Source organism: Platichthys flesus, chromosome 19 (genome assembly GCF_949316205.1).
Source record: "Platichthys flesus chromosome 19, fPlaFle2.1, whole genome shotgun sequence".
NCBI classification, from domain to species: Eukaryota; Metazoa; Chordata; class Actinopteri; order Pleuronectiformes; family Pleuronectidae; genus Platichthys; species Platichthys flesus.
Genome location: NC_084963.1, coordinates 18,134,465 through 18,278,233, shown reverse-complemented (window position 1 = coordinate 18,278,233; position 143,769 = coordinate 18,134,465). Strand labels below are relative to the sequence as shown.

Here is a 143,769-nt window from a genome sequence, read left to right as displayed (position 1 = left end):
TGTGTGTGTGTGTGTGTGTGTGTGTGTGTGTGTGGAAGGAATGAGTTTATTTTAAATAAAGTCTAAGTATCTTTGAAAAAAGGTATTTTCAAGATTAAAAGGAACTTTTAAGCTATACACTCAATTTTGGAGTCATTCATTGATTGATAGATTGATTGAGAACAAACTGTGACCTTCGACCTCTCTTACCTCGTAGCTCTCCTCGTCACCAGCCACACACCCCACCGTCTTGATGAAAGGGTGCCCGGGGTTGTCCACTCCAGTTTGGATGGACTGGTCCAGGGTCCAATTGTTGGGGGTGACCTTGTCCCTCAGTCTGGCATAAATGGCCGGAGTCAGAGCGGCGGCCATGCAGTTGTTGTGTTTCCTCAGGTCAGGGTAGTCCGAGCTACAGGGGAGGAAGTATAGTCAAGATTTCGTGCTTTCACTGCAGTTCATTTTAAAGAAGTTTCTTCACCCAGTCCATCAAACATCACATTCTTAAATCGTTCTCTCCGATCCCATCCTAGCATGCAGTTTCAAAAGGAAATTTACAGTAAGGCGCTCTCAAAATGTCACTGTCATGAAAACTGAATTCTGACTTCAATGGGAAGGAGACCCCAGGACTTCTCATGTCAGACACCAGACAAACGGAAAACCAGCCAGTGTTCCCATTGTGAAAATAATAGTTTATTAATCGATTAGTCAACTGATATAACAATTGTTGAAAACAGTTTAGATCATCTTTAAAATGTTAAATTCATATTTTAAGCATTACAGTTTTTCTCAGTTTTTAACACACAAAATTCTGCACAACTTGCACAACCTTCACTTCATGTATCAATCGCTCGACCCAATTTGGCACTATTTCACACTCCCTTATCTGCATTAGACTTTCCTTCTTTACACTCTGATGTCAATAACACATCACCTTGTTGTCAAAACACAACACAAAGTGTGTATTTGTTGCACACACTTCTCAAGTAAAATCTTAAACATAAAATACAACACACAATTACTCTAAACATTCAGGTCTATTGAGCAATTTGCAATCAGGACTGCAGCATAAAAGTGCCTTGAGCCTCTGTTTTGTTTGATGAACAATGGAGAACTTGGAAGATATCGACAACCAGAGAAGGAGAGGGGTAAGAGAGAGTAGGAGGAGGAGGAGGAGGAGGTAGAGGAGGAAGAGGAGGAAAGGAAGGAGGAGGGAGAAGTAGAGGGGGCAGAGGATGGTGAGGAGGAGGTGGTAGAGGAGTAGGAGGACAGAGAAGTAAGAGGAGGAGGAAGAGGAGGACAAGAACGAGGAGGGAGAGGAAGAGGAGGACAAGGAGAAGGACAAGGACAAGAAGGAGGAGGGAGAGGTAGAGGGGGCAGAGGAGGACGAGGAGGAGGTGGTAGAGGAGTAGGAGGACAGTGATAAGTAAGAGGAGGAGGAAGTGAAGGACAAGGAGAAGAAGGAGGAGGAGAAAGAAGAAGGAGAATGGTCATCTCTAATGAGTTTCGGGCCACTCTGGTAGACCATGTGCTCAACCATGGTTTGAGCATGAGGGAGGTACTGTTCTCTGTGTCTACCGAAATAAACCTTTTTTGCTGCATATTTGTGTGCTGTTTTATGTTTGACTATGAAAAAAGTAAAATATTGCTGTGTGTACCAAATGAAAACACGAGTTCCATTTTATTTCACTGCAAATATTTGCTACTTCTCATAGTTGTCAGTGACAGCAAAATTAACATTTTGGGGGTTGGGTGGATGTAAGCAAATCAGACTGCATAAGCCATTTAAATACATTAACTTGGTCTTAAGGGACTAATGATGGACACTCTTATCTGACATTGTATTGACCAGACGCCCTATTGAAAATACAAACTAAAGATTGTAAGCAGCCTTACAGTACTTGTAACAGTAGTTGTTCTGGGTTTGTACCCTCAGGGTTGAATGCACTTATTGTAAGTCACTTTGGATCAAATGAAATGTTAGGTGTTTCTGCATCTTCACAAATTAAAATGCTCAAAAACCTCTGCTCTGACACAGTCTTAACACCTGGCCCACAACCTGGAGGACAGAAGACCAGTCAAAGCTGATGTTCTTCTATTTACTGTTGCAAATGTAAGTCAAGTGCGTAGACCTGGATTTAACAAGGTTAAGGGGCTGTGGGTGTGCGAGAGGCTGTGGGTGTGCGAGAGAGAGAGAGAGAGAGAGAGAGAGAGAGAGAGAGAGAGAGAGAGAGAGAGAGAGAGAGAGAGAGAGGCTGAGGGAGAGTGAGTCAAAGGTAACGCAGAGGAAACCTGAGAGCGTTGGTGATACCACAGGACGGTGCCAACGTGGCTGCGGTGACCTCTTCATACTCACTGAAAATGTGCTGACATGAACCGCACTGTCACAGCGGGCCTCAAAGCCACATCTGTTGATTCTGTACAGTATCACTTTTGAAAAACATAAAAATGAGCTCATGAAGTATTTCTACTGATGCTCAGTTGCTTCTCTGGCGGAAACATAAAGCAGTGAGTCACTCGTCTGAAATGTGCAAGAGATGTGAAGCACGTAGTCAGTGTCTGTGTTGTCAGGTCAGATAATAACAGAGCTGGGACCACTCACTGACTCATCAAGTCCGACCATCCACTGGAATTTGAAAAAAACCCAGAGACGTATCTTGGATTTTTGCTTAGAAAATTAAAACAATGTAAAGGCCCTATATGGAGATTTTAATTGGTTATGGAACAGTCTTATTTTAATATTGCTACCTATGACCTACAATAGAAACTTAGACTATCAGGGAGACAAATTGACTTTTTCTACAAACTATTCTTAATGTCTGTGGTTGGTGAGGAACAACGATTTACTGCAGTGAGACTCCAGGTCTCTTACAAACAAGATGGATGAGATCAGAATGAGAATTACATTACATGACCTCATCGCTATGCATCCTGCAAACAGCTGTATGTAATGTTTTGGTTTGATATTCCAGCCAACTTTAAGCTCCTATACATTGACCAACTCGGTATACTCTCAGGTGGGATGTTCCATTTGCCCACAAGAGGATGGGGAAGTATGGATTTCTCATACCTAAGTAAATGTATTTATTCTCTATGGGTATGTTAGATCAGTTCTAACACTGTTCGAATATTATGTTAACTGACAAAAAAGGGTTAATGTTTAATGTATCTTCATTTTTATATTAATATGTTGAGTATGTTGAGCTGTGGGACGTGCCCAGGATTCTCTCTCTCTCTGTCTGCATTTGAAGCAAAGGGTCAGTGGTCTGAGAAGAGGATGCAAACTGATGCAGTCCTCGTTTCCTGTTACATCATTCCAGTAAAAACAATCGGCCCCTGACTCTGCCTCCTTCGTACTGTATCTGTGGCCTTCATGTTGGCCTGTCTTACCTGGGAGGATACAGCATCTTCTTCGCCTCGGCAGCAAGAGAACTGTTTTCACTCAACAGGAAGCCAGTCGCCAACGTTCCCGCGCCCAAGCTGGCCAGCAGCACGGCTGTGTTGCGGCCAGAGATCATTCGTGTGAAGGAGTTCGCCATCTCTCTGCTTGTTCTGTTCAGACTAAGTCAGTAGAAAAAGAGCTGCGGAGAAAGAGAGTCAGTGTATTGTTAAACTCTTCAAATGTGATGTATATAAAGAGCAAGGAAAACAATGTGGAAGTTCTCGCAACAGAACTTAAGACCAGAAGGATTGACTGAAGCCTTTGCAAAATTTATCTTTGTAATTTTTACTGTCATTATACACTTACTTCCCAGGTCGTAACCCTTAGCTCACGACTTCCATCTCAAGACAATATCACCAACTAACTGCTGCTGAGACGCCCCCCCCCCCCCCCCCCCCAATACATTTACAAGATTAGAGGACAGGAACGTGGCAGATGCTCTTAGCCTCTTGGCATTATCACAGACTCACAGTACCAGAGAATGACCAGGTTTCATATGACCACTTACGCTTCAGTCATTACTAATACCCAAGAACTGTCGGTGAGTGAGGAAAGAGGAAGCAGCTCTCAAGCTCGGCTGGATGTAAGACCACAATCTGGAGTTTAAGTCCGTCAAAACTGATCCAAAATGTTACATTTGATTAGGTTTCATGAAACTTGTGTCTGGAAGGTCATTTTCCAGCCCGTCCTTCACAGGGACCATGCGGCTGTGTCTTAATATAGAGGGAAGCTGTGAAGACGTCATTACTCCTGTTAATCCAGGTCAGAGGTGAGTCTTGGCCAATCAGTCCCCTGCACTGCTAACTGGGGTGGAACACATTCACCCAGTAATTCGTCTGATTATTTTATTTACTGACTCTTTATCCCTGTCTCTTTTTCCTGCCTCAGTCTGTGGAGGTGAAGGACTCTGGCCTCTTTGGGTGAATGATAATATTATTTATAGATCACTGGACAGGCAGTTGTGCTGCAAGGATCCACTGCCAAAACCCAAACTGTCTCTGGCTCAGGACTCTGTGACATTCAGACCTGGTCACAAGACCGGACCCTAATGAGGCCAAGTCAGCTGGACAGAGGGATGGAAACAGGGAAGGAGGACGGAAAAGAACATGGAACAGCCGAGATGGTAATTAAAAAAAAAATAGGATAAATAGAATTATCTTAATTTATTTATCTGTCGCTATCGTTATGTAAGTAAGGAAAGGAAACATCATCCCTGGCTGCATGATACAAGTGTCCTCTGGTGGTAAAGCCTCGACTGCTAACTGACACTATGGATCACGTGGTCTTATGGTCAGGATTACACCAAATCCACCTCAGACTCAGACTCTCTTCCCCTTGATCAGTATGACCTTTTAACTCCCGGGGAGATGGGGAGGTGGGGGGGGGGGGGGGGGGGGGGGGTTATGTGCCAGACGGGGCGTAAGACAAGCCTCGTCCTCTCCAAAGGTCACGGATGAGTTAACACTGCCTCCAATATTTAAAATGAATAAGATTCAAAGACGAAAGGAAAAGATTTTCATAGTAAATGTGAAAGAAAAAAAAAAGTATATATATGTACATATATATATACATAAAAAAGGTATATACATATATATAAAAAAGGTATATACATATATATTTATACCTTCTGTTTCTTGCTTCTTATTACGCCTTGTAATTACAGCTACATATCAAGTCATCATCACATGCCTCTATCCAACTTTAGCATCTTAAACATATTGATTCTCGAAACATGCACACACCGGTGATCCCTATTAGAGTAACTAGTAACATCAAAAGCATACACAAATATATAAATGTATAAAATAATATTAAATATAACCCCTATCTTCTTTAATGCATAATCTACAAACGATTTCATAGACAATCTGAGATGTACTTGTAAGTACAGGAAGCTAATGAAGAGTATCAGCGAGAGAAAGAAGAAAAGAAGGTACGGTACCTGTGGAAAAGCGGCTCTGACTTCTTGCTGAAGGTCTCTTGTTAAAGAGCTTTTCACACTCCACTCACTGGGGGCTCCACCCCCTCAAGCGGGATTAAAAGCTGGAGGCCAATCATAAGTTCAGAAACACGCAGTTATTAACCAATAGAGGGCCACAGTGATGAGCTGCAGCAGCACAGGCTGCTCACGTTGAGCCATGACCACAGAGGGTCCGATATCACTCTCCAGTTCGACCTTGAAAATATCAGCTGAAGCCACTCACACATACACATGACCTCCCTCCTACTACTCTACTTCTTCCACCTCCTGATCTCCCTGGTGACCCTGACACCTCCACACACACAGCAACTTCAGAAAACACATACAAATAAGACAAGGTAAACTAGCTTGCTTATATATAACATGCCCACTCACATATTTGACTATTATTGGATGACGCTATCATTACACTGGTAATTACTGGTCCCTTCATCTCTATCAGACATTTTCTTTTATATAAACTCAGCCCATCAATGTTGTGTAAATTACACTCTTGTCCGTCCTGGTAGAGGGATTCCTCACATGTGAGTCTCTGTGAGGTTTAACCCTCTTAATACGTTAGTTCTCCCTTACTCTTGCTGAGGGTTAACAGCACAGGATGTCGCACCTTGCTAAGCCCTATGAGGCTAACTGCTATTTGTGAATAAGGGCTATACAAATACAGTTTGATGAAGGTCTATGCTGGTTAAAGTGTAAGTCTATTTCAACTGTGCCTATATAGGATCATCTTCCTGCCTGACAATAGCAGCTTCATTGCAGACTGTTGCTGAGCTCTTCTGTTGGAACACTGGCCCGCTCCTCCACCTGCTCTGGACTGGTTGGAAATCATCACCTGCTGGAGCCCTGGACTCTGAACACATCCATTCTGCTAATTCATTCAGTCCCCTTTACAGGTTTTATGTTGAACACTTGAAAACCTTGTGCCTCCAAGTCAGTGTTCTGAATGTGTGGATTCCAGCCTTTCATTGAAAAACCAGCAGGTTGTTTTTCAGCATTTGGCTGTGTTGCATTTCCTGTGTGTGGTTGGGTTTCTGCATTTGGTGTTTTACGTTTTTGGTTGTAGGCGTATTTAGTTTTTTTTGTATTTGTTTGAGTTTGCCCCGTTTAGTTGTGTTTCCCGATATTGCAATTTTGTTATTTGTTTGTTTTCAGTGTTTTGTTGCCATTTCTTGTTTGGTTGTGTTTTCTCTGTTACGTAGTTTTGTCTGTGTTTGGTTGTGAAGCACATATTCTTGTTTGATAACTTGGTCTCTCCACTAATTTCAACAACTTGCAACTGTATCAAAATTAAAATGTCGCTTTTATTTTTAAGCCTGGAGTGTGTAAATATCTGTACAGTACACAGAGAAATACATGGGAAAATAAAACAGCAGAAGTAGAATTTCAAAGAATACATTAGAATAAGAAATCAAGGGTCTTGTACATTACAGGGCTTTAAAGATTCCTGACATCAGGAACGGGACAAAAGAATGAATAAACCTAATAAAACTCCGTAACAGTCTCCTACCAGGATCACAGTAATCTGGAGGAAAGTGGGGAGAACATGCTATATTCATGCTAGAAACAAGTTTAGAGTCTATAGACTTTCATTCAAAATCAGTAGTTAGACATGACTATTTTACTTATAAGACAACAAAGTTTAAAATATGATTAAATGATCACTTGACAAGGAACTAATAATACTAGTGATACATTGAAAACAGCTTGAGCTGTTGGTTTTTGTTGAATGTCAGAAACCTTTCGGCCGATTCTTTAAAAAAGAGCAGACATGAAGATATAAAGTCAGAAACCTTTCTGTACAAAATGACTGATATAAGAAGAACAGACGTGATTGGAAGCAATTGATGTGTTTTTGATTGTCAAGATGAATAAAAATGTCTTCTATCCGTGAAAAGCACATTTTCAGTTTTGGAATGTTTTCAAGCTATTTTTGCTGTAACATGCAACAGAGTATAAACTGGAACAACACAAAAAATTGTGTTAACAAATGATTGCAGATATAAAAATGTTGAAATGAAGCTCAAGCCAAGATCTCCTGTTACCGTGAGATTCAACAATACCATCAGACATACGAGTCAGTGTGAATTCAGGTAAATATTTAAATTGTACTCTGTACAGCTGTTTAGGTAACCCAGTGTATTTTTACACATACAAATCCTTCACACAACAGGCTTGATTAACAAGAGACCATCTCAGCCAAGGACCCAGACTTTCAGATCCCCAAAAACCTGTGTTGAAGACATTTGGGTGTCAAGACCATTATTATTTCTCTATGTGGGTAAAATGTTTGCATGGTTTCAACAATAAAAAGAGCAGAATATGTGATGCCAATTAGATTTAAAAAAAATGTCCTTATTTCCTCAGTAAGAATTTGCCTGACAATTATGTATGATATTCTTTAGGACAATTCTAGAGGATACGACTGGAACACAGTCCACTACAGAGAAGAGGCTGCTGTCATGTGTTCTGTTGTGACATAGAAAACAATAAGATATGACCGCAACAAACGTTTACATCCTGTGTAGCTGCTGAGCCTCCATGGTGCGTCTTGGTAAATTAATTCGGAAGCAGCCACACCGCAAAGTGGGGCCTCGCAATAAACCAGCATACAGACATTGAACACGTCACACAGGGACGGTTCATACGGACCCAGCAGCTCACTTGGTCCCTCAAGCAGGTTAATCTGGCCATGATCATACGGACAATACAAAACTCATCGGACAGTGTTTATGTGCAAGACTACAGAGGCAGTTTGTTTGGTATGTACAGTGTGTTAGCAGCAACTGGTTACTTTCTTGTGCCAGTTTCAGTAGCTAACATGTTGTCTCTACAGTCATTACTGTACGATTGAATGGCAGAATTGTGTATGTTTCACAGTCCATTCTGTTAACTGTAATATACACATCAGATATTCATACAACAAGGCACATTTTCTCCTGAGTTCCCTAAGCACATAACTTCCCTAAGCAGTGTTTCCTGCCTTTTCTTAAATTGTTGGCCTGTGTTTATGCTGGAAAACAAGGTTGTTTGGGTGTATTTAAAGATGCAACTAGCCAGGTGGTACCCGGGGTTCAATCTTCAGTGACAGCTCATAGAGGGTATCTTCATCCATCACTAGCGTCTTATCCAGGAGGAACTGAGTCACCTGGGGGACAAGGAGACAGTTACAATACAATCATTCATTCCACAAAAACAAGATTGTAAAGTTAAAGGGAAGCTGTTTCAAATGTATGTTTTGGACACACCTTGGGTTGATGCTCTATCCTGTAAGGTGCTTGCTGGAACTGACGAATCTCCCGGATGATATGAGAAATCTGAGAGAGCAGAGGCAGTTTTCAGTCATAGGGTCAAGCCAAAGCTTTAGAATGAGAGGGTTCTAAGCTGATCCTAAACGTTTCACAGTCAAACTCTCTCTGAACACAGAAACACCAAGATAAGAAAGGGATAAAAGTTTTTCTTATTCAAACACCGTGTGCTATGCACATTACTTCAACATGTGTAGAAGACTATATTGTTACCATCCTCATCTTGGAGAAGTTGACCAGGCCCTCCTCAGTAAAGTTGGGTGTTCCTTCCTCAATGAAAGCCAGGTCAGTCAGGTACATGCCCAGGTACGGCACACATGGCGGGTTACAGCTACAAACACACACAGACACACACACACACGGAAACTTTAGACTTGATTTACCCAAGTAAAAATCTGCCTCTGAGAATTAGCTGGATTTACTTTTTTAGAGTCTCTCTGAGATTCTTGAACCTCCCCTCAGATGACACAGTCTTCTGCAGCCTGTCCATCAGCGCCTTCGTCTAGATAGCACAAATTTACAAATGACAAAATGACACAAAGAATCATCATGTGGCTGGATAACAGCTATTCAATGAGGGGATATCAACCTGCTTGCAGACTTTGGCCCAGGTTTTCTTCAGTCTGTAGATGGCACTGCGGTTGAGAGCTGAGGTGATCTCCAGCACGCCGTTGTAGTTATTGAGGCAGCGACAGATATCAGCCACCGCCAGCCATTTTTCTATGGAGTTGGCCCTGGAGCCCACGTCAGTGTGGGTCATGATCTGAGACGCCACCAGGTTGCTCATCTGTACAGAGAGGGACACTTCAAATGCTTAATGTGACGTCAAAGCTAAATGTCCCCCGTGGGAATATGTGAATATATATCTCAGTTTCATAAATGAACCTGCAAAAGCTTAAGACAGCTTTTGTGTCTGATGAATATAATATAATTACCAGGTTACACTCAGTGGGAGCAACACAAAGTCTTACATCATTAAAGTGCTGGCTGGTCTTCATGATGTACGGAGTCCTCTCAGTTTTGTCGATCTTCATCCAGCCCTGACCGAGGAACTCCCTGCAGGACAGGAAACCTTCAGCATCGAACACACACTCCGCTATCACTGCATGATGGTTACTTCACCCAAACTGCTGTGATCACATGTCATGATTCTGCCCCTGTTTGGATGGACTTGATTTGTCTTGTGAATCTTTTTGATGGACTTGTTGTATCTATAGACTCGGTGGACCTTTGTTATAAGTTTGGAGTTTAGGATTAGACTTGTTATTTTCCTTGTGTTACATTTTTAGACTTGGATTTAAATCTCAGTTATTTGTATTTTGTTAATAAGTTGCTGTTTTACTTTGTGACTTATTTTCTTGAACGAACAAATTTACAATCACCTACAAATAGTAGCTTTTAATGTGAACATGTCAAATGTTGCCTAACACAACTTTTTCGCAATACATGATTAAAGTGCACATTTTAAATTGTTCATAAGCATGTCACACCTGCTCCTTGCAAATTATTATATTAAAATTCGAAGATGGATTGTTTAAATGCTCTGAACACAAAAATATAACACGTTTTAGAATGTCCATGTTTTTCCACATTCAAACTTAACAGCACATGAACATACCGAAGTCAACAGTAGAACAACTTCACACATTAAGCAAAGCAATCATGTGACATACATCATGTGACAAAACTCACTCGCCACAATCATCTGTAATACACATCCACCTTATTAGGATTTCTATTTAAGCAGGGGAAAAAGTCCCATCAGTCCCTTTGCTTGTCTCCGCTGCTGCATCAGTAATGCTGCCAGTTGCTTCAGAACTTACTCATAGGGAATACTCCTGAACACAATGTGATCCAGCAGTGTGATCTGTTCAGCCATTTCCATCGCCGACAGAGACTCAAAACACTCAGCTTTAGGACTCTCCGCCTAAAGACACACACACAAAAACCCCAGCAGATAATCAAATATTTGTACAATATGTATTTGAATGTTTACAGAATTACATAATGATATTATCATATATTTCAAAGAACTACGGTACCACATAAACACAAAGCTAACTTTGTGTACTGGGAAACCAGCTATCAGTGTTGCGGGGTTGTGACACAGTTCACAGTGACTACAACTGGAGCTTTTCCCTGAGGGAGCAACATGATTCTTACCACGATGAAGTGTAGCAGGGGACAGCTTTTCTGTTCCATGATCAAGAGACAAATGATTCAAACAGTTGCTCAGAGCTTTATTTAGTAAAAGCTACTCTACATTACAATAGCCCTACTGTGATGTCATAACAGGTGGAAATACTGACCATTTGTAATATGTCCTCTATCTTCAGCTGAGCATCGTCTTGGTCTTCTTGAGAAAGGGCACTGAAGAGCAAAGCAGAGGAACTATGTCAACTTTATTTCTATAGTGCCTTTCAAAAGCAGAGTTACAAGGTGGAAATAAGCATAATGGCTATGAATATGAACATTTGCACACCACATACACTGCACTATGTACGTCTCCAGGTTTAATATGCAATTTCTATACACTAATTAATCCATATTTCATAATTTTTATTTAATCTTTGTTAAGAGACAAGTTATATTAAATTTAAATGCTGCCTGCTGTTGATGCACGCAAGCTATGGAACGGTCTCCTGTCCCACATTAGGGCTTATCCTACTATCGACAGTTTTAATATATAGAGAGAGAGTAGACATTCATACTAATAATTTATGTCTGAGAAAAAACAGGGGTGCACAAAATATTGGTTTAAGCTTAATTTGCATAAGATGTTTTGATTTTAACCAACTTGGAAAAACCATCTGTTTACTGAAATTTGTTTTCAGAAAATTCAATTGTGTCATGTTATTACAGTTTTTCTAAGTTGTTAACACACAAAAAGTGGAAATGTTGCACAATTTGCACAACCTTCACTTCATGTACCAATCACTCGACCCAATTTGGCACTACTTGGGTGAGCAGGCCGGTGTACAGTACTGTACTGTTCTCTGTGTGTACCAAATAAACGTTTTTTTTGCTGCATATTTGTGTGCTGTTTTATGTTTGACTATGAAAAAAGTAGGCCTACATTGAGACATTTTTCAAAAGGAGAAATGGCTCATTCTCCAGAGTCATTGTCATTCATATGGTGTGTTCCATTTCAATGATTGTGTTTTCAATTTTGCACTTCAGTGTGCTGTAAATGCTTGGTAGTGTGCGGCAAATGCTTAGTTGTGTGTACTCAATGAATGGTGTGTGTGTCATTTGAAAATATGGCTGTGTGCACCAAATGAAAACACGAGTTACATTTGTGAACAGTTAAGAGATTTGATGGCAAAGAGTCATCTTGTGTGTCAGGTTTAGCATTTTGTGTGTGAAGTTTTCAATTGTCTGTGTGCAGTTTTGAGAAAGCCGTTATCGTTTTGAAAAACGTTAGTTAACAATTGTGTAAAACTGTAAATGAAATCAAAAGAACCGAAATAACAGCAGAATAACATAATACATTAATTATTAAATACTTAGGTTGTGGAACGGGGGACAATTAACAACAAATATATGCAAATAATGTCCCCATAAACCTAATCAGTTTAAAATGCAGTTTCTAGTGTGGGGACTCTGCACCTTAATATGTTGGTTGTAGCTTTCCTCTCTTGCGGCAGCAGGTCTGGATCCCGCTGCACCTCCTCCAGGAGACTGATCACCCCCATCTTCAGTTCACTGTTCATGTCAAAGTCCTGATGGACAAACACATTTATACACATAATGTAACTGAGTTACAGTTATACCACATGTTTGCACATTTGCACTTGAGCTCATCAAACTGAATCAAAGCACATCAACCACAATCAGACTATTCCCATCTAGCAGCACATACCTGGAACACTGTACTCATAGGAATAACTAGAAAATCACAACTATTAACTAATTCTCCAGTTCTGTAAAACGATGGTTACTGGAAAAGTTTTGTCGTCATCATTTCAATTTCGTATTTGTTCTTATTTGAATTATTTTCCTCCTTTTCATTGTCTAATTTGTACTAACTGTGTTAACTTAGCATTTTATAATCCTTCGGATATTTGTGTCCATGTGCTTATGCGTTTTTGTCTATGTATATGCTACAATATAGACTGTCATTCTATGAACTGTCTGTGCTTTGTGTCTGGATATGTGGTTATTTTTTTTTATGCATTTCTAAATGTAAGCTGTAAGTTTGTTGTCTGCTTGTTTGTTCATTTGTTTACTGTTTACAGCTGATTTTATTTTAAACATCAAACTGCCATGGGACTGCAGTTAAAATAATGTTTTAAAGGCTGACTGGTACATTAATATGAACCATTGTGCTCATATTAATCAATTTAACTTAGTAAGTCTACAAGAAGGGCCTGAGCCGGCTTTATTTCCTGAGGAGGCTCAGGTCCTTCAACGTCTTCAACAAGATGCTGCAGATGTTTTATAAGTCTGTTGTGGCGAGCACCATCTTCTTTGCTGTGGTGTCCTGGGGTGCGGGCATCAAGGCTAAGGACGCCAACAAACTGAAAAAACTGATTAGGAAGGCAGAGTCTGTGGTTGGCTCTAAGCTTGTCACCCTGGAGGAGGTGGTGGAGGACAGGATGCTGGCAAAACTGCTGGCAATCATGGACAATCCGTCTCACCCCCTCCACAAAACACTGGACAAGCTAAGGAGCAGCTTCAGCCACAGACTCATTCAACCTGCTGCTCTAAGGAACGATACAGGAAGTCCCAACCTCCCAACCGCAATAAGACTGTACAACGCATCTACCTCTGTCAGAGCCACCATCACAGAACTGCACTAAATATACCTGTCTTATACAACAATATTGTCTTTTGCACACTCTGTTTACATATTCTCACACTCATAGTATATTATATTATCTATTGTATTGCAAAATACTTATATTTATACCCGTACTATATATCATATATTATATCATACTCTTTGTATATATAAGTCTATATACACATATTTATACATGTGTACATGTTATTATTATTATTATTATATTCTACTATTATTATTATTATGTATACTGTTGCTGCTATTTCTACTATATACTGCTATTATATTGGTATAATTACTATCATATATAAATATACATTACATACTATATATACTGTACTATTTTTGATATACTGTCTAACAATAAAATTTACCATCATATCATCAGTACTCTTACCATCATCTGCCACTGCACCTTATCTACCTATTCATCTTGTGTTTCTGTTCTTATTCTTTCTACTGCAATATTTTATATTTTATTGTATTTTATTGTATTCAAATGTACCGGCTGCTATGACGACTTAATTTCCCTTCGGGGATGAATAAAGTAATCTATCTATCTATCTATCTAAGTAAGTAAAGTACAAGTAAAGTCAAGTTTGACTACATTTTTGTACAATCTAAGATCTTCATGATTATATTAGTTTTCCCCACGACACTCACCCACTCAATGTAAGAACTATTTAACACTTCAGCACTCATCACTGCCAACAAACCCATGACGTCTCCCACATGGAGCCAGAGCCACGTTTTCAATCAATCAGAACAAATAACAAATGTTCACTTTTCACACAACATCCAGGTGCAGAAATAGAATCTCATATAATCTGGAATGAAAATGATCGTCCTGTAGCGTCCCTAGGAACGAGGCTGACCTTTCTGCATGCTTCCTGGGCGGGAGAAAATACACGCAGCGCAAAGAGCAGCCCCACCAAGGAATAGTGACAGGAGAGGGGGGGGGGCTGATGGCAATCTAAACAGGTCACAACAGACTCTTTCAGGTGAACTCTAAGTCATGTCATGGACAGAGAAGTAGACACAAGCTTCTTTACAGAGCTGTAAAACGGGGTTAATAGTAAAGTAGTGAATTTGTATGAGACCACACTAAACCACTGACAGACATCTGTCAACCAAAAAGTCGCATCAGCTAGGAGCAGTGGTATGGCTACAGGAGGGGATGCACAGCCAGTAGACAGTTGTTTGCTACTGCACAGGACCAGCCTGTAGGATCTACTGATATCTTGTGGTGCAGTGTTGGACATTTCAACAAGAACCAAGTGAATGTGTATGTAGGAAAACCTATGGCAACATCAGGCAACATAAAAATCTAAGAGGACTATAGTATTGTCTGTTCTCGGGCTAACAGCAGCTAACAGCCAGGTCTCTTCATGGTATAACAAACCTGTTTTAACTCATTACTTTTGCGTTTTTTTGCCATTTAAAGCTCATAAAAAAACCTTTTTGTGTTGAGTTCAAAAGCCCCCAAGTCATTCCAGGTTTATCTTGTACCCTTTTAAACTTAAAATGTATTTGTATTTACCCTGTCTCACTGATGACCTCTCTAAGAATCTGTACATGCTGTGTGGACTCACCTGGGAGTGTTTGGAAACCCAATGTCTCAGCACATTGAGAACTCTGTTGGTAGCAGCTCTGCGGATGATGAATTCTTTGTCACAGGTTTTTTCAGAATTATTGAAACCTGGGAGAAATAAAATGAAAAGATCAGGCTAACGATTCCACACAATTTAACAGCTGACTGACTGTAATTACTGGCAAACATTGGAGCTCAAGTTCCAACAAAACAGCATTTCTTTGCCCCAGCTGGAGGTCTCTTTGACCTTCTCTTGCCGTGCTCACCCTGGGAGCTGCTGTGCCCAGCAGCCGCGGTGGCGATGGCAAACGCAGAAGCTGGCGACATTGTACAGCGAGAGTTTTCTCCTGGTGAGACTGCAAGACATTAGAAACAGTATAAAACACCAGTCAGAGACACAGCGGCACATTGCCTGCTCTGCGTGTGTAGAATGAGATGTGTGGGTCCATGTTGCACCACCTGGCTGTCGGAAGCGGAGGTGCCTCGGCGTCGAAGGTGATCGACAGGGAGACATGTCGCCCGGCTCGCTGCTAGCAGGCATTTCAGGAAGAAACTTGTCCAGAGATACTGTCTCCAAGACAGCTGTTGGAAAAAAAAGGAATTGACACAACATCTGTAGTGACTATGTGATTATATGATCAGTTCTGTAATCTACAGACTATATTGTCTGTTAAGGACAAACCCACCAATTAAAATACTATATGGACAAAACGGATACAGATAATTACAACATGTTTGATATAATGCAAACGTCATTGTCCATGACAGAGTATCAGTATGTATGTTGTACATGTGGATCTTGGAAATTCTGAATCAGGACCTGCTGTATTTTGTTATTGGAGCCGCCTCAGTTCACCCATCCAAGACCTAATTTTCTTCTCAGAAGCCACTTTATTTATCTCTTTATTTTTCGTTCCTCTACAACCTGATCTGCCGCTGTTGTCATAGTGAACACATTGCAGCCAGATGGTGATCTAAGAGGTCTATTATTCCTCTGTAGGGTAATGGTGACCCGTTTATGTCTCTCGTTCATGAGTCGTTTTTTCTGCTGACAGACTGTATCTGTGATGTGTCCGATTCAAGTATAACATTGAAATATAGGTATCTATTCATACTTTCAGAACTTGATGTCACCTTTGCTGTGGGTGGCTCTTATCTAAAATTAGATGTAAGAAGAAATATGAGCCATCTAAACTTTATGCATTTACCTGTTTCTAAAACACAACGTCATAACAGAACCAGAGTATGTGTGAGTGGACACATAAGGTGTGTGCACACACAGGTGCTGATATTCACATGGTTAGTATGTGAAGTACTAGTAGTGTGAATCACAGGCTTCTCTGTTGTGGCTACACACCCCTGCGGATGCTTCGCCTCAGCTTCCCACAGAAGGCGTCGATGCGAGGCAGCTCTCCGCTGATGTCCTCCCCTGCAGCTGGGCTCAGCTCTGGGAAGCTGGGGCTGGGACCACGGCTGAGGTCCAGTGGGGCCTTGGTGGAGGTGGGGGGCGGCGACGACATCCCAGAGGTCAGGGGGAAGCTGGGAGAGCGTGTGGAGGTGGGAGGAGGGGAGGAAAAGCCGGAAGGGGGCCGGGTTGAGCTTGGAGGAGGAGAGGAGATGGAGGGGCTGTGACTGGAGGTGGGGGAGCTGGCTGCAGAGGACGAGGGGGTAGGAGACAAGTCCAAGGCTCCCACTTTCGCACTGATCTGGGAGTTGAGGGACAGCTTACGGCAGTGGACGGGGGAGGAGGTGCGAGAGGGGATGCAGAGGGGAGGGGGAGAGGAGAACTTGCGGCAGAGCCTCGGGGATTTGTTGTTCAAGTTGTCCGCTCCCCATGTGCCCTGGTTGGTCGCGAAGAAGAGCTCCAGAGACCTGAGGGACAGAGAAAGAGCTGATAGCTGTCACTACATCTTTCCCAAAAGTTGGTACAAGTCAGTCACCAGTCCTACTCAGGGTGTTTACTTGGTCTGGTCCAATGCAAGCTGCGTGATCTTCAGACTGTAGTCAGGACAGAGGGACATGATGGACAGACGATCACATGAATGTTGCTCGATCCTGAGACAGTGACAGGAAGAAGAGGAGGAGGAGGAGGAGGAGGTGTATGGCAGGGTGACAGATGAAGAAAGGAGGAGTAGAAAATATTGAAATGGAAAGATGGAGTGAACGATACGGTATTGTGGGCTGCCATGCATGAGTCTGTTCAATGAGAGGAGGGGGAATGACAATGGATAAATGTGACATTAACAGAATCCGTGGTCTGTCGTACCTGACAGGTATGGAGGTAAATGGCTTCCTGTAAATGACGGCCAGCTTGTCGATGACCACGGCAGCCGTGGTGAAGATCCTGTAAGTGTGGAGGAAGGTGTTGAGGAAATCTATGGAGAGGAAGCGCAGATCTGTCAGTCGTTCCAGAAGACGCTCCACGCTGGCATATCGGATCTGTGGAACCTTGCAGGAGTTGAGAGTCTTGCTGAAGCAGATGTCAATGTCGTCTTTATGCAGGCGAGCATCAGACCTTGGGGAGAAAAACACCACGGTCGTTACTAATCTCCATGTTGAGTTTAAAATGAACGATGTTCTACTCTTTTCTCCTTTTTAACAGAGCCCACGTTTGTCCCTCTCTCACAGGCATTCAGCTTCAAGCCTATTGAAAGCAAATCATGTTTAAAAACAAAAATCTAATCACAAATCTATAGTTACATGGGTCTTTGTCTTCTGGTGTGTTCGTCACCTATGCAATTGAGGTTCTGTTTTCTTCTGTTTGTTTGTTATTATCCTGCTATTTAACAGGATTACGCTAAACTACTGCGCAGTGATTTCCTGCTCTGCAGCTACTCACTGTAGTTTTGAGCAAACGCTACTCATGTGGAAACAGTGCCGTTTTTGAGGACTATTTTCAGCAGTGGATTAATCCACATTTTGTGCTGTGGTGAGTATTTGTGGAAACAAAGGAGCTCTATGGCCCAGAGGGCAAAGTTACATAGGCTTTAGAACAGGGAGAGTAGTGTGATACATTCATCATTGCTGTATGAAAAAGACTGACAGACAATTGAATTATTGATTATTTTAATTAATAAATAAATGTCTGATGTCTTACCTGTATTCATGTCTATTTTTAATCCAAAATATGAATTTTTAATTAAAAGAAATGGTTTTCTTTGTGTGTTGCATCATTTCACTCAGAATTCAGTTACAATAAGTCTAATCTGTATCACACAGTAAAGTGAAAAATACTTTCAGGAAAACAAAACCTGATTACAATATAGAAATATCGAGATTATCGGACGAAATAATCTCCGCTGTTACAGTTTGAAATCTTCCCCTACATTAAAATATCAGAAAATCCTCTTTTCTTACTTGATCATGTGCGGCACAGAAACTTTGGAGTTCTCCTCAAACACACTGGTCATCAAGCCGTTACATCGGATATTATCAATGCACTGAGACAGAGAGCAGAGAAACACGAGACTCAGTCAGTTCTCTTAAATCCCACATCTGGGATCAGAAGTCTGGGTTACTTGACTTCTTCTCATCATTAAAAATCCATTTGCCTTGTGTACTGCTGATCCACCAGCTTTGAGACACACAATCTCATCGTACCTGGCTGATGTCGCTGGTCCACGCAGCCTTTTCTTGGCGGGAAGGAGCCAGGAGGACAACAGAGAAGCACTGACCGTCAGGAGGTTCCACCACAACTTTAAACTCCAGATGGCTGAAGCCCTGACCGGCTGCGTTGTCTACAAAATGAAAACACAGGCCCGCACCTCAGTTAACCGACACTGAACTGGGAATAAACGTCAGGCTCAGGTAGGATTTGGAATACAGCTACTCACAGTCCTCATCACTGGCTTCCAGTTCTTCAATGAGAGTACACTCGATCAGAGACAATGTTCCTCCTTGCTGTTGGTGATGGAAAAACAAGAACAGATTTACTTTATAGTGATGAGATTCTGTGATTTAGACATATAAATAAAATGTTGAGAACTTTACTTTAAGGAATAATCGTACCATCATAACAGCTGCCAATTTATCTTTCTGTCAGTCGACTAATCATTGCAACTAACTCGATAAAAAACGTTTTTACTGGCATAAGAAAAATATGTTTTGTATGTCTATAAGATGGTAGCATAAGAATAAAAAAAATGTATGTTGCATCTTTCTCCGGCATTCAGTGCATGTCAATGATCACGTAGAAACCACATGGTTCTGAAATACTGACTAAACTCAAGTCATACTGGATTTTTGTAGGTCTATACCGATACTAATATAAATAATATATTTATAATATGATAATAATGTATGGACAAATTTGTACTTTGTAACAAAGACAACATTTTATGAGGGCTCTTCAAAATGTATTTTATGTATATCATTAAAAATAAATATAAACGCTGCCTATAAAATCTCAGCTATAATAAATATTAATTAATGAATGAAGTAGTGTTGAAGAAAGACAGTAATACATCAATTGCATCTACTAATGTTAGCGTGATGCTACAGGAAAACCTCCAAACGTATTATGTATTAATGTAAAAAAATTGAGCTCCGATCAAAAATTAATTTTTGTAAGTATTGCATGTAACATCATTTTGTGTATGGACTCCGATTTCATGTATATATATTGAATGTGTCTGTTGGAAGTTAAAATTGGCTGGAGAACGCATCTGACTCTTCTAGGTTAGATTGAAGTTTGCCCATATCAGATGTGTGTGTGTGCAGTGACACACGCATTCATTTGACTTTACATTCAATTCCTATTAGGCTATGAAAATTAGCAACAGGTGTTGAAGAAAGGCGAAACAGACATTTTGAATTTACATAAATGAAACAAAAATCTGCAGAACTCATTGAGACGCTTTTTTCCAGTGCAGCGGAATAAACATCTTCGGACAGGTGAGGCTGACCTTGAGCAAGTGAAGCTTTCCTCCAGATGTTCGGGTGCAGATGAGGAAGTGCTTGGTAAACAGAAAGCACTGCCTCTCTCCCTCCTTCCTCAGCGAGAGGGAGCCCAGGCGCACTTTGCTGAGCATGCCCCGCTCATTGCTGGACGGCAACTGGATGAGAGAGCCTGGCCCCAGAGAGAGTGAGTTAAAAGAGATGGAGAATGGTAATAACAGATTTGGTGCCGTCAGTGAGAGAGAGATTGTTTCGTAGGTGAGGCGGCTCACCTTGTCTGACGAAGGTCTGGCTTGTGTCTAACAGGATGTCACAGCCCTCGACAATCATCCTCTCTATCGCCAGATTCTTCCTGATGTTCTCTGTGTCGCTCACTTCATCGTGCATCATCCTGAGAGCACAGCCAATCATCATCATCATCATCATCATCATAGTCAATATATCCCTTCATATCTATGGAAAGTGCACACACTTACTTTGACAGCTCCTCCAGTTTGGATTTGGCAAACTCCAGGCTCTTGCGCTCCACGTGCTCATGAGGTGTGTGTGCCAGCAGCTCATGGAGGGTGATGATGTAGCGTGGAATCTAATATGTCGAATCAAAACACATTATCATACACAGACGTGCAAAAAACATGTCTTTTCAACACTAGACTTTTATTAACATGACTCTTAAGTATGACACTAGTATATTTTCCATCGACCACTGTTACAATTACTAGGGTTCATTGAGATAAACATCAGGCGACTCCACTCAGGTGCTATTACACCACTGTAGAAGAAGTTTTGTCATAATGTTGTTAAGTCTTATTGAGAATGTGTGTCCTTTGCTCACTGAAGAAGCTTTTGTTGTTATACTAGCTCATGGAGGTCTACATTGACAATGTCTGAGGTAAACAGAGAGCACTACCTGGAACATGGGGTAAGTGAGGAACGTCTCCAGCATGCGGCCCTCGCAGGCAGCGTTGGACTCGTACTGTTTGAGCAGCTTGTCAAAGTCTCTGTTCTGCTTACAGTTGGCCAACACCTGCAGACTGTACTGGTGGTTACGCACAAACTCCTGGTAAATATTCAGCATGGGCAGCAGGATGTCAAACAGGTCGGCTGCGTGTGAAACAGAAAAGACAACACTCAAAAGGTTTTTACACTGATTTCCCTCCTTCCACAAGGCGTTTGGTCTCAGTTCATGTGTGACGTTTCATTTAACCCTTAGCCCGTGATGCACTTCTCTGCTTCTATTGACATTTAAGCAACAGGTGGGTCTGCTCCTGATGCTCTCGCTCCTCTCTTCTCTCCACCACAAGCACAATGCATGATGGTATATATCGCTGACTGAGTAGATGGTGTGAATTTCAGGAGGAAATTCAGGCAGGAGATCAATCTAAAATCGTTTTAGACTGATGTAACGCACAGGCAAATTGTAATTAATGGTCTAAAACACACCACCTATATAAAGAGACCTAACTTTAAGTTTCATGAAACTACTCACCCAAAACTAGCGTTGGCCAGTTGGCAATCCGAGCATTTAGACCTTGGTGGAAGATTTCATGCAGAAACATGATGGTCTCACTAGAGAAGGAGAAACAGTCTTCAATCACTCTGAGTATGATTCTGTTTCGCCTCAACCTGAAAGTTAAAATACTTGACTGGTAAACAAAATAAAAAGAAAATGGCTGCACCTGTTGAGAAAGATGGTGCTGACGTTGTCATGATTGATGGGAGGTTTCTTGGAGCTGGCAGCCATGCGGAGTGGCCTGAGGAAGCAGTTCACCAGGATGGACAGCTGGTGGACGTACTCGGTCTCTGCCTCCACCATGTTGAAGACAATCTGGTTCCTCTTCCTCATGCTCTCGGCGTGAGGGGAGCAGATGTAGTCCTGGACAATGATCTTCCACTTTCTCCGGCACAACCAGCCACGCATGAAACTTTGCACCTGCACAGCCACAGAACAACAAGGTGTCTCTCACTGTTCTTGATTCTCTACTTTAGAGAATGTGCGACTATCAACCTTACCTTTTTGATCTTTTTAATATCGGGGTCTTCCTCCTCTTGGTTGTTCTGGTAAGGCCGAATTCTTTCCTTGGTTTTGTTCAACACTACAATCTGGCACAACAGTCTCCATGTGAATTTACCGGCACAAGGGATAAAATATTCATGACAGCACTTTAGAGGTTCAAAACAACAAATATCTCATTGCATGATAAGGAAGTAATGGTGCCCTGCTGTGCTTTCATTTAAGAGAAACATGTGCTCTAAACTCAAGTGTTCTCCCATCATGCCAGATGCATTTGCATGCACTCTGTCTGAGAGTGCATCTAAGTGCATGTGCACATGCACATGTGCACGGCAGTAGGTGGATTTATGTACGCATGCGCACGCAGATGCGGATGCGGTCATGCATACCTCAGCTTTAAGCCTCTCTATCTCAGTGTCCTGGTCCTCCAGCTGAGTGCGAAGCTGATTGGCTGAGATCTTCTCAGTCTCCATGATCTGGACCAGGTGGATGTACTTCTGCATGAGAATCTCACGCTCAATGATGATGTCAGAGTAACTGAAGGTGACATGGGGAAATGGGAAAAAGAAAGGCACAGCGATTCAAGACATGTGGGTGAAGCATTCAGTATAATGTAACATGCTCGACTCATCTGAGAATATAGGGTAGTGCGTCTGGAGAGGAGTACAAAAAAAGCGTATGTGCACACAGGAACATGTCATCTTGCAAAAACAAGCCGGCGGTTTGAGGTGCATGATGTTTTCTACTGAATTTTAAGATAAAAATAGGAAACAGCCCCAGAGAGGAGAGTGGAGAGAAATGGAGGTCGAGTGGCGAGATCAAGTCTGTGTGATGTAATCAGTGTAGCAATACAGCACCAGTGTGACCTAAATGTGAACCGCTGCGAGCAGAACACGTCCATGTGTACACAAACACACAAACATACACATACACCGCAGATGTGTCAAAAGCACAAAAAGCAGAACGACTAGTTTGAGTCTCCGGCAAGTTACTTAACAACCAAACAAGTATAAATATGTGTGTATGTTTAACATGTAGGACACGAGAATGAAAGAAACAGCCCCGAAAACATGAAGCCACAGTCGCAGCTGTTGCCGGCGCAGAGGCCTAAAAAAACATTTTGTGTATGATTATTGATCATTAAAATTCTTGAACCTTGAATGTGAATGAACCTTGGAGTGTCTCCAAGTAGTCTGAGTAGTTTGAGATTCACTGGAGTAATCTCAATCTGCTTTAGAATCTTATGGTATTTTTAATATAAAGTCTGCAAAGCAAATATGGCTGACAAATGTAGCTCTGTGGAATACTGAGAAGTATAGCAGTGCTTGAGTGAAAGTACTGCACTGCCAGGCAAACAGAATCTACCTTGCCTGCTGGATGCACTCCACCCACTCATTGCAGTCCGACTCTTCCTCTGTCCGCAGCTCCAAAGGCTTCTGTCCATCGTGGCCGAAGATGACCAGGAAGTAGTGCTGCAGGAGATAAAGTACATTCCATATTGTACCAAAGAAAAGTCCTCAACTGTTGTCAGCAAAAAGCAAAAGCACTCAAAATGTCCATAACAGTTCTATTATTACATAACCGATGCATTAATATGTATTTGGATTTTTACTGTCGGAGTTGATAGAGCTGGAGCAGGTCTATACGCAGTTAATCTACAGTGATGCACACTTTATGTTGAGTAATTGACCCTATAATCTGTCTTTTATTTCCCCACATTTGTGATATTTTCATTACTTGTACACTCCTGATCAAAATCTTAAGACCAGTTAAAAAATTGCATGAATTTGCATTTTGCACTGTTGAATCTTAGGAAGATTCTAAGTAGTTTCAAAATGCAAAAAGAAGAAATGGGAACAAGAGACCAAAAGTTGTGAGCAGGCAATTTATTGAAAACAACAATTTAACTGAAGTAGGCTGTTCATCAGCTGATCGAAAGTTTAAGACCACAGCTAAAAAAAAACAAAAAACCTCCTAAAACAGAAATTAAAGTGTCAAAAACTGACTCAGTAATGAGTAGCTACACCATTATTGTTGATCACTTCAAAAATTTGTTTTGGCATGCTTGATGCAAGTGTTTCCAAAAGGCTAGTGCGAATGTTGCGCCAAGTGGTGAAGATGGCTTCACGAAGGGCATCCACTGTCTGGAACTGAAGTCCATTTTTGTAAACTTCCCTTGCCAACCATCCCCAAATGTTCTCAAGTGGATTAAGATCAGGGGAACACGCAGGATGGTCCAAAAGAGTGATGTTATTCTCCTGGAAAAAAGTCTTGGTCAGACGGGCATTGTGAATTGGAGCGTCGTCCTGCTGAAAAACCCAGTCGTTACCACACAGACGAGGGCCCTCAGTCATAAGGGATGCCCGCTGCAACATCTCCACATAGCCAGCTGCTGTTTGACACCCCTGCACAACTTGGAGCTCCATTGTTCCATTGAAGGAAAAAGCACCCCAGATCATGATGGCGCCCCCTCCACTTTGCCGCATTGAAAACATCTCAGGTGGCATCTCCTTGTCATGCCAGTAACGTTGGAAGCCATCAGGACCATTAAGGTTACATTTTTTCTCGTCAGAGAATACAACTTTCTTCCACCTTTGAATGTCCCATGTTTGGTGCTCCCTTGCAAAGTCTAAACGGGCAATTTAGTGGCGTTGAAGGAGACGTGGGCTTTGAAGCGTTTCTTGTTTTTGAAGCCCTTCCTTCGCAGATGCTGTCTGATGGTTACTGGGCTGCAGTCAGCACCAGTAATGGCCTTAATTTGGGACGAGGATCGTCCCGTGTCTTGATGGACAGCCATTCGGATCCTCTGGCTCAGCGCCAGTGAGATTTTTTTGGTCTACCACTTGATTTTTTTGTTCCATAACCTTGAGGATCTTTTAAGAAATGCAAAATGACTGTCTTACTGCGTCCAACCTCAGCAGCGATGGCACGTTGTGAGAGGCCTTGTTTATGCAGTTCAACAATCCTACCACGTTCAAAGACGGTGAGCTTCTTTGCCTTTGCCATCAAGAGATCTTCACAGTGTGATTACTTGACATGAAATGACATGGAATCAACATTTTTGCACAGATTTGGCTTTAAAGGCTGTGGTCTTAAACTTTTGATCAGCTGATGAACAGCCTATTTGAGTTAAATTGTTGTTTTCGATAAATTGCCTGCTCACAACTTTTGGTCTCTTGTTCCCATTTCTTCTTTTTGCATTTTGAAGCTCTACTTAGACCTTCCTAAGATCCAACAGTGCAAAATGCAAATTCATGAAATTTTTTAACTGGTCTTAAGATTTTGATCAGGAGTGTATATTTATGATTTACATAAACTGAACACATGCTCTGAGGTCAACCCTGACTTTGAAAAAAGTATTATTCAGACAAATAACTGGTTCAGTTTGACATAACTAGTTGTTAAAGAAAAATTATTAGCTTAAGAGCACAGGTGATGACTGAGAGAGTATGCTGACAGATAATTTTGAAATGATATCAATGCAAAAGTTTGGGACAACCCAAAACACAGTTGGTGACTATTCATGAATCAATACAACATGAAGCAGCGGAAACACACACCACTTCATATAGAATGTTATTAATCAGTTGTACATTTTTAATGCACTTTACATCTCAGACACTCAGTAAAGCCACATCTGTCGCTTTCATCTCATCAACATCATCAACATTAACCCCAAACTCCTCTTGATGCGACAATGCACAATGCAGATTACCTGAAATAATGCAGCCACGGCCAGAGTGTCCCATGGGTGGGAATGTTTATTTAAAGGGGACATATTATGAAAAATCCACTTTTGTAGTGCTTCTACACATTAATTTGGTTATCTGGCATGTCTACCGTCCCAAAAAAACAACTCCCGCGATTTTTTGTGGTTCCTCTATGCCAGAAACTATACGCTAGAGTGCGTCGAATGGGAATACGACCAGAATTGACGTCACAGCGGGTTAAGTTACGAGCCACAGCATCCTCCTCAGCTCGAGGTGGCGGGTGTTAGCTGGGAAGCTAGCCCTAGTGGGGACGCTAACCAGCCGGTGAGCGGGGTGAGAGGCGGAGAGGCGGAGATCTGGCCGAGAAGCAGAGCCTACGGTCGGGGTAAGTCACGAGCCAAAGCCCCCTCCTCAGCTCGGGCTCGATGGATCATTATCGATCTGTGACTAGTTTGCTATTAGTTTGTGTTTTTACATTACATTACATGTCATTTAGCTGACGCTTTTGTCCAAAGCGACATACATTTTTAGAACACTCAGCATTCATGAGGGGCCATTTTTTAGGGATTCAGTATCTTGCCAAGGACACTTAGGCATGCAGATGGGAAAGAGTGGGATTCGAACTGGCGACCTTCTTGTTGCAGAACACCCGCTCTATCCCCTAGGCCACGCTCTCCCAAAGTTTAATAGAAAACAATGCACTCGCAGGCTAACCCGAGTCGTTGCTTCTGTGTGTGTCGCCCAGGTTGAAACAGCAGGTATAACTTAAAACAGCTGTTTGTGGAGCTTTGTTGGAAAATAGCACCGGAACGTGTTCCAGGACCCCCCCCCCAATGAAAAAACATTTCATCTTAATGAAATGTTTTTTACAGACATTTCATTAAGACCCCAAGGAGCCATATCCACTTTGGTAAAATTGGCATAATATGTTAGCCTGGATGCCAGACAAACTTAGCCCCGCCCACAACATTTGAGGTATGGAAGTTCGGTCTGGAGTCGCTCCGTTGGGGAGAAATTATGCCCGGTTCGAAATCATCCGGACCAATCAGTTTGTCAGGGCGGGCTTTATACGATGATGGACAGATGATCAACGGTAACGTAATCAACCACGTCATCAAAGTGCCCTTGGGTTGAATTCATTTTCAACAAACATGCCTGCCGCTGGAGAGCTGAGATGTGTAGATGCTGCCATTGAGTCTGTTTTAGAAGACATCGACAGCGCATTCATTTTAAAAGAGGAACACAGAACGTGGAGGCGACGCCAAAGCACCGCGCTAATCCCTATTGCGCCGGCGCTTGGCTGTTCACACCGGACACTGAAGCGACGCTGAACCGCCAGGCAGCGCTAATAATATCACCCGTTGATCCAGTAGATTAAAAGCATATACTTACTTGTTGCTCCAACATTAAGCAACAGCGTCCCAACATGTGTCCTCCTTGGTGTTGTCTTTATACAACATGTTCCAAGGATCATACAACTTACTGTACTTCTCCACTTCAATTATTAATTTAATGTCATCCATGTTGAAGAACTTCTCCGCTGTTTGCTCCGTTAAATGTCGGGTGTCGAGGGTAAATTACGTATTCTCCACTCAAGCCTATGTGGAGAATACGTAGCCCCCTCTCTCTCTCTTTTTATCTGTATCCCTGCTTGTGTGGCTGTAGTGGATGGGCAGAGGGGGACATTTAATAATGTCATTGGTCATATTAAAACTCCAGGACAACAGAAGGGGACTTCAAAGTATGGGATGCATATTTGATCATTTATATCACATAAAATATGTCATCAATATAGTTTAAAATCGTGTGTTCCTGGTGCGATACACTCGAGTCAAGCGCAAAAAATAGACTCGACGCCAGAACGATCCCTGCACGGCGCGAGGCAGCCTTGGTGCAGCGTTTCAGCCTCCGGTGTGACCCGCACAAAGTTTTAACATGGGAGTGGATGGGAGCCAGCTGTTATTTAAGGCTTGGCACTGCGCTGAAGGGTCGCTTCGGCATCGCTTCAGCGTCCGGTGTGAACCCGGCGTTAGTAAATAACTCACAATGCTTTGCTTAACATACGTCACATACTACGTTGCTCTGATTGGATGTAGGTCTATCCAATTGAGCGAAGAGGAATTTTATTTCCTGGTCAGTTGAAACACGCCCCATAATCACAGCCCAATGGAGCGGTCTCAGACTCACATTCTGACTAGAATTGTGATCTGACAACGTCAGGCTAATAATACGTCCCCTTTAAAAACTTTACTGACAATTCAAACAGTACAGGCCTTGTTTGTACTGAGCCTCTTCAACAGACTTAACACACCACTGAAATTAAAACAGTCTGCAGACATTGCAGCAGTGTAAATGATGATGCAATCATCTACTGTTGAATGTATTTACCTAAGGAAACTGTAACTACATAGTCAGAAGTGTTTAACTCAACAAAGAAATTTGTAACTTAGGCCTCTAAATGCGACCACTGATCAATGAACCTTTCCACAGAGCACCAGCAAGGATCTGTGTGAGGATGTGAGTATATTTCACATCATGTCATATGTATGTTGTACGTAGATGTGTGGTAATAGTTAAATATGCGTAAGATGTGATTTTTTACAAACTTTGTGGAGGTACTTAGGGGAAACATTTATAAGATTCCAAGACTTCCATTTTCTATAACTGCTTATCCCTGTTTGGGGTTACTTGGATATTTTAATCAGCGCATACATAATTTAGAAAGTACATGTGTGTTTATGTAAACCTGAACATGCAGACTTTGGATTTCCATGGGTTTATGCATGAACACATTCCAAAGGCGGTGGCAAAACACAATGTTTCATGTAATTGTGTTTTCAAGCGATTTCAGGAGAACCGTGTATTGTTTATTTCATAAAACATTAACTATGACTGCTCCATGACATACAATTTAACATTCCATATTATACATAGTGTTTGGAGGCTACTGGTATTTCAATATGATAAATATAAGTTATTTATGTTGTTTATGTGTGACACCATTACCCTTTAGGAAATGTTTTATGACACTGTACCATTAAGCCACATATTTGATATAATTTAGAGCTGATCTAATGCTAATGGAAATAAGGTGTAACAGATATTGAAAATATAACAAAAACGTAAAGCAAACATATTTTATCTGTTCATATATGTCTTCATATATATATCTGAGACAGGAAGAACAACGTTGTTGTCTTTAATTAATTTTGCCTGGACTAGAAAATAAAAAATAAATAAAATGAAGTTTCTGGTCAGGAGACAGAGTCTAATAATGAATCATCTAATATGTGCTCTGAGCTACAGTGACTCACTATCAGAAAGTGAAAAGATCATCCAATAGTTTAGACCTATTCCATTTTGATTTTGATGATTTTATGACTCCATTTTCGCAACCACTGTGAAGCACTTTGTAATGTGGATTTTATTATCATCATTGCTATAGACATTTAAGCCAGTAAAAAACAGTAAAAAAAAACATGAGCGTTGCTTTCCACGTGTGGAGACAAAACTTGGTGAATAAAGAAACATGGTTTGATGCTGGACGTCAGCCAGATCCTTACTGATAGATCATTATGTAAACAGCTGTTAATGTTAACATTAGCTGGGAAGCCAAAACCTACATGTAGCAGCTTTAAATAGAAATGAAACAGTGTATATAATGTACTAGAGCTGCAATGACTGGTCTATTAATTGATCAACAATAAAATAACTATTTTGAAATTTAAAAAGTGATACATTTTCCATTAAAGCTTCTAGATATGAAGATTTTATGACTTTCTGTGTCATATATGATAGTTAAGTGAATATATTTGTGTTTGAACAAAGAAAACTACATCTGTAGTCAACACCTTGGACATAGATGGAGAAAATCAATCAGTGCATATTAAAGATAATAATCAAATAATAATAACTAAAGTTGCAGCATTAATCTCACACATTTGACATCTTGTCTACTTATCTAAATAAATCTAATTATGAATTAAGAGAGTAAGTAATGATATAACAATGCTAGAAACATATTTGTAAAAAACAGAGCAGACCCAGTCCACTGCAGACTGACAAGTACGGAGGATAAACATTGATACTGAAAGGGGTGTGTGTGTGTGTGTGTGTGGGGGGGGGGGGGGGGGGGGGGGCAGATGACACATATACTTTGTAAATATGCCTCTTTTTAAAAGTTGCCAGAGATTTTGCACAGGAGTCACAGTGACATCAGGACCTTGCTGCATATGTTTTTTTCAATGATACTCTAACATCTGACGACTCACTTTCCTGTCACACTGCCACATGGAGACATCTAGGCCTGTATAGTAATGATGTAACGATAAGCGGGTAAGAGAGACTTCCTAGCGTGTGCCAGCTATGGACCAGAGAGAAGCTTAAGGGCTTGTTTGTGCATATGCATGTGTGTGTTTTTGTGTGTGTGTGTGTTTGTGCGGTGGGGGGAAGGGAGGGAGGGTTTACATAACCATCAAGGCTTGTACAGCTCCTTGCATTGCTAATGCGGCTTCCCCAGCCACAGGCCTGATTTAAGCTAGAGGATAACATAACAATGAGAGGGAGACAGACAGAGGGAGCTTTAAGCCTTGCCCTGGCCTGCACAAGTCATCGCTATGTCCAGTCTCACAAATCAGTTCATTTGTCTGGCGTGCACAGACCAGCTCTCACTGCGGAAGACTCAGCATTACACGAAATGTGATGCTGAGTATAATCAGGACGACGCTACTGTGTTTGAATTACACGCTTCACCTCCTCTTCACGTAAAGAGAGCACAGAGGACAAGATCTGATGTCCTGGGATGGAACTCTCTCAGACAACATGGACTGCTCAGTTGTACGACTGATAAAATATGCAACAAATATATGTTTAACCAAACTGAAGGTATATTTTTCTTGTTTTTTTTTTACCTCTTAAGCTGGCACTAATTTTTCTCCAAATTTAAATTGTCATTTAGTTTCCATCTCTCTGTTTTTTATGTGCCTTTTCAATGTGGGTTTTAAACTCAGAGGTAAGGCTAAATATCCAAAAACTTTTTGTGTTTGGCTGAAATCAGGAAATATATGAATTTTGTTTTAATTTGCTCCGTTATTTTGCAACAAATATAGTAGTATTGTAGTTAATATGTTAATTTGAGTCATGTTTTCGTCGTAATGTTTTCTGTAGTTCTGTAACTTCACCTGCTGCAAATTATTCTGTTGATAATCTAAGGGGAAGAAAATCTGAAGATTGTTGATTATTGTAGATTATTTGAATGGTTATATTTTATTTTTAACTATTATGTTTTGTCCTTTTTTACACTTATGGCTACATATGCTGTTTGTAATTGTTTTTGACTTATCGAAATCATCATTTGGTCCCAACACCTACAACAACTCCCTTCAGGACACAACTTAGACAAAAGTAAAACTGATGAGTTGTACACAAAGAGAAAGACGGATTCATTCCAGTATACAAGGTGGGCTAGAAATAGCACAGGTACCAGCAGTGTGTATTAGTTTGTGTGTGTGAAGTGCAGTTGTGTTGACTTGGTATTCACACAGTGACTGCAGGCAAAAGGACCAGCAAGGATGCTATTCTTAGTCCAGTGCAGAAGCTTCCCGGAGCACAGCCACATGTTAGATACAAACTCACAAACACAAACACAGTCACATGTTCACAGTCAATAAAAGATTCCTGCCTCGACCTGCACACATTCTTCCTCTGGTTTTACATGCGTTAAATGCAACACAACTCTTTATCATATCTCTAACGTGAGAGCAAAACAGACACGTGTTCATTGGACCACATATACAGTAACTGAAAAACTGTCCACATTTGTTTCTGCTTTGTATTATCAATCTTAAATCTGATAACAACCACCACCACAGACTTCCTCATCTTCATCACTGACTGTTTCTACTGTTTCTACATTAACTAACACTTTCAAATGTCTCCCTTTACTTCACATCTCTGTGTTTCTACCAAGTGCAACTTGCTGAATGTGTCACAGGACATAAACCACTTCAACTAATCAAGCATCATCACTATGGAAACACATCTGTCAGGTGGTGTATGGGTAAACCCTAACCCAGCTGAGATTCATTTATTTTGAATCAACACCAATCTGATGAGTGTGTGTAAATTGAAATTTGCATGAACAAATAATATAGTGAGGAATTGACATTTTAGCTGATTCCACAGATTCTCTCTTCTCTCACAGCAGTACCCAAGGTCTGGTTATAGACAATTGCTCACGTTACTCTGTTAGCGTTTGTATATTGTTCCACGTCTGCTTGATGCATCAAGTCTACATTAAAATATTCTGCATAAGACATCAGCTGCTGCCTGAGTTCTCCTTTCAACAGCTTCCAGGAAACGTCCATAACCCCCCATAGTTTATTTTATCATCTTTAGGTATTTTTTTTTAGTTTTGCTGAAAGAAAAACTGTCATGGTTTTGTTTTCTGACTGTTTATTTCGCCTCTTTATGAAGAGCGTTTTCAGTTTAATCATTACCTCCTTTGTGTTAGTTGTTTCTGTGTGTCATGTTTTCCCATTGCCTGTGTTCTGTTACCTGTTTTATTTTGTAATTTCTGCTCCTTGTGTGTTTCTTTCTTCACTCTCTGTCTTTGTGATTGTCTGCACCAGTCCTCATGTGTTCCATCTGTATTCAATTGCCCCTGCCTTCCTTGTGTATATATATCTCTGTGCTTCCACTAGTCGGTTCGTTGTCGTTAAATTCCCCGTCTCCTGTGCCTGTCATCCTCTGCTTCATGTCCGTCTCTAGTAAATTCCTGGTGTTTTCCCCTGTGTGCTCTTGGTTTTTCAGTTTGGACTTTTTGAGGTCTCTCAGTTTGTTGTTTTCACTGCTGGACATTTTCCCATTTAAAGGACACTTTTTCTTTAAAACTCTACCTCTGCATCTTGGGTCCCGCTGCTTAACAACCATACCCTGACAAAACCACTGCACATTACTGTGGCCCAAGGGTAGAGCGGTCCTCCAACCAGAAGGTTGCCAGCTCAATCCCTGTCTTCCCCATTCCATATGCCAAAGTGTCCTTGGGCAAGATACTGAATCCCCAAAAATTGCATCACATAGAGAAAACTAATGCACATAGATGAACTGTATGAATGAGTATATGAATGGTAAAAAAGGTTAGAGCTTCGAGTGGTCATCAAGACTAGGAAAGCTCTATATAAATACAGAGCATTTAGCATTTAGCGTTTAATTGACATCAAACAGCAGAAATACTAAACCAGTGTCTAACTGGGGAACGAGGTGGACCATTCAGAAGACAGTTCAGGAAGAATGTGACGTGTTTTCACAGCAGTGTGAAAGCAACAGTCAATATTAATTATTTTTATGCCTGAAACAGGACTTTGATGCTCATGTTGTTCTCTGTCAGCTGGATGTTTAAACATGTATCCGTTTTCTAACAAATATTAAAACATGTTTCATAGCTGTTCTGTGGCTCAGTGGTGTCTTAAGTCAATAACTGCTTGTTAAGGTGTGACATTTACACAACTTACAGACATATGAGTCATCTTAATGGGAATTCATATTCAAATGGGTCAATAAATTAGTACTGAAAATATTATATAACTGTGTTTCTGTGAAGTTTAACCTTGCAGAATAGTGTCTGAGAAGATTCTTAGAAAAGAAAACTGCTGAATCAAGAGAACCTGGGCTTAGAGTGGATACTTGAAGACGTGTGGACACCCCAACCCTAACCAAAATACAAAACTAATGAGCTATTGTTTTAATTTTGAAGTTAATACCTTTTGGAAAATAAGCTCACTGAGCATGCTCCCAGCGTTCTTCTCTTGATGTATCGATGTAGATTTTATCGGAGATATTAAATAAAGAATGTCATGTGGACGGAGATCTTTGAAAGAGGGGGGTTTACGTGTAGATATTTGTACAGTAATATGTATATATGTGTAAGGCTTAAGTGTGCTTGTGGGTTGGAAAAAAACACCTGACTGTGGTGATTGTTGAAGATTTTCTGAGTTTCTCACATAATCCAGAGTATTTCTTATCCTGACTACCTGCAGTGTCGCTGTTCAGCGTGTAACCTTTTTTCACAAAAGTCCAGTTATCGTATCCCCAAGCTTTTAAAGCATCATTCAGTTGTTTGCACTGGCTTGGACCTGGACATTTGTAGGCACATATCTGTCTGTTGGGGAAGGGGCTGATGACTCATAGCTCATGTTCCAGCGAGTAATGACGATTATAGAGTCTGTGTTTGCAGACATACTATCATTGAGACTTGATATCTATCCACAGAGCTGACGTGTTTTACAGCTTGCACTTCCTGGATTTTAGTTTCAATATAGTTATTCTGAAAATATAATACATTAAGTTAAATTTTATTTAAAACAGCACATTTCTCCGATAAAAGACACAAAGCGCTTCATATAAATTAAATAACAGCAAAAAGTAGTATACACAATAAATTTATGCAATAATAACACATAGATTCCAATTGTGGATTAAAGTGTTTGTAGCTTCAATGACTTGTAATCCCTGGTCAGACGGCCTCAGTGACCTACTTGGGCTGTATGGATGGAGCAGGTCAGCATTGTAAGCAGCCGTCTGATCATGCAGTGCTCTATATGTGAAAACAAATATCATAAGAATAATTCTGAATGGGACAGGAAGCCAGTGTAAGGATGCTCAGATGGGTGTGACGTGAGAAGACCTGTGGAACCTGGACAATCCAGCAGCAGGGATCCAGACCACTTGAAGACAATGTATTTAGGCAGGTGAAAAGTGAATTTTAAGTAGTCTGAATAGAAGTTGTTCTTCCAGAAATATTCCATCTTGTGCAGATCTGAACAACAATGTGGTGGCAGTGTCTTTAACCTCAACATCACTGCCATATCATCACACTGGAATAGTGAGATTTAACAATGTTAAACAATGAGTTTTTGTTTTCTGAAATATACAGAGAGTTACAGACTGGTGCAGCAAAACAATAATCTCAGGCCTGATCTTCAATGAGATCAGCTTTTAGTCTGGCTCACCATGTTTCCAGGTCATTAGACAGTAATCACACCCGGGAAGTCTGCTGTAACTTCACATTTCAGCCAGTTCACTCCATCTTAGACTAATCCAATTCAGGGTACCAACATTGTGCTCACCAGGTGACAACACCACATAAATGTCTGTGTAAGTAATGACCTGTGCATTACTATGACAAATGTGTGTATGTGATTCAGAGCCCATATTAACAAATAAGACATTAAAATAACCAGTGCAGTGGTGAAATGTACTTCTTAAATGAAATATTATAAGCAAAAGAAAAGTTGTGTCTTTTCCCAAGCTCTACAAATCCTTCCAAAAATTCAACTCCATGTTTTTCACAATTCTACAACCAGAAGTATCTCACACATTCCATTTCTACCATTAAGTTCATTATACCTGAGCAAGTTGATGACTAGTATCTTCAATCTCCCTAATCACATTGATAACTCCAAAAATAGTGATAACAAAATTAAATGTTTCAAAAAACTGCTACAGCCGAAACCAGCTTACATTTTTTTCAAAACTTGTGTAGTCTAGCTTAGCATGTAGCACGTGTATCGTTGCCTCACATCTTCACACCCTTGGTGAGATGAACCCTGAGTTTGAAAACCTCTGGCATAGCAGTCTAAGCCATATTGTATTAAAATAGCAGCCATGTTTTTACCAATTTGAAAACTACAAACAAAGACCAATGATAGCCCACCAACTTATATTTTCATTTAATCAGGTTTCATTTTAAACGCCCTGCGTTAAACGTCTGACCCAAACAAAAGTACATTTAGCAACACGGAGCATCATGCCAATAAAACTAAATTCTAAAATGGAAGCAAACAACAAACATGACAAATTAAATAAAGGCACTGAAATGTCCCCCGGATTTATTTAAACACTTAAATATTCAACTGATATATAACTGATCCAAAAAATATGCCATACTTCAAAAAGAAATTACTTGATATTTAGATTAAATGTGAGTTACTGAATTGTAGATTTGAGAGAGAATGTAATACTCAAGATCTAGAGATTCACCGAATTTGTTGACCTTGAAGAGGATCATTCTTTATTTTTAAATTATTTGGTTATTATTTGCTGCCATGACCAGTTTTTGAAGTATTGAAGAAGTGTTGGTGCACATAAAATAGTAAAATCTAATTTAAGAACATGAGCTGTTTTTGCATCATTACACGCTCTGACAGGAACACAGAACATAAGGGCAGGTTTTGCATATTGAGATCAACCAACTGATCAGAGTCATGTTAATTAACCAGATTATCATGACCAGACTCAGTCATGGAGACAAGAGACTGCTGCTACATCAGTACGACTTTAATTTTGATCCATTGAAGCTCAGCCTTAGATCTAACCTGTAGACAACAACCACAGAGTAGCCTCATTAGGTTGAGATCAAACACCAACTTTTTGTGTTGTGCACCTTGTTACCTTTAGCCTGGCTGTTTCATGCGCTTCCTCTCAGCTGCACAGTGACAGACCACTGCTTCTTGATACATCAACAACCACGTCACTGATGTTCAAACCACTTATTGTGATTATAACCTCTGCCAACGACATTATATTAAGAAGATTAAGAATAAGAAGTCCTTTTATTAGTCCTGCAATGGGGACTTTTCATGTCGCATGTTTGTCTGTGAACAGGATTATTCAGAAACTGCTTTACCCTTCAACCTTTCAAGTTAGTGTGTTAGCTTTGGTAGACACATGCACTTAACAAAACGCCCATCTAGTTTGAACTTTGGAGATAGTTACTACTTTGTTTACTTCATCTATACTTTAAAAGTGTCACAAAGGCAAAATACTAATTCAAGCATTTGAGTAACAAATGCCAATTTCAGCTTATAAAAAATCAGCTTCTGGAATAATGTGTTGCTTTTCTTGGTCTTAGCGGTAACTGAGTATCTTTGGGGTCTGAATTGTCGATTTGAAGAAGAAGTGTTGATATCAACTCCAGCTCTCGAAAAAAGAGTGATGGTATTTTTCATCGCTCTCTGACCTAATTGACAGATAAATAAGGGAAGTAATGCAAACAACAGTGAAGCATAGCCTACTTTTTGTCTATTTCAAAGTCTATATTTTAAGTAAACGTTCATTCTATTTAATTTACCTTTTATTTATTGTGTAAAAGTAGCCTAAGTGGTATACATTTCTTAATCTGTCAGTTGGTGTGCAGTTGACAGGGACTATACAATAATAGGGCACATTTTTATTTATATTCTCTATTGGCTGTCCGGCAGTCATTAAGTTACTGTTATTTTTGAAATAAAACTTGTAAAGCTCTAAGGGAATTTGACTGTCTCATTAAGACCCCAAGGAACCATATCAACTGTGGTAAAATGGGCATAATATGTCCCCTTTAATGTAAAAAAGCTAGTTGTTAGCTGCTTAGTATTAAAATACTTTAGAAATACTACGGTACAGTTAGGTTTGAGGAGTTAAGGCTGCACTATAAGGGTATCCCTGCTGGAAAAAGGACCCAGGTGTTGGTCGTGGGGAAAATACAGGTAACACATTCATGCCGTCTCTGTCTATGATACATTGATTTTTATTAATGCTGTGGGGCAAAAAGAAAGAAGTCTACCCAGACTTCCATTACTATACAGAATATCTGATATAACCACCAGGCTTAGAGACAGTTTCTTCCCCCAGGCCATATGAGTTTGAAACTCCTCTGAACTGCAATAACTCCACCAAACCAAATTTTATACTATTTCTATTTTAATTTTTTGGTTGTAATTACTTGAGCATTGCTAGAGGAGAGACTGTGACTCAAGCATTTCATTGCCAGCGACTGCTTAATGTTATTGTTGTGCTTTATACAGAGGTGAAAAGTAACTAATTACATTTACTCAAGTTACTGTTATTGAGTTGTTTTTTTGTGTACTTTGTAATTTTTTGAGTAGTTTTGAAATGGGTAATTTCACTTTTACTTAAGTAAAATTTAAGATTAAGATTAATTTGGGTATCTGGCATGTCTACCTTCCCAAAAACTCTGGAAAAAAACAACTCCTGCGATTTGTTGTGGTTCCTCTATGTCAGAAACGATACGCTAGATGGCGTCGAATGGGATTACGCCCAAAAAATAACATGCCGATCGTCGAGGCGGAGACCCCACGGGACACCTCTGAACGTTGACTCTACAGTGTGGAAGGATGCTGCTGAGAGGGGGGCGGGGCACTCAAAACAGGTCAATCTGATGAGAGCTGTTTTAGACAGGGTAAAAAGGTGCTGTTTTAAATGATCCTTGTGGTTTTTTACCAAAATATGTTACAAACATTTCATTAAGACCCCAAGGAACCATATCAACTGTGGTAAAATGGGCATACGATGGGTCCTTTAAGGCAAGGGGTAGTGATGGATAAAGTTTTCTTTAAAAAAACAAGTTAAGTCTTTCATTCTCACTTTCCACGTTAAAACTATGAAATGAACTGAACTATGAACTAGTCTCATCTCATCTCATTTTCATCCGCTTATCCGGGGTCGGGTCGCGGGGGGAGCAGCTCAAGCAGGGGGCCCCAGACTTCCCTTTCCCGGGCCACATTGACCAATTCTGACGGGGGGATCCCGAGGCGTTCCCAGGCCAGTGTTGAGATATAATCTCTCCACCTAGTCCTGGGTCTTCCCCGAGGTCTCCTCCCCACTGGACGTGCCTGAAACACCTCCCAAGGAAGGCGCCCAGTGGGCATCCTTACCAGATGCCCGAACCACCTCAGCTGACTCCTTTCTAAGTGAAGGAGCAGCGGCTCTAATCCGAGTTCCTCACGGATGGCTGAGCTTCTCACCCTATCCCTAAGGGAGACGCCAGCCACCCTTCTGAGAAAACTCATCTCGGCCGCTTGTACCCGTGATCTCATCCTTTCGGTCATCACCCAGCCCTCATGACCATAGGTGAGGATAGGAACGAAGATCGACCGGTAGATCGAGAGCTTTGCCTTGCAGCTCAGCTCTCTTTTCGTTACAACGGTGCGGTAAAGCGAACGCAATACCGCCCCCGCTGCTCCGATTCTCCGGCCAATCTCACGCTCCATAGTACCCTCACTCGCGAACAAGACCCCAAGGTACTTGAACTCCTTCACTTGGGCTAAGGACTCATTTCCTACCCGGAGTAAGCAATCCATCGGTTTCCTGCTAAGAGACATGGCCTCAGATTTAGAGGTGCTGATCCTCATCCCAGCCGCTTCACACTCGGCCACCAGCCGATCCAGTGAGTGCTGAAGGTCACAGGCCGATGATCCAATGAGGACCACGTCATCTGCAAAAAGCAGTGACGAGATCCTCAGACCACCGAACTGCAACCCCTCCCCACCCCGACTACGCCTCGATATCCTGTCCATGTATATCACAAACAGGATTGGTGACAAGGCGCAGCCCTGGCGGAGACCAGCATCCACTGAGAACGAAACTGACTGGCTGCCGAGGACGCGAACACAGCTCTCGCTTTGGGGGTACAGGGATTGGATGGCCCTGAGGATAGACCCCCTTACCCCATACTCCCGCAGCACCTCCCACAGTTTCTCCCGGGGGACCCGGTCATACGCCTTCTCCAGATCCACAAAACACATGTAGACCGGATGGGCATACTCCCAGGCCCCCTCCAGGATCCTTGCGAGAGTGAAGAGCTGGTCTGTAGTTCCACGTCCGGGGCGAAAACCGCATTGTTCCTCTTCAATCTGAGGTTCGACGATCGGCCGAACCCTCCTTTCCAGCACCTTGGAGTAGACTTTACCAGGGAGGCTGAGAAGTGTGATGCCCCGGTAATTGGCACACACTCTCTGGTCCCCCTTTTTGAACAGGGGAACCACCACCCCAGTTTGCCACTCCTTTGGCACTGTACCCGACTCCCACGCGATGTTGAATAGGCGTGTCAACCATGACAGCCCCTCAACACCCAGAGCCTTTAGCATTTCTGGCCGGATCTCATCAATCCCTGGGGCCTTGCCACTGCGGAGATGTTTGACCACCTCAGTGACCTCCACCAGGGAAATTGACGATGAAACACCATCAACCTCGAGCTCTGCCTCCAACATAGAGGGCGTGTTATTCGGATTCAGGAGTTCCTCAAAGTGTTCCTTCCAACGTCCGACAACCTCCTCAGTTGAGGTCAACAGAGTCCCATCCTTACTGTACACAGCTTGGATGGTTCCCCGTTTCCCCCTCCTGAGGTGCCGGATAGTCTTCCAGAAACACTTTGGTGCCGACCGAAAGTCCTTCTCCATGACCTCTCCGAACTTCTCCCACACCCGCTGCTTAGCCTCCGACACGGCAGCAGCTGCAGCCCTTCGGGCCTGTCGGTACCCTGCAACCGAGTCAGGAGTCCTCCAGGATATCATATCCCGGAAGGCCTCCTTCTTCAATCGGACGGCTTCCCTGACCACCGGTGTCCACCACGGTGTCCGAGGGTTACCGCCCCTTGAGGAGCCTAAGACCCTGAGGCCACAGCTAGCCGCCGCAGCTTCAGCAATGGAGGCTTTGAACACCGCCCACTCCGGCTCAATGCCCCCAACCTCCACAGGAATGCCAGAAAAACTCCGCCGGAGGTGTGAGTTGAAGATACCTAGGACGGGGGCCTCCTCCAGACGTTCCCAGTTCACCCGCACTACTCGTTTGGGCTTACCAGGTCTATCCGGAAATTTCCCCCACTCCCTGATCCAACTCACAACCAGATGGTGGTCGGTTGACAGTTCCGCCCCTCTCTTTACCCGAGTGTCCAAAACATGCGGCCTCAGATCAGATGACACGATCACAAAATCGATCATTGATCTTCGGCCTAGGGTACTCTGGTACCAGGTACACTTATGAGCACCCTTATGTTCGAACATGGTGTTTGTTATGGACAATCCATGGCTAGCACAGAAGTCCAATAACAAACGACCGCTCGGGTTCAAATCAGGGAGGCCGTTCCTCCCCACCACGCCTCTCCAGGTGTCTCCATCGTTGCCCACGTGGGCGTTGAAGTCACCCAGCAGAACTACGGAGTCCCCTACTGGAGCCCCATACAGGACTCCATTCAGGGTCTCCAAGAAGGCCGAGTACTCTGAACTGCTGTTTGGTGCATACGCACAAACAACAGTCAGAGTTTTCCCCCCTACAACCCTTAGGCGCAGGGAGGCGACCCTCTCGTCTACCGGGGTAAACTCCAACACCACGGCGCTCAGCCGGGGATTTATGAGTATCCCCACACCCGCCCGACGCCTCACGCCCTTGGCAACTCCGGAGAAGAATAAAGTCCAACCCTTATCCAGGAGTACGGTACCAGAGCTGAGACTGTGCGTGGAGGTAAGCCCCACCAGATCTAACTGATAGCGCTCCACCTCCCTCACAAGCTCCGGTTCCTTTCCCCACAGCGAGGTGACGTTCCACGTCCCCAGAGCCAGCTTCTGCCGCCCGGGTCTGGTCCGTCGAGACCCCCTACCTTCGCTGCCACCCATGTGGCTGCGCACCCGACCCCAACGGGTCTTCCCACAGGTGGTGGGCCCATGAGATGAAGAGAGGGGGGGTGCCACGTAGTTTGTTCGGGCTATGCCCGACCGGGCTCCGTGGCAAACCCGGCCACCAGACGCTCGCCATCGAGCCCTCCGTCTGGGCCTAGCTCTAGACGGGGGCCCCGGGCTTCCTCCGGGCTGGGTCCCATCTCCTCTTTTGTCGATATTCATTGAGGGTTTTGAACCATTCTTAGTCTGGCCCCTCACCTGAGACCACTCTGCCATGGGAGACCCTACCAGGAGCACAAGGCTCCAGACAACACAGCCCTCAGGTTCACGGGGACACGCAAACCTCTCCACCACGATAAGGTGACGGTTCAAGGAGAGGCTATGAACTAGTTCAGAATTTAAATGGTGAACTATGAACGTGAACTATGAACTAGTTCAGAATTTAAATGGTGAACTATGAACGTGAACTATTCATGTTTACTTTATGAACTGAACTCTGAACTAGTTCATGGGGTGTGAACTTGCACAACACTGGTGGTAGATGCTGCATAGAGTGGATGATGGAGTCGATGCAAGCCACCGGTGCCGAGTCAGGAGAGCTAGAGAAGGATGATATTGCGGACTACCAACAAGCTGCGGACGACCAACAAGCTGCGGACTACCAAGAAGCAGAAGCATCAAACTTTCCGACAGTTGAGATTAAAGCAGATGAAGAAAACCCGTGGCCACATCTCAGCAAGCAGTTTGCCTTCAAACGCAAAAGAGGCAGCAGCTATATAATGCTTAAACTCAACAAGAAGTCTGTAGACTAGTGCTCTAAAGGTGGACCAAAGTTGAACCAAAAGTTTAAATATAAATTGGGACAGCAGCATTTTAACATTTTATTTTAGCTGTCATCTGGTTCATGTCTTGACATGTCCTCCCAAAAGTTCTTAAATGCTGTGTTGACATGTTAAACGTTTAATGTTTGACATGTTTGATGTCATTGCACTTATATTTGTAAAGATTCTCCTTTAATTAAAAATAAATGTTTTTGGATTGGATCTATGACCCTTTGTCCTTTTTTGCACTGTATAGGAGCGGCCCACATCAAGTTGTTGGAAGTAACTAAGTGACTTACTTAAGTAAAATTTCATCAAAGTAAAGGTACTTTTACTCCGAGTACAATATTTCAGTACTTTTTACACCTCAGGCTTTAAACTGCAGCAAGATCTGGAAATAGATCAACTGGTTTTCCTGTTTCTTCTCCACTGACAACACCTGCATCTATTAAATCTTAAGCTGCTTTTATTCTTATTATTATTGATCCTCTGAACATTTGATTTACTCATTTGTTGCAGGGGCTTGATAAAAGTTTTTTTTGTATAGCTCAGTAGATTTCCACCCCACTAAAGCATGTCTGCTCATTTTGCCCCATCAACGCAGCATGTGAAGTCACGACTGGGTCAGAATGTCACAGGCAGCATGTATCTAACAAGGCGTGACAGATTACCTTTGTAATGATCAGATTAGATTTGACTCATGTAATCCAGCTCTTATCTAAAAAAATTAATAATTGAAACAAACTGTATCTGAACAGAACCATGGAGTCACATGAGTGGAAGGAAATTAGGGTTTTACCCTCAGAGAACACAAGCTTATTTAATAAGAATCTGCATTCTGCCAGCTGCTGATGGGAAGAGACACATCTTTATATCCAGCAGCAGCAATAAAACAAATATGGGTCATTTAAAATTAGCATTATGATTCTATAGCTCCTGCAACACAACTATTTCCATTAGCACGAAATCTGTTTACAGTGAAGTTACCACTAGTTCCAGGCTCTTTATGCCGAACTCATCACGTTCTCTGGGAGCTTGTGTTTATTTCCACACCAACAGACGGCAGAGAAGCAACTCATCTTCTACTGTAAAACATGGACGTTTATAGAAGGTGAAGTTTCTCAGCAAAGTGAAACAAAGTCAGTGCTAATTCACTTGTAGATGCAAATAAATAAATTTCTCCTCGTAAAAACTTCAAACGTTTCCAAAGCACAACATTAACAAAATTAACAAAATTAAATACTCAAAATCCTCTTGTGTTAAAAAAGTCACTGTTAGGATCAGGTTGAAACTATTAAGATGGTATTAAGATAGCTGAACATTTTGGATGAATAATCACTGGACTGAAAGTTACTTGGTATTTATAAATATTTGTAGATCTTCATTGAAAGATGTAAACTAGGGGTCATTTTTCTCAAGTTTTTGTAATTTTAGTGACCTGATTTATTCATTCATTCATTAAGAAAATAAACTGAAGACTAATGACAATAAAATAAATCATGAGTTGCAGCCCTAGATGAGATCGTTCTGTCACACATACAGAAAACGGAACATAAATACTCAAATATTAAATCGTAGCTTGATACATAGTAAAGTTATTTCACTTCATTTCAGTGGGAAATAATAGTCCTTTTACTGCACGTTTGGTGTTTTTTTCGGTTTATTATACTAGTTTTTTTTGCAGATAAAAATGTTATATTCAAACTTATAAACTCTTTGGGTTCAGTTCATAAATCTGGTTCATTTCAGACCTTGGCTAAGATTTTCATATATTTACTGAAAACATCCAAACTTATTTTTGAAGCCAATGAATTGTTGCCAACCTGTGTATTCATTGTGTGTTGTCTGTTAACTGTTTATGTGAAGGGTTGGGTGGTAAGGGTAAGAGTTTGGTAAATAGTTGACGTGAGGGTAAAGAAATCTATGTATACCATATACTGTCCTCAGTTGGCCGTGTGTGTATATTTACAGATTTCTTTTTGAAGACCAGTTTGAGCCTACAACATGCAGAGTGAGGACCATTTGTGAAAGTGAGGAGGACATTTTGGCCTATCCCAACTTTCAGACCAACTTTGAATGGGCTGTTTGAGGGTTAAGACTTGGTTTAAGGGTTAGAATTAGGCTAATTTTCAGATGGATAGGGTAAGACATTTAATTTGATGGTGAAGGTTAGGTTAAGGTGCTAAAGAATGGATACCTGACATAATTATCAATGAATGCCTTTACTGAGATAGATGTACAAACGTGTGTGTCTACTATAAGTACATTTTGCACATAATAACCTCTTAAGTACTTATTTAACTTGAGTGGGGATGCAGGACGTGTACTTGTACTATATGCTGTGCACTGCCAGTACATGAACTTGGGTGAGGCGGGACGCACCTGCTGTTTCTCCATGGGCTCTTTGCTGATGGCGGAGACCTTGGGCGCCGGTGCGCGCTCGCACGTGCATCCCTCCAGCAGGTAAATCCCGGAGGGCCTCCCGCTCTGCTCGTTCTCGAAGTAGAAGAGCACGTTCTGATACAGGGCGAAGTACTTCTCGGTCCAGCGGCTGTTCTCCGTAGTCTTCTTGCTCAGGAAGCCGCGCCTGGAGCCCTCTTTACGCGCAACCACCGACAGATACAGAGCGTGGCCCTCATTGTACCGCACGCTCTTCTGCATTTTACGTTCCCCCGGGGTTGTGTTCTTATCTCGGTGCCAACTTCAGACAGTCACATCGCATCCCGTCCCCAGGTCCGCTCTCACTGGCCGTCTCTTCAGCGGAGGGATACCAACGAGAAAGCGCTGTGCGGGGAAAGGTAATCCAGGCTTACCATGGTAGGAAAAGTTTGAGTGTCACATCCCTTTCATCACATTTGGGAATTTGACTGTCCCAACGAGCGGAGCCTACGGGAAACCACCGCACTTCACTGCGGGCTGCAAACTTTGATGCGGAGTTGGCTCGGGCCAACGAGTGTCTCTGCAAAATTAGATCAAATAAACAAGGAAAAGGAGAAAGCGTGTCCAAGCGACGGCACCGCGACACCAAAATAGACGGAGGGAACAGACGGTGAAAACAGAATCGCGGCGGAGATCAACGCTAATCGGCTTTGACACCGACTTAAAGAGACAGGTCGCTGCAGACCCGCCGCCGAGCGCTGCTATGGCCCGCCGCGCTTCGTTGCGCCGCGTCTTAGCGTACGAGCCCAGAAACGCCCCCCCTTGGCGTGCACGTGCAAACAGGAGCACCCGAAGGAGCAAACACCCCCGTGAGGGAGGGGATCACTCACAGCAGGTTGGATATAGTCTGCGAAAAGTGTTGCAGCCAAATCCAATACAATTCGAGTAAATGGTGACCGACTCTTCAGATGTAAAAAAAGAGAGAAAAAATGAAAAACACAACATGCCTCCATACTGCTCCTGTGGTTTCATCCAAGTATCCAGAACCACGACATTCATATTCAGATTAAAAACAGTATCATTCACACCATGTGTTTAGCCTGAATATCTTCAGATGTTTTATGTATTTCATAAAACAGGACCCGTCGTTCTTCTTGTCTCTGAAGATTGTTCTTTATGTCTCATTGTCCTGCTGCAGAATAAATCTCTGATGACTTTGTTACAAGAAATCCAATACATTACTTAGAACTTTTGCAAAGTATTGTAAGTAATTCTGTGGCAGAATGTATTCCAGAGTGTGGGAGGCCTCAGCAGGTCTGGGTTAGACAAACCAAGTGAGTGTCTTTAAGTGCAACATATCCTGTTGAAGAGGCGTTGGACTAGTGGCAGAAAATCCAACGGTGGTCTCCGGAGCAACAAAAAAAAAACATACCTGGATGGACAACACCTGGACCTGTTCCCCACTGTCAAAGTGCCTACCCCACCCCACTGTCTAAGTGGCCCTGAGCAAGGCACCTTACTCCCCCAACACCTGCTCCCCGGGCGCCGTGCATGGCTGCCCACTGCTCTGTGTGTCCTCCTGTGTTCACCAGATGGGTCATAGCAGAGAACAAATTTCCCCCCTTGCATGTCATGTGTGTGGGACCAATAAATGTATCTTATTTCTTAACTGTTGGCGTTATGTCCCCATGGCCCAGTCAACAGACGTTCTCTGTCAAAAAACAAACAGGGAACCTTAACTAAAGCGTCTTTAACCCTGGAAAATGTTCACACTATTTTTCTGGAGTTTGACCCCAACTAAGTCTTGCTCATTACATTCTTTAACCTTAGCTAAATTTATAAACCGGCAGAATTTCATGTCAGATCACGCAGGGTTGAATGATCAGAAATCTGACTATAAGACAATCAATTTCAATGGTTTTCTGGCAGGTCAGGAACTTTGTACAGTGGTTTGTCTTATTTCCCACATGCCCACTGTTTAAAGATCGTTTTTATTTGACATGTTGTGGCTTGACTGAAACTTAAACAGAAGGTTGCAGCAGAAGTAAGGCAGGCTTTTGTGAATTTTTCAGATTTTTTTTTAGAAATAATTGAGACTGGCATTCCATGTTAATGTTCAGAACGTGCTCCATGTCATAGTCTTTCAGCTGATCCATATGTTTTTAGGATAAAAGGCCACAGTTTCTGCAGAAACAGAGGATCGGAGCATGTGAGTTAACACAACATACAAGCTTAATAAAAGCACAGTGTGTACCCAGGATTAAATTTGGATCTAAATCACTAAAGAAAAGAACAGATTATCCGGCCAAATGATCCTGTAATGTGAAGGGTTTACCGACATAATCTTAATGTTACCGACGGTAACCGATGGTGTATGAAAAGAACAGCGATTGGACACGTGAGTAGAAATCCCCATTAGCCAATGAGAGAAAGCTAACTGGGAAGCATCACCAACCAGATGTTGAGTACATATGTTTAGAACGTAAACATGCTGCCTAGAGTGTTAATAAGGCTTTTGACTCCTGCACCAAGTAAAGTAGTACAGAATGTTTTTGTGGAAACTGAATGAGTTGCATTCAGCTTACTATGAAGAAGTATTCTTTAGTGAGTCCTCCTCAAACAGTTTTACAATACACTCATACAGTCATTTTTTATTGTTTGTGTGCTGGTTTTCATAAATAGTCTGTTCACCTGGTTTATTTGTAGATACATTTATTATCTGCCGAAGATTTTTTAGCCAATATTTATATACAGACAAATTCCACACTGCTAATACACTATTCAAGTGTGAAGCCGGGTGAACAGTTAGTGAGATATGCGTTTCACATGCAGACAGACAGACCTTTGTGGAGTTTGTATAGGCAGAAGTTACATTTGATGATTGTCAATGATTGCGATCTCCCACCCTTCAGTTTATATGTAGAAATCCTCTAGTCTGCAGCAGGCAAAAGCAGAATTTATGTCCCATCAAATGTATTAACTTAATCTTCCACAATACAGTAGAATTTAAATTCTGTTTAAAATTAATAAAAAACAGATGTGATATTGAAATAGCATAAGCAAAAATGTTCTCACTGTGTTTTTAGACAAAGGATGGCGTTACTTGTAAAACATTTTTTTTACTTTTCACACACAGACACACACACAAACACACACACACACACACACACACACTTAAGAGGTGGACAAAAGCAGAAGTTTCTAGTTATGTAAATTGGGGATATGCTTCAGGAGATGGGTGTTTGTTATGAAACCCTCGTTTGGCCTGAAAGCACAAACAGATGTTGCAGAGCTTTAGTAGGTTGTGTGTGTGTGTGTGTGTGTGTGTGTGTGTGTGTGTGTGTGTTTGGTTAAGCTGCCACAGACTTTGCCTTTCACTTATGTACAAAATGCAGTGGTTGATTGACGTTGTGGAGTGGGGAGGGAGGAGTATTAAATCTTGAGAGACCTCCACCTCTCCCTCCACCCTACAGTCATAGGGTTAGTTCAAGGTCTGCTTGTGGTCATGGTCAGAAACATGCAACCCTTTAATAGCTTCACTCTCACATCCACACCGACGAACAGCATCAAAAGACACAATGTAACACGCAGACGGTGCCAGTCTAATCTGTTAGGCGGCTTAGTATCAGTTTACTGTGATGAAGTCTAACCCTGCTCTACTGTGCAGTGACCTGTTGAGATTTAATTTTATATAGTGTGATGATGTGACACACGATGTTCTATAAAAAACCACACACATATACACACACACAATAAAGCACATCGTTCAAGCCACAGTGCACCTTTCCCTCTGCGGCAGATTCGGCACCACCCACATCAGCACGGTGGATGGAGAATATTAAAACCCACGCCGGTGCAGATCTATGCCCACTGGGAAGATCCCACACGACCGCCTGGTAGGGAACTAGGGGTAAACTTGTGTCCAAACTTGATCCAAAGAATTCCTCTGCACAGAAACATGTACAAACACAACTTCAGATGCACACACAAGAGAAAGAGCTGGCACTACGAACAGTACACATATGTTTTAAAATGCAATTTAAAATGAGAATGTAATTTCGTTATTTTTTCTCCCGTATTCTATTACTTGTTTACGCAAGAAAATGTCCAAAGTAATGTGAAAACGGACAATCACAATTTGTCATTGCCCAAACTAACACTGTCAAATGGGTCAGTTCGTCCAACAAATTGTCCAAAACCCCAAAATATTCAATAAACAGTCATTGAAAATTGAGAAAAGGACCAAATTATGGTTTAGAAGCAGTTAATATTTTGTATTTGGTCTTGATAGACAAACTAATGCTTATTTGATTGGAAGAATACAGAAAGAAAACAGTTGACAGTGCATTTCTTGTATTGGTCATGGAACAGATTGAAGCACATACTCTGGCCTAGTTTGTGAAAACATATTTACACAAACAATGCTTACATGGTTGTTAATCAAGGATAACATCTATTCATCATCTTACTTTGCTTACATGTGCTATTTAGCATTAAACACTACGCACAGCAGCGGTCATCCTATTGACTTCACACTCCATGTGTGTTCTTAAAGAACCGAAGAAGCACAGTGTTGAATTTGGTTCCATCTGAACACGCGATACGTTTAATATTAACAGGCAACCTGCACCCTGTAGGAGTCATTGGGACGGGCGGTTTGCTTTCAGTCTTTGGACTGAGTTGAACATGTCTTCTTCTACATTTTCAGATAAACTACAGCACCAACTGCCAGCTCATTTTCATACTGTAATTATTTTTATTTCACAATATCATTTCACAACACAGACATTGAGCTTAATTAAAGAACTTTAATTTTGATTTCCACAAGTTCAGTAAATCATTCAAACTTAGCTATAACTCACACTTGTGAAAAGTAGTTAAAGCCAATTCAGGGTGATTTTATACAAAACATGGTCTAGGTACGATGAAGATAAAAAAAAAAATTCTAACTTCATTCTGCAACATTGACTGTTTATAAAATGTTCTGCACAAAACGTCCAGCACACAAACAATCAAAAGTGACAGTATATTGTAGAACTGTTTGAGGATGACTCACTAATGACAAGATATACATTTTAAAGTAGAACCAGAGGCCAGGCAAACAGCCCATTTCATACAAGCAGGTTTAGAACAGGCTCTGCAATAGTAATAAATTAAAAACAGTTGAAGGCAGATGTTTAAAGCACCACTTAACTAACGCTTATTAAATGGCACATTGCACCAATTTGCCTTGTTCTGGGAAGTGGAAAATGGAACAGCAGAATCCAGTGTCATTTTATATTCAGATCACAACATCCCTTGCTAGTTAAATACAAGTCAGCCCCATATTTGGTGAGGCCAAGATATTTGAGTTCATTCAGGAGGTAGCCTACAGTCTCAAACCTGCAATTCATGTTTTTACTTAAATTAACCACTAACCTCCTCTTAACTTAACCAGATAACCACATCTTAACCAAAGTGAACACTGGCAACCAATAGTTGGCATTAAATGTAAAAAAAAATGCAAAAACTTTGGTACTAGACATATATTTAGGGGTTTGTAGGTGAACAGTCTACTATAAGGTCTAGAATAATCTCAGCCTTTCGCATCTTATCAGCCCAGAAGCATTAAAGGCCACACCAGACCCCAGAGTCTATAGGCAAACGGTGGCATTGCTGACAAATGAAAAAGTCTCATCGCAGCTTAATATCGAGAGTTGAGCTACATGGGGCGAGGGAGCAAAGAGAGAAAACAATCCCTCTGAGGTTAAAGGAGAGGGCAAGGACACACACACGTTGCATCACAGCCGGGCATCAGTCTCATGCTGCTCAGTTTCAACAGCCTGGAGCTCAGTTTGAGAAGCTGTACACTAACAACAGTGCAATCAATCCACCAGCTGTCATAAAGCTGTACCATGCACTGCAGAGGTTCATTGCAGGGGGCACGATTATGTGGAAACAGCAGGTTTTACCTTAACGCCATACATTTACTTTTGAAACTGTATTTTGTACGTTACTCTCCTCCCTATGGCTGTGGTAATGAGTTATAGGTTATTATGCTGCTGTTTATGGCTTTATTAATGCATCATTTACTGGCATTTTGGTTAATAACTTTTGGGCTGCCAGTTTATGTTTGTTTCTGACCAGCAAAAGGGCCATGCTGTGTCGGGTAGAGCGGGTCGTCCTCTAACCAAAAGGTCTGCAGTTTAATCCCCTCTTCCCCATTCCACTTACTTTAGTGTCCATGGGAAAGATACTGGACCCCAAGTTGTCCCTGTGCTGTTCTCACATAGTGGGTATGGGAAGGGATGAATGGTGTGAGTGGTCATCAACACTAGAATTGCTATATAAATACAGATTTACCATTCATTTGTCGGCAAGTCCAATGTTGTTCTTTTTTAACACTTAAACTGATCTGTAAGGATGTAAATGACCTATTAACCATTAATAAACAAACAATTAAAACCATTAGGTACAGTCTATATAGCCCCTTAGCTACAGTGCCTGATTAGAAAGTAGCAATATTGCTTTTGTAAAGCAAATTTCAATTTAGGACGTTACTTTCTTCACATTCAGGTTTGAACAGTGTAATCATAAATAGAGAAGCGTGCGCAGTGGGTGGTCCTGGGTGGAGACATAAGGCTCTTTAATAACAGCACTCTCATCTGTAGATATAGCCAGCACAGGATTATAGAGGATTACTATTACCGTGCCACACATAAATCACCAAACTCTGATCATGATCTACCCTTCTCTACACTATATGACAACTTTACATAAGTCTGATTCTCTGGTATTGTGCACAGTTAAGATCCTTACATTTTCATTTGGCAATCTGATGAAACACAGTGCATCCATTCCCAATCTGTAAGAAATGCACAGCTGCTTCTGCATCTGTTCCATGTGATGTTGAACTGATGCTTAGTTGTGTTGTTTGGGAGAGCACCGACGTGGAACCAAGCTAATGTGAGAGGAGACCCCCAACTCCTCCACATCACTGCAGTGCTTCAGTGTAGTAGTCTGTAAATATGGTTGTGGTTAATTATAGACTGTTCCAGTGCCACATAACAGAAATATATTGCTGAGGCCACATCCACATTCAAAGATATTTACGTGTGTCACTACTGTTGTCATTAAAGGGGCTACAATCCGTATTTTAATATAACAACAAATCGCGTGACGACTTACAGTTGTTATGTGTCACTTATTGTGATAAAGCCACAAAGAATTATCATGTCAGCTTTGTAGACTATTTAAAATACTTTCATTGAATTACCTTGAATAATCAGACCTCAGGAGGTGGTGGAGGCCAAAGTAAGAGTTTAAAGAAAGGGAAAACTTCACTTGCCCTAACCGTATTCCTCGCATCAACACAAACGTGACTCTAAATACATTTTAATGTGGCTCTGTAAGTGTGGAGATGAAGTGGGAGTGCTGAATGCCGAGTGGTGTAACTATGTGAGGAGACACATCTGTAAATAATCTTCAGTCACTCCGGTTTTTCAGCAGTATCACAATAGGCAGTGGCGGTTTTGAGACCTGCGATTCACTGCTCTGTATGGTAGTTATGTATAAAAAGAAAATCTCTCCAACTAATAAACTCAAAAATGTGTGCTTTCCCTAAGAGGGCAGTTCAGCAGGTGCCTGGTTAGTCATTATGGCTAAACATACAGTCCTGTGGGTGTCTCTTGTTTCCAGCTGAGAGTACTTCACTGTGGTGATTTCAATCAGAACAGGACATCGCTTAATGCGTTGACAGAGCTTTAATATGAAAATTACACAACTGTCATATTAAAGCTCTGTCACACTGGTTGTTACAATGTTAAAATAATTGACATTTAGTTAGATTTAATGTTATTAATTACTTTATCCAGGACAATGACAATTTTGTGGGAACCCCCTAAAATTCCATGAAGTACTTAGTTTAGCATATTAGCATGCTAGCATTTACCAATGACCACTAAACACACAGTTTTGCTTGTCTGAACACAAATCATTTAAATATTGGAAAAAGTCTAATTGACATTGATGTATCACAATTTTTTTTGTAATTTGTCCATAGTAAGATATTAGTGTGGACCAAAGTGGTCACCTGTTTATGAGTGTGCTGTCTGAATACAACCATGTATATCTCAAATCAGAAGGATCTGCATTTGTGGACTGGACTACCTCAGATATGGGCTCTTCAACCAAAACTGTATATCTATTAAATATTCATTTTAATTTGATTTAACCTATTTTCCATGAGTCCAAAGCTGGAATAACCAGGATTAACTACACTAAAAGAACACATGGTTACATACATATCAAGTTAGATTTTTCCTACTGTATCAGGCCCCTCCTTGTTTTTTCTTTGGTTAGATCTTTAATGCAGTGCTCATCAGTAATCAATCATAATGCTATTGTATGGGCTTGTAAGAAAATACCTACCTTCAGACACCAAGATGATCCAGTGCGAAGAGCCATATTGTCAGATGCTGACCTCTTGTGGTGAAGTTATGACCTGCGTTGGGAAATCACAGGTGTTTCTATGGCTACAGCAGTGGTCGAAACACTGTGTTATAAACAGCTGGGTAAGTGATGGGCTGGGCAGTTTAATAAGGACTCTTTAAAATTCACATTTCATGTTCATACATTAACATAGGTTCATATTTGTTGGGCTCAGAGCAACAAGCTCGAATCAGTGTCTTTTTCTTCTCTTCTTATATTGTCTATGGTTACATCATTTAAAGTTTCCATACATTAAGTCGCAGTCTTGATAAATCAGTCAGTTAAAGAGGCTTTGTCTCGTTCTCATATACGTTACAATACAAGCTATATCTTGTGCATGCAAAGTATATGCACAGACTCTTATCCTTGCACAGGTGCGTGCACACTCCCACACAGACAACAAAGAACAGTTCCTCTAGCACAATTACAATGTGTGCCGTCATTCGGCCTCCTCGATAGTTGTCATGGAGATGTCATTGATAAGGTGGACAAAAAATTTTCCTTTCTGCACATTACTAAAGAAAGTGCCACAAGGCAAATTCACCATTAATGTGCTCCTGCTGAATCAAACCCCCTTTAATTAGTGACAAGATAAAGCAGACATGCTGTGGCACTGGGTTGCTCTTGTGCTTGGTTTCTGGTCGCCTTTTCACTAACTCTCCTGAGCTCTGCTGCTGCTGCTGCTGCTGTTGCTGCTGTTACAGCAGCGTTAACCATTTCTTTGACGTGCCTGACAACAAGCCTGCGTCCCTCTCTCTCATCATGTACCTTGTCCAACGAGCAAACACTATCTGAGAAACCTTGGCTGCTGCAGCTCCAGTTTCCTCTGGCTTGCTGTCACACATACACACTCACACACACAGTCCAACTCTGCACTGCCTGGACACAGAGGACGTCAGTTGCAGTTCTGCCACAGGATCACAAATGTCTGCACAAGAGGATTAATCCTGAGCGACTGGCTGGTGAGTAATATGGACATACGATTATCATCAGCTGTTCTTCACAAAGTTTGCAGTTTAAGAGAAAAAGAAAGTGGTTGATAACGCTGAAGGCAACTGAATGTATGGATGATGTTCAGTTATTTCCTATAATGTATCTCTTCTTGACGTGCTTATCGTGTGCATCAAACATGTACACCACGAACACAGATTGGCAATGATAGTACACAAAAAACACACACTACGATTGTTAGGAGGCTCTTGTGAAGGATGAGTGCTGAGAGGAGCCTGTTTTGTGAGGAGGAGAATATCTTGCTCTGCGGTCTGCAGGTATGTTGGAAACAAAAAGCTGCAATGCACTGCACAATAAACGCATATGAGGAACACAGAGTGCAGCTTCTAAGTATTAGGACAATGGTTTGACGGGAAACTGTGAATGTGCAGTTTGAGGTTGTATACCTGCACATCTGGATATGTGCCCTGTTAGTAGGATACTAACCCAAGTATGAGCAGCTCTAATGATTCTAGGAGAAGAGTAATTTTGTGTCATCATGACTTAAGGCACAAAATAGCTACAATAGAAAGGTCTAGAGCTGATTCCTGGTTTCAACACCAGTGGGAACAAATCAGAGTGAATTCTACAGAGCTCAAGGATTGGAGTGATGAAATCAGAAGTAGAAAGTAAGCGAATGCTGCACCTATATCTGAGATACACGTACTGTTATTGCATAATTTAATATCATTAAATGCTGTACCTTTATCTGCACTGGATTTATTTACTATTACACTTGTTATTGGACCACCTCAACTAAAAAACTACACTCCACCAGTAACTATTATCCAATAGTTATATAATAATATAACCCTGACTTTATTCAGGTAATTTTTCTAGAACTGTGACTACTTTAAGGAAATATTGCTGTAGTCACTGTACTTTCTTCAAGTGGAGTTTTGTTTGTAAGGGAGTATTTTCGTGGTAGTATTGCTACTGTAGTAGAAATGCCCTGGTGAGTTTAGAAATTGTGTTTGACCCTGTAGGTCACAGAATGATGAGTTCTTGCAAAGGGGACTCGAACCCCCTCTACACCAGGGTGTAGGTCCAGATGTGTGAACAATGGGTGTGCGGCCATGCTAGCAGCTCTGCGAGGCTGGACCTGACCGACACAGTTATTGAGGTTGCCATGGCCTTGTTTTGGTGTTTTATTTGTTTTACTTGTGCTGCGTTGGACAGATGAACATCTCACACAAATTTCATCACAATTCCTCCAACAGCTTCAACATATTACACAACCCCCCCCCCCCCCCCCCCCCAAAAATTAAACCTCCTAGTGATGCTACAGAAAAAATCAGGGGACACAAGGGGTCATCCTCTGGGGATCAATAGTTGTTGAGATATTTCAGTATGGACCTCAATTTCGAGCTGATTGCTAAAAACTACCACCAAGAGAAGAATAATGTTTTAATGACTCAATGACCAAGCGGTATAGGAGGATAAAAGAGTTGATTATAAAATGAAAAATGTATTAATGAAATCAAACCACCCCCACTTCACGTGTTCAACATGGTGCAGGTGGTGTTTTGTTCCTGACTTAAGTGGCTGCCAGCAGAAGGAGCTCAGTTGTTTTCAGTGATGACGTGACTGCAGACGGCAGCAGCAGGATGAGGCAGACAACATGAAACATGGCAAAATAAGAATTCCATAAGAACATGTCCAAGATGTCTGGGAGCTTTGGCAGCCACACAGTGGAATGATATGGATTCACCAAAAGTAAACGGATATTACACAGATTTTACACCTTTTGTGTCGGGCTTTGTAAAGTCCAATCAAATAACCCTTGTGTCATTCTGCTGTATTCACAAATATCTTTGCTGCTTTTTGGCGTCTTCTTCCTGTCTTTGTCTCATCATCTCTGCCAATGAGGTGATGTTGTAATTTATGTCTTCCTGTCAGCAGGATTACGACTGTTACCACTGCTAGGACATTTTGTGGAGTGCTGGGATATGGCCCAAGGAATAACCGATTTTAATTTAGGACTGGACCCAGTGTCTTATAAAGCACATTACTCTGTGTTAAAAGTTAAACGTCCATTTCTGTCAATCATTGATTAGAAAAGGCATCAATGAGCCACACGCCTCTATGGTGACTGTAAATTACAAAACACAGTAGCATGAAGTCGGCCCCTCGGATGTTACAAGTCCTGTCTCCTCAACCTCAGAAGCTCCTGCGCCCTCTGCAGATTTAAAATGGGGTTAAAAGCTTAAAGAACCGGGATTTGCCAGGCGGTCTCCCATCCAGTTACTGACCAGACTCCCCCCTGCTTGGATTCGAGGTTCAGATATGTTGATGTTATGGCTGTGAGCATTTACCTAGTCTGCACTGTTTTTGTTTAATGTTTCCACGGCTTATTTCTGCACATTTTGTCTTATCTTTGCACGACTGTCATGTTATTTTTATTTCTTTTGTTTAGTTGAAGCACCTCATGTTGTCACAATGTTGTAGAAAAAGATGATTGTTTTCATTCTTACTGAGTAGTTGTATGGGTTGACTATAAGTTCTCTTGATATTTACTCACCTTCATTACAAACTGAGAACGTGGAGTTTCAAAGGTTTAATTGTCTAATGAAATACAATGTTGAGCTGCATCATGGGATCCTGTCCCATAATGGAATATACATAAGGGAATGTTGCTTTTTGCTCCATCTCTCTCTTGATAGATAAAACAAAATCGTGTCGCTGACATTTCCCCAAACCCCTTCTATAATGAAGTCCTCTAAATAGGTTTAATGGGTTTTGGAAACAATGGAAATCTATAGCTCAGACAAATATAATATATCAGGTTTCAGACTCCACATGATGCTTATTTGATTGACTAATTTACTCTGGGTCTTGTACAAAAAAAGTATAAAATATCAGCGAAACACACAGACACACACACATACACACACACACACACACACACACACACACACACACACACATACACACCAAATGACTGTTGCCACTTTGCATACCACCTAAAATGCTATAATAATCACAATCTTTTCTGTTTTACGTAAATGTCTTTTTCATGATGCAAATTGTTGCTGTTTTTCAGTTTCACAGTTTGTGACTCATGCAGAAAAATGTTACGCTCCTGTCGCAGACATTGGTAACCCACCTCATCTGCTCTTGTAAAAGGATCCAAGGACAAACAGCAGAAAAAGACTGACAGAAAGTGGCCACCTCTGCTGGTGCTGCATATCCAATCTGCAATGAGAAAATGTTCTGCCTTTTCAAACCACTAACTGATTGTTTCACATGTTTATATTTTATAATGCTGATACTGTTGATTCACCTGACCTGACCTGAGCATGAGACAAGCTTTTTGTTGAAACTACTTGAAAAGAGGATCAGGCAAAGGGGAATTGTGTAGAAATTCAAGGATGGTGGTTTTGTACATGTAGGGTTCAGGACACCATTTAGTGTCTCTGCATATAGATGAGCGTGGCAGATGTATAACATGTTTACCTCAAGTTTCAGAAGTTGCTGTCTATGAAAATAATACTGTACGTGCACACTCACATAATTTCCTTCATACTTTTTGTTATTTTCCACAGTAACCTGTCCTACAACATTTACAAAGACACTCGCTGGGACCAGGAGGGATGGAAGGAGAAGGCTGTAGTTCTGGTGGAGCGATGGACTCAGGTAACCCTTTACTAAGAGCCGTTTTTCTCCGTCGTCTGCGACTCACACGGCTGCTCCTGGAGGGGGGGGCTTACATCAATGAGAGCGACAGCCAAGGCCAGACACCCCTGATGGTGGCCTGCAGGACCCAGCATGCAGATGCCCAGAGCGCTAGTCGGGTCAAACTGGTCCAGTTTCTGCTGGAGAAAGGAGCAGATCCCAACATCCAGGACAAGGAGGGTCACTCTGCCCTGATGCACGCCTGCCGCGAGCAGGCCGGCCCGGAGGTGGTGTCTCTGCTCCTGGCCAGTGAAGCCGACATTAGCTTGGAGGATCAATCCGGGATGTCAGCGTTGGTCTACGCAGTCATGGCTGGAGACTGGAAGGTTCTGAAGCTGTTGCTTGACACTTGCAAGGCCAAAGGGAAGGAGGTGATCATCATTGCCACTGACAAATTCCCCTGTGGTCAACTGCAGGCAAAGCAGTACCTCACCATGCCTCCTCTTGGTCCTCTCGATCAGACAGACAAAATGGCATCAGCAGCTCCTGCATCTCCGTCTGAAATACAGATCATCACCTCCCCTCAGTGCACCTCCACATCCTTATGTCCACCAAAGACTCTATTCACTTTTAAAGAAGCACATTCCTTGGGTGTGAGCTCCCATCCATGTTCCCCGTCACGGTCTCGAGGATTCGGCCAAGTGGCGGCAAACAGACTGCAGCAGCCCCTCCTGAGGTTGAACTCTGAGCCCTGGCTAAAGATCCCAGCTTCTGTGCTCACTCAACAATCTCTTGCAGCCTCGTCTTCAAAAAATGGCCAGGACTTCAACCAAACCGACAACTTCTCTGTTAGAGTTCCCATACTGGAAAGGGATAAAAGAGTAGAAGGTGAAAACAAGATCGACTATGCCAAACATGCCAGACAGAAGATCTCTTTACCAGGTCTCCTTTCACCCCACTCGGCCTCCCATCCTAACCTCCACTCGGAGAACCTTGGAACAGATTCAGCCTCCTCCTCTTGCCTGTCTGCAGGCAAAAACCATCGTACTGCACTTCACAACATGGCCTCCTCAAGCCTTCATAGCATCATCCAGAGGCGCAAGCTGGGTGCAGACATCTACAGCTCTGACCCTCAGCTTTCTGTAGACGTCCAAAATCTCCCAACAGACGCCAAGAAGCTGGCCCCCTTACGTTGCTCCAGGGAGTCATTGCTGGCCTTGGGTCCGAGCAGAAGAGTGCTGTCCGGGTATGAGCGCAGAGGGTCCGCTGCCCTCTTGTTGGACCACAGTTCTCAGGCCAGGCCAAGGTCTCTGCCCCCTCTGACCATCAACTCCACCAACGCTCCTCTTCTCGATGTTTGCAACTTTGGATCCGGAGCTGGAGGGGGTTTGGCTGAGAAAGAGTCTGACCTAAAAAAAATCCTTCCCTCTGCTCCTCCGGGCCACCCCAAAGAGCTGACCAGGAGGATGCTATTGAGAAGACATTCAATGCAGTCCGAACAGTTCAAAACCACAGCGTGAAATTCAACTGAAAGAAAAAAAAAAATGAATCCTTGTGTTTTAATGTGAAATGTGTTCAAATTATGTGATGTCGTCCCTGTAGTGAAATTCAAAGAGGAAGAACAAAACAATAAACTACTGCTCCAGTGTGTTGAGTGTAAGTGTAGCTTCACCATATATGTCACGCTTCCTTAAAGATGCATATATATATTTTGGCCACTAGTGGGCAGAAGAAAAGGATTCTTCTGTGTGTACGACAACAAAAGCAATTGGCAACAATTCATAACAGTGTGCCATAGTAATATATAAAAAAAAAACTTTAATATAAAATTATTTTCTAATGCAGCTTTGTGGAGAATTTAAAAATATGCAGCCTCGTCACAATGTGGGAGCGTTCAAAAAGAAAAAAATATATTTACAATGATATTTTTCATGTTTCAGCCATTAGAACAGTTGGAAAATGTACAAAGGCGTCTACGCATCATGGCTTAAAATCAAAAATATGTTTTAGATTATGAAGTAATTTGCTTAACCTCTCCCCCCCCCCCCGCCTCACACACACACACGCATCAACTGCATCACGAGCATGTGATGTCACAATAAGTTTGTGGTCAGTATTTGGGGAGAGCAGAAGTACAGATGTGTAACAACAGCGACAAAGTGGGTTTGTTAAATGAATTTATTCTAGTAAAAAACATCACAAATGATTGTCCAAGTACATCAGTATGCATCAAACCTGCAATATCATCATGTGTCTGAAACGCATTGAACACATGTGAACTTAATTCCATAAACGGCTAAAAACATTAAAAACACAGGTGTTTCCCAAATATTTACATCTTTATGTTGCCGATAAAAAATGAGGGAGTTAAAAATAAAGAGCTCATAAAAAAATCAGACAGGGATCTGCATATATCACTCCTCAACTAGACTCCTATGTTTAGATCACAATGAGTAAAATAAATACATAAAACAGTGCCTATGTCATGAGATGATCATAATACAAACAGCGACATAATACCAGAAAGGAATAAGGCTCTGTCCTTCCAAAGTTAAAACAACCTTTGCAGAGTTTCAACAGCATCAGCTCAAACACACTTAAGAAGTTTCCACGTTTGATACAGTAGCTCCATCCTCTGCAGTCTGCTACTGTCCCAAAACTCTCCAATCGGTCACGTCTCAGAGGGGAGGGTAGTCCCCACAGATTTTGTTCAGGCCCTGCGGTCATAATCACTGACCATCTTCTTGAGGTGGTTCAGTTTGGACTTCAGATATTTACACCTACGCTTCTTCACCTGATAATCTGCAGACTGGGGGGGGGGGGGGGGGTTAGAGGAGTGCGTTAGAAAAAACGAATAACTACAATAAGAGTATTAGTTATGTATTAGACTGTCTTGTGATGACACTGCCATGTTAGACCAAATGTACCTTTTTGATGCTCTTTATCCTGTTGTACTCATCCAAGGCATCCTGTTAGAGTGCAAATGACAAGACAATGAAAAATGACACAAATTACTCTTGTTCAGATACATATATACACAAGCTTTAAACTGGGACAGCTTGCTTCCTTAAAGCTCTCACCAGGTACTGTGGGCTCCCCTCCTCCAGCTCGTCCAGCTCTCTGTCCACCTCGGACAGATTCTTGTTGATGATGTCTAGCTCCGACTGCAGGTCCTTGTACTCCTGGTGTTCGCGGTCGAATTCACGCTTGCAGTCGTTGCGCTCCTTCTCGTTTGTTATCGGAGAAACTTCACTGAAGCAGAGAACAAGTGGAAAGAGAGGGGGGGGGGGGGGGGGTGAAGGGATGAAAAAGGAAAAGAAATTGCCAAAGGAAAAACAATATGTCAAAGCAATTAATGAAGACCATGCTTGGAGTTGGCAGTGGTGGAAAGAAACTAAATAAAATTGTGAATTACTTGTACTTGAATTTTTTATTTCACGTTTAGTGTTACTTGTTACTTCAGCTTGACGAGGTTTTAGATAATTCACTCAGTTAAGTACAACTCCTGGTGACTTCAGCGTTAAAATAGTACTTTTTACTTCACTACATGTACTCCGAGAACATTTTTGAATTGTGCAAAAATATCTTACAAGGGAATCTTTGTCATGTATTGAGTCCTAAAGTCATATTTTCTGATAGCAAATTCTCACACAAATTTCTAAAAACAAGTTTTGTTCTGTGAGTTAAATCGATCCAAATGCAATTTGCAGTAAAGGCTGAATAATGAATCTGTTATTTTGCAATGCAAAATGATCATCATATAAAATATTTGAAATCAGCTGTTCTTTGCAAAGGCATCATTAAAATGCAGATTACACAGGGACACAGGACTTGTATTAGTGTATTTTCACACATTGGTATTATATTTTTTTAAAGGGAAACCAGAGACTTATTTCCCCACATCTTTGAATGTAATTGACACGTGTCCAATTGGTCAATTGGCAGCCACAAAAAAACTTCAGCATTGTAATAAAACGTGTCTGTGCTTTTTACAACTAATTTATCATTTATAAATGTCTGATAACAATACAGCTTGGGGTCCTACAGAGCCAGCTATGTTAAAGAGTTACATCATTTTTGTTAAAACTGCTCAACACCAGACTGCAGGTCTACCGCTGCCTGATAAGTTGGTTTGTTTCCCAGAGTTAACCTCGAAATAAAAGATCTGAATACGGCTCCATATCAGGACCTGAGATTTTAACCTTTCATATCCTCTTACCTGTCAAAGTCATTGTCGTCCAGCTCGTCTCCTGAGGAGTTATAGTCGGTTTCATAGTCCTGTCCATCGGCGCGGCGAGGGCGAGCTGCACGCCTCTTCTTCTGCCGTCCGGCAGAGCTGGCCACCTCCGAGCTACTGCTGTAGGGAGCGCCGTTCTGCAACAGCGCATGGTTTTCCACAAGAGGCCTGCAGGACAAACACAATCACAGTATTTTCTATTCAACTTGCAGGTTCCTTAATTAAATCAGGTATGGTCCCGTTGAGTCACATTAACATGGAACCACTGAGTTAAATAACTATGCTGAAGTAAATAATAATTAGAAAGATGATAGACTCCTGTCATCTGCAAACTATCATCCTTTTAATTTCATAGCTTTTTCTCATTCGCGTTTTAAATCCTTCTGAAGTTCATTCCAGGCAGAAGGAGCAGTAAACCTGAACATGGAGCAAACAAACACGACTCACAAGGACCCAAACGTATGATGACACAGACAGCCTTGTAGCCAGTGACAAATCAAAAATTTCAGACGCCCAGTTGAGACTTGCATATACACAACATCAAAGGAATCTAACATAAGTGGTACAAAATTGAGCAGCTAATTGGATAATCTGTTTTTTTTAATTTAGAAGAAAAACAATGTTTTTTTTTTTTAACATTGTAAAACCCACAGGTTCTCAGCAGAAGAAAACTGTTGATTCTTCAGATTATTCAAGACGCAAGTGTTGTTATTTGGCTTTGGTCAGACCTGGTGTCTGTGTCCAGTGATCCGATCATAGGGGAGTACTAGAGCGTGAAGGTAAAACGTAGTGTCAAACTTCACTACCTTCCAGTCTCTTTCCCGTAGGATGAAGCAAAGGGCAGCTGACTGACCATGGGGCAGGAATTGTTGATCTAATAAACAGGTCAACAGTGACGTCCTGTTTCCTTCATGACTGCACCGCTCTCTTGTTTCCTCTTCAGCACAAACATGTTTCACATAGTTTCGGTGTTACAGCGAGATGTGAGGCATTTCAAACACCTTGTTTCGATGACAGCTGAAACCATTAGTTGATTGACTGATATTCTGAACCCATTGTAATTTTCTATATGTTCTAATGTTGCACGGACCAAATTGTGAGATTAATCCAAAATAATCATTAGATGCAGCTCTGCCTCAGATTAACGGGGAGGCTCTTTCTACTGAACCAGGTTTCTGCAGCATGTCACAGAGCAACATCACACATGAGTGTCAGCGTGTTCACTCCAGGAAAGAAAATCCTGAGTATCAGCAGATACTTTCACACTTTGCTTTCTCAATGCATGAAAGTAATCGGTTTAAATAACTTGTAGATATACATATATACATCCAAACACAAGTTGCAGTTTAATTTACACACCAACAATGGTAGTTTTATGGTTTAACGGCTTAAACTGATGTGTGTGCTTCCTATGGATTTGTGGCACAGCTCTAGGTTCAATTTAATATATTTTGAAAATTTCCCTGCACGAAAAGTGAAAAGAAAAAAAACGAGAATAAAGCCTGATCCACATTTTAACATATGGACAAGCTCCAGCAAGTTTCTTGTTCTGAACACAGTGCATCCTCAGACATGCCCCTGTTGAGGTGCACACTCTCTGTCTGTGTACTCACTGTGGCGAGTAGCTGTAGGGAGGTTTGTCGTAGTTGGTGCTCTCGTCATCCAGGTGGCTCCTGGAGCCTCTCAGCTTCTCAGGGTAATCTGCCATCGGGAGCTCTTCAGGGGGAACGGACACATTGTTCACCTGCAGAAGAATAAACCGGACATGCATAAACAACATAGACAGAATTTATATAATGAAGAAAACAAATATCTATATCATATTCCGATAGTGGTAAAAAGTAAGGATGCAAGGATTAGTCGATTTATTACTTGACATGTTTTAAAGTCACAAACGGACAATTTGGGACGATCAAAAAAATCAAAAATGCGAGTAATTCTTGTTGTTGACTGTATGAGTAACAATGAAAACAATCTTGATCCTCACACAGCTGCTTCAGTGACAGTGAACACGTGTGAACAGTAATGACCATTTGACAAGTGGCTGCCTGGAACAAACATGCTTCCCCTCAACCATGTCTGGTATGATCTGCCTGCATGGACTTGTCCTCTGAAAAATAATGGACACACACACAGAGCTACACCCTGCTGTACGCCTCCAAAACAACTGTGTGGGTGTAGCACCCGGCAGCTACATGCATGTCTACAAACGTGTAGCCTCAGCACTTTCAGACCTGTTCCCACAAGCCACACGGAAGTCAACGCAGCCCGTTCCCAGTGTCATGTTGCCGCTGTGGCGCTGGGTGACTGCTGGCTGGTGGGCTTTGAGGCGCAGAGGACCAGTCGGACCTGCTCTTCCTCTTCACTGCTCTGAGGACATGGCTGAGCTGAATTTCATCACGAAATCCACCTTTTTACAGAGTGACTCACCTGCTCATCACTACTTACTGGGTTAAATGTGAGAGTTGTTGCAAAGCACTTATGTGAATAGCTTCAGAAACCATGACTCATGAAACAAAATTGCATTCGGATTATAAAATGCTCGAATATTGCGACATTATTAGGTGCAGGGTGTTATTGCTCCAGCTCTTCCTGCTTTATGACAGGGTGACATAAGATTGAAACTGCTCGTCGTGCAGACGCCACACCCTGAAACCAAGCGGGCTATAAAGTAGGAGCTTGCTGCTAAATAGTTCCCCTTCCCCCGTTGACAAACAGGTTGTACAACTTGAAACCTAACCCAAACACAAACAGTCACTCACATGAAACAAGCAATTAGGACCAGCAAAGACAGCTTCTTTAGATATGACCTCCCTTGATAAATCTGATAGCAATACATCAAATGGCAGCTATTTTGAGAATAACTGAACTGTTAGTCGTCATTATTGTTTTTTCTTTTAAACCAATACATATTTTTTCTCTCTGAAATGACATCTTCAAATGTTTTTTTTTGTTTATCAGTCTTAAACCCAAAGACGCTGAGTTCCCCGTCATATTTTAGTAAACTCAATCCATCTTTGGCATTTTTGCCTATTATCAATTATAAGAATTGTTGTTGACAAGCTTCTAATTACTCAACTGAATAATTGTCGCAGCTCTGTAAAAGGTTTGATTCAATTATGAAGCAGAGATGTCAAATATGCCTGAGTATTAGCTTCATAATTGTTAGGATTTCATTTAATACTTCTTTTTTTCAGTCTAAATCTCAAACACAAGATTTTAAATTGAAAGTTGAAACACCTCAGACTTTCTATCAAAAATCATACGTCACGGACACGAGAAGTAGCGATCTTTTTAACATCATTATAACCTGAATATCTTTGGGCTTTGGACTCTGGTCAGGATACAAGCTAATGCATTGGACTTAAGGGGATGTCAGGATGACAGTTCTTAGTCAAATGGTCAATAAAAAAATCTGCAGATTAACCCATCACAAAATGTATCAATCTTATAAAATTGTCTTTAAAATTGCTTAAAATCGTAAGACACAATTCGAGGTGCAGTCATAAATAATCTTGTTTTGTTTCAACAGTCCAAAACCCTTAAACATTCTGTTTGAAATAATATAACTTAAAAGCTAAAATTAATAGATTTTCTTGAGGTTAAACATTAAGGTCACACACCCATGCCTCCACATCCTGAGGTGGCGCCATCTCATCAATGATCTTCACTTTCTTCCACAGAATGTTGCTCTTGCCAAAATTTGTGATTTTCTGGCGAGTCTTCAGAGCAAAGACGAGCATGATGATCAGAGCGACGGCGACCAGGAAGCCAAACACCACGGCGATGGCCTGAAACGAGAAGTCACACTCCGGGTTAGAAGCAAATGCTCAGGTGCAGCTACAGGCCTGAGAGGAGGAAGTCAAATGGGTTTTTGTCACCTCTTGTGGCTCCACCACACAGTAGTGGTAGAGGTACTGGTTGACGAACACTCCTGCAGTCTGTGGTTGTTGGTACTGAGCACACAGGCCAGCAATCTGCATAGACTGGATGGACCCAGAGGACTGCGCCGTGGGGTTCACTGCCACCAAGTAAACTATGGCCGCAATTAGCATTAGCAGTGCTAGGATGGCACATATGATCATCACTGCTAGGTAGAACTTCCTGCTCTCTGATAGGCTTTGATGGGACACAATGATGATGAAGATGGCCAGGCAGGCGATGAAGGTGATGGCTGCCATGGCAATGATAAACCCTTTGCCTGCTCGGGGGTCATTGTAGTTCCCTCCCAGGCTACCGTAGCCATAGTTGTTTCCAGCTCCATAGCCGCCACCTCCATAGGAGCCACCATAACCGCCACCACCAAATCCACCGCCGCCATAACCGCCGCCGCCATAACCGCCGCCGCCATAACCTCCCCCTATACCCCCGAAGCCACCCATGGCTCCCTGGCTGTCCCAAGCCAGAGTGGAGGCTACACAAGCAAATATGCCGACGCACATCACGATGACTATGATGCCCATGATTTTGAGGATGCCTGGTGGAGACGTCCAGCGGTAGAAATGCTGGAACTCATCATCTGGATAGTAAGAGTAGGCCGTCTGCGGAGCGGCGGTGCTGTCAATTCAGAAAAAAACAACATTAAAGTCAATATAGGAGTGTGGTGGTTAATGAATTACATCAGCTGGAGTGAAGCAAAGAAAAGCAAACAAATAAACAATGTTGGAATACTACACAACACACTACTTACTCTATATCAATTAAAAGGTCCAGTGTGTAGGACTTATTTATATACCGAAAAGGAGTATACATTTCATAATGATGTTTTCATTTGTGTATAATTACCTAAAACTAAGAATCGCTTTCATTACTGTACAATGAGTCTATATATCTACTTCAAGAGCGGGCCTCTTCCACCATGTCTCTACAGAGGCTCAGAGTGGACAAACTAAACTCTGCCTTTCTAGGAGATAATTTCAAAAGCATGATTTTTAAGTTGCTGAACATTTTTGAGGGCGCAAAAATTCAAGAAGGAAAAACGTTCTTCTTGAACAGCCAGGCCATCAATTATGTCTTAATGTAATAATCAGACTCTGGATGGATCAGATCACATTGTGTCAGCGAATTCGTCAAAAAGTTGTAACAATCGTGGCTTTTTCTTTGCTTCCATACCCAGGCTGTTCACACGCAGTCGGTCATTGGCTCATTGAAAAACATAGCAAATCCACTGATCAACAACAGAAGACTTACTATCCATCTTCCTCGTAGGGAGGGGGACTCCCATGGGGCCCCGAGGACATTGCTGCTGGATCTACTGGGTGCTGCCCTGTTAAAAGAATCTGCAAAAAGAGTTCTGTTATTAGAAATGTACTTTTATGTCAAATAACAATTCTCTAGATTGGTCTGTACACATTTAGGAAATAGTCGCAATCCCCTGAAGACATCAAACCAAGATACGGCAACACAGTCTCACCTTGAAGAAGCTCGAAACAAAGATGCGTTTGAAATCGAATCAAAACTTTTTGTCGAAATTAGAAAAAAAGAATAGCAGAATGAGCGAAATTAAAGGATAAAGCGCACTACCACACCTGGCAGCAAACATGGAAGTGAAACACCACTTTACTTCTTGCTTTTTTAGGAGTCAAGACAACGAAACTACATGTTCCCGTGAGTACGGCCACCTGCAGCGGGTTGGCGCTGAGACGCTGTTCACGCTGCAGATCACTGATCTATAATCAGTATCCAACAACACACCTGGGTTCGCTCGGGTTCAGCCACAGGAGACTGGTTCACGGAGATTTATTTTAAAGTGAAGTAAAAGACGCTCGAGCTCGTCACTTACCTGTTGCTCGGTGCGTCTCACCTGGGCTGTGTCGACTGAAACTGCAGCAGCGAACGAAAACAGTCACACCCAGATCACCCCCCCCCCCCCGCGCCGCACAGGTGTCACCCATATACAGTCTTTGGTGTCACCTTACCGGAGGATCCCCTGACAGGAAGTACCTGAGTCAGGCTTCGTCCAAAACACCTGCTACTACGGAAGGACATGGACATTTTATTTTTTGTTAATGTGAAGAATCAGTCATTCAGTCCTGGTTAACAGCTGATCCAATCCTGATATAGACTGAGACAAAGGTGTGAGACCAACCGCCTCCAGCTCTCAGTCATCCCAACAGGAAACATCTCGCTTCAGCCATGTATCTCAATGAGCGTTTTGGAATTTGTCCGGCACATTTTACACTCTGGTGTAAAAGCCAGTTCTTGTTTTTAATCATTAATGCGTTATCTCCTTCTAATGTTCCATCATTTAAAGGGTTTTTGGTCCAGGTGCAACATTCAACTCACTTTAATTCTGCATTATTATTCTGGGTTTTATACGATATGTTCGTGTGAACAGTTTTTCTTTTTGTTTGTTACAAAATGTACTGTTGTGCAGCTGCTGTATCACTTTGGCCCAAGCAAAACTTCCCCTTGTGGACAATAAAGAATATTTGTTTTGAATATTCTTAGTAGTATTATCAAGTAGGAGTTTACAGAATATATATATATATTTTTTAAGCTTTTAACACCGATCCCTAGATTAAATAAATAAAAAAATTAAGTAAAATTAGATAAATATTAAAGTGCTTATGACGATAATAAAAAAGAATAATCAACTTAGCTTAGCACCTTTCAAAACCAGAGGAACAAGGTGCTTCACAAAATAAAATGTGCAAATCATAGAGAAGCCAGATCATACTCAGCAGTTCAATTAAACAAAACAGATAAAATAGCAGCAATAAAATTAACATAAAACTATCAAAACTAAAAACTGTAAAAATGCCAGTATATATAAACAGGGGATTTTTAAATCACTTTTCAAAGGGAGGCACTAATTCTGATGATCTGATATTGAGGGGCAGTTTGTTTACCATTCAAACATGACCCCTTTTTGTTTGAACTATAAATAAAGAAAATCAACACAAACAAATTAAATAAATCCCAATAAAATTACAATAAACCCCCCTTTTTTATTTTTCGAAATATTCAGTTACTTTTGTGTTTAGTCAGATAACATTGACTACATTGATGTCTGTTTCCAGTCTACACAAATGAACAAAATAATGTAACTTACTCATGGAAGGAAGCAGCTCACCCACATATCTTATCAATCCCTTCTAAGGTCATTTGAGGTAATATGTTATTATTTGTATCTTGGCTAATTGTTCAGTTTAGAGCCACAACTCATGAATATTTTCTTCACCAATTAATCAGACTTATTTTCTTGATTAATACAAATATTAGCAGTGAAAAATGCCAACTTTGCTTGTTTGTCACAAACTCAAAGATAATCAGACTGAGACAAATAACAGCAGCAAACTAACATTTGGGAGGCTAACAAATCATTTTCCAGTATTTTTGCTTGGAAATATAAGATTATCCAAAGTTATTTCTAATAAAAAAAATGTTGTCAAACAATACAAATGAATCAACTCCTTTCATCTTTACTTTGCTTAACATAGCACCTATTATTTACAGTAAAAAAGACAAATGGTATGAAAAAGTCAAAGACCACAGACTCAAGTGTATTCTGAGGACAGGAAGCACCAAGCCTTTAAATTATGAAAGAATATGGACATTTACAGCAAAAATATTTACAGTTACACTTGCAAACATATAACAAATTGGTTTGTTTCAACAGCATTTCCATTCACTCAAGAGGTTCAGCGTGTACAGTGGCATCAGGGGGACAAATGGAGGGAGACACAGTATTAATGCACTCTGGATTTTTAAGTAAAAATAAACTACAAAATGTTTAATCTATGAAATGGAAGGACAAAGACACGCTTTTGGACATACACATTTCCCACGACATTCGTCAGTTGCATATAAAAAATTTAAAAGAGTGTGCAGTTCAAACAACCCTAACTATCATCACAGCAGTTTAAGAAAACAACAAGGGATTTGTCCAGACAAGCAGTGGTTTTTCATTTCAGGCTGGGAAGTTGTGAAATCAATATGGACAGACTGACACAGAGGATAACAGAAGTGCAGAGGAAGTAAACCTGGACAGCAATAATGCAGGAAATGTTATATATTTTTTCTTCTTCTGCCTCCTCTAGCATTTCCCACTAAGTACAAACATTCACATATTAAGTGGTTAGCATTTGATACAATTATAGTCACAGTATCTCACACACACACACACACACACACACACACACACACACACACACACACACACACACACACACACACACACACACACACACACACACACACACACACACACACACACACACACACACACACACACACACACACACACACACACACACACAAGCCCAGTTTAAAGGCATAATTTTACATGTTGGGAAATACTGTATGTCTATTTGCTTCAGGCGGAGCATTGGTAGATCAATCCCACTCTCGTATCAGTCTATTATTTATAAAGCTTCAGCCAGGGGACTGCTTCATTTAAATGCTAACTTAGCATAGAGACTGGAAACCAGGGTGTACAGCTAGCCTCTGTCCAGCTATAACAAGAAATGCATACAGGCACATCTAAAGCTCACCGTCACACTATAACTTGTTAGTTCAAATCACTTAAGTTGTAAATATGACAGGTCGGTGTTTTACAGAGGATCTTGTGCAAGACTGATTTACTTCCAAGAAAATAATCCTGCACTTAACTTTCTGTAAAACAGCAAATTGTCATTTTTGCACAATAACAAGATATAACTTGTTAGTTTTGAGCATGTGGTCTTTGTGTAAGGTCAAGTTGTCTCATTAAACCTCTTCCCAACATGCAGAACTATCCCTTTTAGCGTAAAATGACATGTGTTCTACACGTGGGCCTTAATAAACTCAGACACAAAAGCTATTGATAAACGTTTCTCAGGGACAGCTGCTATAAAGATTTGAAAACACAAAGGAGGGTGCAATCCCACTGGTGCTCCTGGGTTCATGACTGGGTTTCACCACCGGTATCTGCTTAACCGTCAAGGGAGGTTCTGTTTGTGCTCGGTGGTGTTCTCTTGTAGAGACGCCTCAGAGTTCTAGTCGTATCGGTCGTTCCACTCCATGACTTTATCGTATTCTTGGATCTTCTGCTTGATGTGAGACAGTTTGCTCTTCAGGTATTCGCAACGCTCCTTCTTCTCCAGGAACGTTGGGTCCTGGGATGATGGAGCAGAAACACACACAGGAATTAAAATCGAATTCAGCTTTCATTTCATTTCCACTGTTTAGGAGAAGTTACTTATGTGACTTCCACAATACAATAGGGATAACCCTGGCGATATTCAACCAATGAACTTTGTTGAGTTTGCTTCGATAACTTCAGGGTTAGAGCTCCAACGATTCAAATCCAAACATATATTTAAACCAAAATCTAAAGTGTTAATCATATAAATATGACCTAAAACTGGAAAAATTCAATCAATTTAGATACTTCTGTCAGACAAACCACTGACAGGCAACTAAATTAAATGCACTTTTATCTTGATTATAATGAAAGATTTATCCAGATTAGAAAAAGACAGAAAAGTATTCAGAACACCCACTATTAACTTACTACCTTTGGTGTGAATAGGATGTTTGTTTAATGTATCATTCTTGTGCCCCCGTGTTCAAAAGAATGGCAAGGGCACACAAATACTATAGATAAAAAGGATTATTTTACAGTATTACGGCTCTGAGGGGGTGATATGTATTCTGATACAGGATTAATCTGCTGCTGTCGAAGTTTGAAGGAATAATAATGAACGTGGGAAAACAGCACATCAGTCTATAATATAACCAAACATGGGCATCAGAAACACACACAGCTGAGGACAGTATGTGCAAAACATGGACATGAAAATGGTCTCACATTTTTCTTCCTCCGGTATTCCTGAAGGATCCTGGAAATACGATCCACCTCCTACAAAAAGAGAACAGACTTTATTACATCTAGGTCAAACAAATGTTTAACATTTATGAAAATTAAGAGCAATCACCCAGTAAAAAAGTAAAAATCTGCCACCTCTGGATGGAGCAGAGGAGGAAATTAAGGGTGGAGGGGAAGTACAGAGGAGACAGGAAGTGCAAACAGGAAAATATAGGATAGGGAAATGAGGTGCACTGGAACGACAAAAAGACTGGGTGCAGTTTTGTGCTCGACAAAAACCGAACAGTGGTTTATGATGACACACGCAATCAGACCAAAAGGGCAAGAGTACAGCACAGCTCAGTGTGTGGCAATCAAAGTATCTGTGCAGTTGGTGGAACAGGACTGTCTGGAGCACACGCATTAAAACCACGATCTGATCTACTTTGATTAAAGGAGGCGGGACGTGAACACACTTATAAAGTTTCTCATTCTACTTTTTGTCGAAGCTCACTGGTTGAGAGTAGCCGTATTTCAGATATATCCCAGTGAATACGCCGCGTTGATGTCAAGATTGTTTGTGGTGATAACAGCCGACAATGGTGGCGGGGTGCATTAAACATGATCATGTGAAGTCTGCAGTAGAGTTAATACATCACTTCCTGTCTCTGTCCCCTTCTTGCCTAAATAATGCGGAGGATTTGATGTTGTTGTGAATACGTCATGTCTAAAAACGGCTTTAGGGAGAGACCAGTTTCTATTCATTTCTGTTTCCTTGAGAATCAAAGACTTGAGAATGCTGTAAAAAAGAAGCGGGTGGGGTTTATGTGACAACGACAAACTCCTGAACTTCAGATCAAATCCATCTCATCCTCTTTGGAAAGAAATAAAGAGGAAATAATAGATCTAAACTTCCTAGAATAGAGTGAACTTCCTAGAATGTCAGTGAAGCCTTCAGCCAATCAGGGCAATGGTCTGTTCTATTCTGCAGATGCCTGGCTCATGCACATGTTTAAGGTCATGTGACTTGCTGACGTACTGCAGCTCTGAAAAAAGTCGGATAAAATGTCTAAGCAGCCTGTACTGTGCTAAGTCGAGCATGCAGCCTTGATGTGACACTCAACGCAACCACAACCTCTTGGTGGCACCAGAGGAAAGTCCCAAGATCACTTAAGTCATCAGGACACATCGTCTACAGAAAGTTTCATGGCAATCCTTTTCAAAGCTATGAAGCTATGAAGACATTATTATTATGGTTATTGAAATGGAGTTGAAACAAATTGTTTTTGTTCTAGGGAATTACAAGTGTAAAGCCCAGGACTACATCTACACCTAAACCGAGATCACATTCTGGCGGATCAATAAATCAGATGTAGACACGCGTAGAGAGAGTGAAAGGAGTCTTTGCAAAAGATGCTACTGAGATATTAAAAGAGGTGGTTCTTTTCAGATAAGAAATGTGAAACCAGTTACCATCTGGCTGGTTGGGTTCTGGGGCAGGCCTCGCATCATGGCGTCCATCTCATCAAACTTCTTTTGGGTGGCCTGCACATCTGCGTGGAGCTCTTTGTACTCGGCGTACTGGTCATTGAACACAGCTCGGTACTGGTCCCGCTCCTCGTCTGTCCGTACGGTTGGGTACTTACTGCAGGGGGGAGACACAGAAACACATGTCTTTCTTATACACATGATCATAAATTATACTTACTGGCTACTACATACTGTGAAAAGCATTGACGGACCAGCCTCGTTTAATATGAAAATATTCCTCAGTTGCTGACCTACTGTGTGCTTCTTTTTTTCAGCATCACTTACGCAATATAGTCAGGCACAATAACAGGTTTTGGAATGTGTCCTGATGGTATAGCGCCCTGTAGAATCTGCGCCGGCCCAACCTTTCGAGCAGCCTGGATGGGAACGACTGATGACTCCTGGGCCTGTTCGGGAGTTTTGAGTACATGAGCTGGACCTGGAGCGACCAATGAGCGAGCAGCTCGCATCTCAGAGGGCAGCATCTGTGCAGGACAAACACAAAAAAACATTTTCTGGTCCATACATAACTTACAATTATAATTTACTGTTTAAAGAATAGCTTCACCAATATTCTATTATTATACATAAAGTATTATAAACATTAACTGTCTTGGCTCAGTTGACTTCACGGAGATGAGGAGATCAATATTGATTGATATCAAATAAGTTGTCTATGATCAAAGAGTTAAGGGTAAACTTCACACTCAACCAACCAACCAACAAGTTGCATCATTTTAAGCAGCGGACATGATTGTCTGCATTAGGACTCCATCAGCGCTTTAGGCATCATGGGAAAACATCAGAATTAGCATGATGAAGTTTGGCCTAAGAATTTGGCCACAATGATTGAATAAGCTGCAAATATAGTTTTTTATGTTTATTAAGTCAACAGCCTGTTTTTTAAGTATGCAAAGTCACAGATAGCATTGGGCTAATCCGTAAAGCTAATCCGTAAAGCAGAAGCAGAAGATCTCAAGACCGAAACCTTGAAAACAAACCAAACACAAACAAAGCTGACTGAGACCTTACCTCCAGGCCGTTCAGCTCCCGGTACCTGCGTGCAGCCTCATGTCTCCACAGCTTGAGACACACGATGGCTCCAATCAGATAAATAACCATTGTGACAAACAGAAAGATGATGGCAGCAGTCTGGCCAGCCTCTGTTCTGCAGAACGCACCATTGATGCCATTGTTGAAGACTGGGTAGGAGCAGAGCCCTCCACGAGTTGTGTCACGTACATAGATAATGGCTGGGTGAAAAAAAGAGGGGAAAAAACAAAAGAAACAGTTTAAGTGTTAAAGAAAATCTCTTTCAAAGATCGTTCAACTAAGATACATTTGTTCTTACTTTTATGATGCCACCTTAATAAAATGGAGGTTATGTCATTTTGCATGTGGTGGTAACAGCAATGAAAAATTATATATATATGTTATTTTCCAGCAGTGGTGCTTGAAATATAGCTAATTATTTAAAGGTTCTGTTTGTAGAATTTAGTGACATCTAGTGGTGAAATTTTATGTTGCAGCTGAATCCCCCTCACCTCACCTCACCTCACTTCACCCTCCCCTACCAAACATGAAAGAGAACCTCTGGAAACAATCAGTTGTTCTAAAAACTCAAAAGGTGTTTAGTTTGTTCAGTCTGGACATGTGAAAAACATTGCTGCATCAGAGAGAGAGGACCCACTCATAATGTAAACATAAAGTATTTCAATATAAAGCTTCAATTTAGATGAAACACACTAGTGGAAACTTCACTAGGATTATTTTATATTAAATGTCTGCCATTAGATCCTTTTTACCTAGGTCTTACACACTGGACCTTTAAGTATTAATAAGACAGCACAGAGAAAATGTATGGACACATAATGCATTAACGTATGAAAAAAAACACATTTATTAAATTATGAATATTGTCTTTCTAGAAAAAATCTACTTCTTGATCACAAATTTCATTGTGGCAGCCTGCCATATTCAAATTTTTCATAAAATAACATAAGAGATCTCAAACCAGGTGTTTGCTCTGTTGCTGCATTGAATAGCTATGGACAGCACTATTTGTTATGTGCGCGCTCGTGCAATCGTCCATAAAGTTGTTATTGCCTATGCAGTAAGTCAGACTTTATAATTCAGCTGAAGTTGTGCACGTACCCGGAAATTGAACTTTAGTTCTCTTTCACACAAGAACTTTCCCTCGTCTGTGTACCTGTCACTAACAAGCTGTGGCGAGTGAGAGCGAAACTCATTCACTCAATTTTATTTAAATCATTTATTGAAAGTATCGTGTATCCAAATCGCACTAAATTCAACAGGCCATAAACAATACAAATAACAAGTGTGAAGCTGACAAGATGAAGGTTCTCAAGATATTTTAGAACCACACAGGCAAACATTTATAGTCGACTGAATATCTTTGGATTTTGGAATATTGGTCATTCATCACAAGACATTTCAGGATGTCTCTTATATAATCTCAATTTTACATAATATACTAAATAAATAATACATATAATCAGCACATTATTAAAAAGTAATGGCTAGCTGCGTCTCTAGGAAAATGTTTGTGTGATTTGGGTGTACAGCTCTGTTACCCACCTGCTGCCATGTAGAGCACTGCCAGAGCCAGGTTCAAGATAAACTCAGTCACGGGCCACCATGAGGAGTCCAGCAGAATGGTGCGGTAGTACATGGTCATCCCCAGCACTAATAGAATCACAGTCATCAACCAGGCCAGCCCTGCCACCACCAACACAAAAGGGGTTTTGGGGCCTGAGTAGTAGGACCCCCCTGTGATGGCTCCGTTGTAACCTCCTCCGTATCCTCCCCCAGGAGAGGAGTATCCATACATGTTGAACCATTCATTGTCTTTGTGGATGTAGGCACAGACACAGGCAAACACAGCAGCTCCCAGCAGGAGCTCAATACAGCCTAGAATCCTCAGCAGTCCTGCCCAGGACTTCATGTAGTCGTAGCGCTGATGGTACTCCTCCACTCGCTCGCTGTAGGTCAGACCCGTGCGGTAGGTGCGCCCTGACACAGACTCCTGAGGATCCGGTACTTCCAGAAGCTCCTTTCTGGAGTTGTAGCTACCTGAGCCCCCATAGGGATCCCTGTATGACCCAGGAACAGACGGGGACTGAGGGGGTGAGCAGCGCTGCCCCCCAGTGGTGCTATTGTTATTGTTAACCGAGGATTCAGGCATGGACCACTTGTCACTGCCCACGTTGCTTCCTCTGAAGAAGTTCTTCCAGGAGTCTGGGACGAAGCGGTGGACTGGCTTGATGTCGATGGCTGGGTCAAGGTCTGGGTGACTGTTGTCCTCGCTGCCGCTGGGATCGAACTCGAGCCCTACAGGAGGCTGCTCTGGCAGAGGTGGGGCCGGGAGGGGGTCGGCGCTCTTAGCGAGATGAGGGTCTCTCTGACCTCTCAGTGGCTGCAGATTGAAGGAGTCTTCTCGGGGTAAGGAGCCGTGTGGTACCTGGTCATAGAGGGGCGCCTGGCGGACTCGCTCAGGTCGTCCCTGAAAGCCTCCTCCATAGGACATGAGGATAATGATGGTCCCTGAGAACGCACAAGGGCAGACACATGCATTTATTCAGTATTGTTTAAGTGAGTTTCAATCTACTAGATTCAATAATTAAAGAACAGCTGCAACTCGCTGTTATAATAAAAAAATTATAAATTTAGTTGATCCGCTTAAAAAATGTTGGGAAATGTTTACATATGTTAACCGTTTAAGTCCTGATCCAGAAGATATGCGAAACAATTGCTGTTCCATCTTCTAAGATGTAAGAATTTGGGTTTTGAACTGTTGGCTTTTCAAAAGAAGCAATCTGAAGACGTGTTGGGCAGTGAAGTTATTTCCTTGAACAACCAGTTGCTCCATGAAAATTGAAAAACAAACTGATTTTCAGAGCCACGGTGTGCCTTCAAATCTCTTGTTTTGTTTGGCCCAACAGCAAAAGCTCAAGGATGTTCTGTCATCTGAAATATAAAACATTTTCAAACTTGAGAAGTTGAAAAGAATATTTAGGGGGTTTTGGTATAAAAAGTCAAAAACCAGAAACCAAGACTGGATCATCAGAGTAGCTGGCCGAGATTTTTTTGCAGATCAACTAACTTTTTGTTGCAGCCACATTTCTCGAAGTGTGGACTTCACAAACAGATATATACAATTTACAATCCCAAAGGAAAAAGAAAAGCAGGCAGGCCACCATCTGATTATTGGCCTTAGCTCATATTATCATCAATTCAAATCACTGAGAGAACAGAGTAGGCAAACAGGAAATACAAAAAGGAAGAAGCCAAAAGATTTGAAAAATATTATGTCCAGGAGAATTGAATTCGATAAATCATTTTAAGCCACACCTGCTGAATTCAAACTAAAGAAAACTAACCCCCGGAACTTGAGGTCACCAGAGAAAAAACCCTTCAGCCAGAGCTCTAGCGAGTAATGTTGTTATCCCACCATCCTCCATGCAAGCTGAGTTAAGAATGCATTTTTTTGCTGCAACTTAATTAAGCAACAGGTCGGACTGAATCTGATTCCCTCTGTTGTGTGATAACTGCTGCTCACGTATTGTATCCAGGACAACACAACTTTAACAGGGCTTGTTGCAGACAGCACAAAAATACATTCTCAACATCCAACCAACCCTTAGATCCCATTTGCGTAAAGTGGATTTTATCTTGAGAGGTAAAAAATGATATGAACTGTGCTTGAATACCTTTCACACGCAGTCACTCAACACGACTTACATTGGCCCGCAGGTCAGAATGCAAACCTGGTATGAACAGAGATTTTGCTGAGGAATCACCTGTAAAGACAAAAAAAGGTTTTAGATGTGAGGGCTGGATGTTCTAAACATGATGATGTTCAACTGCTTGTTCTGTCAGAGTTAAACATGTCAGACCTACATTGACATAACGTCTGTAGAATGAACAAAAAAAAAACTGATTCACCTCGACCGCAACTTACTAAATCAGCTGATGGGTTTATGTGTGTGTCACCACGTTTTCTCTGAGATATTTGATTCATTTTTTATGTTGCATGTTAGAAACGTTAATAACTCGCAGTGAATCCTCCATCAGATCTGTTGCTGTTTTCTCACATCGGCTCATTTGGCAATTCTGTTGAGTTAATGCTAGTGAGCTGGCTAGAGAAGCTATCACAGAGCCCCTCAATCGAACATTTGTATTCTCAAATACAGGGCTAGGGAGAACCTTCAGTAAATACTAATTTATATGTTCAGTAGATTAATAACTACCTTCTGCAGAAATGTCAGAAAATAGGGAAAAAATCTACCCAAATATATTTAATTGCTAACAATATAAAAACCGAAGAGGCAGCAAATCCTCACATTTAAATATGTGAGCCGTCCTGTGGACCAGTGCATCTCACACACCTTCGATTTTGTCAGCTCTGCGGAACAAATACTGAAAGTCACGTCTCAAACCTATTAAGCTCACAAAGACAAGACAGCGATGTGCAGTCACAAGTACAAACAACAGACAAGTTCAATGTTGGCTTGTTATCAAGTTATTACAGGGATACACCGCCATGTTTGTTATTTTAAACAGGACACAGCAGTCATCACACAACACAAGTTTAGATGAGCCCCACAGATCAGGTCATGTGATCTGACCAACCAGGTAATTCCACACACTTTTGTTCCCACTGAAACAAAAATTTGAACTACCTGTAAACTCACAATCCACCACACTGAGTTGAATCTTGTAAGAATTACAGACATCTAGCTCAACACTTGATCTCACATCCATAATAACATAATGCAACTGAAAGACTTCACAAACACTAGTAAAAAAAAATAAGCTGAGTGATTTCCAGTAATGCAACACAAAAAATACATATATATAACAGCAATAGAGAATTATTTTTAGCCATAAGTTCTCACCCCCACCTCTGTCTTCTGTTCAATACACGTGAGAAAGATTATTTTTGTAATGTCTGATCCATCTCTGACAATATCCAGTGAGACGAGGGATGAAGAATAAAAAACTGACTAGAATAAAGGCTGTGGGACAAGACCCCACTCCCATATCCTGATAGAAGTCCTTCTATCTTTAGATAACCAAGATATTATTCTTACTTGTTACTCTTTCTTAACAGTGTAAATTGGGTCTTTGTACATGTAAGATGTCACAGCGGCTGTTTTGGGCCCTTGACAGCACTAACGTGGCTCTAATCCTTCTGCCACTACTACTCATCTTTTGTTCTAATAATAATAGTAAGTATCAGCTTCATCATCAGTACTACTTGATGCTGTACATTGTAACTATCTCTCGTTCATATTGCACATATCTAGTGTTTATACTATGTTTTTTTATTTTTTACATGGTTTTAATATTCATGCTTGCATAAACACACGAAACCTAATTCCTTTAATGTGTAAACTTACTTCTGAGTGTTACTCTAGCTCTTATTATCATTCTAAAAACAATCTGAATACAAACATCAGTTCTAATCTACTTCTCCCCCCTCTTCTCTCTAAACACACCATCTTTTCCACAGATACACCGTCGGGTTTCTCTCTGTAACTCTGTAATGTAATAAGAGCTCGACTATGAGAGGAGGAGTGTGCGCGATACAAATGAAGTCCTCGTTCTGAGGGTTGGTTAAAACGGGAAGTCAGCGTTGGTAGCTACCTGCCGATGAGCAAAATAAACATGTGTAGCGGTAAAGTGAGTGACTTCCAGCCGTGGGCCTCAGCAGCGGAGAAAGTTCACTCTCCACCTTGTCCATCTGCTGAACCCACCTGCTGCTGTTCCCTCTCTCTGTGTGTGTGCAGCGTCCTAACATGTCCTCTCCTGTTGTTTCCCACCGGTGGAGTCACGGCGGCGGCTGCGGAGCCAAAGTTCCCTCGGGGGGAACAAAGTCTCCTGAAGACTCGTTCGCTCCGGACACAACTAGACACTAAACGCTCGCAGTTAAAGTCGGAAAACTTCTCTGCGGCTGGAAGTGGGGCTGAAGGCTCGGCTGGTCTAACCCGGGATGTGCGGGCGGCGTGCGGGTCTCCTACCTTGCCTTGTTCTTCTCCTGCTCCTCGTCTTCCTCGTTCCCATTCCAGTAACGTTACACCGCAGGTCCCCCCCCCCCCTCCGCACAACACCACGTGACCTGCCCATCCCTCTGACGTCACCCGGACACAGGCGCAGTTTACCTGAGACAAGAAGACTGGATATAATGTACTTGTGTATCTATACTGTATGTGGGATATATTACTCTACTCTTTCTTAACAGTGTAAATTGGGTCTTTGTACATATATATATATATAGTATATGGTATGAAGAGGAAACAGCACTTCTGAATGTGTCTCTGTTCATCATATGGAAAACCATACAGAAGGTAAAATCTATACACCTCTTAATATGTAATATGACAGACAGACAGACAGACAGACAGACAGACAGACAGATAGACTAATCATACATAAATACATATAGAGATATAAAACAAACTGAAACTCTTTTATTAGTCATTAAATATTAATAATTAATTGCTAAGTAATCAGATTCATTACTAATAGTTAATTGATACTTATTATTATTACTTATTTGAAACAAATTAAATAACAAGTGATATAGTTTCTTAAGAATTAAATCTTAAGAAACTAATGTGTGTGTGTGTGTGTGTGCGGTACACTATTTGAAATCATAAAGAATTGATTGATTATGCTGTATTACACCGACATTACACTGCAATACTTTGATTCAACAATGATCTCGGTTGCTTTTTGAGGTGTCTCAACCACACACACAACAAAATATACAATCAAAAAATACTAGAATATTTCCAATCACTCAGTTTCAGCTCATACACTGACTGACATGATGCTACCTGTGGCAATAGAGGAGCCATGCAATCTCCATAGTAATAGTTTTTGCTTTAGCCATTGACATCCGCCATGACAATCGGAAATTTGTTTTTATTATAATTTACAAATTTTCAGTCTGTTAGACTGCCCCAGTCAAAGTGTGGAATCAGTGGCGGTATTGAGCTCAGGCGAACCGGGCAGCCGCCCGGGGCGGCACCTTCTCATGTCACGTTTGTGGAATTGGCAAATTGGCGCCATCTGCAACTGCAGCGCCCCTGCTTGATGCGAATTTTGCTGGTCCCAAGCCCAGATAAAGGAGGGCTGGACGTAGAGTTAGCAATGCCGCCTCACTTAACAGTGCGGCACACATCATCGTGCGGCACACCATCATCACCACATCACCCTGCAGCGGACATTATCCTCTTGCGGGCTTCATCCTGTGGCGCACATCATCCTGCTGCGCACATCATCCCGGGGCAGCGCACATCATCCTGCAGCGCATATCATCCTGGGGCAGCGCACATCATCCTGCAGAGCACATCATCCTGGGGCGCACATCGGCTCACATCAGCGTGTGGCGCACATCATCCTGGCGCACATCATCACTGTACATCATCGTGAGGCGCACATCATCCTGCTGCGCATATCATCATGACTACATCACCTGCAGCGCACATCATCCTGCTGCGCGCTTCATCCTGTGGCGCACTCCATCTGCTGCGCACTTCATCACCGTACATCATCGTGCAGCGCACATCATCCTGTGGCGCACCGCACATCATTGTGCGGCAGACATCATCCTGCAGCGCACATCGGCGCACATAGTCCTGCAGCGCACATCGTCCTGCACTGCACTTCATCCTGGCGCACATCATCACCGTACATCATCGTGCGGCGCACATCATCCTGCGGAGCATATCATCATCACCACATCACCCTGCAGCGCACATCTGCCTGCTGCACGCTTCATCCTGTGGCACACATCATCCTGCTGCGCACATCATCCTGGGGCAGCGCACATCATCCTGCAGCGCACATCATCCTGGGGCAGCGCACATCATCCTGGGGTGCACATCGGCGCACATCATCGTGTGGCGCACATCATTCTGCGGCGCACTTCATCCTGTGGTGCACCGCACATCATTGTGCGGCAGACATCATCCTGCTGAACACATCATCCTGCAGCGCACTTCATCCTGGCGCACATCATCACCGTACATCATCGTGCAGCGCACATCATCCTGCTGCTCACTTCATCACCGTACATCATCCTGCGGCGCATATCATCATCACCACATCACCCTACAGCGCACATCATCCTGCTGCGCGCTTCATCCTGTGGCGCACATCATGCTGCTGCGCACATCATCCTGCAGCGCATAACATCCTGCAGCGTACATCATCCTGGGGCGCACATCATCGTACATCGTTCTGCTGCGCACTTCATCCTATGGCGCACCGCACATCATTGTGCGGCAAACATCATCCTGTTGCGCACATTGTCCTGCAGCGCACTTCATCATGCGGCGCACATCATCACCGTACATCATCCTGCGGCGCACTTCATCCTGTGGCGCACTTATCATCATTGTGCAGCAGACATCATCCTGCTGAACACATCATCGTGCAGCGCACATCATCCTGTGGCGCACATCTGCTCACATAGTCCTGCGGCGCACATCATCACCGTACATCATCGTGCTGCGCACATCATCCTGCAGTGCATATCATCATCACATCACCCTGCAGCGCACATCATCCTGGGGCGCACATCATCCCGGGGCAGCGCACATCATCCTGCAGCGCATATCATCCTGGGGCAGCGCACATCATCCTGCAGAGCACATCATCCTGTGGCGCACATCTGCTCACATAGTCCTGCGGCGCACATCATCACCGTACATCATCGTGCTGCGCACATCATCCTGCAGTGCATATCATCATCACATCACCCTGCAGCGCACATCATCCTGGGGCGCACATCATCCCGGGGCAGCGCACATCATCCTGCAGCGCATATCATCCTGGGGCTGCGCACATCATCCTGCAGAGCACATCATCCTGGGGCGCACATCGGCTCACATCAGCGTGTGGCGCACATCATCCTGGCGCACATCATCACTGTACATCATCGTGAGATGCACATCATCCTGCTGCGCATATCATCATGACTACATCACCTGCAGCGCACATCATCCTGCTGCGCGCTTCATCCTGTGGCGCACTCCATCTGCTGCGCACTTCATCACCGTACATCATCGTGCAGCGCACATCATCCTGTGGCGCACCGCACATCATTGTGCGGCAGACATCATCCTGCAGCGCACATCGGCGCACATAGTCCTGCAGCGCACATCGTCCTGCACTGCACTTCATCCTGGCGCACATCATCACCGTACATCATCGTGCGGCGCACATCATCCTGCGGAGCATATCATCATCACCACATCACCCTGCAGCGCACATCTACCTGCTGCACGCTTCATCCTGTGGCGCACATCATCCTGCTGCGCACATCATCCTGGGGCAGCGCACATCCTCCTGCAGCGCACATCATCCTGGGGCAGCGCACATCATCCTGCAGCGCACATCATCCTGGGGCGCACCGCACATCATTGTGCGGCAGACATCATCTTGCTGCACACATCATCGTGCGGCGCACATCATCCTGCGGCGCACATCATCCTGGGGCGCACTTCATCCTGCAGCGCATATCATCGTCACCGCATATCATCCTGCAGCGCACTTCATCCTGCGGCGCACATCATCTTGCGTCAAACATCATCCTGTGGCGCACGTCAAGAGAGGAGGGTTGGACCTTGAGCTAGAAGTTCCACCCCACATAGCAGCCTTTTGATTAAATTTGATATTCTTTGAGAAGTGATGGCCTATTTCAATGGCAAGATAAAAAAAAAGAAAGGAATCAACAGAAGAAAACAGAAGCGTATTGCATTCCCTTTTGTTTATAATTTATTTTGCCATTTTCTCTGAATTTCCAAGATAATTATCCCAGAATATTGTTATATTTAGGGTGTTTTTTTCTCACTTTCCGTACGTCCTATAGCGATCATTACATTATTCAAATTAGGCGATGGCGTAATTTAGCGACATCTAGCGACTTTTAGGACAGCCAATTGCTACTTTCCTTACTGAGGAGATGGCAACACTGCACACATAGTGAGATCAGAGCTCGTTCACGTGTATCAGCCGGTCAGGGACAAACAAGAGATGGTGTTCAAAAACCAAGTTGAAAAGAAAGTACGATGAAGCCTGTCTTGCTCTTGGGTTCACAGTCAATGGGGTAGGACATGAGGAGAGACCAGTACGTAATTTATGTCTGAAAACTCTCTGAGAACCAACAAATTAAGAAGACTCTTAGAAACAAAAACAAATCAAGAACTTCTCTGACCTGCCATCAAAAACCTATAAATTATTCTTAATATTTTATATTATTGTATCTCTGCTCTTATTTGTATATTATTCTTAATATTTCATATTATTTTATCTCTGCTCTTGTTAACTTTTTTCAATATTTGATTGTATATATTTTTGCCACTTATTTGTTGTAACTCAAACTGTGTTGCGCGTGTTTTTTTCGGGGGGGGGGGGGCAATTACATGGGGCAATTCCATGTAAAAAATTACAATTCACTGTGGTTTGCTTAATAAGGTCCTGTTGTGTTATTAAGAAAGAAAACACCCAAGTTGCCTTTAACTGATGAAATGATACATTTATTCTGGATATCATGACTTTTCACAGAATCAAAGCTGTGAAATTCGTCTGTACTGGCAATGATGTTGCCACAAACTGAGCATACACACACACGGACGCACACACTCAAACGCACACACACACTCTTAGTCTGTGTAAAAGTGGACATTTAAGGATGACGAAAACATTTAAAATAACAGCAACAGTAAAAATAAACCCCATTAATGACATGGCTGTCAATAATTGGTCAGAACAATAACAAAAAGTGTGTGTATATGAGGCATTAAAACAATACACTTTAGTGTATTCAAATATGTTGGGTTAACCCCTAAGGTACATAATGACAGTCAGTTATAGCTGCAACATAAAACACTTTATACACAATGATCAGGATGGTGCAATTACAGAAATTTCATTTGATGAACATAAAACACAAATACAGCATCAAAATACACGATTATATTGCATATAGTTATCTTTTGTCAAGTATTACTATAGTTTCTACCAAGGGTAGGAGAAATGGCTTTTTAGGCATATTCATCAACTGCATCAAGATCATTCAACAAAAACCTGAACCCAAGAGGTTCGTTAAAAGTCTCACACTCACAGAGGAATGTTCCCAGACAGGGTTACACATACTGTAAAGGGTGTGCAGACACATACAACAAATGTATTCTGACACAGGACTAAATATTGTAAATCCCACTCTGTATCTGAAATATGCAGGCTGTTGTGTAGAGCCCCGGTCTACCCTTTGTGCTTCTTTATCAAAACCCTTCCATCTGGCCTTTTCAACTGCAGGAACTTAACGACCCAGAACTTAACTTGCAGCCATTGTTACAGCTTCTGGTTTTATTTCCATTGTTCCCCCAACCCTGGAAGTCAATAGGGAAGGAATGCAAATTCATTTTTTTTCTGTTTTTGCACAATTGCAATTATTTAAAGGGGAGCTCCCCCAATTTTGATGGCGATTCAGAAAGAACAGCCCTATATTAAAAGAGCACAGGGGGCTGTGGTGAGAGGGAACCAGTGTAACAAGTTCAATGCGATCCTGAACATCTGGGGTAAAACATTAATTCAAAGACGAATTAAAAGATTTTAAAAGACCTATGAGACACATTGTGATTTGTGAATATGGGCTTTACAAATAAAATTTGATTGACTGAAAAAAAGACGTTTATAGTTGTTAAAACCGTGTCTATGAAGCCTTCACACAGAACAAGACTTAGGCGCTAAGTGCTCCATATATAAAATAATACAAAGTATTTAAGATTTAGATTCCTTTTCAGCCCTGCTGCACGCTACAGGGACATTAGCATAACATAACCTGTTCCATTGTTTTCTGTCCCACATGTACACCCAACAGTACAAAAACACCACAGGGTTTTTCCTGGAGTCTCCTTCTCAGTGTTGTATCAAACATGTACTAGTTTGAACACACAGGCGAGGCAAGGCAGAACCTGTTAACATCAAAATCCTACTGGCTCTTAAAGTTAAAGTTCTGGGTTACCAAGTTCCTTGAGTGACACCATACCTCTATACAACAGATTCTACCTAAAAGCTGAAATGAGGTTTGAAATGACTTTCGAGGGAAAGCATCAAAGCAAAACAGTTAAAAGATTTTTTTAAATAGCAATATGTTCTTACCATTTGATTATACAAGTTCGAAGTAAATCACGGAGGAAACAGCAGTGATCTTCTACAGTAAATGCTCTAATCACCTCTAATCAAAGTGCATAAAAGTGGATAACAGCATAGTAACAACAAAATGATAACAATGAATGTGACAGCTGTATAGACTATAAACTATAAACATGGCTCCTGATATGGCCATCTTCCTCTCGCATGGTAGTTAGGTTCATGTTTGACAAGTAACAAATGACAGCTCAGGAAGAAAATACTTAAAGGGTGATTCAAATACTTCTTTTGGTTAAAGTTGAACATTGCTCTCTACTCTCAAGTTAAATAAAGAACCGTTTTAAAACCCAGGTGTACATTACAGAATCAGACAATAAAATCGAAGAACACGGACCCAAGTGTCACATTATTGTTTCTGCTCCTATTCAGAACTGAGCAGAGTGGTATGCACATGACCTCGGGTTGCATTGCTTGTGTAGGGACGTTTGTGTTGCACGTACAGTGGAGGTCCGGTTGAAGGTCCTTAGTAAGGAATTTGGTTCTGGTAAAACTGCAGCATGTCGTACGTTTTGCTCCTGTGGGAAACAAGTTCATGAAATTCTGTGAGTGAGAAGCTCATGTCTGTGTTATAGCTCAAAACTGTGTTCACAGTGTTAATGTGCACAATGTTAATGTGCGATTAACACATCAGCTGCAGAGAAGTGGGACTCAGTCTTTTTCTCACCTGCTACTGAGGAAACAGCTTTGGATGATTTTGATGATGAACGCTGCTGCTTCTTTCTCACTCATTTGTGGATTAAACCGTCCTCTGATTGAAAAAAAATAAAAAGGATACGCACACATTTAATATTTAGAGATGCATTTATTTTCTGGCCACACGGGGGCAGCAAGCAGATCCACAACGTTTGTCTTCAATTGTAAAAGCAGTCCCAATTGATGGGTTTAGAAAATGTGTGGAAGGCAGAAAAAAACACAACCTGCTTTTGAACTTACTTGAGGAGCTTAATGGTTTGTCCTCTGAAGCATGGTAGTCCAGTGTCCAGCATGAGGGTCACTAAAGAAACCACTGCATCCATGTAGGGTCTGTTTGTTCAAATGTACACAGAGCAAACAGTTCAACGACAACATAAAGGACTATACAGGGACTTCAAACTCTATACTGCCAGCAAAGACCATGGCTCAGGACCTTTAGGTTTGCGGTTACTTACCGTACGGCCAAATATCCTCTTACACACATCTCCATGAACCATTTGAACGGAGTGGCCTCCATCTTCCCTCCCATGATCATAACCATCTCATCCGTCAGCTTGATGTCTGGCTCCCAGCCCAGGTTCCCACCCGGTGAGCTCTCAAACATGAAGCCAAAGTCTGGAGCAAACAAGGTAAACACTGCGTGAAAATCTATTCAGTGTAAACCACAGACAAACGATGCATTCTTTATACTGTATAGCTGTAAATACTGTACATATCATACTGTACCTATGTGGATGAGGTGGCCCTTGCTGTCCAGCATGATGTTGCCATTGTGTCTGTCTTTGATTTGCAGCAGGAAAAGCAGAAGACTGTAGGCGGCCATACTGCGGATAAAGTTATAGCGAGCCTGTAGAAAGAGGAAGAGGACACAGCTGTCTGACCTTCTGCTTGTGCTCGTTGACACTATACAATATGTAGGCCTATGTACTCATGTGGAGTCACAATAATCAGAAAATTTGATGGAGACATCAAATTCACATGGACGCCACCTCAAGTCAGAATAACAACTCAGAAAGTCTAGGTAAAAACGTTTGGTACACAAGTTGCTGACATCATTACTTATAAACCAATGGGCATAAATTTACTATAAGCTCTAAAATATAAGCTTTTAATATGAACTAGTCAAATGTTACACTTTTTCTTGTGATAGCAGTGATAACAACACGTAGTAACTCAGTAGCCTGGTTTTGTTTGAGGAAGGACGTGTCACATCAAGTAACATATCTGTTATTGAATCAGCTCACGCCTTCCAGTCCTCTTTTTAACATCCGTTTATCAAAACCGACACTTCTTTATGAAAAACTTTCCTCCGTCAACTCTGAAAACACATTCTACAATTGCGGAACCGATTTTTAGACTTGAGAAACAGTTACAAAGGGGGAATAAAAGAGAGGACATTGTTAAAAGCTCCAAACCTTCTGGAAGGCAAGGGTGGATTCATCTCCGTACTGGTTACGAAAGTAATCGTACATCCCGAAGTCTGTCTGTCGGCCAAGTTGATCACGAGACTTACAGTCTGGGATGCACTCAATCACGCCACACTAAGGAAAAGATCAACTGAATTAAAACTTGACATGTTTCAGTCATGAAACACTAACTAGTGGAGTTGTTGAGAAATGGAGATGTAACGACAGGGAGTAAACTTCCAAAAGGGCCGGAGCGATCAGACAAGTTCTAAACATGATCTCAGTTTATAACATTTATTGAAAACCCTTTAAATTGATGCCTGTGTTGCAGATGTAGTTCTTGGCATTTTGTTCCGTTGTTCCCATACAGTATCTTATCCTTAGAACTGGAATAAGATAATGCAAGGGGAGAGAAGAGGTATAGAGCAATGGCAAAGGAAGTCCTACCCCTGGTGCAGTAGCCACTACTCTGTATGGGAAGACAAACAGATCTAGGCCCACCAGCTGGAAGATATTCTTAAAAAGCCCAATGATCTGCAGAGCGAGCATATCCTAAAGAGAGGAGAGAAACACAGCAGAGTCACAGGAGAAATCAAGAGTTTCCTCCCTTAACAAAAGGCATAAAAAAAAGAAGTGTGGTACCTGTCTGCAGTCATCTCCCACTTTAAAGATGGCAGCTTGCCAGATAATCCTGCGGGCCCCATCTGGATTTTCCTCTCCGTCGTCCATAGAGTCTGCGGGGCAGCGGAGACCCTCCTTCTCCAGTTCAGTCACGCCGCACCGTTTCACCTTGAACTTGGCCAGGTAGGGCGCCTTGGCGGCGCTGTGGTGATGGAAAACACACTCACATGAGACAGAGGGTACTGGGCATGAATAGATACTGACCCACATATATTAGCAAAATCCCATGACTTAAAGTGTGTTATTACCTCTGCATGGGTGTTCCGGATTTGTAGTCAATGTCCAGCACTATAGCTTCAGGGTTACTGGGAAGGTAACAGCCTAAAAAAAACAGCAATAGAAGCAGGTATTCTGCTGTATTTTTTGTTTCATAGCAGCAAATACATACACATTCAAACTTCAATAACTGATAAATAGAGCAGGGCAGTAGTTTTGAGAATATCAAAATATCCTTTCCATGTGGAATAACTTCAACATATACAAGGAAAAACTATTTTCTATCAGATAATCAAAAGGAAAGTGAGTTATATATGATCTCCATACATTTATTCACTGTAAATCATTTATTTGAGAAACTGAAGAACAGATTAATACGACTGATGAAGAATAATACTGAAAAGATATTAAAGCTAAAGAGCAGTGCAGGTGCTCTATCAGATCCCCACAAGTTGTTCTATTTGGGAATAAATGTATCACACCACCAAGGTTTGCTAAAGCAGAGTATGGCCTGTCAGTAACAGCTTTAACTGGAAAATAGGCAGGGTGAATAATGTCCAAAGCAAAACTAGCAACATTTTACAAAATTGTGATGCATCGTCTAATGAGAGGATTTTAGGTTTTAGTTAAGGGATAAAAGAGAGAATTGTCTTTTTTGTTCACACACAATGGAAGTCGACCGAAGGCTTTTCTGTGGCTTGTAATAAAATATTACGTATTTTCTTAATTGTATTTTTGAATCTTGTATCATGTAAAAAGAGCTCATATTAGCTTTAAATCATCTATCCAGACGTACAATGGACCAGCATGTTACCTGCTTGGACTTTGATAGCTGACAGTGCTTTGAGACACGCTCGCTTTCTCTCCTCTCCCTTTGGAACCGGCCTGTAAAAATATAAGTTCATCAGTGTTAACAGTCGAGTAAAACGTCTCCTTCAGAGAGATGGCACAGAATGTACTGACTTGATAATGGCGGACACATTGGTGATCTTGTTGAAGAAGTCAAACTCTCTCTGGTAGAAGTCTTTGGCCGGACCCGACAGAGAACCTGTGATCTCCTCCACCATCTGCTCCAACAGCTCCCCGATGTCGGCTACACAGACACGTTAATGAGCAAGTCAGTGTGATAACTTCAGCCTAATACGAGTTCATTAAGTTCTAATGAGGCAGAAACAATCTAATTACACATGAATAATAAAAACAGGAACCGTCTTCCTGGGAGGAAGACGGTTGATAATAAGCCATATCTGAATGAATGAATAACTCGTACAGAAAACGACCTCAATCGATTTCTGCGAGTTGTGTATAATGACCTTTATGATATGTTGAGCTGAGATCCTTACTGCATTAGTTAAAAAGGAAGAAAGCATTGCATGGTCTCTCAATGCTTACGTTGTTGAAAATCATTCTCTATTCAGATTTAGGGACACAAACCTATTATTTTACAATACACTTGCTCTGCAGTTTAACATGTTGGCAACTGGAGGAAACCACTACTGATGAAAAAGTTGAAAGTTGAAGTCACTTGTTAATTGGGCTAAATTTGGCTGGTAGATTGTGGAGAGCATTCCCAGGAAGCACTAGGATCTTTATTCTCAGTATTCAACCACAGTTGCATCCTGAAACCAGGTTTTCTACCACAGCTAGTCTCACTAACTATTGAAGCCTGAGGAGCTCCATCGATTCTAGGGCATCTACTCACGATCTTTGTGGTGGGCCTCTTCATCCAAGAAAATGTTGGTCTTCATGTTCCAGATGAACTGGTGGGCAAGAAGCTGAGACGTCTGTGCCGCCCACAGAATGTACTCCCTCACGTAACCCATCTGAGCACAAGCAGAGGTGATTTACCGTTTCTTATCAATATCTAGTTTATTAAAGCAGTAACGGTAAAAGGGCAGAATATTGTCATCTTTGTGATGAGTATGTTTACCTTATCATAACGGAGAGCCTGTACAATTTGAGGAATGTAGAACAAGATGGCATCCTAAAAGGAGACAAACAAATGTATAAAAAATCGATCTGGCAATGCTGCTACATCACACAGGAAAAAATGAATCCCTCTAAACTGATGCAAAGATGCCAGAGTGAGTGAGTGTGTGACTTACTGGAGGAAAGGAGCGCAGCACCTTAACCCCATACTGAGCAGTTAGAGGATGAGGAGGGTACATGCTGCTGAAGTAGGACAGGCCAGTGGGCGGGTCCGCTGGGGCCCAACATAGGATATGGCTCAGCTCAGGAGAGTCAGCATCGATGGTGTGCCACGTCACCAGGAACTGATCAAATACACACAATAAAACCATATTTAATCACAAATTTACAGCATTTGGAGGCATTTCGAGCCTAATAAAACCAAGGGCTCTCACCTTGACAGCCTCAGGTACATCACTGACAGCTCCAGGGTCCAGTCTCACCAGCCTGGTCACTTCAGCAACAATGGCGTCATTCTTAAACCTGGCAAAGTCAAGACATTAAAAACAAGCTAAGTAAATAATCTACAGTATGAGATGAGAAGGAGAAACAGTTTTTCTCTGTGGGGATTATTTTTGCACCTAAAGTATATTTTGAAATAACTCGCTAGACAGTACAGTATATATTCAATCTGCCCTGTGTAATTTACTTAAACACCAAAATATAGAAGCAGTGTGGTGCATCGCTGCCTCCTGCTAATCAGTGAAGCACTGCTTTCACATTGCTGGAACATGGTTGGAAAGAAGCATAAAGGCCAGTGACTGTTTAACAGATCAGAGGGGATAGGTTCCTTTTTTGAATATCTTTTAAGTCAGCCTCCTGAAACTCAATGCATCCAGTGTTGAATACAAAGATGCTGGCCGGATGATTTACTGTATGCCCCTCAACTCAGTCACACTTCTCTCACTAAGACTCCCTTCTCTTGCCATCATCAAATAAAGGCAAAAGATCAAATAATACGGTTACTGCAAAACCTACTCGCAATTTCAATAAGTCAAAATCACTGCCTTGGAACTACAGAATATTTGTTTGTTCTATAACCCTGATTAACTTGATTGAGTAGTTTCATGAAAAACCTGTTTTTTGAATTGAGCTCCGGAAAGGTAACATAGTAACTGAGAGAGTGTTAACCTAGTTGGTAACTGCATAGCCAGGTAAGGTGCGATATTCCAGGCCAGGTTGACGTTGTCCTTCCACTGTTTTTCAGTCAGACTGATGTATTTAGATCTCCAGTTGGCGATGCTGGTCTCCACTGACTGCTCTGTGGCGATGGCCAGTTCTTGAGTGGAGAGCGGGTTGTACCATGTCGTCAACCGCTCGATCTCACTGGCCTGGAAAGACAGGGCGACACAGACAGAGAGGTTGAGGGAACAGAGTGTGAAGAATGGGTGATGATATGTGGAGTCCATTCAAGATAATGGTAATTTGCACTCACCAGTAAGGCCAGCAGCAGGGTCCTGCGTTTCATGTAGTATTTGTGAAGTTGTGTCCCTCTGTTAGTCTTCTTGGACTGGCCTAAGTGGAGAAGAGTTTAATGGTAAATTGATATAGCTATTTTACCCATTCACAGACATATTCATACAGTGAATCATCATATTTCTATGCAAATGTTGCATAGATGCATGAATCTATGCAACACTTTGTTCTACGACTGGGATCTTCACATAAGCATTCCTTTCTGTCGCTGCGTTCTCTTGGAAGTTTATCAAGAGAGGACTTGTTCTGCCTGCTATTCTGGCCTCTTAACTGAGTGAAGACAAGTAACCAGCATGCATTTCAAACCAGCCGATGGTGCTAATGAACCAGGATCACAACCACAATTGTGATATTGTGACTACTGAGCTTAGTCATTAAATATTATGATTTAGAATTTTTGGGGATTAATCAAACTAAGTCAAATCTGCTTAGACCTTTTCAGAGAGGTAGCATGACAGGTATAGATAGCAGTTTTATCTCAACAGCCCTTAAGTAATTTACCAGTAGCACTGATCTGTAAATTTCACCTTCTAGTCTTATATTCTAAAATGATTACACCTCGCTTTTGCAGGATAAATACAGAGTCAGTGTCTAAATATAATATTTTTCATAGTTTATCTAAGCTTAAGTTAAGGCTCATTGTTTAAAAAGTTAGCTGCTGCAGTTGGAAGTGACACTGAATGGAGTGAAGAGACTCTTTTAAAAAAAGAAAAAGAAATAATGACTTTTGTTGAGATGATGAGAAATCCAGGGTCGAGTAATATTTCCCTACACAAATATTTATTGTAGCAGCTGAGATGATTTACTGTTAATCGCCCGTTAATCTGCTATGTGAAAAATACAACTCTGTCGTACCAGTAGCAAACTGAACAATGTCTTAGTATGGAACAGTTCGGACCTCCAAGATCAACTTTCTAAATATGAAACTCCCAGGAATGTAAATATGAATTTAACTAACACTGTACTGACAAAGCCCTGTTGTCTGACTGCTCTGGTTAATGTTCTGAATCTAAGTGGTACCTGATTTCTTGGATGCGGTGGACATGCCACTGGACAACGGGTAGGTGTTGATCCATCCCTGGCTGCTCTGCTGGGAGCGAGAGCTGGAGTCCACGCTGCTCCTGAGGTCAGCGGCGTTCATCACCGACAGACTATTCAAGGACGGATCCTGATTATCTGTTTACACACAAATACGTTCAGTATGGACAAAACACAAGCACATCTCTCTCTTTCTCTCTCTCTCTCAAACACATTTGTAAAATCATACACAATTCATTCAAACATGAAATCATCCTTAATCCATATTATGAAAAAGCAGATAATGATATGATCGATGATGATGGAGATTCTGAAGCGATGAGCTGTATCAGTTAGTCCCCTGCTGTTGTGATGGTCATGCATTAGCAGGGAAATAACGGAAGATTTACATGGTAGGTAGAAGTTGCCTTGAAACACTGATACTGGGTCAGATTTTATTTTATCTTCTTAATACCAGGGTGATGGGGGACAAGCAGTTGATTAATCTGATCCAGGATCTGTGATTAGAGCACTCGTCTACCTGAAGCAGTTCGATGTATATGAGAATGAGACTGTGTCTTTTCTCGGGGTCGTCGGGTATGAAGAGGAGTGGATTTTCTGGGGTGGAAGAAAACATTTTTTTCACCTCGTAGTTTCTGCTTTTGAGGCCAAATTGGTCAGTCGAGGAGGGGGCAGACGGGTGGGCTGACATGATGAATAATCATGCATTTTAACGCAGTTGACAAATTTGGGCTTTTTTCCTCAGAGCTGCTTAACATTGAAAGGTAAAAAATAACACTTATAGGAAAAGGAGTGAGAAATTCTAAGAGTGAGAAAATAGAGGAGCGCTGGGGAAGAAACGAAACAAGATCTAGATCTGTATATCAGATAGATACCAGGATCTATCAGCAGCATAATGAGGATAAAAAGCGTCAAATCTGACACCCGTCAAAGCATTCCCCTGCTGCGGCGCAGTCCTTACTCCACCGCTTTAGGCTTACTTAATAGAGATATCGGAGAAGTGCTGGACACGATAAGCGATCCAAATATCCCGGCAGAGAGCGTACTTGGGGCTGGGGTAGTGCCAAGCTCACCAGGTGGGACCAAGTGGCAGGCTGCCAGGTACTTCTTGTCGGACAAGATGCTGGCGTAGAAACGGATGATGATACTGATATCCTCGCGGAGACGCTTGTCACCTTGGGTGGGAAACTTAGGAGACACGCTGGAGAGACAGAAAATGGAGCGACAGTTATGACATTTATCTTAAATTATATTTTTTGAATCTACAACACTGATTTGCATCCTCTATCAAGCAAAAACACCTCCCATTTGCTGCTTCCGGTTTCTTTAAATGTGAGGTTCTTTTATTTTCTTCTATTGTGAATTCAAGCTCTTTAGGTTTGGTCTGGTGTTTTGGACAAAATATGGACTATGAAGAAATCCCCTCCTGTGACAGATAAGTCACAGGCATTTTTTTCGTTCTAGAATTGTAGTTTTCTCACTGATAAAAAAAAATAGTAGACGGCTTAATGATGCATGTAAATTTAAAATCGTTGAGTGTGGAAGTACCTGAAGTAATCGAAGGCTGTGGAGTAGATCTTCTCTCGGAGCACATTTCTTACGGTTGCGTTGGTGACAACGTCAGAGTGAAGCATAGCCAGACCCAGAGTCAGCAGCCTGAATAATGAGGAATATATGGAATATGAGTATATCACAATAAACACTCATACACACACTTTTTTTTTCAACAAAAGCATGTTTCAACTGACATTAAATGACACCGAGCTTCCAGGAGATTAGGTACTGTAATCAAGAAGAGAATATATGATTTTTTACAACTATGCATACCTGAAACGGGGTCCGATAGCAGCTACATGGCGGTTGAGGCTACTCTTAGCCCCGCCTACGTTGAGAGACAGTGAGCGCTGAAGTAAACTGCAGAATATCTCCACTTGATCTGCGCTGGAATATTTAGCTATCTCAAACCTCTGCACTAGAAACTAGAGGACAAGAGGCAGTTAAAACAGTCAGTAAAAATGGAGAAGGCGAAGAGGAAAATAACCCATAACACTAGGACTTTTGTCTGACCTCGATCCATAGGTTGTGAGGGGTAACGTCTGGAGGGCAGGGGACAGGCTGACTCTCCTCTGATGCAGCCAGGGGATCAGCCTCCACCTGAGTGTCTGAAAACAGTCCCATCTTCAGCTCCACTGTCATCTGCCACGCTCCCGCCATTTCACGCATAAACTGGAGAGGAGATCGATAGTATGTTTACAATGCGAATACACAGGCAAAATAAACCTAAACATAAATCACTGCTACGAACCGGTACTTCCACTCCAACACGTGCAGCCAGCAGCCACTCCCAGCAAGCAATAGCTGTTTCCATGCCATGCTCCGTAAACATCTTGAGAGGGGACCAACAGAGGTGGTGCAGGAGCAGAGGATCACACTCTACGGACCAAACATTGAAAAGGCAAATAGATAGTACATTCAGAGGATATCTAAGATAAAGCCCTGAATGTTATAATCTCATGTGTGCGAGCAGATAAGACAACCACAGAGGAAAAAGGGTGAGACCTTTGCTGCTGATGAGTAATGCAGCCAGTTTGAACATGGCCTCTGTGAAGGCCTCAGGCTGCGCAGAGTCCAGAGCCTCTCCCATCTGCTTGATCATCAGCCGGCTCAGATCGGACTTTCCCTTAACTGCCTGGATGAAGTGTATCATACCTGATACCTGCAAGAGAAAGAATGCATAACATGTTTTATTTATTATCTATCAAGCAGAGAATCCGAAATTATGACAACAAGTTTGTCCGCTCGACAATTGTCTGAGACAACACAGCTGTTCTTTGGCAGCCACAGGTCTAGAATACACATCTGCAGCTCAGTTAGATGATAAGGCTATAAGGCTGTACCATTTTTTTGCTTCCAGCTTTCTCTATGATCACTTGTTTTAAATGTCAATATGGCACATCACTGTTTCTGTGATAACTGTACTATGTACTGTACTTAGAACGTATGTTACTCTGTCAAACATACAAAACAATATTGTGAAATATTGGCTTGGTCGGCAATGATCAGCCACTATCAAATCACTGTTTCAGGAATTTAGATAAGCCTACATAGTTTTGGGTGACAGTTCTATGGACTGATGAAACCAAACTGGAACTGTTTGGACGTATGGACCAGCGGTATGTCTGGCGTGTGAAAGGACAGGCTTATGACCAGAAGAATACCATCCCCACAGTCCAGCATGGAGGTTGGTCAAAGATGATGTTGGGCTGTTTTTCTGCGGCAGGAACTAATAATCTTTATTGTGTACATGGCATCATGGATTCACAGAAATACCAGGTCATTTTAAAGAGGAATGTGATTCCTTCTGTTGACAAATTAAACCTTGGTGATCATTGGACTTTCCAGCAAGACAATGATCCAAAGCAAAATCTCCAAGTCCACCAAAGCTTGGTTGAGAAAAAGATCCTGGAACGTCCTGGAGTGGCATTCACAGTCACCAGATTCAAATTTGATTGAAAATCTTTGGTGGGATTTAAAGAAGGCAGTTGCAGCATGGAAGCCATCAAACATCACTGATCTAGAGGCTTTTGCACTTGAAAAATGGGCAAAGATTCCAATCAAGAGGTGTAAGAAGCTTGTTCGCACTTACCAAATTTTTTTTTTTGAAGTTATAAAAGCTAGAGGATGCGCCACAAAGTACTGAAGCTGGGGGGTTGAATAATACTGCACATGCACATGTGTTGAAAGAGTTACATTTTTCATTTGAACTTCAAAGTTAAGTCAACTTCTGTTGTCAAAATAACTAAAATACGCATCAATAAATATCTTTTGTTGTTTGATGAGGTTTTTTTGTCATTTATTGTCATTATCTGTCATCCACATCACTATAATGTCTATTGAGGTGAGGGGGTTAAATATTTCTGATTGCAACTGTAGATGATCACATAGAGGTGAGGGAGCTGTAATGTGATGCTGCCAGACCCAGTCATCATCAGCAATAACAGCTGGTATGTTTAAGTAGTTCTACCTCTCCAGCGTATCTGTTCCTGAGGTTGAGGGAGGCCATGAAGTTAGAGTAGTCCTTCTTCACACAGGCTGGCCTCTCAGTCAGCTGTGTGGACTGGAGGTAAAAGGGAAGAATTAAATGAAGTTTGTTACATTGTCTGAAACCTACACTGGTAAAAACTCAATTACATAAAATGTTTGCTGATGTATTCTGGCAGAAATTAATCTCTGTTATTGAGCCTGTGTTTTTCTTGACCCACAACAATGATCTTATCCAGGTAACCACAACTCTGAGTCTCATATTGTTGTAGAAAATTCTTCTTTGCTCAGATCAAAAGCCTCAGATGACTGAGATGGATAATGGTGTCAGAGTTTGACTGATAACCAGTGATTTATTAAACCAATAAAAACCTGTGATCTAATGCCAAACTTCACTTAAGGAAATATGACACCGTTAGATCCGGAACGAATCAAAAGTTTTGAACTAGAAAGGAGTTGGGGTAAACCATCTCCTGATTGGTTGAACAGGCAACAGCAGAGACAGGGATTAGCTCATAACCAGAAGGTTAAGAATAAAATCTACTGGATTGAACTTTGAACATCTCCAGTTAAAAATTGAAGAATCAGGTAGAAATAGAGTATACGTGTTGGAAAATAAGTTTAGACTTAGAATATGGCCCAGTATTCACCAACAATATCAGATTTAAGTTAGCAATTAGAAATATATTCCAACAATGAAGTGACATTTATTCAAACTAAATTACTTTTTAGTCCGATTATCAGGTTCTACAACTACAAACAAATGCAAGCATTAAATCTGGATGATGACCCACCCCCAGAGTTGTGCTGTATCGGTTATAACCGGCAAAGTGCAGGATGCTCTCAGTGGCCATTGCCAGGCCTGTGTGCTGGGAGAGACCCGACACCCAGTTCTGATATTTGTTCAGATACTCCTGAAAGACACCATGTAAGTACAGCAGGTTAAAAACTAACTTTTAAAAAGGTTTTGGAATCTGTGAAGATTTTGTATTTCCACATAAACGATACCTGTAGATGGGATTTGGTCACAGATGGAGCCCACTTCATAGCTTCTTTAAGGATCTCCCCACAGCGAGCAGCGAAATCCTTCACTATGCTCTGCAGGTAAAAATACCATTAGTTATATAAGTGTGACAAAAGAGACACGTGATTGACACTCTAATAACTAATTCTGTATAAAATAGCATTACCTCTCTGGCTTCATACGTATCTGGGACAGTGATTCTGTAAGGTGTGTCTGGAATGTCGTAATAGGGTTGATCTTTGTGAATGTCCTGTAATGCAGCATAAACAATTACTAACAATTAAGTAATAATGCAACTTTTTAACAGAGCCATACAGTTGTGGTTTTTTCGTGGCCGATTCCATTTCCGATATAAGGGAGTGAAAAAAAAATGTCAATACTGATACACAAAACAACGTCAGTGATATTTTTATTAAACCTTACAAAGAAACGTAACTGAGGTTTGATATTATACAGTTTAACCCTAAACTTTATTCTAAATAGCTATGAATAAAAAGAAAACCCAAATACAACCAAATACATCAACATTGAAAATAAAAAAAGCACATTTTCTTCTGCATTTTTCATTCTGTAAAATAAAAGTTTTCACATAGTCACATATCGGGGAAAAACTCTGATACCGATAAGTCTGTAAAAGGCTCATATCAGAAAGGTTTTACAGAGCCAACTGATAAATCTGTTAGACTCTACTGTATACACATACATTATTACAAATATAAAGAAAGGGAAAAATAATCTTTACAGTATTCTCTCAGCAAGCATTACTTACTGCACTGAGCGAGAGAGAAAGTGTCTGCAGTATGTCCAACATGGTCTTCAGCACTCTGCCACTCCATAACAGGTGGGGGAAACTGAGGAAAGAGAAAACACTGTTGACATGACTGTGTATGAACCTGCATTTTAAACTATTCATAAAAGAGACTGTATTATTCTTAGTAACTAGGCCTAAGCGTCAGTCAAGGGCGATATATGGAAGATACTCGATGCATCGCGGCTTGTTCCACGTGTGATGTATAAAATGGTTATCGAGCCAATTGAGTATAAATTGTCACGTGGATGTTTTGAGCAGTCAGCAGGAAATTTGCTTGTCTCTTCTCATTCCCCTCTTACAGTAAACTGCTCACTCTCCCGCCCATCCAGAAAACTTTCCTGCGCCAATGCGTATTTTTGTATCAGGAGAAGAGGTAAGAGAGCATGGAGAGAGAGAAAGTGAAGAGTCCCAGCGAGTTGACAAGAGTTCAGTGATACTTATTGACAGTTTGTTTGTGTTCTTTGTGAACACTGAACCGAACTAATCAGTTTACAAATGATGTGTGAATGACACTGTGTTCACATCGTTTACACATACACACTAACATAAGCCCCTGGGCTCTGTCCCCACTCAATCCGCTACACAGTGATGTGAGGCTTGTTCACGTGAAGTAGCCGATCAGTGAGTTTGTTGAAGAACAGTGGAAACAAACTGAGTTTCCCTTATGATCCACAGCTGCTCAATGATCAGAAGGCAAGCCCCGACATTTATATTGGACTCGAAACAAGGTAATTTACACCGTGTTTTAAGCCTGAATGTCAGCTGATATCGTCCATCGAGGTACATTCAGGGACAGTCGAAAATGCTAAGGTCCAATAGATTAGCGACTTCATGTGGACCTTTATGAATATAACATTTGTACAGTGATTTAGAGGTGATTTCTAAATATCAAGATTTATATCGTGTATCAAAATACAGCCTAAAAATATTGTGAAATATGCATGAGGCCATATCGCCAAGACCTAGCGTCGGTGCACTCTCACGTTTCAGCCAGGCCGGACAAATATTTGTCAGCCACTCTGCGGATCCTCTTGTGGATGTGGTTGAAGTTGACCAAGAGAAACTGAGCGTGGCGTTCAAGCTCCTCCTCATGGGCTTTGGTCTTTGCCTGAGAATATGACAAATTCATTAAGCTCCACATTGTTATGAAACACAGGGTCAGATATGTGATCTTGATTGGATGTGAGTTTTACACGAGTGAAAACATCTCTCTTACCTTATCAGCCATCATATGCAGGAAGACCTCGAAAACCTTGTCACTAACAGCAATCACACACTGCATCATGCCTGAAAGGGATTTAATTCATATTAATAAACAAGTAACAATGGGAGTTTCATTTATTTTTGGCTTCTGCTTACCAGATTTATCCTTCTGTATTGCTCTGTCTTCAAAGTATCGAAACATGACCTGAAAACGATCAGAGTCCGGAGAATGCAGCATCCTGACAATTGAGAAAAACAACAGCATAAAGGTTAAACTCACAATCACTGAACAGTCACAAAAGGTGATGTGTTCTAATAGACATTAAGTTTATTCACCTCATGTACTCCAGTCTGTAAACTGACAGCAAATATGTCGACATGGCAAAGTCCAATTTGTTGATGAGTGCTGCCACCTCAGGAGGAGGATCCAGAAGGTTGATGATGGTACTTCGCAAATCGTTCAGCTCCGCCTGAAGTTCAACAGTGGACCATAAACTAGAGTGAGAAGATGCACTGTGAGTGTGTTTGGACATGCATGCAAGTGTGTTCTCCTACTGCGGTGACGGTGTCATTCTTCAGTGCAGAGTTGTACTGCAGCTCTGAGCGCAAAGGTTCTCCACTGGGAAACGTGAGCAATGGTGATTTGGTCGCAATCTCACAAACTCCTTCGTACCACTCCTCTGGCCACAGACCTGACGATTCCAAAAGGAGCAAAGGATGTGTTTGGATTTTCTACCGCATGTTAAATTAATATTGCTGTGGAAACAGATGAACACAATTATCGGTGAGAAAGCACTTTGTACCTGAACCCTCCACCGCAAATCCCATGACAACAGAGTAGAGCCAGAAGTCCCTGAAGAGCTTCTGCAGACGTGGCTTTGCTTCCATAATCGGTGGCAACCTCTTAGTCAGCTAACACCAGAAGAATAGAGATAATAGATCTCTGAGTAAAAGAAGATCCATCTTCATGACAGACAAATATTAAGGTAGAAGTCCATACAGTGGCAGATACAAATTATACATTACCTGACAAAATCTGATCGCGAATAAAGGTAAAGAAGCCACGGTGATGTAAGATAAAAATGCTGTAAATATCCAAACCACTTACAACTGCAATAACTGGAACCAGGACACCAAGATTTCCGGCACTGCTCGATGCCTGGAGAGACAAAGGAGTAAAGCACAATTGAAATAGACATGGAATGTAACACTCACACTATCAGAGAGAAAAAAAAAAAAAAGTAGAAAAGGGCTCAAATGACTTTTCACTCATTATCACATATATTTACAGCAACATTACTGATACTGCTTTTTTAGTATAATAAAATCTGTGTTAAGTCAGACCAAAATGAAGATAGATAGAACCAAACTATCAAAAAAACTATCTCCCGAACATCAGTAAACTGTCCCTCGTCTTCATCACAGGAAGAGGGGATCTCTCAGAAGTCAATACAAGATCATATTGTGTTCAAATGTTATCAAACAATTGATTAGATCTAGACACGAGAGCAGGAGGTTTAATGAGCACATGACATTTCATACTTGAAAATACAGAAAACCTGTGTGTGTGTGTGTGTGTGTTTGCATCAGTGTGTGTCTCATACCTTCAGAGCTGGACCTTTGTCTGACGCTCTCTCGCTGGCCCTCTTCCCCTCTAGGCCCAGTTGTACAAAAAGCTCCAGGAGGTTGACGAGCAGGTCGTCGACCATCTGTTCAGCCTGAACGTTCGCTGCTATGTTACCCAGAGCATTTATCACAGCCAAGGAACAGTGTCTATATCGGCATGAGGGAACATTTCATTTATTACATGCTCAGGACAAATAGTGAATTGATCTGTGGCCTATGAGCACGAACATGATGTTATATATTACATATTAAATTAAATATATTATTATAATTTATGTGGCACTTTCTAAACAACACTAAAGAAATGTAAGTGTTGTAGTCACCTGTATCCATGGTCCTTGTAGTCTTTGTTAGAATACACCATGGAACTGGCCTTGACACTGATCTGCTGGAACAAATTCCACACCTCCTGGTAGATGTATTGCTTAGAAGAAAATAAGGAAAAAAATGTTATTTGTGTTTTAAAACTGGGGATTTAATCAGCTACATCTGACAGAGATATACATATTTACATTGCCTGTGATGACCATGCAGCCAAGCTGGTCTATGATAAGCACATCGAGCTGGGAGGGGGGCTGACAGAACTTCTGCTGTAGGATCTGAAGGATGGGCTCCATAACCCTGGGGGTGTCCCGCAAGGCCACGGAAATGTGACCCAAAGCCCTGATGGTGTGGTCGGGGATCAAGTGGGCCTCCCTGGGGGAGAGAGGGGCGAGGGTGTTAATACTTCAGTCAAATGAGGACTTTTCATTGTCATCGAAGTCAGAAGAACAGGACGCTTGACTTACTTGTCATTTTCCTGAGAGATGTAGAGACGGTTAGACAGACTGGCGAGGAAAGCTTCAACGATGACATTGTCCATTGTCTGTCCTGCTTTCAGGCACCTGAGTTCAGAGGGAGATATTGTAGAGAAAAGGCTAACGCCGGGTTCACACTGGATGCGGAAGCGACGCGGAAGCGAGGCGAAAGCGCAGCGCCAATCCTCTGGTTCCCACCCACTCTCGACGCTGAAACAGTCGCTGCACGGCTGCCTCGCGCCGTGCAGCGATCGTTTCGGCGTCGAGTCTATTTTTTTCGTTTGACGCGATCGTATCGCGACAGGAAAAATGATTTAAACGATATTGACGACATATTTTATATGATATAAATGATAAAATATGCATCCCATACTTTGTATTCACCCGCTGTTGTCCTGAAGTTTTAATTTTTCCACTTTTACAGACTACATTATTAAATGTCCCCCTCTAACCATGCACTACAGCCACACAAGCAGTGATACAGATAAAAAGAGAGAGAGGGGGGGGGCTACGTATTCTCCACATAGGCTTGAGTGGAGAATACGTAATTTACCCTCGACACCCGACATTTAACGCTGCAAACAGCGAAGTTCTTCAACATGGATGACATTAAATTAATAATTGAAGTGGAGAAGTACAGTGAGTTGTATGATCCTCGGAACATGTTGTATAAAGACAAGACTAAAAAGGACACATGTTGGGATGCTGTTGCAGTTAATTTTGGAGCAACAAGTAAGTATATGCTTGAAAGAAAAAAAATGAAATGCCGTTTTTACTGCAGGCTGATAACAGCGGCGCTTCGGCGTCGCTACCGCGCCCGGTGTGAACCCGGCGTAAGGCTACATTAACGCCACTGCATTTTAGTTTTAAAACACATCATGTCTATGTCTACACCTGCTCTGCGCAAAACTCAAAGAGTTTTCAATCTATAAAAACAGAGACTTTTGGAGACTGCTGACACCATTTTAATTAAAACTTGCTAAATGTTTTAGTCTGGGTGGGCAGAATCTAAGACCATTGGAATCAATGACACAATCAACTGCCTTCCCTTTCCTGATTGGGTCTCATCAGTAACATCTTGACAACCGAAAGATTGCTAACACTTACTTTCAGTAACAGTTTCGTCTCTTCATTAGTTCTAGAATGAAAATCCTTGACATCACTGTCCACCATTGCTTTTCCTGGTTTTTGGTATTTTCTGCTAGTAAGCAACTAACTGCAGAGTAAAGAATCTTCTCCCTGTTCACACTGGCATGCACGTGGTCAGCGTACGCGAGTGGTCATATGAGTTAAATGTGCTTAAATGTGTGTTAGGATGGACAGAGATCATTCCTAAAAAAGAGCTTAAACATTTGTCTGAGCGAGGAGTGTTACATTTAAAATGTTGTTATAAAAGTGATATGTATTAGTCCAGATGTAACCAATTTTGACACTAGTGTGTGTTTGTGAGTGTGTGCATATACTGTAGAAGGTGTGGGTGGGTCTGTTCACCTGCATATGTTATCTATGGAGATGTCCCGTAGCTGCTCGTACATAGAGGGCTGGCTCTTCTTGCTAGCATTGGTGCTGAGGGTTGACTGGGAGTGTTCGTTCGTCACATGGATCTTTATGTCGCCACCGGCTTTGAAAAAATATAATTTTGTAAGAGAAAAACTGCAATTCAGTGATGGTGCTTAGTGTGCTGGGTGTTCTGTTACCTGGCGTGTACTGGCTGTGGTACTTGTACAGCTTCACCAATACAGGAGAGGGCACCACCAAAAAGTCTCTCAGTGACATGGTGACAGAATGAGCCACCACAGGGAAGCGCTCACACAAACGACCCAATCCCTGGACATAGACACAAAACAAACAGATGCATGACTCTTTGTGATCTCACTTCCCCACCCAATATGAATATAAAAACAGTTGTCATTTCTAATATTAGATGCAATGTTCCCTTTCAACCACTTCCCTCAGTACAAGACATAATATATGGGACACGCACATTTGCGTGTCCGGACTGAGGCATCGTCATTCTTCAGATCTTACGCTCTTCACCACGCTAAGTACACCTCACTTCGGGCCAACTACTGCTAGTTACCTCAGTTTTTCAGGCTACTGCCAGCTCAAAGTGAGATTAACTGCTCTTGTTGGTGTTAGCCATCAGTGGAAAGTGTGGCTGTGCAAACAGTTATGATTTTTTATGCACATGTTTCTTTCCCATCCTTTCTTGTGTCTCTTAAATGGTTAAGTGGTAATAAAAGATAAAACAAAGACCAGCATAAAACAGTTACCTGTAAGCAGCAAATGAGGAGGGGCATGTGAGCGATGATGACCTTACTGGATGTCTTAGACTGCAGCTTCTCTGATAGTTTGGTGCAAAGGTTCTCAGCTCCTGGTGAATCAGGAGAATTCAGAGATTAAGAAGAGAAACTCTGCAGAGGCAATTTCACATACCCTCCTGTGTGAATGAGCCACGGTCTCACCCTGCTCCTCGGTAACAGCCCACACCATGAGGTCCACACAGGCAGCATTGGCCTGACAGCGCAGTTTGAGTGGACTCAATTCACTTTGGAGGTATTCAACATCATGCAGGATCCTCTGCAGCTCCGACTGGCTGCTGCTGAACTGCTCCAGCACGAAATCATGGACCTCCTTTACATAATCTGTCTGCAGATCTGGTGAACACAGAAAATGAATCGTCATTTCTATCATCAGATTTTGAAAAAAAAGTCTGGTTTTTTGAAAAAAAAGTTGGGTTTTTAAAAAAAAGTGGGGTTATGAAAAAAAAGTTTATTCTTACCTTTCAAATTGTACAGGGTGTCTCTCAGCATTTTAAAGGTGGCTACATAAAGAGGATCACTGAAGGTTTTGTAGTAGAGATGAATACCAGGATTCAACTGCCAATGAAGTAACAGAAATGTATCAATGAACCAGTAGTATAAAAAACAATAATCAAACATCTGCGTTGAATTAAATGTAATACCTCTTTAAATTCTGCCAAGGTATCATCCAGTGCTTTTAAAAACGACTCAGAGACAATTTGTTCAACCTATTGAAGAAAAACAGTTAAACGAATTTTCACCTCATATGCATTGTGTGTGGTCTAATTTTCCTTTTAATGTATACATTCTGTCACTGAAGTAAGTTCTGACCATATGAAGGAGCTGTCTGAGCATATCCAGAGGGACCTGAAATTCTCCAGAGCTGCTTCCAGTGAAAAGAGGCGAGACAGAGAAGCTGGAGCTGATGGTGGAGAAGTAGTAATCAGGGTCCACTGCACTGCCATCGGGGAGGTACGAGCCTGAGGAGGGAAGGAAATAATTATTTGAAGCCATGACCTTATGCCAGTTATTAATGTTTGCTGGTTCAGCTGCTTCTGCTGAGGCACGTACCTTCAAAGTACTGCACAGAGGGATCCGCAGGTGAGCTGGGGCTCAGGCCTGCTCTCTCTGGACTGGCCTGAAAAAGAAATTAAGAAAAATATAAAAAATGTCTGGACACAGGTCATAAGGTTCGTCATCTTGCCTCTTATATGTCTTCACTATTAATACCTGTTGTGATGCATTCGATGAGCCTTTACGTTTCAGAGTGTCTGACTGGCAGGCCGTGAGCAAAGAGCTTGGCAGGATGGAACGGAAGTCGTTGAAGGACCTACGGTGAGCAGCGTCAGTTTCATCGCCCGTAGGCAGCACAGGACCAACTGGTCGAGGGAACAGCTTGGACAGCAAAGGTTCTTCAGTGTTGCTGTATCGGCCAAATGCTCGGGCTAAGCCGAGCAGGGTGGGCACTGTGTACCTGCACAGGTATTCTGAGTGGAAAAGCAGTAACAGGAAGCAAGGAAACTTCAATACATAGAACCGATGAGTAATATACATATGGAAGCATGAGTGTTTGTTATGTTGATACCTTTATCATGAGCCTCTGGATACTTGCAGACGTCAAGCAGCAACTGCATGATATCCATGACAGTCTCCAGGATCTGACAAAGATGTTAAATCAACAAATAAACATATCAGCAAGATGTTACATGGCTATTTTAAGATGAACTGTTCCTCAGTGGAAAAGTACTTCAAGGATCTACTCTATCTCTGACAATCCTGACTTTAGCTTTTTTTGGATTGCTTTGGTGATACTTTGTATTAATAAACACTTACTCAACATGAACTAGTTGTTTATCATCATATTAGGAGCAAATCGCTAATTCTTAAGTCATTATCAATGTTGTATTCTGCATGACTTATTACTGCTTACTGGTAGTAAGATTATAATAGTTATGTGCTTTGCTCAATATGAGCCTAATAAGGTAAAGAGCAGAAAACAAGAGGATAAGAGAAAGGTTATCATCTGAAGGGAAATCTGCTCTATCTATAACGAAGATAATTCTACTTATGCTGACTTGTTCTTCTACCACTGAATGGAAAACGAACCTGTGCATCTCAGTAGGCCTCATTTTTTTACTTTGTTACTTGCAGAGTTTTTACTAGAGAGGATTTATTAAGTTTAAAGAGGAGGTAGGAAGCTGCTTGGGTTATTAAGTGCCAAGCCACTGGGGAATTAGTTACGAACAAGACCTCGCTTTAGAATGAGGAGCATATTCTCAGTTAGACTAAGAATGACTCTTCATGTGACTCTAGTACATTATTATGGCTGTACTGGACAAAGCACTTCAAGATCTAATTCATGTACAACTTCTTAACTTACTACCCAAAAAGAAGGGAAAAGTGTGAGTTATTGGCCTCATGGTTGTAGATGATTATAATGCAGAGTAGAGCATTAACAAATAAAGGGTAAATATGTTCCTAAAATACATGTAAATAAGTGCACCTCAGTATAAATTGTTTTCATTGTTTTATGTAGTGACCCTTTCCAACTCAATCTTTCAGATCCTACTATCAATAAATTCATAATATCAAATGAAAGTTAAATGTCCCACAGTCACATATAACCTTGGAGAGAAAACGTAAGAATACATATTTGAGTGATGTGTCAGACATAATACAATGCCTGGGCGTAACATTAGTCTGCACAACTGTTCAGTGATTAATCCTCATGTCCAAGTTATAAACAACTGTTTGTCTCAATTAATATCTACCATCAAAAACACTGGCACGGTTTTGTGATTGTATCTCGTTTATCTAAGTCACAGCATTTATTCTGTCCACAGAGTAAAGATTTACAGTCCGATAAGTCGAACGAAAATTAAAACCATCACACTTCAATAACATAGGAAAGAGTTCTGAGGTTACTGATCTCAACATGTCATAGCATGCACAGATCAAGTCTGAGTGACATTTTAGTAGCATGCCAAGAAGTACAGTGATCCCTCGTGCTCGATTCTGTGCAGGCTCGGCTCATCTCAAACAAGACGGATATTTCTATTCATCACACTTTAGGACAAACACACACCTGCCCTCGGAAGCTCTCATCCCGCTGAGCGACATCTGAGAGAAGTGTCACAAGACCGAAGCTGAAGTTCTCTGCAACAGGCAGGGTTTCTGTAAAAGAGCGAGTTTATCTAATATTATTACAAACAACCATAAATGATACTCAGACATAATGACATTAATACTCACACAGCACAGCTGACAGTTATATGATTGAACTTATATGATATATTTAATGTGCCTGGGTTTAGGGTCCCTTTCCATTTTTGTGTTATAGCTTTTTGTGCCTGTAAAGGTTCTGCTAAGTCATTAGACTAAAATCTTTCCCTCATCCATCACAGACAACTCTGCTCCTGAAGAGCCCCAGGCGCCTTGTTTGCATTCCTGGCTTTTTTTCCTTAACAGTGCCACCAAGTAACGTGACCTGCCTGATGGCTAGTTAGGCTCAAACTGATACAGCAGTATTGATGCCATTGTTACCGTGGCTACAGCAGTGTTTACAGCTGATCGGGAAGCATTTGGGTAAAGGGCTTGACATTTTCCACACATAGATACTTCAAGCTGTTGACCAATCACATAAGAATGAGCCAGCTGACCAATCATAGCACACTGGGCTTTTTGGGAGACTGGCCAAGTCCTAAATAGAGATTTTGGTTCAAATATGTGCAGCAAAATTGTGGGTATGTAAGAAAATATTTGTTTTTTTGGAACACCACAACATGTAAAACTTTTCTAGTTGAGCCCCTAAACATGGGCACTTCAATATCATTAGAAACATAAAAATAAAATCACAGGGTTAACTTTACCTCTACCTTTGCGTTCAGAACTTTCTTCAATCCACTGAACTTTAGGCAGCCCTTTAAGCAGCCCCAGAAGGTAGGGGACGATAGCATCTTTATGCTGCAACAGAATATCAACATACTGTGAATTCACTGTCTGCACAGAAGCACCATGAAGTGAAGCAGCGAGGAGCTGAAATGTTTACCTGCAGGTCTGACTCTACAAGAAAAATGCCCAGTGCAATGACAGCATCTCTCCTCCTCTCGTCCAGCTGGAATACGCCCCTGAAGTCCACAGGGCACATGCATTGTAACTTCTGGACCTGTGGGAGGACAACACACGTTTTACTGCAGTATGTGGGGGCAGCAACAGAGTAACCAACAGTAAGCTACTTGGATAATATGATAGATTCCTTTTAAAGAACTGAATCCAAAGGATTGAGGAGACTCATCGTTCTTGTCTACTTCCATTAGCAATTATAAAATGGCCTTCAGGAATTGAGCCAAAAACCAGTTTCTGCATTGCATCAATAAGCCAAATGGTCTAGGGCCAGATCTGCTGAGCTCAAATAGGGATTAAAAAAAAACATTTAAAACAGATGACGCCAAAGTTCCAACATGTATCTTCTGTCGCTAAATGTAGACAGTCTTATAAACAGATAATGAAGGATCACCGGCAATTAAGGGGATTTTGTTTAGAGTTCTGGTCAAATTTACCGTGGAAAATGGTTGTCAAAGGCAAAAAGTTAAATTACAAAATAGGAGAATGCCATGCAGTGCCTATTAAATTAAACCTAAAAAATATTTTTAAAAAAAACAGCACTGTTTTCAACACAAGTAAATATTTAACAATGTTTTCTTAAGTACCAAAGGCTGTTCTGACATCCACTGTACAAACTGTATGACGATTTGTGGTTTCCCCACTCAGAGATTCACAATGACAAACAGTTTGTTAAGTACACCCAGCTTCAACTAACAGTCTAAACAATAGTCCTGCAATAACTCCTTCCTCTATGAATGTTATGATGTTCCTTTTTTAGAGAGGTGTTGAGTCAACTTGACCATGATGGACAATTAGTATATGTTTCTGCTGACAATTAATAATAAAAAAAAATAACCAAAGAATTAAGCAGAGAAATAACCAACAGTGTAACCAACGATGACAATTTTTTTTCGAGAAGGTTGTTGTTTCTTGCAACACGTCTTATAGTGTGTCATACCGCTCTTCAAAGCAAACACATTTCAAAACACCTTAATTACAGAAAAGAAACACTAATATTACAGTCTGAACAAACATGGAAAAAATCCATTTAGACATTACACAATGGGCTCCCTCCCCACTGTATTATTGCAACCATAGCTCTATCAGCATACTTCCTATTTTACATGTTCAGTCTCATTGTGTGTCTCTCCCAATCAGTTCAACTTCTGCCTACTCTTCTGAGGCTTTTCAGAACCTGCCCTGTGGCCTCCCGTAATCCCTGACCACAAATCCTAACCACCTGAGTGAGTAACGTAACAAGCCACAGCATTATTCTGATGGATGAAGTCTCAGCAACACTAATTCAATTCTACAAAACTCCCCAGCTCATGCGTCTGTGGAAATGAAAAGATAAAAACTAAGTTTTCCATTAGCCACTGTTTCCTGTGCCATCCTGTATAAATGGCTGCAGTCCAAAAGGAAATAAGCAGTCAATGAAAATACATTCATTTTAAAATAGCACTGCAGTTTTTGTTCTAAACCTGCCTGTTTGGAATGGGCTGTTCCCTTGTCCTGTGTCAATGCCCCACAGAGCAACGTTCAATTTATTTATTGTCTTTAGTGAGACAAACTCAAACATGTCTACAATATCCTGTCACTTCTAATTGTTTGTGTGCTGGAAGTTGTGAGCAGAGCTTTTTATAAACATCTATGAAGTTAGACAACGCTGTGTTCATCCTACCCTGTTTATCTGCGATGAAGAGTATATATTATTGTTGACTTGAGTGGCTTATATACGTCAATAGGTTTGATTTATTTACTCAATTGCTTTTTCCCCCAGAGATAACATGTAGGCTATTTCAGGGGTCTGATCTCCAGACACAAACGTTCAAAATAAAACCTCTGTAATTCAGTGGGGAGTCGATTGGATGAACGGTTCGCAAATGAAGCGATCCACAGACAGACAGACCGAAGGACAGATGTTTGTGGAATTAGTGGCTAGATGGGACATTAAGTGGTAGCTCTCCTTCCTTTAATATATCAGCTCTTTCACCTACTGGAAGATTAGATGCAGGTTCAAAACGGTTAAAGCCGGGCCTCGGTGTCACAGACTCTCTGACAGGTATTAGCTCTCCGCCGCTGAAGCTAGCTGTGTCCCCTTGTACCCGCAATGTTACCTTGTCTATCGGTGCCTGCCGGTGAGCCGCCAGAGACCGAGCCAAGGACAGGACGGTGTTGAAGTAAAATCCTCTTCTTCCTCCTCCTCCATCCAGAGACATGGTTCAACGGAGCCTTATAGCCGCAGCACAAACACACACATCTCCTCTCATTCGTCCCCAGAAGGAGTCGAAACTGACAACTACGGCAAGCGAGGAGTCCAAGCCGCGCAGAGCAAGGTCACGAACCAAAAAAGGCGAAGAACAAAAACACTATAATGCCGAACACTAAATAAATATGAAAGCAATTGTGGTTCTACATGGAATTGCGCCCAGGGCAAAACCCCCTCCGAGCACCCCCCACCCCCCGAAAAAAAAAACCAATGCACACAATTCTGCACAACACAGTATAGGCTACAACATATAAGTGGCAAAAATATATACAATCAGATATTGAAAAAAGTTAGCAAGAGCAGAGATACAATAATATAAAATATTAAGAATAATATACAAATAAAAGCAGAGATACATAAATATAAAATATTAAGAATAATTTTTAGGTTTTTGATGGCAGGTCAGGGAAGTTCTTCATTTGTTTTTGTTTCTAAGAGTCTTCCTAATTTGTTGGTTCTCATAGAGTTTTCAGACATAAATTACACACTGGTCTCTCCTCATGACCTACCCCATTGAGTGTGAACCCAAGAGCAAGACAGGCTTCATCGTACTTTCTTTTCAACTTGGTTTTTGAACACCGTCTCTTGTTTGTCCCTGACCGGCTGCTGCATGTGACAAGCTCTAATCTCACTGTGTGTGCAGTGTGCCAACTCCTCATTAAGGAAGGTATGTTAGAATATCACATTTAATCAAAAGGCTGTTATGTGGGGTGGAACTTCTAGCTCTAGGTCCAACCCTCTTCCTTTGATGTGTGCCTGAGGATGATGTGCGACAGCAGGATGAAGTGCCGCAGGATGATGCTGGACAATGTGCGCCGCAGGACGAAGTGCCCCGCAAGACAATGTGCGCTGCAAGACGAAGTGCGTTGCAAGACAATGTGCCCCGCAGGATGAAGTGCGCCACAGGACGATGTGCACCGCACGATGATGTGCGCCGCAGAATGATGTGCGCCGCAGGATGATGTGCGCCTCACGGTGATGTGTGGTGATGATGATATGCGACAGGATGATGTGCTCCGAATGATGTGCGTTTATGATGTGCGCTGCAGGATGAAGTGCACTGCAGGATGATGTGTGCAGTAAGATGATGTGCGCAGCAGGACGATGTGCGCCACAGGATGATGTGCACCGCAAGATGATGCGTGCCTCACGATGATGTGCGCCGCAGGATGAAGGGCGCCACAGGACGATGTGCTGAAGAGTGTTGCACGTTGCTGTGCACCACACGATGATGTGCGCCACAGGATGATGTGCACCAGGATGATGTGCGCCACAGGATGATGTGCACCAGGATGATGTGCGGTGATGATGTGCTGCAGGATGATGTGCTACAGGATGATGTGCACCGCAGGATGAAGTTTGCTGCATGCTGATGTGCGCCCCAGAATGATGTGCGCCAGGATGATGTGCACTGCAGGATGATGTGCGGTGATGATGTGCCGCAGGATGAGTTGCACCCCAGGATGATGTGCGCCGCAGGATGATGTGCGCCGCAGGATGATGTGCGGTGATGATGTGCGCTGCAGGATGATGTGCGCCACACTATGATGTGCTGTGATGATGTGCGCCAGGATGATGTGCGCTGCAGGATGATGTGCGCTGCCTGATGATGTGCGCTGCAGGATGATATGCGTCGCAGGATGATATGCGTCGCAGGATGATGTGCACCATAGGATGCAGCAGGATGATGTGCGCTCCAGGATGAAGTTTGCAGCCCGCTGATGTGCGCAGAAGGATGAAGCGCGCCACAGGACGATGTGAACAGCACTATGATGTGCGCTGCAAGACTATGTGCGCCAATGTGAGCCCCAGGACGATGTGCACCGCACGATGATGTGCGCCGCAGAATGATGTGCGCCGCAGGATGATGTGCGCCTCACGGTGATGTGTGGTGATGATGATATGCGACAGGATGATGTGCTCCGAATGATGTGCGTTTATGATGTGCGCTGCAGGATGAAGTGCACTGCAGGATGATGTGTGCAGTAAGATGATGTGCGCAGCAGGACGATGTGCGCCACAGGATGATGTGCACCGCAAGATGATGCGTGCCTCACGATGATGTGCGCCGCAGGATGAAGGGCGCCACAGGACGATGTGCTGAAGAGTGTTGCACGTTGCTGTGCACCACACGATGATGTGCGCCACAGGATGATGTGCACCAGGATGATGTGCGCCACAGGATGATGTGCACCAGGATGATGTGCGGTGATGATGTGCTGCAGGATGATGTGCTACAGGATGATGTGCACCGCAGGATGAAGTTTGCTGCATGCTGATGTGCGCCCCAGAATGATGTGCGCCAGGATGATGTGCACTGCAGGATGATGTGCGGTGATGATGTGCCGCAGGATGAGTTGCACCCCAGGATGATGTGCGCCGCAGGATGATGTGCGCCGCAGGATGATGTGCGGTGATGATGTGCGCTGCAGGATGATGTGCGCCACACTATGATGTGCTGTGATGATGTGCGCCAGGATGATGTGCGCTGCAGGATGATGTGCGCTGCCTGATGATGTGCGCTGCAGGATGATATGCGTCGCAGGATGATATGCGTCGCAGGATGATGTGCACCATAGGATGCAGCAGGATGATGTGCGCTCCAGGATGAAGTTTGCAGCCCGCTGATGTGCGCAGAAGGATGAAGCGCGCCACAGGACGATGTGAACAGCACTATGATGTGCGCTGCAAGACTATGTGCGCCAATGTGAGCCCCAGGATGATGTGCGGGGCACAATGAGATGAGCCACAGGATGAAGTGCGCTGCAGGATGATGTGCGCCGCAGGATGATGCAGGAACAGGATAAGAAAATTTGATAGTTAAACCGTTGTATCTCTTCTCTTTGTCTGCAATTGATCTACAAGCCACTGTGTCAGCAAATTCTCCACATTGTCAATGAGGACATAAGTATATCCCTGATACACCTCTTTTACAAACGGTTTCCTATCTTTCATCAGTATAAGTATTGTAAATGTATTAAATTGGTGTTAGGCAGACATTCACCCAAATACAATGAACCTTTAAATATTTATTAATAAATATTATAGCAATATAATTTACAACTGAATAAACTTTGGTAGATTCATCTTTATGTGATCACTTAATAGTTTCTCTTCAAAGTGATTTTTACACTGAGCTGTAAATAATTCGCTTTATAAAGATTAGTATTAACACTAAGTAATATTAATAATAATGAATACGGTTTAATTGAATATAAAAAGTTTGATAATCTGCACAGCATCATAGTCTCTCTTCCATTCTTGTATGCAAAAACTCAAATCAAGTACAAGTTATTCTAGTAGTAGAAAAGGGGTAGTGTAGTAAAAACGAAAACAACCATTGGAAATGTACTCAAGTATAAACCAGCATGAAGGGGAAATAATTAAATAAAGAACAATTACCACAAAATGTGTACTTCTGCATTGTTGTGGAAATTAACACGACAAATTCAGTCAGATACAATGTTTATTTGTGAGCATACATATCAGAATTGATTAGACCGAAGGCACAAGACCGGGTTTAACTACAGGAAATAATGTAAACTCCAAAGATGTTTAAACATCTGTGACATACAAGAGGCTCCATGTCTGCAAGGCTGGTCTAACATGAAGCTGAAAAAGTAGCTCAAAGTAAACATTGTGTATCCTAAATAAAGACTGTATGATGAGCAAACTAAATTAATTGCACTGCATGTAAACATGCCAGACTCACAAGCTCCTGTCTTTAACATGGCATTACGTTTCTGAGCAGCAGTTGGCACATTGGGTTGTCAGTTAAGGTAAAAGCAATTCATCTTAAAATGAAAAAAGAAAGTCTAAAAAATCTTGGAAGGCACTATTAATAGAATTTCTCACGCAGGCATCTATTAAATCATGTATTAAAGGCTATTTGAATTTAGAAGCAGGAATTCATATCAGCAGATAACATTAACATCTCAGACATACTGTGACTCAGATGCTGCCTGGAATGAAACATTTGGCCCTAGTGCAGTTTTTTTGCACTTGAGTACATTCATAAAAATCTCTAGTGACTAAGTACATACAACATTTAATCATTCTTAATCTCAAAAGATCATGAATCATACAATACATAGGCACTTGTTATAGTATCAATCTAGTAAGTTAATTGATTAAAACTTATATGCAACTTCAAAGTGAACCACATCTTTATGTCACCTCAACGGCTGTTTGGTGGAAACGTCCATTTCTAAATGTTAACTACATATGCTATATTGAAACGGCATCTTTCTGGATCCTACAATGTTAAAAACTGTGACTAAAGGCATTTAGTTAATAGAGTACCTTAGCCTCTGCAGCAGTGATATCTGGAGATGAATTATTCAGATCAGCTTTTGAATTTACTGTGGTTTTGAAAAATCTAAATACTTGCATATGAATCTCTAATTTTCAAGCAAAATGTCCTTGTCTATAGTGTCTGAATCACATTATGTCAGGTCGCTTTATTTGTTCCCATTAACCTTTTTCTCTATTCATGCGGATCTAAACAAATGCCCCTTTCCGTTCCCTGAGCTCGTAAGGAACTTTACCCTTCTGGAATTTAAGATAAATGAGGAAGTTTGAGTGGTGGTTCTGCAATCTGGAGCATATTTCATGCAGATAATACTTCCATTTAACTGTGTTATAAATAAAATCAAGAATACACCATCCCTTTCTTTATGAAAATCACTCGGAGGTAGACATTAGAACCTAGAAGCAGTGTTATAGGAGATTGTTTTGGGACTTGGCCTGGTTTATAATATGGATGGCCTGTCCTAACACTTCTGCTTGTGTAGCAGGACGTACGTTTCAGTCCGTCTTCCAAACTTTGTTCAGGACCTTTACGACTTCCTCATAGATTATGAAGACTATGGCCACATCCATACACACCCGACCAAGCCGAGGGACAGTGCCTTTGTAGAACCTGAATGGAATACACACAGAGTGAATACTCAATAAATGTTAACTAAATGTAAATACATCCAATGGGTTAGCAAACCAAAGTTTATATATTAGTGCATTATTACAGAAAGCCTGCTACCATTCTAGGAAAATCACCACTACTATTAATACGAATACTACTACTAATAAAAACATTCTTAGCATTTGAAAACATCCCAAATAGTAGCAAAACCTCATGGCAGACCTAATGAGTTCTGACAACAAAACCCATAAAACATAAAACATAACATTTAAAAGAAAAGGTAAATTCCTTATATGGCCAAGTGAAGGGAGAAGTGGGCCCAAGAAAGTACCATGAGGTACTCCAAAAAAGTGGTTAGCAAAAGATGACTTCTCGTCAGGGTGAAGAAGCACTAAATTAATACTGAAATGATAAATAAGTCTCAATATAATGTTTTTTTTTTTTTTTATGTTTAACATCATCTTGCGTTCCAGTAAAAGCAACTAGCGAGAAAATTCCATAACCCCATTGTTGTGTATCTTGCTACTGTCAGATTCTGATATTGATTAGCTTAACACATATACTTACTGCTAGGTATATATAAGTTAAAAATAGTCAATAATTAGATTTTTTTTTTATAAGATAGGTACGCAGCAGCAGATTTTATAGTCTTCTCTCATCTCTCATCTCATTTTCATCCGCTTATCCGGGGTCGGGTCGCGGGGGGAGCAGCTCAAGCAGGGGGCCCCAGACTTCCCTTTCCCGGGCCACATTGACCAACTCTGACGGGGGGATCCCGAGGCGTTCCCAGGCCAGTGTTGAGATATAATCTCTCCACCTAGTCCTGGGTCTTCCCCGAGGTCTCCTCCCCACTGGACGTGCCTGAAACACCTCCCAAGGAAGGCGCCCAGTGGGCATCCTTACCAGATGCCCGAACCACCTCAGCTGACTCCTTTCTAAGTGAAGGATTTTATAGTCTTACAAATCTAAAATATCTTTGATGAGCCTTTATTGGTTGATATTTTGGCCGAGCCAACTTATTGATTTAGCTCTATGTAGAAAGATTTGCACTCTATATCTGTCATAAGCACATTTAAGGCTCAGTCATTAACAAGTGATTAAAAGTTTTTAAAAATGAATGAATTATTATCAGGGAGCTTCCTGAGGCATCAGAAAAAAATCACTTCGAACTACACAACTAGAATTCAACATGCAGACTGTATTTCTCCATAAATGATAACCATATTAACTTACGCCTTTGGTCCCTCATGCTTCATGATCTTGACGGCACAGTCCATTGTGCTTTTGTACTTGTGAGCCTCAAGACCCTGTTGATAGATGCACATACATAGGTTAGTCGCTACGCCCAGGGTAGAACTATGAGATTATAGAAATCGAACGTGTTCTTCCACCAACCTGCATTCTGGTTTTGATAACATCCAGAGGAGTGTTTCCAAACACGCTGGCGGCACCGGCAAAAGCTCCGAACGATCCAGTTATCAAAGGATTAATGGCTTTGTTGGGGTCATCACCTTTGGAGTTAATGAAAAGTAAAAGATTATTCTTTGATTACATTATTTGGTTGTATGTGTTAATTATAAAGATAAGAAACAATTGATTCACTCACGCACCTTTGTACCAGTTCCTCAGTGAAGTCATGACGTAGAAGCGGATGGCCTGGTTGGAGCCTTGCTTCAGCACAGTAGCTGTTAGGCCCTGATAAGTCCCCCTCAGTCCTGTACATACAACAGTATGATCAGTATTCTATCAAATGCATAACTATTTTTTAGAATCAGTTACGAGGTCTTAAATTAAAGGACTATTCAGATGTAATGAGGCTAATGAAAAGTACAGTACATTATTCTTTAAATAATGGAGGTGAGGACTCAAATAACTTGACAAGTAATTTCCTTATTCCTGTAAAACCACGATGTAGTGGAGATGCAACAGTAGGTGGCAGTATAATGCAACTGATACAAATTAAAAAGCCTTCCTCACCTTCAGTTCGAATAATCTCCCTCACCCCATGGAAAAATCCCTTGTACTTTGGGTTTGCTGATGTCTGGTCATGGATGAATTTGACCTAAAATGACACCACAAAAGTTATTTAATCATTCTGAAGGGAAAAAATTCAGAGCAGAAACATAAAAATGGCTCTTAAAACCTGTAACCTGGCCATTGTATATAGATGGTTTTAGAAATGTTAAAATCCAGATTGGATATATAGTTTTCATGGATATCAAATGGTTAGGTAATTTTATTTTTTTTACCTTAACTGTCTCCATTGGACAGACAACCAACACGGCTTCTGCAACTCCAGCTCCAAGGCCACAGAGGAATCCTCGCTTACTGTCTAGTTTACCGCTCTCATCACGCATCTTATTACTAAGGAACTCAAACACCCCAAATCTGTAGACAATGAGAAACAATAAAAACATGATTAAAAACTAAAATGACAAAATAACATTTACCAGCCTCTAGAAGCATATTCTTAATAAAGGATCTATAATTTGTAGTCGTTTTAATAAAGCATTTAATCGTTTAATTTTAGATCCGATTTAAGACATTAGTGAGTGTTATAGTTGTGCTACTATGTTGTGAAAATTGGCTGGACTGTGACTTGAAATTAACACATACAACTGCAGACTTGATAAAATATCTGAAAGCATTAGCATTTATTAATGTATCAACTACCAACTTTTTTGTCTTCAAATAATCTGTCTTTTTCTTTAATAAATCTTTGTGTAGAAAATTGGACAGAAAAATGTCAAAGCTGTGACAATCCAAAATGCTAACATATGGTGATACAATACAGAAAAGCAGCTGTTCTTTTCATTTGAGAAGCTTGAGCAAGAAAATGAAAAAAAGTAAAAACAATCAATCAGTTCTGAAAATTCTATTTGAAGAAGGTACATTTTCTGTCAATCTCTGCTAAACAACTTGAAAAAGTTTAAATTGGGATGATTTTTTCAAAAGTGTGCAAAAGTACAAATAGAGAAATGATGCATTACATATCTAGCATCCACACCTGATGTCATAATGAGGTATAATCGAAGTACATTATTTATATAATGCACGGCTGATCTCCTTATGAGGTATTTGTTTGTGCCTGCACATGTTTGTAAGGTTGTGTGGTTGCAGTACCTTACAGCTGCTTTGGGTATAGAGCCATACACCAGAGAGCTTAGACCTCTGTACAGACCCCTCACCCCATGACCATCTACTGTCTGCTTCACACAGTCCCCTGTCGGAGAAAGAGAGAGGAGACAGGACATAAACAAAACAGTAAACAGGTAAGAGGAAAAAAAGAGAAGAGACAAGCTACAAAGACAAAAACATAGATTTCCTGTATGGATATCAAATTACTCCCGCACTACTGCCAAGAAAAGCCCACATAGTGAAAATAATCAGTAGCTGCGTTGTTCCAATAATCCTACTATAACAGTAATTTGTCAAAAGTTACTGAGTCCCCACAGAAAAACATGTTGTAAAGTATTAATTCTAACAAAAAATAACAGTTGTATCGCATAGCTCAAGATTGAATGAATTAAAAAGTAACACATCGAAAAACAGTTGATTTCTATGGGGGAATCCTATCATACATCATACCCATTAAGCATTAGAGCGGACATCACTTAGATGAGTGATTGTGATGAGTAGATGAGAAGACTGATACACGTCTGGGATCTGTTTGTTAGCGGTGAGCTTAGCATAGCATAAAGGCTGGAAGCATGTGGAAACAGCAAGCCATGAGGTCACCAAGCCTCCAGCAGAGACTCCACACAGTCACTACACCTTCTAAGAAGTATTCCACAACATGATGCTTCATAAAACAGCAAATGAACATTTTATTCTTATTTTTTTGGTAGAAATTAAAGATGCTGCTAGTATCTCTCTGTTTCCTTGCTTCTTGCCTTTAGCCCAATGCTGCCTTCAAATAGAATATGTGAGCTTTTTGTTACGATGTGGGGAGTTGTACACTGTGCTTGGCACAGACTCACAAGCCAGCAGTTGAGTAACGTCATTACTTATTTAGCAACATGTGTTATCCATTATACTCTTGAACTCCAATATTCCCTGATTGTGTATAAACCACAGAAAGGGGGCATTCCCCCATTGAAGGCAGCACAAACTAACTTTCTCCCGGCAGTTCCTTTAAGGACATATTGTCCCCATGAATGATAACTCCAGAATAACAAGATATAAGCACATTCTGCTAGTGTACTGTGGTATCCCGTATTGCTCTATATCTATTTTTCTCTATTATAAATCACCAATCTTACCATCACATGCAATAATAGTGATGAAATCTACTTCAGAAAATAAATAACAAACTCACCGATGCCTTTATATTTGGGAGGATTTGCCTTTTCATCGAGCTGCAGCTGTGTTTTCACGTACTCTGTTGGAAAGGTGATGCAGATCTCAATGCCTCCTGCAATCCCGCCTGAAATAACAGAAAAGAAAAAGAAAAAAACATTCAGCACAGATCGGTTAAAAGACAAAAAAAACCATTCAGCACATATCAGTTTTAACAAACGTCTTAAGAAACACTGTCAAACCCACACAAGCATTCATGTGAAAACTGCATCAACACACTGAACCACTAGTACTATTCTTTATTCACTTTAAATTGCTGTGTTCCCGTTATACAATTATAAATGTTTAAACTTTTCTTCCAAGTAAAAGTAGAATTTTCTAATTGACTTACTTAAATGTTTTTTTAAGGGTTTTACATCCGATAATAAAAAGAGGCAACACAACATTTCTGTTGTAAGAAATAAATCTTTAAAAAAAGTTATTAAATTAACTTCATACATAAACCTGTAAAGTTGATTAGAGCTTAGTTTTGCCTTTATAAGCTGTCAGCGAGGTGCACATTATTAGCCACCAGAGGATGTATAAATACAATGACTGATGCATGTCTGCTCCACAGTGTTGCAGCTGCAGCGCAAACACACCAGCTCCACCTTAAAACCCTGGCTGTCAAACATCTGCAGTTCAACAGCGAACCCTCAGCCCTGCAGCTGATTGGCTCGGCTGATCGAAGCATGATTCTGCCCACAGAAACTCCCCTTGGCCCTGACTCGCCTCAAGGGGGTGTGTAGGCTCCAGAGAACATAGTGTTCGCCACATCACCCTATAACAACACATAGCAGCCGTCGGATGATGGTCTGATCCCTCGGATGTGGGACAAGTGGTTGGTTTGCAGAGGGAATGGGGAGTAGGCCTAATAGTATGCATCTAAAAGAAGTCTGTGTTCAATGAACCTGGCTATCCAGGCCCTGACTAACAAGTTCATGTTGTAAAAAGAACGTACATTTATGCAGAATTGGTAAAGACTTTAGATGATTCCGTTTCTAACATGTATGCAAGCTTGAATTCATTCTCACATACTTTATAAAGGGCTCTCTGTTGATGTCTTTCACATGCACTCTGTCCACTAAACAATGTCATGCAGAGAAGTCCAACACACCCCTGGTGGCAGCCCGCATTCGGACATGCAGGTCAGGCTGGTCGTGCACGTGCAAGCACAAGGTTACAGGCTGGGCCGCTCGACCGAGGTTCTAAGAGTGCTGGTTATGACACACTCCAGCTTTTGATCGGTTAGAGACCGGGTTTACAGCTGTGGTTACGAATTAAACATGAATCAAAAACACAGTCCACACAATCATTATCTGCAAACACTACTCCATTCAGTACCTGCATTACAGCCACGTGTTCTGGAAAAAGATACAGAACCAGTTTAACAAGTCCGACATGAAAGTACACTTAAACAGGTATTCTGAGAGGGAATGTGGAAAGACGGATTGACTGTCAGTGTTTATCTACTACTTTATTTGTCTTTTTTAAAGACAAACACAAAAGGTAGGTCAAAGTTGAACTTCTTCAGGCAAAGCTACATTACACATGGCCGTATGCACAGTCTAATGTCAATGCATTTTTCCTGCGGTGACGAGTCTAATTGCGTATTAACATGCTGCTCACGTTTCTTGCATTTCCTGGAAGTCGTTCGTCCAACTTTGTTGAGCTCATGTGCTCTCAAGTGGGAGAGAGAAGTCAAGATGGACACTGGATTGTGTAGTATTTTGTCTATGAGAGGATTGATAACAATTCAAATATGGCCTTATTTTACTTAAGCTGCTTTCAGACATGAAGAGGCCTTTGCAAGAATTTTCGAAGTCTGAAAGTTGAAAACTATCCTGTCACCCCATAACTGCACGTCAATTGTTTACAATGAAAAAGACCTGTGTTTGACACAACTTTATCAAACATGCATTTAACTTTCAAACAATCACAACAGAACAGATGCCTGCCATGAAATAACCTTTCATTTATGGTCTGAAATGAAAAAGAAGTGAAGTGAAATTGGGTGGAATTATGCTTGCAATTGCTATGCACCAAATAAAGCCTGTAATTTCCCCACAAACTTCATTTTACGCTGTTTTTCTCATGATGCACTTTTTAAAGGAGCACTTTGACATTTTGGGACACATTCTCGTTACTTTGCTTCAGACAGGGCCAGGCTAGTTGTTAAACAAAGGAAACCTGAACTGTAAATAAAAATGACTCCCACTATAATATCTTTGATTCTGTGGGGATTAGTGGTGTCATTAAGCTTTGGCATGTGATCCAGCTACTCTCTTGTGACTTGCTCGTAGCTGCCTTGTCATCCTATTAGCTCGCGCCATGACTATAGAGAGCTGTAGTCATGTATTCACAAGATTGTGGTTTGCATTTCAGGCTTACCACACATATGATTACACTAGAGATTGCATTGGAAATCATCTTGAATTTTCTGTCTACACACGCTCCATAGCTGAGTTTTTCACAGGCGTGTGGTAACCCAGGTGAATGAGTGTAGGAGCTGACAGAGCAATGTGCTTTGTCATCGTGGCACAGGATTCATGACCCGGGCCTCTGAGCACACACACTGTGAGGGCAGGAGGTCAATAAAAAACAAACTGCTCACAGTGATATGTAAAAGTACAGTTAACACATTTCTTTATGTACAAGGATGAAAACCTAGTATATTCAGCCATAGGGTGATCTCTCTCTTTCTAATGGTGATGCAATATTATCAACAATGATTGTCCTGTAGTACATGAGGAGCTCTGTCACTGATTGACTAATGAGACAGTCCGGCAATCAGAGTTAATCTCTATCAGGTTTCTTTGGAAAGGGGTCTGGGCTAAAGTCTACAAGTTCCAGGAGCTACAAGACTCTCCGCCGTCCAGTCCCAAGCAAAATGTTACTGCATTAAACTGTGATGATCTGTCTTGGCAGGCTTAGCAGGACCAATGGTATGAAGAGACTTGTTGTTCATTCAGGAATCTAGTAACAAATCAAAGATTTTGTTAACCAAGTTAAACTTAGTCAAACACAAGGAATGCAATTTAATCCCTTTCACACAGTTATACCTGCCAAAGTATGCAAGATATGAATGAAATGCATTACGGAGGAAACTAGGAATCATTTACCCAGTGCCTTTGTTTATTCATATAACACTTTCTCACTCTGGACCAGATATAGATAACAATAACAATAATTCCAAATGACCATTAAATAATCATTAAACAGATGAACTGGACCAGGATATATAGCAGACTGGAAGTAATAATTGTCCATTAAAAAGTAGGAATTAATTTAAGATACATTTATTAAATGTGCATAACAAAAGGTGTTGGCACATGGTACTGGACCTTTTGAGACAGTTTCATGTTCTAAAAACACATACAAACCATTTTTATGAGTAACTTTGCAGACTGTGGCAGATAGTTTAAACTTTTTTAAATGAAAAGAAAAGCTTTTAAAATGATACTTAAATCAATGTCTCTCTTGAGGTCACAGGTCAGTGGTTCAGTGTGTAGAATAAAGTGAGATGTAGTGGTGAAGGTGCATGTTGCCGCTGAATACCCCTCACCTCACCATCCCCTTCCTAACAGGACAGAGAACCTGTGGCAGCCTTCAGCTGTCAAGTGATGTTTAGTTTGTCCAGTTTGGACGACTGTTAAAAACATGGCGGCCCCCGTAGAGAGGAACCGCTTCCATAAATATACAAGTGTTTTAATATAAAGGGCCCATTTCTAGGTTAAAGAAAACAACAATTCATATAATTTAGATGAAACACACTAGTGAGAACATTGCTAGGATCTTATATTTTCAATTTCTGCCACTAGATCCTTTTCACCCATAAACTTACACACTGGACCTTTAAAGCCCTGCCTTTCAAACATCATGGTGAACTACATGTCTCTCTCCTGCCTGCGGGGCACATTCCTCTCAAATGCCTTTCAGAGTGACACCGAGGCACAGAGCTGCAGCTGAGGCCTGTGGTCACATCTGTAGACACAGGTTCAGCCTTTCGCATGGACACACAAAGATTAACAGCTACTCCTGCAAGAAAAACACACGAACACACACACACGCACAGAAACTTTGTTACCTGCCATAATAGCTTTTCCAGGGTGGGTGAACTTGGCGTTGCTCGCCGGGGCTGCAGCCGCCAAACACCGGGGTCTGTGGAACGGGCTCACGAAGCCTGGTTGTCCCGACATGACTGCGAAACGCTGGACAAACTTTTGTTGTCAACACGGATGTGCTCGGGTTCCACGGAGCCGCTCAGCCTTCAAGCGCTTCTCATGCAGTCCGGGTGCGGGCGCCTCGAAGCGGACACTGGGCGAGCAGAGAGGCGGCGCTGACCATTGGACTCTCAGCGCTGATCTGTTGTTGAGTGTACTTTTGACAGTTATCCCCACAGTGCAAACACACGCACAGACACACGCGCACACACTGCCTGGTAGCGTCGAGTCAGTGTTCATTCGGGGCGGAGCACAGCGCCACAATGACCCACCCCCACCTCCGCCAACCCGACATGGAGGGCGCCATGTTTGTCACCAATTTAAGGAGGACCGGTAACTCTGCTCTGGTCGCAGAAAAACTCCTGCAACACTTTTGCTGTGAGTCCCCTCGCCACTGCACTGACAGGCACCTATGAGTAATTATAATAGGATGTATACATTCATTTAAAAAGGTGCATTTACTGCATGCTACTTTCTGACTCAAGTATTTGGTCCATTATGTGTAGTCAACCATAGTTATTTTACAACTTAAAGGTCCAGTTTGTAAGATTTATGCATCTAGTGGGCAGAAATTAAATATCAAATAATCCTAGTGATGTTTTCACGAGTGTGTTTCATCTAAATTGTGCACATTTTCGTTTTCTTGACCCTAGAATTGTCTCTTTATATTCGGGAGCGGGTCCTTTATACGGAGGCCGCCATGTTTTTCTTTTAGTACCCTAGACCGGACAAACTAAACACCTTTTGAGTTTTTTGTGACAACTGAAGGCTACCAATGATGTTTGGAAGGGGAGGATGAGATGAGGGGTATTTAGCTGCAATATACAACTTCACCACTAAGTGTCACTAAATTAAGATTGAAATTTTACATAAAAAATACATTTATGAGCTTAAATGCAGCATACTGTTGAGGGGCCCATCATCTAGGTTATCCATTCGACAATCTAAGTACTTTACGCTAGCTCTAATAAAAGTAGGTCTTGAATATTACTCAAAAAAGATTGTTGTTAAATTAGTGCATAACTTTTAATATTTTAGGTACAATTTGCTGGTTATACTTGGGTACTTAAACTTAAGATGACTTTTAAATGGCTTTTGGTTATGCAGGCCTTTTCCATTATATATATATAACGTCCAATGGTAAGATCTCCCTTATGAATTACTATCGTCCTCAGGGTTACTGCTCCGGTGGTGCATTGCATGCTGGTGAGGCCTGGTGTGGAGATGCTCTTGACATCCAGCATGGCTCCATTGATCAGCGGCTCTTCTAAAAGCCAGTGTAGAGAGTTTGTAGGTTCCAGCCTTTTCCATTTAAAAAGGTTCCATGTCTAAAAAAATGACTGATAAAAATGAGATAATCCATACAGTTTAAAAAGCTTAAATCCATTAAGAACAGTGGCATGTCTAAAACCAGCCCAGTTGAACCCCTCATGATGCTGCTTGTCACTTGTCTCCCAACAATATCCTGTGGACATACAAGATACTTCTGTAAAAACTGTAATCTAAAAGTGGATATTTAGGGCCCGAGCACTGACAGTGGGAGGCCCTATTGAAATTGTAATGATTATTATTATTATTATTATTATTATTATTATTATTATTATTATTATTATTATTCAGGCAAATGAATTCGCTTTTTGAGGGCTTTAACATGCTAAAATTCGTACCAAAATTGGCAGAAAGTTAAAAAGTGGTGAAAATGTACGTATTCTGGAGGAATTTTCAGGGCTCGGGCCTGTTCAGATACATTTCTGAAAATTTCCTGTTCACCTTAACATTACACACTGAACCTTTAAGTTTGACTTTTCCACACTGAGATATTAGCAGAAAGTTAAACCTGGTCTTCTGCTTGAGTGTAAATAACAAACAACAATGGCTCATTTGCAAAGATGAAGTCAGGAAACCTGTTGTGGTTCTAGTGAATTATCTTTATGTCTTGTTATTATTATTCATGAAGCCTTTGATGCTGAGTCGTAAACAAACCACTCCTGCAGTTTCAGTGGTCAAAGATCAAAGCAATCTTTATGTCCTGCAAAGGTTACATCTCTCTCCCTCTTTCAGAATTGGGACATTTCCTCAAACCGTGTAACCATTGAGGTACGGCGAAGGTTCATCCTTCGCCAAAGGAGACGATGTTGTCATAAATCCACTGTGCATTGTCCTATCAGGACCAAACGTCTGTCTCATGATCAGAGTTCAAGCCTGAACATTTTAGGCAAAATGCATGCAACGCTTCAAAATGCATGTGCTCTGGCATGCCCAGTGCTGCTTTGCAGTCTTGGAAATTTTAGTTCCATTTGATCCTTACAATTTGCCATAAGAGTATGATTTCTTTTTGTAATTAGTATTTAGATTTATTTACTCATATTCAATCAGCTTGATCTGAAAATATACATTTCCGTCTGAAATGTAGTAGAATAGAAGAATAAAATAGCTTGAAATTGCAATACTCAAATAAAGTACAAGTGTCTCACATTTATATCAAAATTGATAATACAGTCCTTAAGTATTGTATTTAATTTTTTCCAAAAAAGAAACATTTTGGAGACAGGGGTGTGTGTAATATTGTTGGTGTCTAATGAAAGCTTAATGCTGGGTGTGTTATCTTTCACACCAATCTAAAATAGACAATATATGAGGAGAGCATTTCTCTGATTGGTCAATTGGCTAGACAATTATACTCTGTCAGCATATTTCAAAATATGATGATGCGCTCCTTTAATTGAGATTGGTGGTGAAATGGGTAAACAGCAGATGGCTTTGCTATTGGCTTGAGAGAGTGAATAATAATGACCAATTTTTCAGATCTGATCTGTGACCACCAAAGTTAACCACAGTGTTCCTCATGGGTCTGTGCTCGGTCAAATCTTTTTATTTTGAGTTTGTGGATAAAAGCTGCAACTCAAGACACTGAATTTTGTCCATAGTGAAGTGTTGGTTGTCATAGATTCAGTGAGTAAGTTATCTCAGCTAAAGCTTCATAATTTGAGTCTTTTAGAAACTACTTCCCAGGAGTTGGACCTTTTTATTTCATGTTTTTGCATGAAAGCTCTGTTGAGTCTTTTAAAACTGCTGAAGATACTGAGTTGCTATGTATGTTGTGCTACCTTGTGTCCTTAGGATGCACTTTTTGGTTTTTAATTAAGATGCAGCTAATTGAGTTTAAAGGGATATTTCCCTCTCTAGCATCTGTTAAGATCCCGGGGAATCTAAGACATTTTCCCTTGTGCCTCCTGCTTGTGTTTTGTTATGTCATGTGTTTCCCACTGTTTATTTATGTTGTCATTTGCTTCTTGTGTTTATGTTGTCAGATCATGTGTGTTCTGTTATTGTCCGGAGACTCCGCCCTCTGCTGCTTCCCGCTCTTTTTCTCCCTCACCTGTTCCCTATTGTCCCCTGAGTGTTTGCCTGATTAGTTCACCTGTGTCTTGTCTTTGTTCCCCCTGCTATATAAGCCCAGTCTTTCTGTTGTCCCCTGTCGGATTGATATCGTTTGTTTGTGAGAAGTTACGTAAAGAGTCTGCCGTTTTTGAGCCCTTGTGTACCTGGTATGGTCTAAGACTCAGATTTTTGATCCTCTGTGTTTTTTCCCTTTTGGAATTCATCTTGGTCTGCGATTGAGTCCTTGCTCTGAGAAAGCCTAACAGCATCGCCACCTGCTGGTCGTTTTGGTTTTCTCATTAAACTTTTTTTCTATGGTTTCAGGGTCGTAAGATCAGTGTTCAAATAAAAACAGATAATGTTTTATGTTATCTTTCTTTCTCTTACTCTTCTTCAGGTCATCTGTAGTTCGGATGGTTCCCACAAACCTTCTCAAACGTATAATTCAATTAAATAACTTGTAAAGAACATTCCAGCCCTAGTTTGCTCACATTCAAGGTTTGGTTTGAACTTGGGAACTATGGGCCCTGGTAATGATATATCATTGATCTTAGGAGGAGTTTTCAAAAATTGCCATTCCTCTCCTTTCTTATTAAAGGTTTAAAGTAATATTCACATTTACAAACACCAACAAGAACTGTGTTAACCAGGTGATGTTTCAAGTAAGATGAAGTTTCCCCAGTCATACCTGACAATGTGTAGGTACGGTGTATGATGACTTGATTGATGTGTTCTGTTCATTTGAAGACAACATGATGCTTATTTTCTTTCTGACAGAGAAAGGTGAAGCTACAATCAGCTGCTTATCATCTTATGAAGACCACTAGGCTCAGAGACAGTTTTATCCCCCAGGCCATACGACTTTTAAACTCCTCTGAACTGCAATAACTCCACCAAACTAGCACCGTGACATATTTGCATATTTGCACCATTGCACTATTGTTTTATTTTCTCTTCAGCTGTTTTTATATATGTTTAGATATATATATATACTTTATTTTCTTTTTTGATATTTTATTTCTTTTTTATTTTTTAGGTTGTAATTACTTGAGCTTTGCTAGAAGAGAGCCTGTGACTCAAGCATTTCACTGCCAGCGACTGCTTAATGTTATTGTTGTGCATTTGATAATACAAATCTTGAATCTTGAATAATGCTCATTGATAAGTTTTTCATATTTGGTTGCTATCACTAAAAGTATATTAGCTGTTAGTGTTATGTGCCTGTTTAACAATTACATTTTTGTACTGATTAAAGAAACTGCATCACTTATAGTCTCCATCCTAAATGATAACAGCGGTTACCACAGACTTCTGCACAGAGATGGTGCACATCAGATCTCATGTCAAGATTGTGTCCAATACGCTGAATTTCCAAGGTCCGACCACATCCTTTGACTTCAGGATATAAAGACGAGTGTGAGCTATGAGGGGGGGGGGGGGGGCTTCTGTGCATCTCACCATCACATCATAGAGAGAGAAAAGAAGACATGTCCTGCCTGGGGGCTTTCACCGGTCTCTTCTCCTGCATGGTCCTCCTAATTGTCCACTCAAGTGAGAAGAACATTTCAGATTTAAATATTTCAACGGGGGGCGGTGTGGCCTAGTGATTAGAGTGATGGTTCTCCAACAAGAAGGTTGCTGTTTCAAACCTCACTCTCTCCCATCTGCATGCCGAAGTGTCCATGGCAAGATACTGGACCCCTAAATGGCCCCTCATGAATGTTGAGTGTTCTAATTGTAAGTCGCTTTGGACAAAAGCGTCAGCCAAATGACATGTAATGTAATATTTCTGATTTAAATATTTCAGCTAATGCTTATTTTCCTTTTTTGATTTTTGTATGTATCATCTGAATTTTGGTTTTAGGTGATTGCTCTGAGATTATCAATGGAAAGAAGTGACGCCCCACTCGCTGCCGTACATGGCTCTGCTTCAGAGTCCCACACATCCTGCGGAGGGATACTGATCGATAAATCATGGGTCCTGACTGCTGCCCACTGTATGAAATGCGTTACCATAATTACAACATTTCAGAACATGCGCCAACAATTATCTTGATTTACATTATTTACTGATTAAAATCTAAGAAATGTTTATTTGGTTATAGAAAAGGAAGCAAATGTGTGGGGTGGTGTGGCCTAGTGATTAGAGTAATGGTTCTCCAACAAGAAGGTTGCCGGTTCAAACCCCACTCTCTACCATCTGCATGCCGAAGTGTCCTTGGCAAGATACTTAACCCCTAAATGGCCCCTCATGAATGTTGAGTATACTATTTGTAAGTCGCTTTGGACAAAAGCGTCAGCCAAATTACATGTATGTATTTATGTAAATGTGTTGGATTAGATAATATCTTATCATGAGCTGAATCCATAAACTAATTATGACTTAATCACAGTTACTTTATCATACTGGATGCAAATGATCACTGTAATACAATCAATCTAATGAGGCATATACTCTCCCACTGTATATATTCTCTTTACATACTAGTTAATTTGTGTTTCCTTGCACTTATATTCATCGCATGTTCACTTATCACTTCACTGGTGTCTATTTCTGAATGTCCTCTTTGCTGCCGTCCTTGTTGAGGGACTTAGTAAGGATTATCTTATCTTATCTTATCTATAACTTTAATTATCAGCGTGCAGAACAGTTCTGTGAATTCTAATCAAACATAATACTGTGTTTTAGGGGTTCCAATATTAGGACCGTGTTGCTGGGGGTGCACTCCATCAAGGCAAATGAAGGGAATTCCAGGCAGGTCAGAAAGGATCTGAAGCATTTTCCACATCCCGGCTATGATAAAGATACAAGGGTCATGTTGCTCAAGGTAAAATAGCATTACCGCATCAATGTTAACGAATAAATTGAACAATCAGCCAATATATGTGAAGAGATTCAGCATTAATACATTTTGTTCTTTTCTTATTTCAGCTTGACAAATCTGTGAATGAAACCAAGAAGCTGAAGTATCTTAAGTTGGGTGATGCCATCAGAGATCCGGCAGCTGGGACCAGCTGCATGGTGGCAGGATGGGGATAACAAGCAAGGATGCCATGGAAATGTCCGAAGTCTTGATGTCCGTCAATGTGACTGTGGTCAATAGAGAGAAGTGCAACTCTCCTGCATATTACAACAGAGATCCCGTCATCACCAGTGGCATGATATGTGCCGGTTCAGACGGGAAAAATGAAGCTGACACCTGTGGGGTAAGTTACGGTGAATGTTTATCTGCAGGGATTTTTAACTGCCGTCCCTCCTGTCAGTGTCTGGACTGCATGTCAGTGACTGTGGTTTTCTCTGTAGGGGGATTCAGGAGGCCCACTGATGTGCAGCGGAGGGCTGGTTGGAGTCACTTCTTTCGGAAGAGGGTGTGGCCGGAAAGACAAGCCAGGAGTGTACTCGTATCTCACAGAGGAACAACTCAAATGGATCAATGAGACCATGAAGATGTCTGACATTTAATGAGCACCTGCTTTGAAGGATTTGTAATTGCAACCATGTTAATCAATTCTATGTGAGGTGATACGAGGGAGATTTCTGCTTCTGCTGCAATAAAACAGGCCAGAGTGATTTTATTTTTAATCTAAACTGGAGAGACACATGTTTATCATGAGGTATCCTGGGAGACTGAGTTCGGGAGGCTCTTAGTATTCTCCGGAACAAAGGGACATGAGATTTCAGGCTTTTTACTCCCATGTAGGCCGAAGAGGAGGCCTTTGGTTTCACAAAAACTATGTCCCAACACTAAACTGCTTTTCCTTTGACCTGACTATTACCTTTGACAACTCTGTGTTAGCCCCCACCCAGACTTCTAGGAACTGTAATGGAAAATTTCCATGATCAATCATGTCTCACTACTTTTTTGAACTTTATCTGTGCAACTGTGTGCTGGGTTTGATTCATCTTTCTGTAGTAGTGAGTCCAGACAGCAGATATTTCCTGTTTGCTTTCTGTTTTGTTTCCTGTTTATCACATTGTATAAAAACCTTCCTTTTTAACTTCTTGTGGTTGCACTCTGAGCCATGTTGCTGACTGTGTAACCCTCTGCAGAGCTAATAATTAAACCTCTAAGTAAACTCCGGTCTGAGAAACTCATTTCAATCTCGACAGTCAACTCTCCCTTAATCCCAAAATTACTCTAACAACTCGTTCATGTAGATGAATGCTGCACAACATCAGGAGAATACGTCCCCTTCTCACTCAGAAGTTGGTGCAGGTTCTGATCCAGGCTCTGGTCGTCTCACACCTAGACTACTGCACCTCCCTCCTGGCAGGTCGACCTGCGAATGCCATCCGACGTCTGCAGCTCCTCCAGAATGCAGCAGCTCGACTGGTCTCGAACCTAAATTTACGGACACTACTCAGCTCTTCTGCTCCCTTCACTGGTTACCGGTGGCTGCCCGCATCCATTTCAAAACATTAGTACTTGCGTACCGTGCAGCGGACGGATTGGGTCCAGGCTACATCCAGGACATGGTCAAACCTTACACCCCAGCCCGTTCACTTTGCTCTGCATCTGCCAATCGGCTCGTTGCTCCCTCACTGCGAGCTAAACACTTAACAAAGTCTTGACTGTCTGCTGTCCTGCCTCCTAAATGGTGGAATGAGCTCCCAAATGACATTAGGGCAGCAAAAAGTTTATACATCTTCCGGCGCAAACTAAAAACACACATCTCTTCTGACTATACCTTGAGTGAAAGTTTAAACTAACAATTTAGTAGCACTTACTTATAGCACTTTGTAGTTGGGCTTTCTTGAACAAAATAATACTTTATTGACTCTTGTTGTTCTTGGTTTGTACCCTCATGGTTGAATGCACCTAATGTATGTCGCTTTGGATAAAAGCGTCAGCTAAATGAAATGTAAAAAGAGAAAATGTTCCTTGCACAAATATTGCCTTTCTCACACCTTCACCTCTAGGTTTGTTTGGTTTTATATCAGTTGTGTATTTGGGATATTTAAAAGTATAAATGTACTGTACCAGAGTTATATTCACTGTAACTCCTACACTTACACTAAAAAGCTGTTTCCTCAGTCATACCTGACAATGTGTAGGTACGGTGTAATCAGAAAGCAATTAGTTAGTGTCTGTGGTGGCAAACTGTGTCAGTAGGAATTAACTAATGCAGTTAGATTGATGACTTGATTCATGTGTTCTGTTCATTCATATTATTAAAGAATATGATGCTTATTTTCTTTCTGACACAGAGTTAGTGAAAATATTACCACTCTCTTACCTTTACAATAAAGGTGGAGCTTCAGTCAGCTGCTAATTATCGCATCCAGTATAAAGACTATAGGAACCATGCCTAATGCTCACTGATTAGTATTTCATATTTGGTTGATATCCCACCTTTTATAAACCGTTAGTGTTATGTGCCTGTTTTACATTTACATTTTTGTACTGATTAAAAAAACTATTTATTCAAGGTAACAATAAATGAATATAAACCTTTCTTAGAGTTGTATTTTTTTGCATTTGACCCACCAGCTTTGTGTCACATTCACTTTCCTCCAGCAGTCTAGGTTTCCTCTGAGTCGTGATTAAAGACACTCATAAGTGAAGCTGACAAGGTTGACACCAGCCTCCACATTTAGCAGCTGCGTTTTGGGCCTGACCTCACTGACACGTCTACACCCTGATCATGACCTGCGTCACTTATAGTCTCCACCCGACCACATGAGCGGAAAACGATAACAGCAGTTACCACAGAATTCTGCACGGAGATGGTGCACATCAGTTCTCATGTCAAGATTGCGTCCAATACGCGGAATCATGATTTTCCATGGTCAGACCACATCCTTTGACTTCAGGACATAAAGACGAATGTGAGCACTGAGGGGGGGCTTCATTGCATCTCACCATCAGATCAAAGAAAGAGATAAGAAGACATGTCCTGCCTGGGGGCTTTCACCGGTCTCTTCTCCTGCATGGTCCTCCTCATTGTCGTCTCAAGTGAGTAGAACATTTCTGATTTAAATATTTCAGCTTCTCCTTTTTTTTCTTTTTTTTTTAAATGTATCATCTGAATTTTGGTTTTAGGTGATGGCTCTGAGATTATCGATGGGAAAGAAGTGAAGCCCCACTCGCTGCCGTACATGGCTCTGCTAAAGAAAAACAGACAATTCTGTGGAGGGATACTGATCGATAAATCATGGGTCCTGACTGCTGCCCACTGTAAAAAGTGCGTTACCATAGTTACAACATTTCAGATCATAAGCCAACAATAATCTTCATTTCCAACAGACAGTGTAAAAGACATTATGTATTTTATTAAAATCTAAGTCATTTTACCTGGTTATAGAAAATGCATCATTATGTTTCTCTCGTATTTATTTGCCGATGCAAATGTGGATAAAATAACGTGTTAACATGACTAGACACATATGATCACTGTAATATGATCAATCTAATGAGGCATATACTCTCCCTCTGTATATATTCTGTTTACATACCAGTTCATTTGTGTTTCCTTGCACTTATAAGTATTGCATGTTTACTTATCATCACTTCACTGGTGTCTGTTTCTGAATGTCCTCTTTGATGCCGTCCTTGTTGAGAGACTAAGAAAGGATTATCTTATCTTATCTTATCTAAAACCACTTTAAATATCAGTGGGCAGAACAATTCTGTGAATTGTAATCAAACAAAATACTGTGTTTTTGCTCTTGCAGCTTTAAGACTGTGTTGTTGGGGGTGCACTCGATCAAGGCTAAAAAAGACAAGTCCAGGCAGGTCATAAAGGTTAAGAAGTGTTTTCGTCATCCTGGCTATAATGCAGCTACAAGGGTCAATGACATAATGTTGCTGAAGGTAAAATAACATTACAGCATCAATGTTAACGAATAAATTGAACAATCAGCCAATATATGTGAAGAGATTCAGCATTAATACATTTTGTTCTTTACTTAATTCAGCTTGACAAATCAGTGAAGGTAACCGAGACGGTGGAGGGTTTTAAGTTGGGTGATGCCATCCAAGATCCGGCAGCTGGGACCAGCTGCATGGTGGCAGGATGGGGCTATACAAATAACAGTGTAAAGAAAATATCCGACGTCTTGATGTCCGTCACTGTGACTGTGGTCGATAGAGAGAAGTGCAACTCTCCTGCATATTACCACAGCAAACCTGTGATCACCAGTGGCATGATATGTGCCGGTTCAGACGGGAAAAATGAAGCTGACACCTGTGGGGTAAGTAACCGTGAATGTTTGTTTGCAGGGATTTAACTGCCGTCCCTCCTGTCAGTGTCTGGACTGCCTGTCATTGACTGTGGTTTTCTATGTAGGGGGATTCAGGAGGCCCACTGATGTGCAGCGGAAGGCTGGTTGGAGTTACTTCTTTCGGAACCGAATGTGGCCGGAAGAACAAGCCAGGAGTGTACTCGTATCTCACAGAGGAAAAACTCAAATGGATCAAAGATACAATGAAGATGTCTGACATCTAATGAGCACCCGCTGTGAAGGATTTTGTATTTGCGGCCATGTTAATCAATTTATGTGAGGTGATACGAGGGAGATTTCTGCTTCTGCTGCAATAAAACAGGCCAAAGTGATTTAATTTTGAAATCTTACCTGGATAGACACGTGTTTATCATGACAAATCGCTAAAGGGACATTATGAGTCCTTCAACCAGACAGATGCCGACAGATTCACCACTTCCTGCATCAAGAGCCTAATTTGAAACTGAGGCTTCAGCTCAAGTCTTGTGGAACACAAGTGTTGTAATAAAGATAAATTCTGGTCCATGTTCTTATACTTTGTACCCCACATCAACATTTCTGTCGTCATAGAGGCAGAGGCCGAAATAAAGAGGGCACGTTGTCTGTCTGTCTTTCTCTCTCAGCTTTTCTTTCTCTCAGCTGACTCTTTTATGTTTTGTTCTCCCTCCCAGCGCCGTGTTATCCCTGGTTTCAGGTTCCTAAGATCAGTGTTCAAATAAAAACAAATCATTTTATATGTTGTGTTTTCTTTCTCTTACTCTTCTTCAGGTCATCTGTAGATCACAAAAAATGTAACTATCAGATTTACTTTTTGCAAATGTCAAGAGAACTCTCTAAAATTGCCATTCCTCTCTTTCTGAATAAGGGTTTAATCTACTTTGAATGCGTAATATTGAATCGCAATATTTACAGAATCACAATACCCACAGAATTGTAATGCATATCGTACCGCCACCTAAGTATCGTGATTGTATTGTATCGGGAGGTACCTGCCGATTCCCGTCCCTATTAAGAACCTCAATTATTTTCAGTAAAAACTGCTTCGTCTCTGCACCGGTTGTTGGAGCATAAACGTTTATAAAAACAACAGTAAAATGGTTGAACTGAGTTTTGGCTTAAAGAAGCCTCCCCTGGATCACATGTTTGACCTTTAGCGAGGTCGGTTTAAAAGCCGTGGAGAAGAAAATCACTGTTCGTTTCTTGTAGAAACATTACATCAATTTTTTTTCATTTTCAATGTTTCATAAATACAAGTTATTTTCCTTCATTTATAAGCCCTACTTTAAAATCATCCATGTTGTTTAAAATGTTAGAAACAAAAACAGAAAACAATAAATTAATGTACACACACATTGCTGTCCTTTCCATCACTGCTCAGTTGTCTCTTTGCTTTGAGCACCAGTTTCTTGATTCTAAAAACTTCCTGATCTGTGAGGCCAGACTCTTCCCTCTGGCTCATGTGAAGTCTGGCCGAGAAAATAAAAAGACCTAGATCTGGGAAATGCTCTTCAATTTTTTAGACCGTTTAGATTTTTTGTTAGATGTAAAAACAATTTAAATTTGTCTACTGTGTGCATATTCTTTTTTTGACTGCTGTTAAAAAGCGGAACGTCGCTGCTGTCAGACAAACACTCACTTTCACTCACATCACTGTCCATTTCTACTTCACTATTTTTTGCCTCATTTAAAATATTCCTGCTTGATCTCCTGCGTTTGACTGTTTTTTTAAATTTTATTTCTTCTTCCTCCATCTCCTCCTCCTCCACCTGTTCACTCCATGCCACCCTGCCCTCACCTACTTCTCCTCCTTTCCTTCCACTGTCCCCTCCATCCTGCTCAGAGCTCTTTTCTTCACCTGTCTTCTCCTCCACCTCTTTGCTACCTACACCACCCTCTTCTTCCCCTCTACCTCCCACCTCCCTTCCTCTACCTCACCCAAAACACCGTCACCTAACACATCCTGGCTCGGTCACAGCCTCGAAGCCCGAAGCACTTCATCACTGATTCATAATTCTAACACTATGGTTTGTTTGTGTCCTTCAGTTCTTCTCAAGTGAAGCTGTATCACTGTGCTCCAGCTACACACTCCCTCCCGCAGCCTCTGCTCCTGATGCTCACCTCAGAGGCTGCAAAAATCACACCAAGCAGCAAACCTGGAGTGATAGAACTTTCTCCATACCTCTTTCTGAAACCCCCTCTCCCAAACACATCAGAGAATGGACTGTCTACTTTCAAATCGCTAATCAAAACCCACTTATTCAGAATTACCGATCTATGCTGTGTTTTTAGAGTTGTTTTGTATGTAGGATTGTTTGTAACCTGTACAACATGACCTTGAGTATCTTAAAGTGCTCTAAATCTTTTTCATATTTATTTTGCTCCACTATTTTTGTAGTTTTTAAACTCTTTATTTTGCATGAGCATTGTTGATCATATCATATCCAGCAACTGCCTTCATTTAATTTGAGAGCATAATAAATTACATTGATCATAACATATTGGGATTTCCTTCTTTACCATGTTATTTGCAGATACCATGCTGATTGAGTTAAAGCAGTGGATGCCCTTCTACAAGCAAAATAAAAACATAAAAGGATTAAATGGATTTGAAAAATAATGGGGACATTACATTCCGGTTAGAGATCAAATCTGATCAAATGAAATTCACTGCACCCGGTCTGCATGAGTAGTGTTTTCTTTATACTTTTGAATGCAGGGCTGTTAGTGTGTTGCTACTATATCTACGTGACAAATTGATATGAATTACCTCTTCCATGACCATTATAAAACAAACACCATGCTGCATTGAATGTATCACGTTGCAAATTAAGGGATTTGCTAGTATCTGGTGACACCTGGTGGCTCAATACCATTATTAAAATACTATTTCAATACCTAGTTTAAAAAACCAGCAGTACCAGGGTCAAACATTTCATTTGTTTGTTACAAGTGAGATAACGTTATCGGCTAAAAAAACAAGTAAGAGCAGGAGACAGCAGGAAGCCATGTATTAGTAATTATCAATATGTAACAGCAGGAATTCCATGCTTGCTCCTCTTTTAAGGTAAAAACTGAATATTTTATGTCTCAGATCGACTTAGCTTTGACATTCTCAATGGTGTCACTAGGCTCAACCTCGAGGGGGTTGGTCTCACCAATCAGGCTCTTCACAAAGACCTGCATACCTCCTCTCAGCCGCAAGACCAGATGGAGGGCGGACTCTTTCTGGATGTTGTAGTTGGAGAGAGTGTGGCTGTCTTCTGGTGGCTTGCCGCCCAAGATGAGAATGCTGCTGGTCTGGAGGGATACCTTCCTTATTCTTAGCTTTGACACTCTCAATAGTATCACTGAGTTCAACCTTCACGGTGATAGTCTTGCCTGTGAGGGTCTTCACAAAGATCTGAATACCTCGTCCCACCGCAAAACCAGTGGGGTGAATACTCCCTTGATGTTAGTCGGAGACAGTGCAGACGTCTTCAAGCTGCTTCATGGCAAAGCTGAAACGCTGCTCGTCTGGAGGGATGCCCTCTTTGTCCTGGATTTTGTCCTTGACAATCCCAATAGTATCACTGAGTTCAACCTCCAGAGTGATAGTCTTGCCTGTGAGGGTCTTCACAAAGATCTGAATACCTCCTCTCAGGCGGAACAAAAGATGGATGGTGGACTCTTTCGTGATGTGATAATCTGACATGGTGAGACCATCTTCCAGCTGCTTGCTGCAATAGCTCAGCCTCTGCTGATCAGGAGGGATGCCTTCCCTAGCGTGGATCATAGCTTTGACATTCTCAACAGTGTCGCTGGGTTCAACCTCCAGAGCGATGGTCCTATCAATCTTCACAAAGATCTGCATCTTGACTCTATTGAAGGAATTTTTTGTGTTAGGAGTCGTCAATAAAGTTAATTTAGATAAGGGCTTGTGCCAAAGTTAAAATTAGTAATAAACCTTCAACAGCTTTCAAGGCATGTGACACTTTAGAATAGAACCAATTTTCTATTTAATTAAATGCATACATTTTTCATAAACTTATCCAGCCACAGAGATCATTGAGAGCTTATGAAACAATGCCCCATCTTATAAAGACAAGTTAAAGATGTCGAGTCATCATCTATATTGCTAAGCTATCAGTCACACATTGTAACGTCAACGTTTAATAGGGTTGCCAACCGTCCCCTGAAAAAAACGGAATCGTCCCGTATTTAAAAACAAAAGCACCCGCCCATATTGAGCTGAAAAGGGACGCACTTTGTCCCGTATTACTTTAAGATTTAAAAAATGGTCAGTAAAATGCCAATGGAAAATAAATAACAGGGCGACTTATATGGAAATTTACGGTAAACTTGTTCCCAGGCAATGTCCTGCTCTGGGATCAATGAGCTGACAGCATATTAACACAAGAGTACGATGATACAGAATACGCTCATCACATTGGTTGAGGATGTACTGTTGCTCGCAAGGAAGATAGTGGAAGATAAGTAAGTATAAGGAGAAGATAGTGGAAGACAACAAAGCAGCATGGGTGACAGTGACACAGACGCTGACCTTAAACAACAGGCTTCCAGTGGTTGGTCAAAACTAGGGTTGTGTTGGATTCAACAAAAACTTGCACTGATATGCCTTTGATGACACACTGTAAAGAGTCAGCTGCCTTTGATGACACACTGCTAAGAAGTAGCTGTTTTTGTTTAAGGGTTGTTTAGAGGCAATTAACTCTATTGGCACACTGTTTAAAGGCAGCTGCATTTGTTTCTGTACTGTTTAGAGACAGCTGCATCTGGCCACATTGTCTAGTAGCAGCTGCCTCTGTTGCCACACTGTTTAAAGGCAGCTGCCTCTGTTTCCACACTGTTTAAAGACATATGTCACAGTTGCCACACAGTCTGAGAGTAATAACTACACATGTTTGTGATTTATACTGGTTTATGAAAGTTTATTAGATAGTTTGTTAGCTCTCGGAGGGTTGGACACATAATTAATCAAGAAAAGCTCCACATCTATCAGATGAACATGAACTCAAAGACTGTATTCCTTATATTAGTTACAGTGTGAGACTCAGAGTCCAGCTTCTTTTCCAAACAAAGTTACCCAGCTTAAGGGAGGGGGTGTGACGACCCTCTGATTCTACCTGCCTGTGTTCCTTGCACGGTGCTGGTGGGTGGAGCTTCAGCCAATTACCTGCCCACCTGGGTGGGCCTTCCCAGAAAGCACAAAGGACTGGTCTTCTGGGAGTGTCTCTCTCTCTCAGCAGGACCTGCTGCACCAGGCTGATCCTTGATCCTTTGTTTCAGTAAAATAAATAACTTTTGAGATGCATTTTATTGCTCTAGGTGGTCGAGTTGCATCTAAGAACATTATAACTATTGTCATTTACTGTCTCTAAAACAGAACACGATAATTTAATGTCAGCAGTTAAAGGCAACAAAGTACATTCATTTAAGCACTGTACTTGAGTGCAGTTTCCAGATACTTAACCAGAGTATTTCAATTTTGATACTACTCAACCACATTTCAGAAGATAAATATTGTACTTGTTACATATTTGTTTTACAATTAAATCACTACTTTTCAAAAATATTGTTTAAAAATCAACGTTTTATCTGAAAACTCATCAAATACAATTTACATCTATACAAAGGGGTCAGTAGGACTCAAACATAAATGAATAGATATTAATTGAAAGGAGCTACAACCATAACCGATGCATCAATGCTGAGGCATTGATGCATAGGTTTGATCTAAACTTCATCGAACGACACTTTTGACTTTTATTTTGAAACATAAAGTTAATTTTGCTGATACAGGACTACTATGGATTTTGAATCCAATGCCTTGAAACTGTGGTACTGGAGTATTTATGTACTGATATAAGCAAACCATGTACTTTGTATGTAGAATATGATTGTGTAAGTAATAAACAACTAAAGCTAGCTTGTAAACAGTACAATATTGTATCATGAAAGGATATTGGACTAGTTGTGTATGTGATGTGCGATGGAAATACACATGTTAATTTAGTACTAATCCCATTAGGACATTATCCATAAATTACCTATTAAATATTAGTGTCTTTATAAGAATGTATTTCGAGATATATATTCTGAATTCTGTGTTCATTTGTCTAGAGTCTAGACAGATGCACTATAGCAGTGGTTATCAACCTTTTTTCAGTGATGTACCCCCTATGAAAAAGAAATTCAACGAGTACCCCCTAGCCAGCACAAAGCGGGCACATAATTATGAACTTAATGTGACCTCTTTTGGGTTCATAGTAAAGATATGTTCTCAAACTGAACTCTTGAGCTTAATTATTGATAAACACTTCTTCACAATTCATTATTTAAAAAAATCTCACGTACCAACTGGAGTGCCTTCATGTACCCCCATTTGAGAACCACTGCACTATTGGTTTGTGATGCATTTAATGGTGTAGTAGAAGGATGGAGAAATGTCATTCTTTTATTTTGAAAAGGTAGTTCTGAAAAAGGAAGATGATCGGTAAAATGGCCTCAAAAAGGATAACCTTTAGTTTTTTAGCACCTGGTTGATAAAGGAGACAAGTGTATCATGACGATACAAACAAAAAAGTCTAGAGGTGCAATTTGAAAAACGCAACAGGAAGACCACCATTTTGCATTTAGTGGCATTTTGGCCATATTCCACATTTTTACTTTGAGGTACTTGTACAAGTGCTTACATCAGATCAACTGCAACTCGAGATGAGTGTCAACAAACAACTCCACTCCTGCGGTGACAGTGTCAGTGGTCATAGATCAAAGGAATCGTTGTTGTCTTGCAAAGGTGACGTCTCTCTCTCTCTCGCTCTCTCTTTCACTCTCTCAGAATTGTGACATTTCCTCAAACTGTGTAAACATTGAGGTATGGTGAAGGATCATCCTTCACAAAAGGAGACGATGTTGTCATAACTCCACTGTGCATTGTCCTTTCACCACCAAACTTCTGTCTCATGATCAGAGTCCAAGCCTGAACAGCTCTGTGTCAATATTTTCTAAGGGTCATAGCGCCACCTACTGTTCAGTGTGAAAATGAAGATGGTGTATCATTGGCCAATTGACACAAAATTGCTCAAGCTACATCGGAGCTCCCGGGTTTGATATTATTATCAAATAATAATGATGCGCCAACTACTGGCAACAGAAAATAAGCTTTGTTTTTCAGCTATCATTCAATTTACATAAATTGTTCACAGTGTGATGTACAAGTGATAGCGTTGACCATAATGAGCAATTAGCAGGCAAGAATCGAAATCACATCATTACAAAGTGTGGGACAGTGAAGGTTTGAGAAGAGATTAGACTCTATGTGGGGAAAACCAAGCAAAGAGACAAGAAGTTGGTGAAAAGCAATAGTCCTTATACAAAACAAAATATGCTCTTAAACAAACAAAAGATGTTCTAGGTAAGGCAAAGCAGACTGAGCATGTAAGTGAGGGACTGAGAGTGCTGACCAGGGCTGTGGCTGAGTTCAGCTTGTATACATAAGCAAGCAAGTGATCAATAAAGAACAGTAGGTTCAAGTGAACTTACATGTAACAAACAGATTCAGAAAGACAAGCAAGAAGGGTTCTGAAAGATTCTGGGGGGAACGTTGCTACCACCAGGGCAATTGACGTTCTGGCAGAGAAGTGGTGGTCTAACTGGTTGAATGATTGATTGCAGTTGTGCAGCAGTGTTGGTGGGAGATACTGAAAACCAGAAACCAAGCCAAGGCAGGAACACAGACCAAGCAGGAGCAGCACTAAACATGGGGACAGAGCAGACACACACATACAAGTAGA

General features: G+C 41.4%; 7 protein-coding genes and 2 pseudogenes across 11 annotated transcripts in view; 3 read left to right on the top strand and 6 right to left on the bottom strand.

The window, feature by feature from the left end:
- The window catches only part of LOC133975463 (creatine kinase S-type, mitochondrial-like), a 10,767-nt gene extending 5,271 nt beyond the window's left edge, over positions 1 to 5,496 (bottom strand). Inside the window, exons 1-3 of one of the 2 annotated variants that reach the window (XM_062413418.1) lie at positions 5,361 to 5,496; positions 3,367 to 3,557; positions 190 to 388 (exon numbers count right to left, since the gene is read on the bottom strand). In XM_062413418.1, coding sequence (XP_062269402.1) covers positions 190 to 388; positions 3,367 to 3,515 — 348 coding nt within the window. In that variant the 5' untranslated portion in view covers positions 3,516 to 3,557; positions 5,361 to 5,496. The remainder of the gene's footprint in view (positions 1 to 189; positions 389 to 3,366; positions 3,558 to 5,360) is intronic. The other variant, XM_062413417.1, reaches the window with a different exon arrangement.
- Positions 5,497 to 6,680: 1,184 nt separating this feature from the next.
- On the bottom strand, positions 6,681 to 45,062 carry rasgrf2a (Ras protein-specific guanine nucleotide-releasing factor 2a). 2 transcript variants are annotated; one of them, XM_062413461.1, is made up of 29 exons: positions 44,357 to 45,062; positions 23,357 to 23,463; positions 22,381 to 22,528; positions 21,991 to 22,080; positions 21,657 to 21,910; positions 21,467 to 21,546; positions 20,888 to 21,081; positions 20,454 to 20,563; positions 20,250 to 20,368; positions 19,986 to 20,149; positions 18,915 to 18,981; positions 18,682 to 18,818; positions 18,439 to 18,521; positions 17,348 to 17,596; positions 17,044 to 17,136; positions 16,439 to 16,953; positions 15,541 to 15,663; positions 15,348 to 15,437; positions 15,083 to 15,189; positions 12,314 to 12,426; positions 11,014 to 11,074; positions 10,868 to 10,897; positions 10,528 to 10,631; positions 9,676 to 9,760; positions 9,294 to 9,491; positions 9,127 to 9,206; positions 8,918 to 9,035; positions 8,645 to 8,713; positions 6,681 to 8,544 (listed from the first exon to the last, which is right to left on the bottom strand). In XM_062413461.1, exons 1-29 carry the CDS (start codon positions 44,633 to 44,635, stop codon positions 8,449 to 8,451), a joined length of 3,963 nt encoding a protein of 1,320 aa, XP_062269445.1. In that variant the 5' UTR covers positions 44,636 to 45,062; the 3' UTR covers positions 6,681 to 8,448. The 2 variants fall into 2 exon arrangements, with proteins under 2 accessions (XP_062269445.1, XP_062269446.1); XM_062413462.1 differs by lacking the exon at positions 10,868 to 10,897.
- A 12,343-nt stretch (positions 45,063 to 57,405) lies between these two features.
- ankrd34ba (ankyrin repeat domain 34Ba) lies at positions 57,406 to 59,073 on the top strand. Its single transcript, XM_062413440.1, has one exon. It carries the CDS (start codon positions 57,406 to 57,408, stop codon positions 58,945 to 58,947), a length of 1,542 nt encoding a protein of 513 aa, XP_062269424.1. The 3' UTR covers positions 58,948 to 59,073.
- Positions 59,074 to 59,590: 517 nt separating this feature from the next.
- On the bottom strand, positions 59,591 to 80,100 carry marveld2a (MARVEL domain containing 2a). The gene is made up of 17 exons (XM_062413306.1): positions 80,028 to 80,100; positions 77,715 to 77,804; positions 75,583 to 76,548; positions 74,017 to 74,237; positions 73,270 to 73,469; positions 72,928 to 73,099; positions 71,458 to 71,508; positions 70,645 to 70,762; positions 67,447 to 67,505; positions 66,855 to 66,943; positions 65,546 to 66,221; positions 65,288 to 65,455; positions 63,278 to 63,408; positions 61,647 to 61,832; positions 60,508 to 60,679; positions 60,355 to 60,396; positions 59,591 to 60,236 (listed from the first exon to the last, which is right to left on the bottom strand). Exons 3-17 carry the CDS (start codon positions 76,529 to 76,531, stop codon positions 60,138 to 60,140), a joined length of 3,333 nt encoding a protein of 1,110 aa, XP_062269290.1. The 5' UTR covers positions 76,532 to 76,548; positions 77,715 to 77,804; positions 80,028 to 80,100; the 3' UTR covers positions 59,591 to 60,137.
- Positions 80,101 to 84,532: 4,432 nt separating this feature from the next.
- On the bottom strand, positions 84,533 to 111,908 carry pi4kaa (phosphatidylinositol 4-kinase, catalytic, alpha a). 3 transcript variants are annotated; one of them, XM_062412674.1, is made up of 54 exons: positions 111,737 to 111,908; positions 109,564 to 109,680; positions 109,385 to 109,478; positions 108,601 to 108,689; positions 107,101 to 107,173; positions 106,746 to 107,002; positions 106,587 to 106,653; positions 106,347 to 106,495; positions 106,178 to 106,243; positions 105,995 to 106,091; positions 105,678 to 105,869; positions 105,486 to 105,586; positions 104,910 to 105,039; positions 104,704 to 104,833; positions 103,204 to 103,299; positions 102,928 to 103,111; positions 102,739 to 102,839; positions 102,394 to 102,562; positions 101,898 to 101,948; positions 101,593 to 101,701; positions 101,345 to 101,481; positions 101,126 to 101,259; positions 100,946 to 101,028; positions 100,803 to 100,873; positions 100,570 to 100,694; positions 99,545 to 99,626; positions 98,942 to 99,025; positions 98,760 to 98,849; positions 98,546 to 98,665; positions 97,735 to 97,827; positions 96,270 to 96,426; positions 96,016 to 96,143; positions 95,778 to 95,936; positions 95,538 to 95,689; positions 95,259 to 95,366; positions 94,691 to 94,911; positions 93,693 to 93,848; positions 92,632 to 92,711; positions 92,328 to 92,527; positions 91,592 to 91,679; positions 91,334 to 91,501; positions 91,159 to 91,212; positions 90,931 to 91,051; positions 90,192 to 90,321; positions 90,043 to 90,113; positions 89,261 to 89,333; positions 88,974 to 89,154; positions 88,779 to 88,883; positions 88,341 to 88,466; positions 87,652 to 87,772; positions 87,381 to 87,540; positions 87,166 to 87,255; positions 86,897 to 86,980; positions 84,533 to 86,747 (listed from the first exon to the last, which is right to left on the bottom strand). In XM_062412674.1, exons 1-54 carry the CDS (start codon positions 111,836 to 111,838, stop codon positions 86,696 to 86,698), a joined length of 6,378 nt encoding a protein of 2,125 aa, XP_062268658.1. In that variant the 5' UTR covers positions 111,839 to 111,908; the 3' UTR covers positions 84,533 to 86,695. The 3 variants fall into 3 exon arrangements, with proteins under 3 accessions (XP_062268658.1, XP_062268660.1, XP_062268659.1); XM_062412676.1 differs by having other exon boundaries at positions 94,784 to 94,911; XM_062412675.1 differs by having other exon boundaries at positions 109,391 to 109,478.
- A 3,428-nt stretch (positions 111,909 to 115,336) lies between these two features.
- On the bottom strand, positions 115,337 to 125,579 carry slc25a1b (slc25a1 solute carrier family 25 member 1b). Its single transcript, XM_062412592.1, has 9 exons — positions 125,235 to 125,579; positions 121,128 to 121,235; positions 119,933 to 120,032; positions 119,059 to 119,197; positions 118,787 to 118,871; positions 118,420 to 118,524; positions 118,205 to 118,320; positions 118,043 to 118,116; positions 115,337 to 116,809 (listed from the first exon to the last, which is right to left on the bottom strand). The coding sequence occupies exons 1-9, from the start codon at positions 125,344 to 125,346 to the stop codon at positions 116,695 to 116,697; spliced, it is 954 nt and encodes a 317-aa protein (XP_062268576.1). The 5' UTR covers positions 125,347 to 125,579; the 3' UTR covers positions 115,337 to 116,694.
- A 4,659-nt stretch (positions 125,580 to 130,238) lies between these two features.
- Positions 130,239 to 132,794, top strand: LOC133974598 (granzyme A-like; annotated as a pseudogene).
- Positions 132,795 to 134,478: 1,684 nt separating this feature from the next.
- LOC133974596 (granzyme K-like) lies at positions 134,479 to 136,697 on the top strand. The gene is made up of 5 exons (XM_062412226.1): positions 134,479 to 134,708; positions 134,796 to 134,937; positions 135,428 to 135,566; positions 135,671 to 135,946; positions 136,042 to 136,697. The coding sequence occupies exons 1-5, from the start codon at positions 134,645 to 134,647 to the stop codon at positions 136,198 to 136,200; spliced, it is 780 nt and encodes a 259-aa protein (XP_062268210.1). The 5' UTR covers positions 134,479 to 134,644; the 3' UTR covers positions 136,201 to 136,697.
- A 2,339-nt stretch (positions 136,698 to 139,036) lies between these two features.
- On the bottom strand, positions 139,037 to 139,832 carry LOC133974590 (polyubiquitin-B-like; annotated as a pseudogene).
- Positions 139,833 to 143,769: the final 3,937 nt, after the last annotated feature.

What these genes read in the sequence shown, in the direction of transcription:
- marveld2a (XM_062413306.1), bottom strand. Translation starts at nt 76,531, where the DNA reads ATGTCCTATGGAGGAGGCTTTCAGGGACGACCTGAGCGAGTCCGCCAG. An exon ending in CCCTACAGCTACTCGCCACA is followed by an intron (nt 61,833 to 63,277) that starts GTGAGTACACAG and finishes TTTGTCCTGCAG; the next exon opens with GCCTCTTGTGGAAAACCATG. An exon ending in AGGGGAGCCCACAGTACCTG is followed by an intron (nt 60,397 to 60,507) that starts GTGAGAGCTTTA and finishes GCACTCTAACAG; the next exon opens with GATGCCTTGGATGAGTACAA.
- ankrd34ba (XM_062413440.1), top strand. Translation starts at nt 57,406, where the DNA reads ATGGAAGGAGAAGGCTGTAGTTCTGGTGGAGCGATGGACTCAGGTAAC.
- slc25a1b (XM_062412592.1), bottom strand. Translation starts at nt 125,346, where the DNA reads ATGTCGGGACAACCAGGCTTCGTGAGCCCGTTCCACAGACCCCGGTGT. An exon ending in GTCCAATGGAGACAGTTAAG is followed by an intron (nt 118,872 to 119,058) that starts GTAAAAAAAATA and finishes GTGTCATTTTAG; the next exon opens with GTCAAATTCATCCATGACCA. An exon ending in AAGCATGAGGGACCAAAGGC is followed by an intron (nt 116,810 to 118,042) that starts GTAAGTTAATAT and finishes TATTCCATTCAG; the next exon opens with GTTCTACAAAGGCACTGTCC.
- LOC133974596 (XM_062412226.1), top strand. Translation starts at nt 134,645, where the DNA reads ATGTCCTGCCTGGGGGCTTTCACCGGTCTCTTCTCCTGCATGGTCCTC. An exon ending in ACTGCTGCCCACTGTAAAAA is followed by an intron (nt 134,938 to 135,427) that starts GTGCGTTACCAT and finishes TTGCTCTTGCAG; the next exon opens with CTTTAAGACTGTGTTGTTGG. An exon ending in ATGACATAATGTTGCTGAAG is followed by an intron (nt 135,567 to 135,670) that starts GTAAAATAACAT and finishes TACTTAATTCAG; the next exon opens with CTTGACAAATCAGTGAAGGT.
- pi4kaa (XM_062412674.1), bottom strand. Translation starts at nt 111,838, where the DNA reads ATGTCTCTGGATGGAGGAGGAGGAAGAAGAGGATTTTACTTCAACACC. An exon ending in TTCTCCGATATCTCTATTAA is followed by an intron (nt 93,849 to 94,690) that starts GTAAGCCTAAAG and finishes GTGTGTAAACAG; the next exon opens with ATAATCAGGATCCGTCCTTG. An exon ending in TGCTGCGCTCCTTTCCTCCA is followed by an intron (nt 91,213 to 91,333) that starts GTAAGTCACACA and finishes GTCTCCTTTTAG; the next exon opens with GATGCCATCTTGTTCTACAT.
- rasgrf2a (XM_062413461.1), bottom strand. Translation starts at nt 44,635, where the DNA reads ATGCAGAAGAGCGTGCGGTACAATGAGGGCCACGCTCTGTATCTGTCG. An exon ending in ATATTAAAAAGATCAAAAAG is followed by an intron (nt 21,911 to 21,990) that starts GTAAGGTTGATA and finishes GTGGCTGTGCAG; the next exon opens with GTGCAAAGTTTCATGCGTGG. An exon ending in CCAGACCTTCGTCAGACAAG is followed by an intron (nt 20,150 to 20,249) that starts GTGAGCCGCCTC and finishes CTCTGGGGCCAG; the next exon opens with GCTCTCTCATCCAGTTGCCG.